Genomic DNA, 144,179 nt, shown 5'->3' with positions numbered 1-144,179 from the left:
GCAGTCAAGCAGATATATTTTATTTTTTAAACCCAAATATAGTATCGTAAAACATTTTAAATTTTATTGAGTGTTGGTTGTAGATAGAATTGATAACAAAGTTATTTTTATTATTGTAAATAGATTAAAACTAACTTATTTTAATCTTCAACAAATGGGATACATAACTTTTGTAATGAAAAACAACTTGCTTGGTATAAAATTATTTATCTAACATAAAAATTACTTTTTAGCACTATTTTTGCAAGGAAATTAAGTTGCGAGACAAAATAATCAAACTTGCGAAATTATTTTGAAGAAGCAAACTTGTATGTTCTACCACTTTTTAACACTATTTCTAATACTCACTCTTTTATTGGATAAAATCAATGTATATTCTACCACTTTGTGTTGGTTCAATTTTCAAAGTGTAAATCCACAATGATTTAAATCAATAAGAGAGTGAGTGTTAGAGAGAGTGTTCAAAAGAGAATATTGCTAGCATTGCTCTTATGTAAATATAGGTTTGGTCATTTGAATTGGTAAGGGAGAAGTTTCAATATGGCATGAAACGTGGTTTGATGAAGAATATCGAAGAATCTGTATGTGGCATACGTGACATGATTCCCTTTAACGTAATCAAAACATTCACCTTCTTATAAATGGGTTGGGATCCTCCGTACACTAAAATAGTTTCTTGTACATTAAACCCTATGATACAGAAAAAGCAGAGCACAAAAACAAAACTTGATTTGCTTGCAAAGGATAATTTGTCTACAAGTAACAAAGAATTGAAATGGCAGAAACAACAATGTCATTTGTTTTAGAGAAACTTTGCAATCTTGCAAAATAAAGAAGCAACTTACATGGAGACTTTCAAGAGATCAAACATGAACTTGAGAGCATCAAAGCCTTTCTCAAGGATGCAGACACAAGGGCTGTTGATGAAGGAGAAGGAGGATATGCTGAAGGAGTCAAAACATGGGTGAAGCAGCTGAAAGAAGCATCTTTTCGCATAAAAGTTGTGATTGATTGCTATAACATGTATTTGGTACAAAGGAAGAACTATTCTGGATGCATAGCTCCAATCAAAAAGGTAGCTCAAGTTATCAAAACATGAAACAAAGGCATAAGATAGCTTCTAATATGAAATACATCAAGTCTTCGGTTGGTGAAATCAAAGAAAGTAGTGCGAGGTATAAGTTTACGACTGAAAATGGACAAGGAAGCTCTAAAGGGACTACTGAAAGTGAATGGTTTGGTGATCTTCGAATGGCTTCGCATTTCATTAAAGAGACTCAAGTTGTGGGATTTGAGTCACCAAGAGATGAATTGGTAATTAGTTGATTGGTGAAGGGAACCAATGAGCTCATGTTTGTTTTTGTGGTTGGTAAAGGACTAGGAAAAACAACTCTTTCTAAGCATGTTTTTGATAACAAGCTTGTAAAAAAGCACTTTGATTGTAGGTGTTTCATCACAGTTTCTCAATCATATAATTCTCTGTGTGTGTTTGCATGCAAGTGTGTGCGCGCGTTTGCGTGCATGCTTATGTGCCTGTATTACTTAGACAAACAAATAGAGCACAAGCTTCGTACTTCACACAGGTCACTCAAAATCTCAAGGATGACACAAATTTTAGTAATATATGATTCGAAATAGAATGTAAATTAGTCTACGATTCCTCTTTTTGGTTACCTAACTTACTTCAACTCCTTAAATATTGGGCCCATTGATTTCTTCGAGCTCTAGGGCTTGGTTGAAATTATGTATATAATTTACTATCCCAATTGTAATAAAACAAAAGTATGAACAAAACACCTAAGCATACATCCAATCATTTTTATGATGGTATATTTTAACAACCAACACATTTTTATTAATTGAATTAACGAGTATTTTCTTTTATTTGCTTATTTGGTTACTAGACGATATCTTTTCAACTGTGTAGATAGGTATATAAAACTTGTGATGTTTGATTTTGGACACAAATTGAGAGTCAATTTTGCACCTTACTCCCACTAAGTACCACATTTGTTGTTTTGTTTTAAATTTCACATGTTGTGCCACTCTACCTATCCGAGATGGCTCCTTGCAAATACAGAGGAGCCATTAATATTGGGTTTCAGCCATCAATCACCATTGGTGTACTTTTCGCCAATGGGTTGAACTATATTTTTTCAAAATTTATCAAAGGTGGATGGGGATGGAGATTCAATCTAAGTTGTGCTATGTTCTCAGCCCTTGTAGTCACCATTGGGTCAATCTTCCTTTCATAGACCAATCAAAGACGATGAGACAATGAAACAAGAAGATGAGAACTTCCAAAAATTGCTCAATGTTTTAGAAGGTTTTAAGACAAAGATATCAATCAAAGATTGGCTCATTCAAAAGCCTTTATGCACAAATTTCCTAAACATGCTCAGTGGTGGAGCTAGAAAAAATATCAAGGGTGGGCTAGCAATTTATACTCTAATATATAAACTTTATCAATATAACATAACTAAAGTAAGCAAAATCTTAATTCACAGCTATACATATTTGGGAAACAAGTTTACATAGAACTGTAACATGCATTCTCATTCTAAAGAGGGAGAAGAAGTTGTGTCTAACGTGTAATAGAGGAAGGGAAAAAGGCTGAGAATGCTGGGTGAACCATTTGAGAAAAATAAATCAAACTGGGGTATTTTTGTAGTTTCCCTATAGGGAATTTTTTTTGGGGGTGGGCCGTGGCCCACCTCAGCCCATATAAGCCTCCGCCACTAACATGCTTTCTCCACCAACTTTTTACAGTGTTCAATTTTTTTGTAAACATAAAGCTACATAAATATTTATTCCTCCACCAACGGTGGCGGAGCCACACACAAGGTTGTGTGGGCTCCTGTGTGCACAAATTATTTTTACCAACTATATTATGTATAAGATCCCCACACACAATTGAGCTCATTACTTCTATTATTACATACTTAGGGGCTCATAGTAATTGATAATTCTAGTAGATTATACACCCTTGATGTTTTTGTATTCCTCACGTAAAAGTTAAAACTAACTACATATAGAGAGCTCTTGTGAGTCTTTCTACTTACAACATGAATTTTTGGCAAACCATTATCTCATCTCATTGTAGTCTTGCAAAGTTAATTGATACCATCAAAGTATCATTAGTGGTCACAAAGTTAATTTATATATATATATATATATATATATATATATATAAAAGAGATCAACTTATATTAGTACTCTGCTAAATAACTTATTATTAAAATATTTATTTACACATGTGGGACACTATAAGTTCTTTGCTAGATTATCTTAATAGGTGGTTTACCATAGATCAATACTTAATTAAAGTCATCAGAAATTCTAACGATGATTGACATTACTATTTAGAAATGGTGGTAATGGTGAGGCCTTAGTAAATTGGAAGAAAAAAAAGTCAAAGTGTAAATTGGAGAAAGTTTCTGACAAGTTCAAATATTCTATCAAGCGGTTGATCAAAAACTTCAAGACAATAATATCATTTTCAAAAATATGACAAATTGTAGAGAATAATTGTGATATATATTTCTGCTTTCAAAAGTAAAATGCAATATATATTTAATGCTACAAACTATATATAATTATATGATGCCTCCACTAATCAATATTCTTCAGCTACATCAAAAGAAAATTCATATACAGATTGAAAAAGCGTCAAAATCAATACTTTGTACACACTATACACTGCAGAAACATGTAATTCCTCCGGCCACATTTATAAGCAAATAATGATTTTTTAAGTACAATGAATAATTAATGTACCCGGTCACATTTATGGGTTAGATACATTAATTATTGGATATACCTAAAAAGTTGTTTTTTGCTTATAAATGTGACCGAAGGGAGTATAATTTTACATACCATCAACACTTACGTGCCTTTAAGCCACCAGAAACAACATAAAAATTATTAAGTGTGATTTTGACCATAGTAGTCGTCGATCTCGGATAACGGTGTGTAGCAAGCCGACCCCAAAAGTGGGATAGCTTATTGCGGTATGACAAACCCCCTTTTCTTAAGTAGTATAGAGATGCCAATTGTGAAAATCTTATTCACTCAAATGATGACAAATCCCCTTTTTCCCTTTTCTTAGGTAGTATAGAGATGCCAATTGTGAAAATCTTATTCACTTAAATGATGACAAATCCCCTTTTCTTAAGTAGTATAGAGATGTCAATTGTGAAAATCTTATTCACTCAAATGTAGGGGTGTAACCAAGAATTAAACATCATGGGAACAAGTTCAAAAGACATAATCTAAACTAGATACATTAAAAATGTGATTCGACATATGTTTAAACTAGAAAAATAAAAAATATGTCACTACAACAATAAAACGAATTTTATCCAACTTTTTGGAATTTTATTCAACATGAATTTAAACATATGTTTGAACAACTTTTGGTACGTACAAAAAATGTTAGCAATATCATCTTAGCGCTATCTAACCCAGTTTTTAATATGCTTTTCGTAGCGTTATCTAAAAAGTGCTATAACAACAGGTCTATGAGTTGCCTATTTAATAGCATTTATTCATAAACGTTATTAAAATTGTGCTATTAAAAGCTAAAATTGTGGTAGAAGTAAATGTTCATCTTTTTCTGGAAGATGAAGCGGGTTAATCATGGAACTAGCTCTTACAATGTGTTCAAGCAAGCTCAATACTTACGGTTAGGAAACAACCTATGTAAACAATTGGACCTTTTAAATATACTTGGGCAGAAGGTATTGTCCTAGTTCCTAAACAAACAACATGTAGAAACATCATATTAGGCGAAGATGGCGATGAGGGTGTGCGGAGGTGCGGCCACATGGATGGCAATTTTTTTAGGATATATGTGTGTGCATGTGTTGCACGCGTGTGCGTGCGTTTGCGTAGATGCTTATGTGTGTATTACTTAGACAAAAAAATAGGACATGGACTTTGTACTTCATATAGATCACTTAAAATCTCAAAGACGACTCGGACTTTTTTAATAATTGGCTTGAAATAGAATGCAAATTACAATTCTCGTTTAGTAAACCTTACTTGAAATCCATAAATATTGAGCTCAAACATTTCTGGCTTGGTTGAGATTATGAATCTAATTTACCGTCCCAATTGTAATAAAACAAAAGTAGTAGCAAAAACAATAATTTAAGTGTTACCATAGAGAAATTCCTTTCGTATATTTCAAGGAAAAGAATAGATTTCTAGCCATTGGATGTAACAGTCATGCTTTTCTTCAAACAAATGTGACAATATTTTGTGTTGTGTATCAATTTGTGATGACAAAACAATGATAATAACAATTTCAATTTTGATAGTGACAATTGTAATGGAATATATTATTGTAAGACTTCATTATCTAAGCATCTTTCACAATATAACACAGGGTTTAAGAAAATAGAGTAGTGATGAATGTAGCTATGATTTGATATATTGTAAGTAAATAAATGGTATCAAAATTGAGGATATGTTATCAAGCTTTGGGTTGTGATTATATAATCTAAATGAGATTTTTTTCAACAAAAAAAAAAAATGATGAATAGTCAAAGGAGGGGTTTGAAATGGAGAAATAACAATTTCAAGATTTTATTATCGAAAACATGTATACTTCAAATTATAAAATTCGAACGGAGGTAAAATTGTTAAAACGGAGGATAAGTGAAAGAGAAATTCTAATATGGTCACACGACCAAAGATAAAGTGTTTGGTCATACACACATAAAGAAGTATTTTTTTAATAATAAGGAGGAAATTGATAAAAATGATGATTGAATATTTCGAAGAGAATCTTTTTATGTATGTGTCCAAACATTATTGATTTGGTCTTGTGACCATGAAAGAATACCTTGAAGTGAAATGCTTTGTGGGTGAAAAAAAAAATCTCTTTTTTCAGCTAGCAATTCTACTTCATTCTTTGGGTTCAGTGCCCAAATTTTCTTTTTAAGAATGATTGGTCTTACTAAGTCAAACTCTCATCATCTGTCAGGGTTGCTTTTTGCACCCTCTAAGTTTTGTTTATAGGGCTCCAATATGTGTGCTTCAACATTTTTCTCAAAGCGTGCATTTCTAAAAATATTTTCACAACTCGTATTTTTTTGAATAAGCTAAACCAGTGTCCATCTAAATTAGCATTAAAGAGAATCAAATTTGAGACTTTAAGGAGGAGTACATTCGAATGTCTCAAGTCAACATCATCAAACCGACTCAAGTGGGTTGAAAAACACATATTGCTTCCATGGATGGTTAAAATTAGATTGTTGATGGGAAAGACATTGAAATATTCAACTTATAACTTTAGCAAAAGTGGCCCAAACCAAAAGGAAATGAAGTTCATGTAAGTAATATAGTTTCACTGACCATAGAAAGCGGATGGATTGAATTTGACAAGGTCCTTACACATGTAACATGTTTAAGTAGTCAATTGTATGATTTATGAGTTGTCTTTTTTTAAGAAGATTAACAACGAAACTCACATCAACGACAAAGCAAAAAAGAGGGTTATTATGGGTTTGAACCGCATCCACATCAAATATCCGTATAGTCTTTACCGTATGAGTTTGAATATAGATAGCTAGTTTGGTATATTTTGATAGAACATCAAGAAATGTTTCAAATACATGAATGCAACCAGCAGGTTTCAAAGTTTCTAGAAAATTTCTTTAAATAAAAAAAAATGTTTTTGTTTTCTCATATAAACAAAAAGTTTCAATTTGAAAATCCAACGAATGGCACGAGTGTACGTATGCATGTATATGGTACTATTTATTTTGTTTATGGTTATGCAATCTTGGTCCACATGGTTCATTTTCATTCTGCTTGCTTTCCATGTAAACAGAAAAAAGAAAGGAAAAGGAGCCAAGATTTGAACATGTAAAAGGTACAAAAAAAAGCCTCGAGCAAAGAGCAATGAAATCACAAGGCCAACACACATGCATTAAATAAATAGATAAGCTTATTATGCATGAGCGTGAATTATTGTTTTGATTGTGATCGATTCATTTAGTAGCAGTAGGTTAAAAAAACAGTGAGATACGTAGTAATAAATGTAAAACCAGAGACCCTGACTGAAAATGTTTCATATAGGAACTGTTTGTAGTTGTTCTGAAAAGGCAAAAGAATACCATTTGAGTGAAACACCAAAAGCAGCAGCATGTATCAGTGGTCCATCTTTACTCTCACTGACACTAACACTTCATCTAAGCGTTACAAGTGCTTGTCTAAACTCAGAATCATATTCCAGACAGTAAAATCTCTCTCATTCTATGCACACATACACATGCACTATCACTCTCCATATTGCGACCTAGCAAATGCATACTCTTATCTGTCGCTGAATACACTTCACGCACGAGCCATAACTAATGTTAAAACAACGACTAGTAACAGAAGATTAAATAAGAGAACAAAAATAAAAGATAATGAACACAGTTCAGCCAATCTGTGACGACCTCTGCGACAATAGAGTAGCTATAGTTCTATTTATGTTATGTGATGAATTAGGGTTTCAATGTTACAAGTAATATATATACTACTACTACTACGATTCAGTTTACAATATTACCCCTAAACCGTATACTCATGCCTTCTTTAATGTCTTGTATATATGAGTCATACTTCAACGACTACCTTCGTTAAGTTACTCTCTCTAAGTTTAAACCACATGAAAGCTTATAAATGCAATATGGTTCATCTACTTATTGTACATCTATTTTATATGAGACATGATTTTGGTCTCTTTATTTAAATCTTAGATGTTGATGTTCCAATTTCACAAGTTTTAGTAGTTTCTTCACTTTGGTGCTTATTTTCTTAGACGTGTTTGATTTCATAAATGATGTGAAAGTATATTTGATGACGTGACATTATTAATTTAAATTAGAAATCTTGTTACAACTTTTTTCTATTCTAGAAAAATATATTGTCAAATGTATTTCTATAAATGGTATTGGAAATCGACATTTTTGACTTTTTTTAAAAAAATAATTTATTTGTTAAGAATATTTAAAGAGTGTCTTGAGGCACTCGGTTAACCAATCAGTATATAAAAGGTCATAAAAAATAAGTCTCAATGTTGTAAAGAAAAGAATCTCAAAACTTGTGAAACAAATGATTAAAATATTAGATTTATAAATTAGGGGACTAAAAGATTACATTTAACTATTTAAGCATCGCATTGAAGAAGCCTTGACAATTTAATGCAAGAAGAACCTTAGCTTTCATTTCAGTCTTTGTCTCTTTCTTCCCACTCTCCTTTTCACTCTCTTTCTATCAGAAACAAACAAAGAGACAAACATGGTGGATCAATCCAAGTACTAATAGTTTACAACAACAAAAAAACAACCAAACATCATACAAACAGTACATCTATTTGGTTTTAATTCAAACTAAAAACAACTTCACTGTCATTGTCATCATCTTCACTTCCACTTTCTTCTTCTTCCATGTAATTTTCATTTACTTTATGTCCATCAAAACTCAAAGATTCCAATGTGTGAGGAGCATGGCCATTACCAAACGCACGAACATGGTCTTTTAGCGATCTTTTGTGTTTGAAATCAGAACCACAGATACAAAACCAAAGCTTCCCACAATTCTTCTCATGAGTCCTCCAATCTCCTCTCACAGCAAATGTCTTCCTACACTTTCTGCACTCGAATGATTTCCCTCCGTGCTTTCTCTTGTAGTGTGTTTGAAGGGTTCTGAAATCTTTCAGTGGTCTTGCCCTTGGATAGTTTATATTGTTTCTGCAACCCTCAGCACAACAGTAACATGGTAGTTTCAGCATTGATGAAGATGATGCTGGTTTTGGCCCTTTTAGAGACTCCGGTCCTTTCCTATATTGAGATCCATGTCCCCACATATGCATCTAACATACAATATAACAATATCATAACTAGTACCATATATATATGAATCATGTTTTGACATTAATATAGTAAGCTCAATATGATTCATTCAAGGAAGAAAAGTAATTAGGTACACAAAAATGACACTATCTTAGTGCTAATTAAAAAAGGCATATTGAGATTTCAAAATAAGTTCATGAATGATAGATTTAAAGGCATGGTTTATGTTTTATGAGAGAAAAATATTGTACCAAATACTTGATCATGTGATATGGTGAATATAAATGATAAAAATATAATAATGGATGAACCTGCATGTTGTTGAAACGGTTGAAGGTTTTGTTGCAAACAGTGCAAGAAAACTGGGTAGGACCAACAAGGATTTGAGCAGGAGAAGGGATCCAATATTGAGGAATAATGGGAGTGTGAGATGGTTTTGAAGTGAAAGTTGGATTAATTAGGGCATTAAGTGCTACATTTACAGCACAAGTATGGTGATGGTGGAGAGAGGTAGTAGTAGAAATAGGTATTTGATGCAAGGGAGGGATAGTAGTACTAATAGTGGGATGAGGGGGTGTGAGTTTGGGAGGTATTTGGTGGCCAGGAGGAGCAAGAGAGAGGAAGATGGAATCTTCATCATCTAAGCTGCTGCTGCAAGAGGCACTCTCACAAGAGAATGAGTAGTACTGATGATGAGTTTGCATGGTTATTATGCAGCATTTGGTTTGATGGGATGGGATATATGAATAGGGCACGTATAAAGGAAGGACTATGGAGATGGCTTTTTCAGTTTTTGTTTTTAGAAATGGCCAGTAATTTTTTTGATGAATAAGAAATGGCCAGTAATTTGCATGCTGTACGTTTTATTTCTAGCTATTTTATTGTTAAAAGGTATTTTTTTAATTTTTAATTTATTTTAGTTCTATTTTATGTAAATGTCACCTTCACCAGGTGTGTGTACCTAAAACCGTATTTTATGTTTTAATACAACTTTTATAGTTAAACACTTTTAACTTTTCAACATCATAGTACTCTCTTCATTTTATATATATCTCACATTCTATCACATCATCAATTTAGCTATTTTATTTCTTTCTCTATCAAGGTGTAGATAAGATTATGGGTGTTTATTTATCATTTTTCGTATTAATATTAGTATAACTAGGAATAATTTTTAACATGACACAAAGATTTAGACACATCTTTTGGGGTGCACACACAAAAAAATTAAGACATGATAATATTTAAATAATATGTGTTTTTTAAATAATTGGATGATATGTTTTTTATGAGTGTGTCACCAAATAATATGTATAGATCATTGTGTCCACACAAGAATCGCTCTTATAACTAGTCTAAAGTGTTTCAAAAAGAATTTTTAAGTTTTTGAAAATTTTGATCTGATTAAATCCAATCAACATCGACGTTCATTTCATAGGTTTGGTTTGATTTAATTTCGTGAAAAAATATATTGCAAAAACTAAATTAAATCAAATTGACTACTTTCAATTTATTTTTATGTTTTTCGAGTCTAGGACGAAATTCAGCTACATTAAATATTGAGAAATAGAAAATTGTGGATTCAAATTCTCACTCCTCCATATCATATATCTTTCACAACTCTTTTACCAACTAAGTTTCACTAATAGTACCACACTTTATTTACCATGTATGTGTTTTTTATTGCTAATTTAGTGCAATAATAATAAAACTATATGATAAAGCACACAAATTAATTGATGTATCACCATTCTCTTTACTCCAATGCAGTATATATTGGTTCTTGAGTTGAGTTTTCTAACTTGCTCCTGTGCCTGTATTTACTCTTTAGCAATGAACAACACACACCAAAAATTGATATTGTGCAATAAAAGGTGCAGTTTCTTTCCAATTGGAGACAGAGAAAACACACAAAAATGTACATATAAGTGCAAAGTGAGTGATAGTATGAACAGAGTAAGTAGACAAGGAAAACTGTAAAAGGGGAGAGTACGTGTGTCCCTCTTTCCAAGTGATAGTGACAGACATTTGTGATAGTGATACTGATACAAAAGGGTGCATCTAATGAAGCTCAAGTGTAGTAGTAAGTCATGATGCATCGATGTTTCTCATTCTTTGTGCATATATGATACATCTCATTCAACTTAATACTGATTCAAGTATATATCTATGTAAGCTCCTACTTTATGACAGTTTAATTATATTGCTAAATGCTAACTTTATTTTTATGAACATATGATATATAGTATTTTTTTTACAGCAATATTGTAGTTTTATTATTTCCATAAAAAAGTTTATTTGCTATAACTTTCACAAAAGCTTTGTATGGATTGACAGTTTGACGCATAAATCTCATATTTTTGTAGGTTTTTTTACGCTGACCTGAAAGAATGGTAGATAATTTACTCAACACTCAATGAAAATTAACTACATGAGTAAATTTGCAAGTAAAGTAAAAAATAGTTTTTGGATACAACTTGTAAATTTATTCATGTAACTAATTTTTATTGGATGTTGCATAAATTACTTACAAATTTTCCAAGACAACCTAGGTCTCAACTTTTTATTTTATTCAACGAAGGAACTCATATTCCTTAATTAGCATGTGATCATAAATTTGATCATTGACTTGTACATAGGAAAATTCACTATTTGAAAGAGATGGCCGTTAAATATACATTATTAATCCTCAAATAGATTATCTCTACACTTATATTGGGAAGATTATTTAAAAAAAAAAAAAAAAACTATACTCATTCAAAACTCTTTCTTAAATTTTATCTTCAATTCTTACGCTAACTGAGCTTTAATTGTCACCTGAAATTTAATCGAGAGGTAATCAAAATTTATCAATAATTATTCTCATTGAAATTAAAATTTGTATTCTCCTAAACGATTGGTGAAGCAGTGAAGCTCGATAACCACCTACTTAAGTCTTCAAATTGAAATGAGTGGAAACTTTTGCATGATTAGCTAGATGGCATATATAAATGGTGAAATTCTGAATGTCGGGAGAAAAAGTGGGAGAAAAATGAAACCATTTTTGTGTTGTGTTATGTTACCCAGCTAATCAGGAATTGAAGCAGCACATGAAGGCTGTGGCACTTTTCACCTTGGGCAAAAAAAGAGAGAAGGGAGACACCATTAATAGGACCAGGTATAAAGAACTTGTTGGTAATGGTAGGACATATACTCCTTTATATCCTTGATTGGACATAGCCCTAATATAATCAAACCTGAACTCGTTTATATTCACTGTTCCACCCATCCCATCAATCAATTAATATCTTACTATTGCTCACATTCAGGTGATCCACCAATTGGGATGCCAAAAAGGTTAGGTAAATATTCCAATTTGAGTTTACCAAGTTTTTCATATGCTTAAATTATATGATCCTCAACTCTGAATCAGTTCAAACATGATTGTGAATATTGCACTTAATTAGTGACTTAGCTTTAGATATGCATTTTGTCACGTTTAGTTTTTTGTTCTTGCTGACCAGTATCTTCGAGGTAATGATTGAGGAAACTATAAATAAAAAATTTGTCTTGAAAATATAAGTTGTTTTGACTTTTGATTAAAGTAATAATTACACTACATTTTATAAAAAGTTTTTTTTGAACAAGCCAAATGCAATATATTATATCAACGATAGTGATTCATCTCGCACAAGGCGTGCAAAAAGATAATCACCTAAAAGTTTGTACAAGACAGTCACAGCTACCTCATAATAGAGCTACTCGAAATTACAAGGGAAAAAAAATAGACACTCTCGTTACATCTTTAACCAAGGGCACTGTTTAGCCTTTTCCTTGGTTTTTCCATGCTTTTTCTTTGCACCCTAGTCGTGGCTCTTGATATGTGAATATTCAAATCCTATTCTATATGATAAAAAAAAAAAAAAAAAAAAAAAAAAAAGCTTAAAGGCTAGTTATGCTTTCATTACCGTGAAAATTCATATAGCAAAAATTTACCTCACGAGCTTCAGACTAGTTGAGGAAAGAAAGCAATAATTTTCCAAAGGTATATAGACAAGAAAATAGCTGAATGATAGCTACATTACAAACTCATGAGTTCATCAACTTAAATGCTATAAACATCATTCCTCAACTTGAAAAAATACAAGAGATAATAGTAATACATGGATATATTTGTTCAAAAATAAAATACATAGATATATAGAGGCTTTGGATTCGATCTAACACATGACATAGATTGAATGACATGGGCCAAACCAGTACAGAAAGTGAGTCCTGTAGCTCGTGCACGAGTTTATGTATAGTGTGGGACTTGAATATGGGAAAGACAGATATAAAGTTTACCATTTTATTGTTCTTGTACAAGAAAGGAAATTAACTTGGACGAACTCAACAGTAGTATATGAAATGAAACTTTCATAGCTCCTCATCATTCATATGTCACAGCCTCGTCTAATGACTCTTCATGTTGTCCTCTGCAAACATTATGATTTTGTGCTCTTATAGTTATATTTTCTCTCATAAGTCACAACCTTTTGTTCTATGTAGTTTTTATATCTCACTCAAATTAGACCGACATATTATGCCTTGGCCCCGTCCCCATTATATTTTATAGATTTATTTTATATATGCACAAAATATTTTAAAAAGTTTGACTTTCATTATATCTAACTAAATAGTCATGCAATTGATAGATTGTGGTTGATTGACAATTTAAAAATTTTACTTATCAAAATTATTCAAATTTAAAATATTACTATTCCTAATGTTAATAGGTTATTAATTCAGTTAGAATTAATTGTTTAGTTAGTTATGAGTAGATGCAATTGGATTCATCGAATTCATATCCATTTGATATGTCTGCTATAAAGATCATCAAATTCATCCATCAAATAATTTTTTTTAATGGATTGGATTTAATCCATGAAATTTATTTTCAAAATTCCAATGGATCAATTTAAATGTTAATATAAATTCAATCAATCAAATATAAAAAAAAAAAAACTATAAAAAATAGGAAAAGAATTATATTTACAGACTTAAGAATTATTATAAAAAACTATAAATATAATTTTACTAATATAATAATTATTATTTTTTTACATTTTAATAAATATTAAGAAAAGAATTAAGGAAAATAAGACGAACCACTAGAGCCACGTCCTGGGTCATCGAAAATCTGACTGAACCACCGCCGCCCATCACTGCGGGTCGTCGGAGCTCCGCCGCCGGACCACCATGGTCAACGCCGGTGGCCCTAGTCAACACTGGCAAACCACCCCATTTAATATTTTTTATTAATTACAATTAATCTTTTACATAAAGAATAACAAAATGAATCTGGCTTAAATATATACTTTTTATTTAGTTGGGCTTTTTAAGCAAATCTGTTTTGGGCTCAAACAAAAAAATAATATTTAGGACTGCATTTTTTATATACCAATTCATTTAAAAAATGCCCCCGCGAAGAAAAATTAATCACTTAAAAAATATGTTGAAAAGTATTAAAAAAAAATACATTTCAATGGATGGATAACCATCCATTAATAATCTAATAATGGATAGATTTTATATTTAATGGATTGGATTGAATTTTTTTTTTAAGAAAAAAGAATTTTAGTAAATTGTAATGGATTAATGGAATTTTTGTATCCATCCGAACCATCCATTTTGCCACTCTTAGTTATGAGTATTTTTTTTTTTTTTGAAGTAGTTAGGAGTTAGTTACTCAATTAGTTGATACAAGCAGACTCTAAATAGAATTATATTTACGTAAAAAGTAATCAACTTCTACTTAATTCTATGTATTTAGTTGCAATATTCGCAATAGCAAAACTACTAGTTAGTGTTGTAATGGTACGGACTTAAGACAGTCGGCCCAATCATTATTTGGATTATCCAATAGCAAAGCCTATTAAAAATAGGAATTCACTTTTCCAACCCTATGTCATTCTAGAGCATCCTATACTTTTTCCAAATAAGATTGTTAGGGTTTTTTTATTTCTAAAATTTGAAACTTCAAGTACTTCATTTTTTGTGTTGTATTTAATGTCCAAGGTTTTTGTTGACCATCATAGAATCCACACATAAACTGCAAAACAATTGCAAGGATTCTATGAACGGTCATCAATGACCATGACACCATAAACACTCCTAAAAAACTAAAAACTGTTTAAGAAAAAGTAAGAAAAGATGGAAAGTGAAGAATGAATGGAATTTTTGAAGATGCAAGCCTATTTATAGTCGTAAATCAGTCCCATACCATAACAACATTTAAAGGAAACATTTTACATGGTTCAACGGACCAAAAATGGATTAAACACACCACAAACCGTCCAAACCTTTGGTGAAACGCCACAATCCACCTAGTTTGAGAGTTTTCGAATTATACAATTCAAACCTTTCTTAATATTTTCGGATTGTATAATCCGAATAACACGAGACTGTGTTTAAGTTTCATTTTTTGTAGGTTTTCATGGTCAACGACATAGGAAAAAATTTAAAAAGGTACAAAAATAATTAAACAACTTAAAACAACACAATAACATAAGTGATGGATCTTCTAGGAAGGTGTTCGAAGAGATGCTTTTGTACTTGCTCCAGCTAGCCGTCAACTGACACATTTCGATCGGCATGTCAACTGGATCAAGTTCATAAGAACCTCTTCGGTATCATATATGCAACATAATGATGAAAGACAAGGTGTTTCAAGAGGATTGTTTTGAGTTAGATCATGTTGCCTTGCCAACTACATAGGTTTATTGCCAAGGCATCACGATCTAGCCCATAACAATCTCTTGGTGTTCATTTTAAATAGTTTAGCATTAGGTTTGAATATTTGATGTGATAAGTTTTAAGCTTAAGATTTATTTATCGTAAATGTATTGATATATTAATAAAATAAAATTTTATTTGTATCATTTTGTCCTTTTAATTATTTATATTTGCATTTATTTTATATACTTTTTTTTTCATTTATATTATGTCATTGAAATAATATAAAACACTATCTTGAAAAATCTGGGCAAAGCATATTTCAAATTATAATTCGAAAAATCTAACAATGTGTTTCGAATTATATAATCTGAACCAAGTGTATTTTGGAAGTGATGTTGGTAATTGTCGCCTCTTAATTTTTACCTATAAGATGCAAGCCTATTTATAGTCGTAAATCAGTCTCAGACCATAACAACATTTAAAGGAAACATTTTACATGGTTCAACTGACCAAAAATGCATTAAACACACCACAAACCGTCCCAACCTTTGGTGAAACGCCACAATCCACCTAGTTTGAGAGTTTTCGGATTATACAATCCAAACCTTTCTTAATATTTTCGGATTGTATAATCCGAATAACACGAGACTGTGTTTAAGTTTCATTTTTTGTAGGTTTTCATGGTCAACGACATAGGAAAAAATTTAAAAGGTACAAAAGCATCTCTTCGAACACCTTCCTAGAAGATCCATCACTGCAGGTCGTCGGAGCTCCGCCGCCGGACCACCATGGTCAACGCCTGTGGCCCGAGTCAACACCGACAAACCACCCCATTTAATATTTTTTATTAATTACAATTAATCTTTTAGATAAAGAATAACAAAATGAATCGGGCTTAAATATATACTTTTTATTCAATTGGGCTTTTTAAGCAAATCTGTTTTGGGCTCAAACAAAAAAAAAAATTTAGGACTGCATTTTTTATATACCAATTCATTTAAAAAATACCCCCACAAAGAAAATTTAATCACTTAAAAAATATGTTGAAAAGTATTAAAAAAAATACATTTCAATGGATGGATAACCATCCATTAATAATCTAATAATGGATGGATTTTATATTTAATGGATTAGATTGAATTTTTTTTTTAAGAAAAAAGAATTTTAGTGAATTGTAATGGATTAATGGAATTTTTGTATCCATCCGAACCATCCATTTTACCACTCTTAGTTATGAGTTTTTTTTTTTTTTGAAGTAGTTAGGAGTTAGTTACTCAATTAGTTGATACAAGCAGACTCTAAATAGAATTATATTTGCGTAAAAAGTAATCAACTTCTACTTAATTCTATGTATTTAGTTGCAATATTCGCAATAGCAAAAACTACTAGTTAGTGTTGTAATGGTACGGACTTAAGAGAGTCGGCCCAATCATTATTTGGGTTATCCAATAGCAAAGCCTATTAAAAGTAGGAATTCACTTTTCCAACCCTATGTCATTCTAGCGCATCCTATACTTTTTCCAAATAAGATTGTTAGGGTTTTTTTATTTCTAAAATTTGAAACTTCAAGTACTTCATTTTTTGTGTTGTATTTAATGTCCAAGGTTTTTGCTGAACATCATAGAATCCACACATAAACTGCAAAACAATTGCAAGGATTCTATGAACGGTCATCAATGACCATGACACCATAAACACTCCTAAAAAACTAAAAATTGTTTAAGAAAAAGTAAGAAAAGATGGAAAGTGAAGAATGAATGAAATTTTTTAAGATGCAAGCCTATTTATAGTCGTAAATCAGTCCCAGACCATAACAATATTTAAAGGAAACATTTTACATGGTTCAACTGACCAAAAATGCATTAAACACACCATAAACCGTCCAAACCTTTGGTGAAACGCCACAATCCACCTAGTTTGAGAGTTTTCGGATGATACAATCCAAACCTTTCTTAATATTTTTGGATTGTATAATCCGAATAGCACGAGACTGTGTTTAAGTTTAATTTTTTGTAGGTTTTCATGGTCAACGACATAGGAAAAAATTTAAAAAGCTACAAAAGCATCTCTTCGAACACATTCCTAGAAGATCCATCACTGCAGGTCGTAGGAGCTCCGCCGCCAGACCACCATGGTCAACGCCGGTGGCCCTAGTCAACACCGATAAACCACCCCGTTTAATATTTTTTATTAATTACAATTAATCTTTTAGATAAAGAATAACAAAATGAATCGGGCTTAAATATATACTTTTTATTCATTTGGGCTTTTTAAGCAAATCTGTTTTGGGCTCAAACAAAAAAAAAATTTAGGACTGCATTTTTTATATACCAATTCATTTAAAAAATACCCCCACAAAGAAAAATTAATCACTTGAAAAATATGTTGAAAAGTATTAAAAAAAATACATTTTAATGGATGGATAACCGTCCATTAATAATCTAATAATGGATGGATTTTATATTTAATGGATTGGATTGAATTTTTTTTTTAAGAAAAAAGAATTTTAGTGAATTGTAATGGATTAATGGAATTTTTGTATCCATCCGAACCATCCATTTTGCCACTCTTAGTTATGAGTATTTTTTTTTTTTTGAAGTAGTTAGGAGTTAGTTACTCAATTAGTTAGTACAAGCAGACTCTAAATAGAATTATATTTACGTTAAAAGTAATCAACTTCTACTTAATTCTATGTATTTAGTTGCAATATTCGCAATAGCAAAAACTACTAGTTAGTGTTGTAATGGTACGGACTTAAGAGAGTCGGCCCAAAGTTTATCTATACGTTTATGTACAAAAAAAAGACAATCAAAACCATATAAAACTTGAAATCAAAACATTATTCTATCACAAATTATCAATTAATCCATTTTTCATAAAACTTTCAAAAACAACTCAAATCGCACCACAACTTCATGGTTAAGAATACCCATGATATTACTTATCAACAACAAACATCTCATAACAACAACATCAATTAACCATGAATTCATCAATAATCTAACAACAACAATATCATTATTCATCAAATTTGAGTAAAACACAAAGTATATATATATATATATATATATATATATATATAACTTGAACATGTAATTTCATCATCAACAACTTAATTATCATCAAATTCACATATCCAAACATTACATTACATCAAAACATAAGTACGAATTTCACCACCAATTAAAATCATAATAATCATTTTCACATATAAGCATTTATGGGTAGAAATAGAAAAGAGATTATACAAGAAGATTATGAATGAAAACTAACCCCCTACCTTACCTCAAATTTTCACGAATCTAAGCCAATGCTTCACTTTAGCTCCAAACCCTTGAGTCTCTATCCTCTTCTTGCTCTTCAAGTTCTTCTCTCTTCAAAACCCTCTCTCTATCTCTTTCTCTCTACCTCTCTCAAAATGTTTTGGGAGAATGAACAAATGATACTAGGTGGCCTAATTTTCCTCACAAATAGAGTTTAAATAAGCTCACTACTATTGGGCTTAACCATTTATGTCTTAATGGGCTCAACTCACTCACTAAACAATTCACAAAGTTTCTACTCACTTAACGGTAAAAAAATAATGATTACTCACTGACTCTTAATTAATTACCACAACCCACCAATAACTTAGTAAAGTAACTATTCACCCCAAGCACTACAAAAATAATCTAAGTGGTAAAATTATTAATTTACCCTTGCCCATGAAATGACCAAAATACCCTTCTAACATCAAACCCGTCAAAATATACACATAAGCAATTAATCACATACGAGCATAAATTAAAACACACATAAAAATAATTAAAATAAATCTAACAAAAATCGGGTTATTACAGATGAAGCGTTGATGTTCTCTTTTTATTTCTATTGTATGTGAGGAAGTGAATTGTTGTGACTTTCATTTTAGACCGTTTATTTTATTTTATTTTTTTTTGAACAAAGTGGCATGTTAAAACAATATTATCCATGTCTCATGTTTATTTTCTGAAATGTCGTCTTCTTACCTCCTCTTACGAATATCCTTATTTCTCACCATCCTATTTAAAACATTAAAATATGTTATAAATCCAATATAAAATATTTTTATGCAACACTTATCATGGGAAAAGAACAACTTCGAATATACAAAGAAAATTCTTGTTTTTTGTCTTTTTTTCTTCTTCTTATATCTGCCTGCAAACGACAGTGGAACCTTTCGTACATTTTAACAGTTGCTAGCAGTTAGTTTCCATCATGTTTGTGGTTCCTGCATGTGATCATGAAGAGTTTAGCCATTCTCCTAGAAAAATGTTATTTGATCATGTTTGAGCTGTTTCGTAGTTTTTATTTAGAGTTATGAACGTTGGTTTCTATTACTTCCACTTCATTCTGTATAACTTGTTAGAGCCTTGGGACCGAAAGTCTTTAAGGCCTTTATAACAAAATCTATACATTAATATAATACTATACTATAACAAGTGGGATTCTTTATTGAAGGCACTCAATCGGGTTCTTGACTTCATCATCCTTCATTTATAAGATGAAGTCTTTAAGCCTCTCTCTAAACTATCCTATGATGTCAGTTGAAACAATGACAAAATTATATGCAGTGGATTCCCTTCCGTTGAATGGGACCGAAATCTAGATCTTACAAAATGTTTTTTGAAGAAAGAAGTTTTAGACGTGCTTCATAATTCTAAAGATATCAAGAGTCCGACTCCGAATGACTTGAACTTTGAATTCTTTAAGTCCCTTTGGAAAGTTATGAAGCTGGAAGTGTTGTTGTTGTTCGATCATTTTCATCAAAATGAATGCCACTAATGCACAAAGGGAAACACATTGGGAACACGAGAAGAAATATGGGCAACATATTACGATGGAGCTTGAATATCGCATGTCGGAATGAGATACAACTTGCAAACATTCTGACCAGGCATTTGAAAAAAGCAAGGGTTTACGAATTGAAGGAGCTTATCTGAATGAGAAGACTAGCAGACATGTATTAGGTGGTGAGGTGGTGAATTCATGATTTAGATTGGTTACTTGTGAAAAACGGGATATTGAAATCATATTGGCAAGAAAATAGATTAAATAAAAGCATATGTATAAAGGGGTAAATTACGAAAATAAGTTTGTTTGATTGATATATTTGATATTTTAATTACAATGTATGAAAATAATATTTATGGTGAGTGTACAGTCTATTAGCCAAACGACTTGGCCTGCAGTGTGTAACCCATATTAGGATAATTTTCGCAGGTGTGTGTGATAACTCCCTTGTTAGTGTGATCATGGCGTCCTACATTCGGCTTTGTTGTCTTCTCCTCGACGTGATTTGTTGACACTAGCTCCTTATGTGCAACCCCCACTATAGATGGTATCCACACCCTAATTTCACGAAACATTGTTGGCGTTGAGAGCAACAAATTGTGGGTGATGCGTCATGATCCAATCTGACCGCGTCTTTGACTCAGTTTTGAGTATCTAACAACCCACGTTCAGAGTTAGTAGCCTTGGGAAAGAATCAACTTCCTTCCCTTGATTGTTTTGACATCACCTATCCTTCACTCGACTGAGAAGCTCCCTCGCTCGATTGTTGTAATCTCTTACTTATCAAATTTCACTTATATGAAAGTTATTTTTATATGTAAACAGTGATAAAAAAAAATAATTGATAAAAAGTCACGCGTTGATGATCCAGCTGTGAGAATTGCAATATGAAGCATACACACTTAGGCCCCGTTTGGATTGGCTTATTTTGAACTTATGTGGACTTATCTACTCCTATAAGCCTTTTTAAAGGTGTTTGGGTAAATAAATAAAAATAGTTTATCATAGTTTCATAAGCTGCTTATGCCATATTTTAACAAGCCTAAATTTTCAGCTTACCCTCCAGCTTAACAAGGAGCTTATGAATTTATGTAACCTTCTTCGATTCTCTCTGGATCCACTTTTTCAAAACATATTTTTTTTTCTTTTTAGAAAAAAAACATATATTTTAATTATAATGTTAGTTATCTTTGGCGGTGCATGAGTAACAAAATTGTTATATACTTATCTTACTAAAGTAACACATTTAACTAAGATTTTTTTTTATTTTTTTAAGGAAGATTTTTATTATTTTTTTGTTACGTAACAAAATGAAACTGAATAAACAAAAAAACTTAACTTGTCTTTTTTTGGTAACAAACTGTACACTAATATCTATATATATGGTAAGTTTACAATCATAATTTCTCAAGTTTATTTATTCAGAGTGTTTACGCAGTATACAATTAGATAACTTTGATATTTTTTTAAGGACGAAGATTGATTATACTATATATATATATATATATATATATATATATATATATATAATTAAATATATTATAATATTGTTTTTTACATCTTGATTAATTTTATAAAAAAAAAAAATTATAATTGTGGTTCGATTCTTTTATTTTTTTTGGTAAATTAAAAATATTTAAAATCGATAATTGCTTATATAATGTCACATCCAAACACTTCAATTTATGTAAGTACTTTTTAGTGTACATATCCAAACATAAATAACTTATCAAGTATAAAAACTTATGATGTAAACTCTAATGTTATAAGCTATAATACTATAAGCATCTATATAAGCTGTTTATCCAAACGGAACCTTAGAAGGAGAAAAAATGTGAAATATGGTTGGCAGTGAGGTTTGGGCGTTGGCCTTTGAAAAGCACGAAAAGGCAACATAGATTCAATCCATTCACATTACGCGGCATAAGAATCGCGTGTAATGTTTGACATCTTGTCATTCAGATTCGGATTTTCTTTCGGATAGAGACTTCCCAAGTATCTTCCATGCATATCCTTTTATTTATTCTTCCAATCATATAATATAGCTATGTTGTTTATGTTTCAACAATGATATTTCAACGTTCATCATTTTCTATTATTCATTCAAATCTTATTTTCTTAATCCTCTCATTAAACAAAAATGACTCGGCAATCTTTTATAAAAAAAGAAGAAGAAGAACTTTCATAATCTTAAAGTTCAACTTAGAACGTAGATAATATGTATCAAATTCTCTACAAAGAAATTTAGTATCTCTTTTTATCACTAATATATCATCATATAATATATAGTAAGCATATGAGTGTGAAAATAACATTTTTCTTAATTATTTAGCGGAAGTGTAAATGAATTTTATAACTATGTATCAAATGAAAATATAGTATTCTTAATTTTAGATTAATGATAATTAAAATTAATGATAATCTTTTTGACAAAATAATTAATATCAGAATGAAACTGTTTTACATTTAATGCAGATGTGTTTATAATTTTGTGTTTTTTTTTTTCTTTCTAGTAGCCTAGTGGTTAGAGCTCACACAATTAAATGTGGAGAAGTAAGGTGTCCGGGATTCGAATCTCAGCCCCAGCATAAATTATGCAATGTCCTATCAACTGAGTTAAACTCACGGGGACTAATTTTGTATTATTCTATCACCAAAATGAAAGCTAAAAGAATAAAATTATAAACGTTGAAATTTAAGAGCTTTTTTTTTTGTGTTGGTCGGAATTCGAACCCGGACCTTACATATATTATGCATTGTCCTTACCAACTGAGCTAAGCTCACAGAAAAAATTGAAAGATTTGAGGTAAGTATATAGTTTGGTCGTGAGTTAAGTATAGATCAATCAATAAGTTAAAGTTTTTTTTAAAAGTGAATTAAACTAATTTATCAAAATTGATAACGGGAAGAAACGAATTTAAAACTTTAAATGAAGCTCACCCTAAGATATTAACTATTAAGTTAACACAACTTAAATAACTCAAGTGGATTATTTGAGATCATTTTTAAAAGTATGCTTTTTGTGTTATAGCATGTCTATGATACGGTAAGAAAACTGATTTTTTTTTAAAAATTAATTATGATTTTAATGTTTGATTCAATTTTAAATCATTGATTATTAATTAATGATCAATAGTAATTCATCTAGTAATGCTTGAATATCTTGGACTTACAAGTACTATTTTATTGTTGGCATCTTTAACATGCAAACAGAGTTGATGATATTATTTAATAAGTGTTACACTTTGTGGAGTGTTACACTTAAAACAAAGTAGGATAAAATTAGATTAAGTGTAATCTTGTTAATCTGATGAATTGATGATACTATAGGGACTGAACTTGTGATGCCACTGTACAAACAGTGGGATATTACTCACTATATTTTTGATGTTATAGTATTAACTTCATCAAAAAAATCATTTTCATAACTTCACCATAGAATTTTTCTATATCAAAACCTAATTTTAGAATTCATTTGTGAGATTGAGTGGTTTGGTAAAAACATCAAAAAAGAAGGGTTGTCAGAAAAGGATAAAAGATAAGAATTCATGATCTTATCCAACGAAGGTGACCAGATTGGATAGAAAGGATGACGTCATTGCTAACGCACGATGAAAATGCGAATCAATATGACCCTTTTTTAGTTACAGAATCAAACACTTTAAAAAAAAAATCAAATCGTACAATTGTAGATTCAATTATACACAAAAAAAAAAATATTTACTTTCCTAAAAAAGAAATACGTGTATTTTTTTAAGGGAGAAATACGTGTATTAAATAGAGTTTTATTATGATAAATGATATTTATACAACTATTTAAAATAATTTTTATACAACTATCTCTTTCATATTTATATAGTCATATTAGTATCTTCTTACTCTCTCTTTCTTTTTTCTTTCTATTATTTTTTATCAATAAAAAAGAAAGTTTTCACCAAATAATTATACAAATATCATTGTCTTTTTAATAAATCAAAATGAGATATATATTAACAACAACGGTGATGCTCCCTGTAAAATGAGTGCAAAAGAACCACATCGGTCAAAGTTTACAAATTACAAGAGGCCAAAAAAAGATTTTTAATTTCAAATATTGTAACTTCTTGATTTTTAATTTCGTCTCTCTGTAACTTTTCGTTTTTGGTTTGGTCTTTGTAATACATATAGTTAGGGACCATGTAAAAGGTTACCTGAATTTCAAATTTTGTTATTTAAATGTTTTTTAATTTCGACACTATACCATTTCGTTTTTGGTCCTATAATATAGTTAGGGATCATCTGTCAGTTCACATAAGAGTGTTCAGCTAAACCGACACCCGCCACATCACACGCCGTAAACCAACAAGACGTTTTTGTAACAAAGTTTGACGGGGGGCGAATTTTTTTTTATTAATTTACAGGAGTTATTTTTAAAAAGAGATAAAAAAAAATGCCAAATTACATATTTAAATAAATAAAATATTTATAAGAATGAAAAACATATCTAACATTTGCTTAACCTGCCCAATATTTTTTAAACAAACGAAATTGTAGATTCTATCTCATATCCTTATCCAAAATTAGAAGAAAATAAAAAGTAGTATATTTGTGTTTCACTCCACATGAAAAAAGAAAAAGAAAAACAGAAAAAAACAAAGATGGAATAAAGAATATAAAATGCATCAAAGATTCTTCTAGCTTTATACGCGACGCCCCGACCCCGATATATTCCCGAGTTCTTCGCGAACTGTCTCATTTTCCCTTCTTTGTTTCTCCTTCATTCTTTTTCTTTTTTCTTTTTTATTTTATTTTAATTTTTGATTCTTCTTCAGATCCCATATTCTTTCTTCATCGATATCCCCACTCTCTCTCTTGCTTCCACAAAACGCCATTCTCTTCTTCACAATCGATTATTCCTCTTCTTACATAAACCATTTTTGCCTTCACAATGCAGCGTTTTAAAATGGGTTTCTCTGATTACATCCAAGCATTAGAACAAGAACGTCGTAAGATTCAAGTCTTTCCTAAAGAACTTCCTCTTTCTTTAGAACTCGTTACACAAGGTACGTACGTACCCTTTTCTTTTTCTTTTTTTTTTTTTATATGATTTTGAGTTAAAGTTTTGATTTTTGAAAAATAATTTTTGTTTATTATTAGCTATTGAAGCTTGTAGACAACAATTGTCTGGAACAACAACTGAGTATAATTTGAATGGACAATCTGAGTGTTCTGAACAGACAACATCAACAGATGGACCTGTTTTGGAAGAGTTTATTCCAATTAAGAAAAGGGCTTCTTCTTATTCTCAAGAAGTGTTTGATGATGTGGAAGATTATGATCAACATTTTCATCATAAGCAACAAAAACTTTCTTTGGATAATAAGAAAAAATCCGATTGGCTTAGATCTGTTCAGTTATGGAATTCAGATCCTTCATCTGAAGAGGTAATAATAAAATCATAGTTTTAGTCATTTGCTTTTTGTAAAATTAAAGGGATTGAGTAATTGACTTTGTGAAAAATTGTTTAGGATGTTACTAAGAAAGCAGTGCCTGTGTTGGAATTGAAGAGAAATGGATGTGGGGGTGGTGCTTTTCATCCATTCCATAAAGAAGATAGAGTTAACAACACGACAAGTGAATTGTTGAGTAAAGGACAACCTTCTTCGACCGGTGTAGCTGCCGTGAGTTCTAATGCGGCTACTGTCACCAGTAACAATGTTGAAAACAGAAAAAGAGATGAGAAAGAGGAAAAGAGAAAACAGCGACGGTGCTGGTCGCAGGAGTTGCACAAGCGATTCCTGAAGGCGCTTCAGCAGCTTGGTGGTGCAGATTGTGAGTATCTTAATATATACATCAAAGTTCTGATTATTATGTATTCATGTTGTTAATGTAATTAACCGCAAATAGGATTAGATGTTTATTGTGTTTTTTTGCTTCTGTTCTATAGGTGCCACACCAAAGCAAATCAGAGAGGTAATGAATGTTGATGGCCTCACAAATGATGAAGTCAAAAGCCATTTACAGGTTCCCAACTCTTTTGTTGTCAATTTTAATTTGAGTATTTGTTTTGATTTTGTGATTTCTATTATCTAGTTAGTCTCAGTTTTTTGTTTGATATTGAATCATTTAGTTTTAACTGTTTCATCTTGTTTTAGTCCCTTTCAATTTTACAGGATTTCAAAACAAATGAGTGATAATTTTTGTACATTAACACTTCCTTATCCTCAATTAAAATCTAAATTTTTTTATTTGTTTTGCACAGAAATACCGGTTGCATACTAGAAGACCAAGTTCAACAAATAACGAAAGTGCCAATTCACAAACAGCAGCACCTTTTGTCCTTGTAGGAAACATTTTTGTCCAACAACAAGAGTATGGTGGGGTAGCTTCATCAACAACAACAGGGGAAATGACAAAAGTTGTGGCACCTTCTGGAATCTATGCACCAGTAGCCACACATCCTCAAGTTGCTACAATTAAAAAACCAGAGTTTAAGAAGTTTGAGCATTCAATCTCAGAAGAAAGGGGTAATAACAGTGAAGGTGCTGTTCATTCAAATTCACCTACATCTTCATCCTCTACACATACTACTACAAATGCTTCCACTGGCTATTGAGTTTTAATTTTTTAATAAACATGTAAAAGTTCTGTTACTAAATTGCTGTAGAAAGTTCTTTGATATATGACCTTTTTGTTGTATAATGTTATTTCCTCATTTATGTTGTATGTGATTTAAATTATAGAGTTAAAATACTCGGCAAGTGACAGTTTTGATGTTGAATAAGTCACACGTTTTTTAGATGGATACTACCATGTTATCTCCTTAGAACATGTTGAAATGAAATTTCAATTTTATAATTTGGAAGCATTTTCAACATGTCTTAAATTCTTAATAATAAGCGCTTGTTGAAGTCACAGTGAGTTTGACGATATAATCGGTAGTACAATGATTTCGTTAGAAGTTTCAAAGTGAAAGTTTGTCGAATCCAAAGTTGTACACAATAATTTTGTCAAACTCACTAGCAAATTCGATTTGGTCATTGCATGCAAGGAAAAGAGGGAGGCCGATGAAAAGGGTTGGAGCCGTTGAGGCGGGGAGATCGGAATGAATGGACTAAAGTTATAATATCTTTTACTTTATATTTATTGGGACCAAAAACATATTTAAATTTATCCTATCAAGATTGCAACAAATCACTCAAAACTGAATATTGATTATACTACTAATTCTGACTCAGTTATGCTTATTGTTCCTTGAGCTTGAGCTTGAGCAGAAATAATAACCACACAATTGTGTTGGTTAGTAATTGGTATAATGTGCATTCATTGAATGGTTCACCTGCAACATCTTGGTTGTTTGAGGTTGGAATGAGTTTGATTGAGTTAATGGGGGAATATTATAACAGTTGCACGGTGATTTACAAGAAGTATCTAAGAATATCCCCTAGAATATGCAATGAACATTACCAATATAGGACAAAGAAGATGCAGACATATGTCACTTGTGAAAATGCCATTTTCAGCTACTGTGAATTACAATATTGTAGGTTTCAAAAAGCTCTATCAAATATATGAAATTAATTGGGACAATGACCATAAACCAATGGTGAATTATATAAAAGATCGCACTAAAAGATTAGGTTTTTGCTATAATTGTCCTTTTGTTTTTTTGTTGAGAGATTGACTTCGAGAATATGTAGACATATTTGAGTCATTTTGAACAGCAGGATTCTTTATTGGATTGGATGGAATCTTCTTAAGTTGATTCCTTATCAAACTACACCTTTTGTCAAAACAACTTTTGCATATGCACAATATTTAAAAGTAATTGAAATTGTAAAATAATATAAACATTTTTTTAAAGAAGCCAAAAATTATTGTAATATTAAAATATTCTTACCAATTTGTTCTAAACATGAACTAATTACAGATAATTAATATAATGTTGGGTTTTATCTTTAAAATATCGACTAAAATATTAAAAAATGCCTAAATTTTTATCACAACAAGCTGATGGCTTAATTAAGGTTCTGGGTTCAAATCTAGTCTTAGACTTACAACAACGTTAAAAACTTTTAAGAAGAATTTGCCGTCCATTTAAGTCTTGCAAGACTCGAAGGATTAGTCTCCACAGTTGCACGCATAAAGAGTGGTTGTTTCAACAAAAAAAAAATCCATTTGAAAATTGAAAGTCAAGTGGAGTGATCCATGGTAATCACTAGAATCTTGTTTATGATTGTTTGCCTCATCAATATAGTTTCTTTGCCATCACCTATTTTCTCTTTTTAAATTTCAAACACCCTTTGCATTGCCTCTTCAATCACCCTAGCTACACGGTACATTACTTTATGCAAAATGATGGCCTTAATTTAAGTAAGATATATACATGCACTTTCACATGGTCAAAATCATCAACCAGCCAACTTTTCAAATTATATTACAAGTTTGGTATGGATACTTTTTTTTTTTTTTGGTGTAGAGTTTGGTATGCTTACTCAACAATAGTACTTCCCTCTCGAATTAATTAAGCTAACCAGTTAGTTAAAGTCAATTTTTAGTATTAATAAAGTCCGATCATCTTAAACACAACAATCTTACAAATTTACAATTACTCGATCACACTCTGACAAATGGATCACTTTGTTCGATCATATATATTCAGAAATCACAAGAAATGCGTGCATATGTGTAATACCTGATAAGAAAAATGTTATCAACACTATTTTATTTTTTTTGAATCGACAAATATTATTAAACGTCATCTCCGCAAGACGTAAGGTATGGACGAAATAAAATACAAATTGTGCTGCATATAGACGGTACACCGTAACCACCTAAAAACACCCGTGAAGATAAACCAACCAAAATACACCACCACCTAAAACAAACTCAAAAAAAAACAAGCAATGTAAACACGGTATTCACCACCGCCTATCGTCACTACTCACCCACAAAAAACACCCTCAAAATAAAACTCCAAGACCCCAACACCCAAGCTGAGCCACATGATGAAGAGCACCTAACTGAAGGTTAGGATCATGCAGCTATCACAAACCTCGCGACCTCCGATCCACCGAAAGAGCACAACACAAAGCCCAAAATCCAACTTGAGTCAAAGAACTGACTCCCGATCTCGAATCAAAAGTGATCGGCCCACCAGACTGTAGTACCAAATTAGCAGGGCACCCCTCGCCCCAGTACACCAGAGAAAAACCAAATCAAGTCAAACAAAGATTGCAGCTAGACCCCGACTCCCGATCTCGAAGCCAAATGAACCGGCCCACCGAAAACTAGCACACAATATGTAAGACGAAAGACATGGCATGCGAAGTTTAAACAACAAACAAATCAAAAGGAAAAGGCTCAACACAACGTGACACGCACCCTCCAAAAGCTTAAACAAGAGCTAGTGACGACGAACATGGACCCGTGTAATAGAGGTTGCTTCTAAAGGAAATCACCCAACAAGCACCTGCATCCTCACTTAAAACACCAATCACCACCACACATCATCAACCCCACACTTCACCACCACTACGCATCACCACCCCCACCACAATTGAATAACCTCCACCACCTCTGAATCACCACCGCGCATCACTGCATCACTACGCCGCCAAAACATCCTCACCAAGAAACAAGCAACAACACAAACATAAATCTAGAGGAAGATGAAATCCCACAACAAAACACGGGCAACGACGCTGGTTTGAAGCGGAACCACAACCCAGATCATTAAATGGCGGCAGCCTGTGACAAGGAGAATGTGTTCGTTGCCGTAGTAAAAGAGAACCAATGGTGGAGCAAAAACGGCGGATCTGAACAACACTTACCGGATCCCGAAACCCTTGACCTCCTCACACCACATCACCACCACCACCCCCAAAGCACCGCAAACCAGCCCAAATCCTCCGATAACAACCCACGCCCAAATCCACCATAAACAACCACCACCATTGACCAATGGAGAAACAAATGTACAAAACCACCCATCGCACCACCACCAACCACCACCCACAGCTCTAATCAGCACCATTAATGTTTGGAACCTCGTTAATGTTTGGTAAAAATTGATTTCAGGCAATGATTTATTTTGATAAAGATGTTGACAAATATCACTACAATTCCTAGCATTCAAATATGTGTTGTCAAAACATCACCGATCACGGTTTCCTCACAACCACCTTAACCACCACAGTCCACGGTGATGTAGCTTACATCAGCCTTAACCACCACTCACAGCTATCAACACTATTTCTTAAACATTCTTTTTAACGCATATTCTTTAATAAGTTATAATTTAAATATGATGCATTTAAATATGTAATGACCATAGTTTTTTACATGATGATGCTGTTGTAAAAAATATATATAATTAATATCAATATCACATTAAAATTGTAAGTGATTATTGTTTTATGATAAATTTTCTTCTTCAAATACGTAAATTATTGGAACTAACTGCTAATAAAATAAGTTCTTCTTCATAAAAGACACACTAACTGCTAATAAAAATCACACACTTGAATTTATATTACAACATATCAAATATCTTTACAACTTTTTGTTATTCGAACTTTATTATTAATATTTTTTAAATGAAATATTTATTTATGAGAGTTATATTATTGCTTCTATATACTAATATAAAAATATATGTCCATTGAATTTCCAATTTTGCCCCTAGGAGTGGCAATTTGGTGATTCATTAATTCACCAGTGGCCTATGAATTTCCATTTTTGCCCCTAACTAATTTTTTTAAATTATTTTTTAATTTTTATATTTTTAATAACTTTTAACTATTTTCCAATTTTTTTTTCTCCCAAATTCAGTTACTTCTACACTACTGTTGTGGGAGATTAAGGTACCGTTTGACCTGGCTTTTTTAAGGAGAAGTTAGGCCAAATACAATATCAATTAAGTACTTACTAAAAAAAGTACTTTTGTTCAAAAAAATTGAATGAAATGAGCTTTGGCCAAAAGTTGTTAAATACTACTTCAAAAAACTACTTATCGATAATTTATTTCACAAGCACCTCTTTTCAACTCACACTGGGAATCTTATCTTTTATTTTTTAATATTATATTTCAATATGTTTTTTTTCTTCTATTTAATTGTATTTTATTTTTTTGAACCGTTCCATTTAATTTTTTTTTAAGGGGGTTCCATTTAATTTTATTATCTTTTTTTCAAAGGAATTTTATTTTTTTATAACTTGTATATTTAATTTCAATATCTTTTAATCATCACAAACTCACAAATATTTTTATTCACGTTGTCATTTATTGATACTAAATATTTTTATTTTCTTTCTTCAACCTCACGAATATATACACACATTAGCGTTTAAAGTACATAATACTTTATGTCCGTCTGTTTGTTTTTTGTTACGCTAATGCATATAATTTTTTTTTAGCGTTGCTTGGTTGAGTGTCACCTCACCAATTCTTTTTAGAGAAATGCCAGCAACACTCTCTTTTGAGCACTCACTCTTTTATTGGGTAAAATCAATGTAGGACCTACACTTTGAAAATGGAATCCACATAAAGTGGTGGGACATACATTGATTTCACCCAATAAAAGAGTGAGTGCTAGAGAGGGTGCTCAAAAGAGAGTGTTGCTAGCATTCTTCTTCTTTTTAACTATTTTCTAATTTTTATATTTTTAATAACTTTTAACTATTTTTCAATGTTTTTATTTTTAGCTATTTTCCAATTTTTTCTCCCAAATTAAGTTGCTTCTACACTGTCGTTGTGGAAGATTAAGGTACCGTTTGAATCGGGTTTTTTTTTCAACTTCTCCACATTTTTAAGGAGAAGTTGGGTCAAACACGATATCAATTAAGTACTTAAAAAAATTACTTTTATTTTAATGCATAAAATTGAATGGAATGAGCTTTGGCCAAAAGTTGTTGAATGCTACTTCAAAAAACTACTTCTTCGACAATTTATTTGACAAACATCTTTCTTCAATTCACGCTAGGAACCTTTTTTTATTTTTGAATATTATATTTCAATATGTTTTTTCATCCATTTAATTTTATTTTATTTTTTTGAACCGTTCCATTTAAATTTTTTAAAGAGGATCACTTTATTTTATTATCTTTTTTTAAAGGAATTATATTATCTTTTTTATCACTTATATATTTAATTTCAATATCGTTTAATCATCACAACCTCAAAAAAAAAATTATTCACGCTGTCATTTAATGATATCAAATATTTTTATTTTCTTTCTTCAACCTTGCAAATATATACACACACACATTAGCGTTTAGAGTAATATTTTATGTTCGTCTGTCTGTTTTTTTTGCTACTGTAATGCGTATAATTTTTTTTGGCATTTCATAATGTGTATGATTATTTTTATAAAATTTCGGTTTTAATTAAAAGTACAAGTATATATGCCTAAAAATATTATACTTATATATATTTTGTACCTTTTTTTTTTGCTAAGCCAGGAGATTGGACAGGCATCAAGGGGGAAGCAACAACATCCCAACTAGGTTGGCACCCCGGAGAACCCCCATCCTATGCCGTCAATCTCAGATAAAAAATTTATTAATAAAAGGGAAAAAAGTACATGAGGGGGGACTAGGCCAAAATCCTCAAAAAACAAAGCAGAAACAGAAAAGGAACATAAAACATAAAGAAAACAGCAGACATAAATTCTTATCTTTTTTAAAGACACCAAAAATATGGAATTCTTATATCGAAATTTGTTATAGTGTATAATTGAAATAGAAAAAACCAACTATTTTGATATTATTTATGTTATTATTTCAGCCTCCTTAAATTATTTCTCCTATTCAAATCTTTAGTAAGTCGTTTATATGATGATGCAAATTTGTATTCATGTTACACAAAATAAACGTCATTGAGTAAATATAGTATTTGTAAAAAAAATATCTTTTATATTTTAAATATTTTTAGCCTTCAGAAAATATTTTAAACATTCTTTTATTTATTATGCTAATTCATAATAAATTCAATGTTTTATCCTCATGAGCTTAGCTCAGTTGATAGGGACAATGCATACATATATGCAAAGTTCAGGGTTCGAACCCCGGACACCATAAAAAAATAATTCAAAGTTTGTACAATATTTTGTCAACTTTTAACTTAAAAATAGCCTTAAAACTATAAATAAACAAAGAAACCAAACAACTTTAACTTCTTTATTAAAGGCCTTTATTTTGATTTTATTTTGAAGTAACTTTTAGACCGCTAAAAAGTTTGGCCAGACTGTACCTAAGTTCAGTTGGGAATACTGTTTCACTTTCTTCCTCAAAAGATGTTATTTCTTCTTCTTTTTTTCATTGTTCTGAGACAATGCATGACTTGAGTGACTGATTTTTATGGCTTGAGGGGTTCATTTTTCGACACTGTTTTAGTTTTTGCTTCATCATAGGTGGTTTTTGTCTTGAGTTTATGATATTCAGATAATGATTTGGCTACAATGACTATCTTATTTTGGTAAAGGATCCTTTCCGCTCTATTCTCTACTCGACCCTCAAAATTTGTTTGTTCTCCGTCATGAGGAAGTTACAAGTACATCAATTTTTGAATTTTGCGGTTGTTTTGGAAATGATTTTTTTTTTTTTTTTATGTTGACTGCTTTAGATTATTGTTGGAATTTGAGTGGTATAAATAATATTGTGGTTGGTTGAATTGCAGAGTAATTTGGAAGTTTAAAATGATTTTGTTTAACTAAAGGGAGATGAACTTTTTGTGCTCAATTTGGAAGTGAAAGTGATTGTGTTCAAATAATGCCATGTTATTTTTTAGGCTTAATAGCAGTTTTGGTCCCCTATATTTCAAGAAGTTGCGATTTTGATCCCCTAAATAAATAAACTACAAAACCACCCCTTAAGTATTGACTTTTTTTGCAGTTTTGACCCCCCAGACAAATTTTAACCAAGTCAATGCACACGTGGATGTCACGTGTGTATACTCAAACCACTTTAATTTATTATCCATAATAATTTCATTCCAGAAAGAACGATTATTAGTACTAGATAGATACAAAGCAATTCAATATTACTAATTTATGATATTTGGGTTTGGTCCAATAAGTTTCAGTTTCATCCATGGTGCGTAATTGCTTGAATTGTTGAATAGCATAAATTAAGTAATTGCAGCAAGTGTTCAATAGGTTTGACCAAATATAGAAAACAAACAGATATAGGGTAACTTGTGGGGAAGTTATTACTCCTTGAGTTCATCATCCTATGGAAGCCTAACAGTGTGTGTGAGAAAATTCCAAAGGTGAGTATTGTTGATTGTTAATTGAATCATCATTTTATCTTTGTTAATTGTTAACATGTATAACTGTTTCTAATGTGTTTCATCATATTGTTTTTACAGGGACGCGGCAGAGAGGAAATAGTCACTTCGGTTAGGCGTTCAAGTAGGATTAGGAGCATTACCATTTCTTATGTATAACCAGTGAATAACTTTGCTTGCCTGCAATGTGAATGTATCTTTTTCTATTTTCTATTAAAGAAGTGTCTTGTCTTCTGAATCTTCTAGCTTTGCTGTTAAAATGTAGAATACCATAAAAATATGCAGTTGTTATGTTCATTTGCATACCTTCCGAAAGTATTTTAAGTTTATACTTCATAAAAATATTGCATTGAGTTTTAGGGAAGAAAAATTCTAAAAATGTGAGTGTCCATACTCTTACGTTATTGTCTTTTTGAGATGAAGGACACCATTATATCATTGAGATAACTAAAATGAAGGTTCGAATTATAGTTCTTACACATCCATAAATGAGTTAATAAAAATAAGAAGGTAACAACTTAATTTATGATGTTTGAAACAAAAGAATGTCGGAGTACTACGTCCACAATCCATACTCCTAGATCAACAATCTCTTTCAACTTTTCTGATTTTGAAATTAATTACTACACAAATAACATGGATGGGGACGAGATCAAACACAACTATATATGTGTGTTCTAGATCCCATACCTGATAATCGTGCACAGTTATGCAAGTTAAAGTTTTAATACTGCTCAGTAGTCTAAAGTCCCTCCAAAAATAAGTACTGTAATTGAAGATCAGAATAAAACAAAATTGTGTACTGCATCTTCAAATACTATTCAAAAGAAAGGAAGTCTTTGTAGCAATTATTTTTTAAGGGGTGCCTGATTTTTTATTCTGTAAAATTAGATTGTATTTAGATCTCTTCAATGTCGCTAATGTATATACACAGGTCTATTTTAACTATTTGTGATAATTAATGGTGTATCTAAATAGATAGATCTGACTACTGTCTCGAATGTTAATTATAGTATATGTTCTTTTGATGCTTTGATAAATATTTTAAAAAGGTGTACATTTCTAATGTTCGTGTAATATGCTTATTTAATTCTCACATTTATAATCAACAACAATCTCTTAGAAAAATATAACCTATCTTCCTTAATTTGATTATTTTTCCTTTAAAAGAAATTTTTTACAAAATTGGTTATATGTTGGTTTTAATGCATGTAAAAATTCAAAAAATTAGTACAGACGCACAATTAAAAATTAGAAAAGAAGAGACGCACACACACGCATATGCAAGAGCTAGTCGTCAAAGTCACCCAATGGCAATCAATATATATGGTCCTCATCAGAATATTCCAAGATGAAGAAGAGGTGATATTTATTTTAAAAATCATCGGTACATGTGCTAGAATATTCTCTCAATTTTTAATATTATCATTTTATCTTATGTGTAAGGATTATCATATATTCATATCATGTCAATGTGACGATCTTTTTAGTGTGCGATCTTTAATTATCTGTAAATAATTTTTGAGCTTTTGAGATATATTATGGCCTTGACGAACGACAAAATCAATTTACTTAAACTTTTTTAGTTTAACGTCATAAAAATATGATGTCAATTTTTTTTTTAATTGTTTTTAATCTAATGCGATGATTTCTCGAACTTCTATAATAACGTATCAATGATATTATTAGAGTTTATAGTTATTATAACGATCGACTACTTGTGTCAAAAGTCTTCTTGACAATTGTTGTTAGTCGACATGTCTCGTTGCTGCATACATGTGCAAATAACGGTGCAAGTGTATGAGAATGAAAAATTTATGCTTGAGGGAGATCATATTTATACAAGGGATCATACTTGAGACGGTGATTGTTGTGGTAAATATAAATTAAAAATCTCAAATTGAATGAAAAGGTGAATATTAAACAACATATAAATAAGATGATGAATATATCTTTTATCTAATACCAACATATAAGCAAAATAATTTAAAGATTTTAAGAGATGCAGAATCCATTTTTTGTTTATTTATAATTATGAAAAGTGATTTGGTATTTCTCACTCTCCCCGTTAGAAATACTTTTTTTCTCCAAATTCTCTCATCCAAACACATTGTTAAAGCTAGCAAGTGTTTTTTTCTTCTTCCGCTGATTATATCTTCTACCACCGGATATATGTATTTCTAATGCAGATTTTTAATGTGATCTAAAAGCTGCTTAGACAATGATTATACTACTTGTTTTTTTTACGCATGGTGATAAGATATTTGAGAAACAAAATTTGTCAAAATCATAATGATAGAGGTAGTAATAATGTTTATTCCAATAAAATAGTAAACCAATACTCCTACAATGTAGTAAATGTCTATTAGTTAGTGGTTTTTTGTGCGACTAAATTAGCGGTTTTAACAATTGGTATATTTTGGTCCAAGAAAAAAAAGGGTGAACTGGAAAGAATTGATATATTGATATAAAAAATTACTTGATATATTGATATAAAAAATTAATGGTTTTAACAATTGGTATATTGATAATTTGATTAAAGCATCTCTAACGAAGAACTCTTAACATACATTTTTAAATGTATCTCACTTGGACACATTGTTCATTTATTGTATTGAATTAACAAAATGTATTATTGTTTTGTCGCTAGATGAATCATATATATATATATGGACATTAAGTGGGTGAAGGACTTGCTGCATTATGATGATTTATTGAACCACATGTAACATGTTGGCCTAAGAAGTAAGAAGCATATGAGCTGTGTTTTACAAGTCTACGGCATTAATTATATGGTTGATGGTACGACTTATATATTAGATAAATGGATATGGATGAATGGATCTTATCTTTGAGGAAGAAATGTAGTTGGAAAGAGTCAACTATATCCGTCCCTTGGAGGAGATCTAAGGCCAAATGCCCCTTAACGTTCTCTGAGCTTAAAAATGAAATTTAGCATTGTAAAGGATATTGACGTGGTGCATAATTATTAGAATCTTTTCTTTGAGCATAAGTTTATTGGGATGCATGGACTCTTTCTCAATATTAAGATTCCCTTACATTATGATAATAAGGAATATTTCTTGCTTAAAAAATAAAAAGAATATTCTTCTAACCTAAATACATTTCAAACTAATGAGCCTCAACAAACGATTTAAATTATATGTTTTTTTTACAAATAAAACGATATTCATACATTCAAATTACATATGCAACATATATAAAAACGTAAATATGAATTTGTGAACACATCATCCAAGTTAATACTACCTCTATTCTTTTTATTATATGAGACAATTCATTTTTTAGATTTATCGTCTCCTATAATAAGGAACAAAGATAGTAATATACAACGGTAAAATCTCTACAAATAATATGATAAAATAAAAATGATTGTAATACTCATACATTCAGATTTGTAACGTTGACACACACGTCATTGATTGAATTTGAAATTGATCTTTCAACCGATCCAAACAAACATCTCAACAAGATGGAAAATCAATCAGTGCCACATAAGACTATGAAGAACATAACGTCGCACTCAAACGTCGAAATCACAAAGAAAAACAAAAAAAATTGATCCATGTGAAAACCAAAATTCCTTATGTTAAACGGAAACACTTATTGATTTATTCAACATGTTTGGATTTTAAATGTGTTTTTTTTTTTAACAAAAGTTACACGTCTGGTTTCTAAAATATGAACTATACCAGTACCAAAACAAAAACAAGCACATAGTTATACATACCAATGTTGATTTGCAATTTTATATATACATGCCTGAAAGTGTGTGTGTGTGTTTTTTGTTGTTGTATAGACAACCTTCTTGAAAGACACTATCGTCATCGAATCACAACCTCTTCCAGTCAGTGAGTATGAACTTCATCCAAAACGAATGATTTTATCATGAAACAAGTTCTTAGCAATTGTACTAGCACACATCAATTGGTATGTTGTTCTTATTAAGAAACCCCATGTGGATATATTCATTCCACATTTATCTACTCAACCTATTAGAATAGCTTATAAGCTTGTTTATACAAATAAAATGTGTTTGATAACAAACTTTTTTCACTAGCTTAAAGTTTTCTTGAGATTGCTATTTTAACTAGATTTTAAGATTATAGCTTTTCATTTTTAACCTTTTATTTTTGTATTAGAAAAAACTATGATTTCTAATCACACCCCAACTTTTTTTTGTTACACCCCAAATTAACAAAAGTACCCCTAACCTAATATTAAATTTTCAATCATCATCTATTGTCTTTCTCTCCTATCCTCTTCCTCTCCATGCTTCTTTTCATCTTCTTTTTCTTCCTTTGTTCCCCTCTTCCTCTCATTTTTTAAACCAAAATACAATTTGTTCTATCCAATTTTTCACATTTCACTTTTTTTTCACAATCATCTACTACAAAAAGATTTTGATGCATAGAGATAAACGTAAATTCAATTTACCTTGATTTTTTTATTTTAAAAAGTAAACAATTTAGTTTGCAGATTTATCCATCCCATAATTGAACAACGCCACAAACTGAATAGATAAGAAATGGAATAATTGAACAATATGATTGTGTTTGTGAAGTACATCACTTGGCTGAATTGATTTCAGTCAATTTTTCCCATTTTTTTGGTGTTGCTCTAAAATTGGAATACACGTTCAATTTTGCCATAAATTAACCTACATTAATAAGGGCTGTTTCGGTATATTGTAAAGTTTTAATAGAATCTTGGGTGTAACCTGATAATTTAGGGGTGTAACTAAAAAAACTTAAAAACTACCCACTCAATTATAAAAAACTCCCCATGTTCTCCTATTTGAAGATGAATATTTTCACCTTTTTATTTGAGGGAAGCCTCATACATGTTACTCTTTTATTTGTTTTTTTTCCATGTTGTTGAAATATTGTTTCAAATTGGATTATTTTTAAAAAGAAATAATATTCCATAAAAAAAGAAAAAAAACATGATAATGAAGTCAAATAAGATTTGTTAAAAAATATCAACTAAAAATTCATTTATCATTTTAAAGATGAAAAATATTTTAAAATATTTAAGATAAATATATTAGTTAAAAATGTTTATGAATATAATTTATAAAAAATTTAAACGTACATATACTTTATGTCATTTTATATTATTATTTGCTTTAAAAGTTTATTGTTTAATTGTGGTGAATTGATAGTTCAAAACATATTTGCACGCATAACCCAATTAAAATATTTGCCACGTTTGGGCCACATAAATTAAAATCATTAACTGATGTGACAATTCAAAATGTTTTGATTGATTGTGTGTCCAAAACTGTTTTGGACCGTCAACCACCACCATTAAACTCTAATTTTTTTTTTTTTTTTGAGAAAGCTAAACTTTTAGTTATCAACTATATCACTCCAACAATCGGTTAATTCACGGCTTTATTCTATTAAACTACACTTCTTTGAAGGTAGTGTAGTTTTTGAAAAATTACCGTAAATAAAGGTGATATTTTAAGAAAAATTGTTGTATACACATTTGCTAAGGCTGAAAAACACAAATAAATTACTCAAATGCTCATCGACAGTTAACTGTCGAAATTTTAAAGAATCGGCTGCAGTTAACTGGCGAGGAAAATTTCGGCAGTTAACTGCCGAGGAATTTCAAATCTGAACTTAAATATGAGAGATGAATAATATCTGCAATCGGTAGTTAATGGACCTAAAATGATGATTCAATAAAAAAAATGCAACAACAAAAATGTTACAAATATTTGTAATTATTAATAATTAATTTCATTGATGTCTAAGTTTGACTAACCTATTATTACTTTATACTAATATTTCAGATATTATTACTTTAATTAACATGAAAAACGCAACAACAAAAAATAAAAACGGAACAACAAAGAAAAATGTTTGCCATCAGTAATTAATGGACCTAAAATGGTGATTCAATAAAAAAAATCCAACAACAAAAAACATTATAAATGATAGAATAATTATATTTGTAATGAATGTCATTGATGTATGTCATTATTAATAGATTTGACTAACCTATTATTACTTTATAATATTTTAGATATTATTTATATCTCTTACAAATAATTATATTTGTAGTTATTCTATTAATAAAACTTTTTTTTTTTTTTTACAAATAAAACCTCTTTTCTATTACTAGTAAGAAAATATGTAATTCTAGGATCTCATATTTCTTCATTTATGACAACAAAATTATATGAATGAAATCAACAACGTTATAAAAAGAATCATGTATTAAATAATTAAATTTAATTAAGGGAAAATTTAGGTGTATTTCCTTATTTAATTTCAGGTTTAAAATTCTTCAACAGTTAACTGCCGAAGTTTTCCTCGACAGTTAACCGCCGAATAATATTTGGATAAATTAGTCATATTTCTCGGGCAAATCAAATATGTCATGAGCAATTTTCTATTTTAAGACATATATTTGCAGTAAAATAGAAAAAGATAAACTATTTCCCACCGAAATGGGTTGGGTATTGAGAGCAATAAGCGCTTCTCTCTCTTGCTTCCAACACCCTACTAAACCCTTTTGTCCATCTAGGGTTTTGGGTTCATTTGTGCACCGCCCTCACTATCTTCATCTTCGCATCTCAACTCAGGTCAATATTCATCCATGCTCTTTCTATTCTGCCTCGATTGATCTACTTGTAATTGTGTTTCATTTTTGCTTCTTCCTCATTTTTCTGCACAAATTATATAAATTGGTAATTTGGTTAGGAATGAATCCTGTGAGTTTGTTATCCTGCATTTCGAGTAGTTTAGTTTATCTAGTTAAAGAAACTTTTGGCTCAACTAAAACCTTTGCACTGGCATGCTGCAAATGTGGATCTTTGAAATATTTGTTCAACCATAAACCACATTAGAATTTGATAGAGTAAAATGAGTAAAATTTGATTGAATTAATGACTTTTTCAAATATTCATAATCTTAGGGACCTATTTGAGAGCGCCCTACAAAGCCAAGGATGAATTTTGTACTTTACTCTTTCTTAATTCATATGAAAATGAAAGCAACTTGGAACTGTTTTTGATTGTTTGAATTCTTTTAATTCCATATATATAGGTTTTGCCATGCTGGCGTTTTCGAGAGGTGTGGTTTCTCGTCTTCGACAATTTCCCGTGGCACCACTGCCGCGATTTTTTAGTTCAGATGTGGAGACTATAAGGACGATTGAAGCAAAACCTAGTGTGATGACACCAAATTCACAAAGGACTGGTGTTATAGCTGTAAAATGTGGAATGACTGCTCATTGGGATAAATGGGGTGCTAGAATTCCAATTTCTATCCTTTGGGTAGATGACAACATTGTCTCTCAGGTCAAAACTCCGGAGAAGGAAGGCTATTGTTCTCTCCAGGTGTGTTCTGCTTCATTCTCGGGATCAAATTCAATATCCCTAATGAGTTTCATGTGGATTAACTCAGTTCAGAGTTACTTATTGAATAACTTAAGTTACTGCGACAGTACCTTTTAGTTTAGTTACTCCGCATTATTCATTATAAACATTGAATTTCCGAAATCCAATCAACTACACAAATTTTCGAAAGAAATTAAAACTATTTGAAAGTTCATTAAAGAACTTCAAATGAACGTATAGTTATATTTTTTTTTAAATGCATGTAAACATCGTCTGCTAGATTGCATAGATACAAATTCTAATTATATGAAACTATGTGTACTTGATCTTTAACATAGTATGGCGATAATATCTGGTTAGATTGGTGAAATAATACAGAAAAAAAAGCATAATATGGTGATAGTATCCGATTAGATTGGTGAAATTCAATGTTTATAATGAGTTATTAAATGGAATAATTCAGCTTTGAGTTACTCCTGGAGTACCTAGATATGTCTTCTATATATATGTATATAAAGTTAAATGTGTATCTAATTATAGACATGTTTGATGCTTTGTTTTAGTTAGATTGGTTGTGGACAGAAGAAGGAAAAACACTTGACAAAGCCTGAAGTGGGTCATTTTAGGGCTCAAGGAGTTCCGATGAAGAGGAAGCTTCAAGAGTTTCGAGTGACAGAGGATGCACTTCTTCCTGTTGGTACATCACTTAATGTTCGCCATTTTGTTCCCGGGCAGTATGTTGACATCACAGGAATCACCAAAGGAAAAGGTTTTCAGGTGTTTTTCTTTTTCCCTCATATTACATACTTCTCATATTGTTTTCCATATAAATAATAATTTCTGTCTTACATTGAGTATGTAGCATGTGTACATGTTTATGCTTGTATGTGGTCCCGCACATGTCTATATAATAGTAGTTGAGTTGAATGCATGGTGTTCTTCGTTTGTTTATTGACATGATTAGTTATTATTTTGTCAAAGAATTTATTAAATTTGTATTTGTAGGATTAAAATGAATTACCCTAAGATGATCGTTTTTTCGTAAGGGCTAGTTGATTACATTAGTTATATTAGGATTTTAAGTGTTTCCAATAACAATAAGTTGCCACTCTTCAGAGTCCTGAATCCTAATGATATAATAAGTTGACAAATTCAATCATGTATTATAGGACATTATTTATTGTTTTTTGTTTCACGATTTATTTACTTCTAGACAATCATTGGTGTTCATTAGTTTCAACTTTCAACTATCAGCTTGCACGTACAAGTTCAGGTAATGGTGCAACTTCATTCTTTTCTCTCTTCCCATTTTACTTGATCTCTCTGGAAATTTGAAACGCAAAATGTTGAGTTGCAGGCTTTCTAGGGGGGCCATTTATTGTTTATTTTTCTGCTTCAAAATGTATTTGTCATTCATGTATGATTGTGGATACTTGTGTTTCATGTTGAAACCTTGTCAGTTACACGTTTTTTTTCTTAATGGCAGTTACACGGGTGTTAATTTAAATTATATTTTCTGTTTCCAGGGTGTCATGAAGAAGTATGGATTTCATGGAGGTTCAGCATCCCATGGGAATTCGAAAGCACATAGAATCATGGGTTCTACAGGAATACTTGGTCCTTGTAAGGTTGGATGGAGTCCTTCAGATTAGTATTCTTAGTAAATACAGCTTTCTCTATTTGTACGTATTGAAATCATGTTAGATTGACCGTCTGTATAAGTTTATTTTCTTTGCATTACATTTATGTTTCTCACTGTTCAGGTCTTTAAAGGTAGAAAGATGCCAGGGAGAATGGGTGGAAAGCAAAGAACAGTAAAAAATGTATGGATCTACAAAATCGATCCAGCAAGAAATTTGATGTGGGTGAAAGGCCAGGTAATTGTTTTTACATGTTTATTATTCACATTAATTTATGAACTTGGAGCTCTAGGGGAGTAACTATCTTATATCACCTCATACACAAATCAAGTGATTGAGCTTGAGCGGTTGATGAGTTTGAGTTAAGGATGAATCGATCATATTCATGGCTGAAAGTGAAACAATCCATGTTAAAACTTTTACTTACCTTTTGATTGAACTCCGGATTACTAGGGTTCCTTCCTTTTGGGAACCGGAGAGTCAAGGCCAATATCAACCAAGACACTTGGTCATTAATGATTTTAAATTTTTATTAAATTTGAATCCCACCATTTGCACATTTGCAATTCGGCTAGTACAGAGACTTGTATGTTTGTGTGAGCCAAGAAATTTTGTACATCAAGAAATTCTGACTAATATCATCAAGAGAACGATGGTGGATTGAAACCATTTTGTATTTAATTTAGTAGCTCAATTATTCATTAACTGGCAAAAATATTTGAAATCTCGGATTTATCACGGAATGCTTATTCCTCTTTGTATGGTGTGCACAACACAGGTCCCAGGAGCTACAGGGAACTTTGTTTTTATAAAAGATGCTGTCTTTGAAAAACCTGACACATCTATACTTCCTTTCCCAACTTACTTTGTGCCAGAAGATGGAGATGAAGATGATATGAAACCTTTGCTTGCTGATCTTGGGGATGTGGATCCATTTATGGTTACTGATTGAAGAGATAGTTCAACAAATGGGTTTTTGTGCTAGGTTTTCTTCATGTAATCATGTTCTTTTATTTGAATTTTGAACATAGGTGGAGAAAATGAGTATTTTGATGTACACTAAAGTCCTTCACTCGTTAAGTTCTAGGTTGTTATTTGTGACTTAGGATGGGGGGAACATGGTTTTGTTTTGAAATCCTGCAAATAAGTGTCGAGACTTGGAATTAGTGAATGTCATACTTTATTCCAATTGTTTCCTTTTTTAAGCCAAATTATTTTGGCGCTGACCTTGCAGCAGTGTAGTGGCTTAGGTAATTTTGCTAGATCTATATCTATTCTGATTGTGATTGTTTTAAAGGACTACATTGTGGGTAATAGATTTCCAAGGTTCAAATATATTATTTGGTTAGTGGTAAAATTATAGATTAAATTCCTGAGTACCATGTGTGCTATTGATTGATGAAATCCCCAATTTATTAGTATTTTTTATGTTAATTATTATTGCTCATTTTCAATAATAATGTGGAATGTTGCTGCAGTGATTCTAAGCCAGATAACAAAACCCTTGTACCATAATTTTGCATGAGTTATGGTAGTAAGTATCCTAAAAATTATTATTTAAGAAATTCATAATAGGAAATATTGTCTTAAAAGTATTAGTGGAATGTTCTAAGTATACTTTTGATTCATTAAACTATACAAAAGTTACATCTTTTGATTCATTAAACTATAGCCTAAGTAAGTAAGTATACTTTTTGGTTAATGGTGTTTTATCCCCCTATAATATAGATCATTTTTGGTTTTTTCCTCTGTAAAATATTTTTTTTGATTTATCCCCTGTAAAATATTTATTTTTTTTTAATATCCCCTAATAGGTCATAAAAAAATGACTTTATTATTTTTTTTGCAGAATTTTTTCGTTTTTTTATGACCTATTAGGGGGTATTCCAAAAAAAAAAAAAAATGGATAGAATTAGTTTCCAAAAGAAAAAAGTGGGTAGAATTACTGAAGCTAGTTGACACCAATTAAAAATATTCATTTGTTTTAAACTATTTTATAACATAAATAGTGGAAGAGAAAGATTTTTTTAGTGTAAACGTATGAGTAACTCTTCCTACCTTTTATTAACGAGTAATGTATATGTCACCAATAAGGAAAGTATTACAAAACATAAATTGATAAGAAAATACAAGAAAATAGGAATCTATGAACATTTCAATTCGATCCTTATGGTCAAAAAAGAGAATATGAACATTTTTTTTAAAGGAATATCAACATATTAATTCTTCGAAAAGAAATCATATCTTAAATATCAATGCCAGAAAGAGTGAGACAATGACCCTTTTCCTAATATTGTTAAGGTATATCAAACACAACCATACATTTAACATCGCTAACAATATGAACGATAAGTCTATGAACAAACTCAACACTCGAGTTAATAGCATACAATGACAAAATATCAACAAATAATATGATAAAATTAAAATGATGAAAATATCCATATTTTGGATATACAAAGATATCCAAATCATTGATTGAATAATTAATTGATTGAAGTTAGTGTTTCTATAGGAAGCAAACGAACATCGAAATAACACGCGTAATCAAACAATACCGCACAAGACAACAAACAACACAAAAATACACTCAAACAATGAAATCACAGGAAAAAAAAACAAGAAAACACTTGATCTATGAAAAAACAACTTATTTAAACTAAATGAATAGAGAAAAAGATGTTGAGGGTGGAGGCCAAAAAGCTAGCCAAAACCACCTCCCTGTAGGTGAAAGAAACATAAAACTTAGAGAAAATAATAAAGTTTCTCTCTTTAAAAAAATTAAGCCGGCTCAATATCTAGTTTTAAATATAAGTAAAAGGGAGTTTTTATGGTACATTCTTAAATTAAAGTGTACCAGTATATCTATTTCATAAATTAATAAGTTATCGATCATTTTTATGTAATAAAGAGATATTTATCAACTTTTATATTTTAGAAAATATTCTTTTATAAGAAAAAACGTCATTTCATCCTTTATAAGAATCATACTAATTTTTTAACATTTTATCCAAAAAAAAAATCAATATTCAGTATTATGGGTATTAAAAATTAAAAAAAATTGAATTTTGATTTGCCGACACTTTTAAGAAATAAAATATAATTATTATAATTGTAACCAATAGAAAATATATATATATTTTTTAAAATAACTCATTAAACTATTCATTTAACATATGAATGTACCGATACATTCAATTTTATTGAGTGTACCATAGAAATTGCCTAAATAAAAACCATTTTGGTAGTCAGACATCTAAAAACAATTCTTATTTAGAATATTCAAACATGGTGAATTGATACGAATCATTTTTAGATAAATGTGTTTAAATATATAACAATTTACATTCAAATTACCTTTTTACAAAAATCAATTCTATTAAACTTTATCATGGACCATGGTTATTGCTGAACCAACCGGCAACCACACGCTTAATCCATTTGGTTACTATTCGATGTTTCGTAAAATTATCTCATTAGTCTCTAACACTAAGGTACCGTTTGGCCTGACTTTTTTTTTCAGCTTTTCTACGTTTTTAAGAAGAAGCTAGGCCAAACACAATATCAATAAAGTACCTTCGAAAAAAAGTACTTTTTTTAGAATGCATAAAATTGAATGGAATGAGCTTTAACCAAAAGTTGTTGAATGCTACTTCAAAAAACTATTTCTCCCTAATTTATTTCACAAGCACCTCTCATCAACTCCCGTCGACAACCTTTTGTTTTATTTTTTCAATATGCTTTTTTCTTCCATATTTTTTTTTAACCGGTCCATTTAATTTTTTAATGAGGTTCCATTTAAGTTTATTATCTATTTTTTTAAGGAATTTTATTATCTTTTTATCACTTATATATTAATTTCAATATCTTTTGATCATCACAACCTCGCAAATATTTGTATTCACGCTGTCAATGAATGACACCGAATATTTTTATTCCCTTTCTTCAACCACGGAAATACACACATACGTTAGCGTTTAGAGTAATACTTTATGTTCCTCTTTCTGTTTTTTTTTGTTATGCTAATGCGTATAATTTTTGTTAGTGTTGTGTAATGCGTATAATTATTTTTATAAAATTTTGATTTTAATTAAAAGTACAAGTGTAGTTGCCTAAAAAAATTATACTTATATATAATTTACACATTTGTATTGTAACAAACTATGCATATCTTTTTCTTATTAAAAAAATTAAACATATCTTTTTCAATGACACCAGCAATGTAACAAATATAATATTATATAATATAAATTCTTATCTTTTTGACCAACACCAAAAATATGGTATTCTTATAACAAAATTTGTTATAGAGTATAATTGAAAAAGATATTGTACAAATTTGTATTCATGTTACACAAAATAAACGTCATTGAGTAAATATAGTATTGGTAAAAATATATCTTTTATATTTTAAATATTTTTTATCTTCAAAAAATATTTTAGATATTTTTTTATTTATTATGTTTATTCATAATGAATTCAAAGTTTTTTTATTTATAGACAATGCATAAATATATGCAAGGTTCCGGATTCGAACCCAGACACTACCAAAAAATAATAAATTCAAAGTTTTGTACAATATTTTGCCAAACAGCTTTTAACTCAAAAATAACTTTAGAACTAAAAAAAAAATAAAGAAACCAAACAGCTTTAGTCTTTTTCTTAAAGAGCTTTATTTTAACTTTGTTTTAAAGTAGCTTTTAGACCGAAAAAAAGCCTGGCCAAACGGTACCTAAGACTTTTGCCAGAAAAACAATTAAATTTCTTAAAAACAAAAATCTACCAAAAAAAGTCTCTAACACTTAGACCGACAAGACAACAAAACTATAGATACTTTTTAAGGTTAAATAGGTATTTAGTCCATATAAATATGTCAATTTTTCGTTTTAGTCTCTTTTAAAAAATATCTTCAACTTTTAGTCTCTTAAAATTTTTCCATCTTCACTTTTGGTCCTTCTTTTAAAGTAAACTCATATGTAAAATTCATATTTTTTGAATAAAACTTTGTAGTAAAATTCATAATATTTTAATAATCTCTAAAAAAAAAATTAATTTTTTTTTATCAAACCATGAATTTAATATAAATTTTTATATTTTTTACGGTTAAAAATTTATATTTAATTTACGTTTTGTTAAAAAAAATTAAATTTTTGAGATTTTTTTTACAACATTCTACGTATTTTTCCATAATTTCATTAAAAAAAATACAAAAATTAATTTAAAAATAAGGACCAAAAGTAGTGATTGAAAGTTTTATGAAGTTGAAGAAAATTTTTAGAGAGACTAAAACGAAAAATTGATATATTTATAAGGACTAAAAACATATTTAACCTTACTTTTTATTATTTCTTATTTTTTGAAGATAATAGTGACACGATTTTCATGTGTACTTTTTTACTTTACTACCCATGTTTGAATTTTTCTCCACTTAAAATATGTTTTCTTAGGACAACATCAACCGCAGTTAATTAAAGCCTAAGGCAACTCTTAAAACAGATATTAGGCACTAAAACATAACTGAAAGGGGATTATTAACATATGAATACGATATGATGTTGTTTCGGACCTTTTATGTGACTAGTACTAAAACAATTCTCTTTTGACTATTACTTTTTACACTTTGCAGCCTTCTCGCGAGTCCTGCAAAATTTCCAAAAATATCCCTGATCCGGATTATATAATTCGGACAAGGTTGTTAATGATTTCCGGAAATTAAATCCGGACCAGATGTTATGTGCTTTTTTGTGTCTTTTGTTGATGTTAATGTCTCTGTTCACCTTTATATGAACCCCACACAAGCTGCAATGCTATTGCAGGGTTCATATGAACGGTCAACAATGACCATGACACCACCGACACCCCTAAAAAACTAAAAACATTTGAAGAAAATGGAAGAAAAGAGGTAAGGTGAAGAATGAAGGTATTTATTGAAGATGGAAGCCTATTTATAGCCTAAAACAAGTCATAGGTCATTAATACAGTCAATGAAAATGTGTTAGTGGTTGTAACCGTCCAAACCCACATTAATGGCTCTCTTTAATCCAATGCTGAAACTTTTTGGATTTTACATTCCGGAGTGTCCTTAGCCCTACAAGAAGTGCCAACTTTTCCCTCGCTCACCATTATCGCATTAATCCGGAAAATAAATTCTTGAAAACACGTGTTCATTCCGGATTTTATATTCCAGAATGCATCAGTCATGGCCGGTGGTCTGCACCACAAGTTTTTGTCGATGATCAAGTCAAAAAACGCTTTTTACCACATTTTTTGACTGCATTTATGGCCTCCCAACCGTTTTTTACCCACCCCTCCATATAAATAGCCTTCCAAACCCCACCATTTCTCACACCATCCTCTCCCACCCTCCCCTCATCTTCTTCCTTCTGCAACCATGGTTTTTCATCGTTGGCCTTTCATAGATAAGGGTCTCGTTGAAAACTTCCAGGGTTTGTATGAACGGTCAATGAGGATGAAACCGCGCTTCAACGAAGTGCGGTTCATCTGAGGGTCATGTGGGTCAGTGTGGTTCTTAGCTTGTCCTTTCTGGGCGTAAGTTTAAGCACCCCCCACCTCCCTCAGGGGCATTGTTCTCTTCTTCCCACCCTCCTCCTCCGGTTTTCCTATAATAGGGAACCTACTGCTATGTCCTATCACATAGCAGTGGTTAGGATCTTAGGAGATTAGAATTAGGCTCTTAGGAGATTAGAAATAGATTTAGGATCTTATGTAATAAGCTTAAAAAGCTTGAAAATTATTGTAATGTATTGTTCATATATTAATAACCTGAGTTGTTTTATCTTAAAATTGCAAAAGTTCTGGTAAAACATTATTCCGGATTTTCAAATCCGGAAACATCGGAAAAATTCTAACAATGAAATTCGGAAAACGAAATCTGAACCAATGATAAAATTGAAAAAAGAAAAAAGGACGCGCAAGGAAAAACATAGAGTAAAAAAAGCAACGGTCTTCTCTTTTTGTCACAACCAATTTAGGGAGAGATCCAAGTAAATTTTGATAAATAATTGTTTCAGCTCGAACTTAAACTTATATTCTTTCAATGAATCACCATTAATCGAAGCTCATAACATTGAGTCGAACCACTCGACTACAAAAACAATTCTGGTGGCACATATTTCCGCTCCACTCCACTAAGTTAAACACCAGAGTTTAATCATTAACCCATAAATTAGTGTCTTAATTTACCACGATAAACAAATACAACACCGTCAATTACTATAATGATTAAAAATAAGAGTCTCATTGTTTAAGAAATCTATTAAAAAAAACTTTATCTTAAAAATACAAATTGTTACCATTATCTTATTAATAATTACACTATGGTAACAAGTCTAGTAGCATGTTTATATGGAATTCAACAATATTTTAACTTTTAAAAAGTTAAATTCATCACTTTTTACCATTTTTCAATACAATATTTCTATTTGTATTTCTTAACCAACGTCCTAAGAACACTCTTTAACATTTCCCTTACTCTTTTAGTACTTTAAAAGCTAAGTTGTGTTTTTGATGAATAAATTAAGAAACTAATTGTATAAGTTCTTTCTAAAAAATTGTACATTTAATATCTTAAAAGTTTTAAAATTATCTTTTCAATATAAAACTTACTATATTTTTTTTAATTCTATTTTAAGCTCGTTAATTTATATTTGGAGCACAAGACACTTTAAATAATGTTCCAAGATCACTCTTAACATTCTCCCAATAACAATACGCCTTTCCGTCACCAATAAAATGTTCCCATCACTCAAAAATCAGAAAGAAACTTTTCAATAAACTCGTTAGCTTCAAGACATCGTAATCCTTTATATTACACATTAATTAATATAAAGAATCTTCACAATTTTGATTCTTTAACATGCAGAACAAATCACTACCCCACTTAAAAAAGTGAAGTTTCTATTGTCCCAAACAGCACCAAAATTATTAACTTAATTGATGTTTCTTCATAAAAAAATATTCTTGTTAACAATTCCACATAGAAAAATATCAATCTATACTCTACAAGTTTCCTACATCTGAAACTAGACATAGTTTGGATTAGAGTGAAATATAATCAGAATTAATTAGTGATGGAAAAACAAATCCTATTATAATCTTGCTTTAATTGTTGGGTTTAAAATTGGTTTACCTCACCTAGCTAGCAGCTTAACAGTGAGACCTTTTGTGTCCTCAAACTTATTCTTTCACCTCCATTAAAAGCACAAATGGTAAGAAAAACACTTGGTGGTAGAGTGTAGAACAAGTCACTAACCACACTTTGATTAAAACATATCCTAGGGCCTTCTCTTTCTTTGATCTTCTTTGTGAGTGATTTAAAATGGTTTTAAATCCTACTCTACCTTCTAAGGTAATTCCAATAATCAATTTTTCGCTATGATCTCACATACTAGTTTTCAACAACAATTTTAAATTGTTATGACAGTTTATATACGTGGTTAATTCGCATCTTCCATAATTGCAGAAAGTTCAATCAATACAAAAATGTGTGGACAATGGCCCTGATCGCCAAGGCAAATGGTGGTACTCGACTTTCCACACGGTGACAGCCATGATAGGTGCTGGTGTTCTCAGCTTACCATATGCCATGGCATATCTAGGATGGTAAATTAGAGTAACATTATTATTTCTCAATAATACATACATATAAAAAAAAATATAATAGTAATAATCTTTTGTCTTCTATGTAGGGGTCCAGGGATCTTGATGTTGTTACTATCATGGTGTCTAACATTAAACACAATGTGGCAAATGATCCAGCTACATGAATGTGTTCCGGGAACTCGTTTCGATCGATATATTGATCTTGGTAGACATGCTTTTGGACCAAAACTTGGAGCATGGATTGTTCTACCTCAGCAACTGATTGTACAAGTTGGGTGTGACACTGTTTATATGGTTATTGGTGGGAAGTGTCTAAAGAATTTTGTTGAGATGGCATTCATCAGTTGTACACAAATCAAGCAGACTTATTGGATTATGATTTTTGGTGGCATCCATTTTTTCCTGTCTCAGCTTCCTAATTTCAATTCTGTTTCTGGTGTTTCTTTAGCAGCATCTGTGATGTCATTAAGGTACTTGTTGATCCAACATTTATTCTTTTCCATAAAGTATTTGGATTAATTTCATACCATAAAACAAATTAAAATAAGTGATTATCACTTCTAAAACATTTATATATATATATATATACCTTACTATATAGTGTGATTTTGACTGCAGCTATTCAACTATAGCATGGGTGGCATGCTTATCTAGAGGTCGGATTGACAATGTTAACTATGCATACAAGCAAATCAGCAAAACTGATTTATTGTTTAGAGTCTTCAGTGCACTTGGTCAAATCTCATTTGCATTTTCTGGCCAAGCAGTGACACTAGAAATTCAGGCTACAATTCCATCAACACCTGAGAAACCCTCAAAGATACCAATGTGGAAAGGTGCTATTTGTGCCTATTTAATCAATGCAATATGCTATTTCCCTGTTGCAACCTTAGGATATTGGGCTTTTGGACAAGATGTTGATGATAACATACTTATGTCACTTGAAAGACCTTCATGGCTTGTTGCTTCTGCTAATTTGATGGTATTCATCAATGTTCTTGGTAGCTACCAGGTAGGTCTCTATGCAAAACCAAGACATGAAATTGGCGAAAATAGCGACAATTTTGTGATTATAAGCGAAAACAAAAAATGTTTTTCTACCTTAAATTTTCTTTTTTGATTAATGGCGCGAAAATATGTTATAGGTTTATGCCATGCCTGTTTTCGACTTGATTGAGGGGACGATGGTTCGACGATTGAACTTCCCTCCTAGTGTAGCGCTTAGACTTGTAGCTCGATCCGCCTATGTAGGTAAGATGGCAAAACTTGAGTCAAAACTAATCTATGTTATCATTAATATTACATAGCAAATTTTCAGTAGTAGAGTAAGTTATAGAAGTATTATTTAATTTCTTCATGAAAATCTTGATGTTGCTACAATTTGTTGATATGTTTCAGCTTTTACATTATTATTTGGGGTGAGTTTTCCTTTCTTTGGAGATCTTCTTGGGTTCTTTGGTGGATTTGGTTTTGCTCCCACGTCATATTTTGTAAGGCACTCTTGTCCTCTCAATTTCTCTATGCTTATGTCAAATTGTCAAATTTTTAAATGAATTAATTATAAAATCAAAAGATGAATTATTTTCTTGTGAATTATTTCAGCTTCCTAGTATAATGTGGTTGATAATCAAGAAGCCAAGGAGATTCAGTATCAATTGGTTCATCAATTGGGTAATGATCAATTCACGTTAGCAATTTTTCTTTAAAAAATGTAACAATCTAAAATCAGAATATAATATATGTTTCTCTTATATTTGTCATTAAAAAATAAAAATTTACGTTTCTTTCATTTCAGGTTGCAATTTGCATAGGTGTGTGTATTATGTTGGCATCTACAATTGGTGGCTTGAGGAACATTATTGTTGATTCATCCACTTATAGTTTTTATACCTAAAGTGCATGATGTTACAATTATCCCAAACTTTAACAAATATCTTTACTCTTTTATTATGATGAATCATAGTTATTGAACGATTAATTTTAAGAGTTAGATAAGTTTTTTTTACCTAAAAAATTACCAAATTTAATTTTTCCTCCATAAAAAATGGCATGATTTTGTACTTACAAAATTTTCTTTATACGCAGTTATAATCTCTTGTTAAATCAATGTGTATTTTTTAATGATTTTTTACAGGCATATTTTGAACATTATAAAAAATTTCTCTAAAAAAAGGAGTTGAAGATAGGTCAAGATTCATTACTTTTAACATTGAGCTTTTGAAATTAAAAAAATCTTATTTAATTCATCACATGTTAAAAATAATAACATTTTTATGTGGACAATAAAAAAAAATGAAATTTTGTAAGTTTTTAGGGAGGAAAAAAGTTGTCTGCTCGTAATTTTAAAAGAATAATAATAGGACGGATTTTTCTAAATTACCTTTAAAGAATTGTGGGTAATTTACCCACCAACCAATAACAATTAGCAATTTATTTGTGAGGTCAAGATAGTTCATGAATATGTGCTTATGTGGCTAATGTGTATTGGTTGGTGTAAATTACCCATCATTCTTTCATGGGTAGCCTAGTTGTCACCAAATAAAACACATGTTGAATGGCATGGTGTAGAAGGTACAAATGATCTTTAGCAAGCCGGTGCATATCTTCTTATCTTATACAACTATGTATAATGTATGTGATGGAATAATTAGAACACAAGAGAACAAGTGTTATTGCTTGCGACAGAAAACGTCCCGAGTTAAAATAGTAAATTGTGACAGACAACTATAGAGTTACCGAATTAAGAAGCAAAAATAGAGATGCTTAGATTCCATCCCAACATAATATTAATTATTAATAACTAATCATTCTTATAAGATATGAATTGAAATTGAATGGCCGATCAGACCAAACTAGACATAAGATTCTTAACATAACATGGTGTTGTTTTTTAGGTGAGCAGTAGAAAATAAATTCTAGTGGTACATATTTCCGCTCCCTTCCACTAAGTTTAAACAGCGACACCATGCCACAAAGTTTAATCATTAACCCAAATTTACCAAGATAAACAAATACCACTGTCAATATTCAATAACTGTAATGATTAAAGTTTTATATACCTTTCACTTACCAATAAAATGTTCCCATCAATCAAAAATTTAAAATTTTTAATATATATGATTCTTTGATATGCAGAACAATTCACTTACCCCACTGAAAAAAAAGTGAAGTTTCTATTGTCCCTAACACCACCAAAATAATACTAACTTAATTGATGTTCCATCATAAAAATTATTCTTGGTTAGGAATTTCACATAGAAATATATTACTATAAACTATATACAGGTTTCCTACTTTGTAACTAGACAGGGTTGGATGAAATATAATCAGAAATAGAATCAATTAGTGATGGAAAAACAACTCCTAAGATAATCTTGCTTTAATTGTTAGGTTTAAAGTGGTTTTACCTTTCATTGAAACTTTATTCATTGAATTCAGTCACTTCTTTTGAATTTGATTTGATTCAAAGTCATAAGAAGCACTTTAAGCAGCAACAACAAAAGCACAAGTGGCAAGAAAAACACTAGGTGGTAGGGTGCACATGTTTACTATTATTAGCATCAAATATTTGTTACTATAAAACTTAAGTACTTCACTTTGATTCCAACATCCTAGGGTCTTCTCATTCTTTGATCTTCTTTGTGAGTGACTAAAAATGGTTTCCACTCCTTCTCTACCTTCTAAGGTAATTCCAAGTCATTGTGTGTGTATACCAAATTTTGTTAGCATGGTCTCATGCACTAGTTTAAACATGTAGTTAATTAGTATGTTCCACAATTGTAGGAAACTCAATCAGAACAAAAAGAGGTGGAGAATGGCCCCGCTCGCCGAGCCAAATGGTGGTACTCGACTTTCCACACGGTGACAGCCATGATAGGTGCCGGTGTTCTCAGCCTGCCATATGCCATGGCATATTTAGGATGGTAAATTAGAGTAACTTTATCTATTATTTGTCAATAATACATACATATAAAAAATAGTAGTAATAATCTTTTGTCTTCTATGTAGGGGTCCAGGGATCTTGATGTTGTTACTATCATGGTGTCTAACATTAAACACAATGTGGCAAATGATCCAGCTACATGAATGTGTTCCGGGAACTCGTTTCGATCGTTATATTGATCTTGGTAGACATGCTTTTGGACCAAAACTTGGAGCATGGATTGTTCTACCTCAGCAACTGATTGTACAAGTTGGGTGTGACATTGTGTATATGGTTATTGGTGGGAAGTGTCTAAAGCAGTTTGTGGAGATAGCATGCACTGATTGTACACAAATCAAGCAATCTTATTGGATTATGATTTTTGGTGGCATCCATTTTTTTCTGTCTCAGCTTCCTAATTTCAATTCTGTTGCTTGTGTTTCTTTAGCAGCAGCTGTGATGTCATTAAGGTACTTGTTGATCCAATATGTCTAGTAGTATCTTCTTGTACACGCCAGCTTCTAAAATTTGATTATTTATTACTCCTTTGTGCTTGCTGAGCTAGCTTGACATTTTATATTCATACAAGGTGCTAGGGAAAGATGTAATTTGTATGTTTTCTAAAAAAGAAAAGTAGAAAATACATATGAGAAAAGTATATAAATATCTTTCCAACAAACTAGAAATGATTAATTAAGATAAAAGACTTCATTAACTTCACCTTTTTGGTGAGTGTCCTTGAGATTGTAAGGGTAAAGCCAATTTAGTTTTTTTTATTTTTTTTTATTTTTTTATTTTTTAATTTAGCATCACAATTTTAATGGTGTTATGTTGTACTATGGTTGCAATGAGAGATATTTAACTCATTTAACTCAATAGGGTAACTTTTTTTTTATAAGTTTTGGTAGATATTTATGTGGGTCACGAGGAAACTCGGAGGATCATCTACGTTGGTCCAGAGCAACCACACAATTGAGGTCAACCTAAAATCTAAGGCAATGAGTTTATGTTCTAACTTACACTCGCTACACATCAATCTCTCGCTCAAGTGTGAGTTCATCGTGCTCACCTCTCAATCGAAAATTCTTTCATCCGCATAAGCTTGCACTTTTTCTTTTTCTAGTAGTCTTGTGTCTAGATTCACACACTTTAAGTGTGGAGAAGTGATAAATCCGGGATTCGAACTTCGAACCTGCACATAATGTATCTGGTAGCTAACAATTAAGCTACACTTAAATTGGTTTTGTAAGGGTGGGTTAAACTTAATTTCAACATGGTGTTGGGTTTATCGTTCCGAGCCACCTACCTATCCACGCACCAATCCCAATGGTGTTGGGTTTGAGAGGTGTATGGAAAAAACTCAAGTCCCACATTGAAAAGATATGACTTTTGATAAAAGTTTATAAAGAAAAGTATTTGTCATCTTATAAGTCGGCTTTGTAAGGATTAATTAGTAATCATGGAATCCTAAGGATAAAGATCATAATGTTTAGCAAAAAAGCAAACATAATAGTATTCATGTGGAAGATACCCATATAAACTAGTCATAGAAATGAATTAGATTGATAAAAGATGAATGAGAGAGTACAATAGTGATAATTATTTATAGGGGTGAGTTAGTATAACTAACTCCCAACTACCTAACCAACCAACTAATCATACTTCACCTATCAACTAACTTGGTTTATTCACTAAAATCTAACGGTTAGGCCCAATTTCAATGATTTACTAAAGAGATACTTTGATGGAAGGCCAAAAATTGATTGACATTCTTTAATTTAAGGGACTAGTTTTGTTCAAAAAAACATTAAGGGACGAGTTTGCTATGCCTATTTCATAAATTTGGAGGACTAAATTGACTGACCCTTACAATTTTGTAGAGCAAAACGATCATTTACTCCTGTTTTGGTAGTTTTGCAAAGAGTGTGATTTTATAATGAAACAATTCAGAAGCAGAGGCAAATAAACAGTTGGTGAACTCAGTTTTTGAACTTATGTTGCAATTGAATCAATTGAAAGTAAGATTTAGTAGAGGATAATACACAACTCCTAGTAGATGCAAATTAAAGAATGCTTCGACATGTCAGTTGATCAAGCTGTTGACTGTTGATATTAAATTATAGCTACAAAAATAGGTGCAATTGTATCGGTACTAATGTGCCGAACCCAATCAGAACTCTACAGTTAAGCGTGTGTAAGCTAGAGTATTACAAGACCTCATAAAAAATTCATATTCAACTAAAGCCTTGATATTGTGGTGTTTTGAGTGCAGTTATTCAACTATAGCATGGGTGGCTTGCTTACCTAGAGGCCGGATTGACAATGTTAGCTATGCATACAAACCAATCAGCAAAACTGATTTATTGTTCAGAGTCTTCAATGCACTTGGTCAAATATCATTTGCATTTGCTGGCCATGCAGTGACCCTTGAAATTCAAGCTACGATTCCATCAACACCTGAAAAACCATCAAAGATAGCAATGTGGAATGGTGCTATTTGTGCCTATTTCATCAATGCAATATGTTATTTCCCAGTTGCAATCATTGGATATTGGACTTTTGGACAAGATGTTAATGATAATATACTAATGTCACTTGAAAAACCTTCATGGCTTATTGCCTCTGCTAACTTGATGGTATTCATCCATGTTGTTGGTAGCTATCAGGTATCAACTATTAATGTAAAACCAATTCCTCAAATTTGTGAAAATAGTGTCAAATATTTTTGTGCAAATATTTTTTCACTGTCTTTTGTACAAATATTTGAAAATGTCTTAACGTTTTTTTGTGATTGAAAGTGAAAACAAAAGTGAAAATAGAAAAAGTTTTCAGAAACTAAACAGATCTTAAATTTTCTTTTCTGATCGGTGAGGTAAAAATATATTATAGGTTTATGCAATGCCTGTTTTTGATTTGATTGAGAGGATGATGATGCGAAGATTGAACTTCCCTCCCGGTGTAGCGCTTAGACTTGTAGCTCGATCTGCTTATGTAGGTAAGATGTCAAAACTCGAGGCGAAACTAATTTTCTGCAGTATAGATAGAAGAATTATTTTCTTCATGATAGGTCTTTGTTGAAACGTTTCAGCTTTTACATTATTCTTTGGAGTCACTTTTCCATTCTTTGGTGATCTTCTTGGATTCTTTGGTGGATTTGGTTTTGCTCCCACTTCATATTTTGTAAGGCTCTCTTGTCCTCTCTATTCTTATGTCAAATTGTCAATTTAAAATGAATTGATTCTGAAACTAAAAAGTCAATTATTGGCTTGTTAATTGTTTCAGCTTCCTAGCATAATGTGGATGATAATCAAGAAACCAAAGAAATTCAGCATCAACTGGTTCATCAATTGGGTAATGAATCAAGAAACCAAAGAAATTTAAGACTTGTTTTCTCAATGTATTGATTATCAATTTGTGTCTTTTATTTCAGGCTGGAATTTACATAGGTGTATGTATTATGCTGGCATCAACAGTTGGTGGCTTGAGGAACATTATTGCTGATTCATCCACTTATAGTTTCTATACCTAAAGTGAATGATGTTGCAATTATCCCAAACTTTAACCACTTATTGTATGATTAATTTCAAAAAAGTAATAGCTCACATAAAGTAGCACATGTTGAAGGCATAGAGTAGGAGTAATATCTTACAAATATCAAATATGTTCAAAGAAGCTGCAAATCATGTATGAATGTTGGTTTTCTTGAGTTTTCATATCAAAATAACTAGTTGTTAATAAGATTATCTTGCTCATGTAATCCTGAATGTCCAATTGAAGTTGATCCTAGAAAGACAATGCATTCTTCTGAAACTGCAAGGATACCAAAGGGAAAAAGTTGCTTTTAACAAATTAAATAAAACTCATAAGGTTTACTTAGTGGGTGGAGCAAGGGACTTAAATAATGAAATTATAAGAATATTATTCATTCATTATCCTCAACATTGATAAGTTTGATAGCTGAGTTCGAGCTCATAATTTCCTTTTCTCTATTGTTGGTTTTGATATGTGCCACCATTTTAGACAATGTTTTGTTTTATGTGTGTGTGATTTCTATATGTTATAGCGTTACAAAAAGTGTCGAGTACAATGGTTTGATTTGATAAATTTATGTTAGATAAATTATAAATATAATTTTTTATGTTAAATCCCCAACTCCTATAGTAGAAGAAAAATGGGGATTATAAGTCTACAACGCAGAGTAAATCGTCCCGTAAAAAAACCGGGAAAATACTTGTGTTCGCACAAATTGGCATCAGTTGTGTGTGGACCGACACTATGATAACCAAACATAGATAAGGTAAACACTTGCCTTATGCTTAAGAAACAGTGATTATAGAGAAGCAAATGCATATATAGTAGTACACACCATCACCAATATCCCTAACAAAATAAGAGTACACACAACCAGATAATAGAAATAGAAATACTGCACAACCAAGTGATTTGAGAAGCAATCTTAGTAACATTGACTAAATTGCATGTTGTAATATTAACCAAAGCAAAGTCGAAATCATTTGCAGGTCGTAATATTTCTCCAACATTTAATATTAACTAAATTGCTTTGTAAAAACCTTTCCAAGCATGCCCCTGGTGCATGAAAAAGGTATTCTAAGCATGACTCTCCTCAGCATTTAAAATTGGTTTGGCAGCATAATGATAATGATACATCAACATATGAAGTGATATCAGATCAAATATAGTGCATCCATTAATATTACCCATTATAAAAAGAGCTAGTTGAGTTTTAGTGAGTTCTAAAATCGCAAAAGAAAACAACATAGATTAGGAATATAACTTAAAATAGCAACAAAATCCAAGTAAAGCTTAAATTCTGATGACAGTGACACAGTTGTTGAAACTATTTTTGATCTTCAGCTTGTCATTGTGTTTAACAGTGTTTGTTCCCATCAGCATTCACTAATCTCCAACGATCGCCCAGCTCATCAAAAAACTTCTCCATGAAGGTTGGTTCTGAAAAATAAATATCCTGTTAATAAAGTACCAAGTTAATAAGCAATTGAAAGTGTATAATGGCAAGTAGTATATACTATATAGTAAAGTTCATTTTTTTTTATTTAGTGAAATAGATGAGAGGACTAATGTGTGCAATTTCTTGACGTATGTGTATTCACCAAGATTATGTTGCGAGCAGATTGGCATGGCCACTTTCTTGCTTTTTATTGCATTCACTACTGATAGAAAAAAATATCCCCCTATAGGAATAAAAGCTACTATTGCCCACAGTTTGATATACCTATTTCTTTAGTTGAATTGAACCATAAGATCAATGTTTATTCTATTTTACTAACAGAAAATCATGTTGTTCAAAGACAAATTCATATAACATTACTTGTTAGAGGTTTAGGAAACCTCTTCGAAGACCACCTAAATTTGTAGTGCTGGACATTTTCTTTTCCTCCTTGTCATGAACCAGAGTCTTGAGTACTTCTTTGCTTTTGACTCTAGAAAAGGTGGTGCACAGCTGACCATTACTGAACCTTGGTTTAGGTAAATATAAGCCCACATTGTCGAATGAGTGACCTTGAGATTTGTTGATTGTCATAGCATATGAGACAACAATTGGGAATTGTCTTCTAACTAGCTTGAAAGGTAATTTTGATTGTGAAGGAGACATATCTAATCGAGGAATTAATATCAGCTCACCAATATTATTTCCAGATATACTTTTGGCCTGAAGTACAAATCGACCTAGCCTTGTAACAATTAATCTAGTACCATTGCGAAAACCCTCAAACGGGTCTAAATCTTTTAGAAGCATTACAGGGGTCCCAATCTTGAGTGTGAATTTGTGATTTGGCAGGTCAGATGTTTTGATAGAGTTTAGAAATTCAGGAAGAATTGCGTCAAATGCTCCTACATCGTTCATCTTTGACCTGTCGGCACTATAATACTCCCTTCCTTCACCTATTAATGTAGAACAAAATAAAAGTTAAACAAAGCTCCTCATATGTAAGTTCACATGATGATGAATAATTGAAGGGTTTCTACTAATAAAATGGAGAACTAATTGCACATACCTGGAATCAACTTAAGTACATAATCATTTATTTGATCAACTACCTCATTTGTGTAGGTCAAAATAGCTCTTGATTGCAAATATTGTTCATTGTTGTATTGTGAAAGAAGATCTGGATATGTACTTTGAACAATAGCATCAATAGGATCACCAGGTGAAGTATCAACTTCAGCATAACTATCATTGGGCTCTGACATTTTTCTAGTCAGTACTTCAGCAAAAGTTTTAAACGCAACCTTAGTTTGAGGAATATCTGGAAAAGGATGTTCATAAATTACACTCCCACCATGAATGATCATTTTGCAGGGATGGTCACAAAGCTTAGTTTGTAAATCATTCTTTAGGACTTTGAAATTCTGCATCACATGTCTTTTGCTCTGTTAGGATTGATCCCCAGTTTGCTATGTCATCCTTCACAATTATCGCTTGAATTTTATCCCCCTAATAACAAGAATCGTAAATTAAAACCAAACATGTATTTAATCATTTTAATTAAATCAGAATGAAAAAGACATTTAGTTGGAGTTCACCTTGACATCCATTAAAACCGTTTCAAGATGTTGATGGTTATTCATGTTTGTAACAATCCACATATCTGTTATTCTAACTCCAATCTTCCATTCTTCCTTGGTGGTATTAATCCCTTTGACAGTGTCAAATGGTTCTGCCATCGATCCTACACTGTCATAATAAATGTTTAGCTTTCACAAACGAAGGTACAAAACAGTAGCTTAAATCACAAGGAATAGGGGAAAAAAAAATTAAAGGGAATCACAAATGGTAATGCAAAACAACCAAAAATAATGAAAAGGGCAAAAAAGGTAAAGCAACTGAAATGGAAAACTACAAAATAGAAGCTTAAACTACAAAGAATGGTGTAAAAAATTAAAATGAAAGTGAATCAGAAATGGTAAAGCAAAACATCAATGAATGAAAAGGACCAAAAATGTTAAAACATCTTATTCATTGTGCATGAATACAAAAGAGAATAAAACTCAAACAACAGCATCAAAACACAACAAAAAAGGGAATCACCAAATAGAAAACTTGATAAAGCATAACATCGAAGTGCAATAATTGTGCATGTATTGTATACAAAGTACAAAGGATGCATATAACAAGATCTTTAAACCCTAAACTCTAGCACCGAGACTTCCAACGGAAAGTGTTCAGTGTCCTACACCAACAAATGTGATCAATTAATCTAAGGATAGTGTCGTGTCTGGCATCCTTGTTAATGCAAAGGATAGTGAAACAAAACAATAGAGAAAATATAAACAAAACCCTAAACTGAAACAGTAAAACTCAAGCAACGGGGAAAAGATTCAAAACCAAAAGGTAAAAAAATGGAAAAGCATAACATAACAATAAAATAAGAAAGATCATTAAAAAATTAATAAAGCATATGAGTGAGAAATGAAGAGAATATCTGACCTTGTTGTTTCTGGGTAAAAAACTGTAGTTGCACCTACAAAAAGAATTAAAAAGAAAGTAGCATGCGTGAGAGTTATGAAGAAGAAGAAAGCGTTGAATAGAAGATGTAGAAATTTAACTTTGAAAATAAAATGCTACTCTGAAGATGAAGAAGGTGTGAATGGATAGCCAAAAGTTTTGACGTTGAAAAGACTGACTGAGAGAAGAAAGATAATGAAAGCGTCAAACAGAAGTGTTTGCTTTTATTTTTTGGTTATTGGCTTGTTGTTATAGACCAACAGCTTCTTTGAAATGACCACTCTTCATGTCTTCATGGTTCCAATGCATAATTCTAGGCTTTTAGATAGGTAGATTGGCCTATACTCCTAAGTTATAGCAATGTAATGATCATCTGATTTTCTAAACAGAATCATATTTTAACCCTTATTCGATACAACTTTTTTGACAACCTTCTTTTTCTCTATTCTGATTGGTCAAAAACAATGGAGAGAGAAAAAGAAAGAGAGAGAATAAGAATATAATGTGAGTATGAGAGTGAAAATTGTATAAAAACTATCACAAAATAATTGTACAAATATCATTTCTCTTTCTTAAATACTCGTTGCATGGGCCCCTTAGTTCCTACGAGAGTAGTATGGTACTGGTACCATAAGAGAAATGCTTACAAAATCACAAACACAAATAAAAAAAGAGTTATGTTAACGAGTGTCCTTAGGGCACTTGTTAAGGATTCAAGAATAGAAACAAGGGTTAAATATGTTTTTGGTCCCTATAAATATACTAACTTTTCGTTTTAGTTCCTCTAAAATTTTCCTTCAACTTTTAGTCCTCATAAAATTTTCAATTTTTACTTTTGATCCCTCGTTTAAAGTAAACTCATATGTATAATTCATATTTTTAAATAAAATTTTGTAGAAAAATGTATAATATTATAGGGATCTCTCCCAAAAAAATTTAGAATTTTTTACCAAAACATGAGTTAAATATGAATTATTATATTTTTGGTGGTAAAAAATTCATATTTAATTCATGTTTTGTTAAAAAATTCTAATTTTTTTTAGGAGTGGTTTTTACAATATTCCATACATTTCAGCACAATTTCATTAAAAAATACAAAAATTTACTTAAAAATAAAGATCAAAAGTAGTGATTGAAAATTTTATAAGGACTAAAAGTTGAAGAAAATTTTTAGAGGGACTAAAACGAAAAATTGGTATATTTATAGGGACCAAAAACATATTTAACCCTAAAAACAATTGATAAATTTTATATAGATTAAGTTGCTTTTTAATGTTTCAATGTCTTGATTACACAATTCCCAATGTAAAGTTTTCATTTTAATCTTCTTAACAAGTGCACCAAGGGCACTTGTTAACATTTCCCATAATAAAAATGGTTAGACACACGTACATGAATAAAAAAAATGCAAATGTTGTCCTCGTGAGTTTAGCTCAGTTAGTTTGGACAATACATAATATATACAAGGTCCGGGGTTCGAACCCCGGCCACCACAAAAAAAAAGTCAGATGTTAACTTGTGCCCTCAATGGCACATGTTAAGTAACTCATTATAGAAACATACATATCAAAAGTCATGCATTTGACTTCTTAAAAGTTAAAATATTTTATTTTCCAATGCAAAGTTGTTTTTGTTAGGTTCCTTAACATGTGCCTTTAAGGCACAAGTTAACATTACCCATAAAAAAATTAAAAGAATAAATAATTGAATAATTTGACTAAATTCTTTCTCATTTATTTTGCTTCATTTATGTGACTACTCAAATATATTTCATTGATATTCGTGTTCAAGGAAATACTAGTTCATGTCATAAAAGTGAAGGAAGAAAAATTGTTGAATGATAAATTTATTTGAATACAGGTGATTATCACTCGCTCGTTTTTATATTAAGTTGTTGTGTTTTTATGATTAAATTACCATTGTTGACCTAATCTAAAAGGATTTGAATGTACATTATAAGTATGGAAATTTGATCATATCTATACTCCTATTTTATTTTCATAGTTTAACAGGTGGGGTTTAGCATGGAAAAGGGAAATTGTTTCCCACCATAGGAAAGTTGATTCTAACTATTAGATCAAATGAAGAACATGATATTATCATGGACTCTTAACACTAGAAATTTTTCACAATCTCTCCTATTACTCTTCTCTCCTCCATCCCCACTTTCCTTTATCTCTCCCCACCTCGTCACAAATCTGCTTCTTCCTGCATCCATCCACAATCTTCTCGTCGTCGACTCCATTCATCGTCCTCGTCCTCCCTTGAACAACCTTGTCTTCATCTTTCATCGTCATTAACACGACACAACCTCTCCTTCATCGTCCTCATCATCGGCCGACTCCAATTTAGAATATGATTTAGATGAAAGGTGTGAGAATTTTTCCATAAAGACCATCGACAAACCCTTTTCATTTGTCTGTGTCACACCAGTCTTGGTCACTGCCGCTGTGTTTTCCGTCAGCGTTCCCACACTCTCCGTTGTCACAATCGCCGATCTAATAATTGTTGTCCTCTTTTCAATATGCTTGTTCTTAATCTCTTTCAATTTTCATACAGAGGTGTTTATGTTGTTATGATTTCTTTTAGAATTTGCACCACAGTATAAAGAAATATTGTAATCACTTAGAACAAAAAGAAAGCAATACAAATTAAGTTGCAGCGCAAATTGATTTTTCCTTTCCACGTAAATCGATATAATTAAGAATCTCCTCACCCCATCATTACTCAAACTCACACCCAGATCTTTGCATTCAAGATCCAAATATTTGCAATACAATTTCAGTCAAATCCAAGATTTGACCATTTCTCAATTTTAATGTTGAATAAATAATCAATGTTAAATTAAAGGTGAGTTCATTTGGGCTTAAGCTCTCTCCAGATGAAAATATTAAGCTGAGTCAAATTGGATTGTGATAAAGATAAATAGGTTGTGTTTTCATCTCCCCCACCAAATATCGATGTATGTACAGATACAGCGCAAATATATTTTTTGATAGTTTTTTGGAGTTAGATTTGTCTACTATTGGTACAAATGCTTATTGGATTAAAATTGTTGTCGTTGTTAGTAATATCCAGAGGTGGTGGAGGTTATGTTACCGTTTGTGGTGGCAGAGGTGATCACCGGAGTTGTTCAGTTTGCAAGTGGTGGTGAAAAGTTGGAAATGGTTGAGGTTGAAGACAAAGTGAGAAAGATATAGTGTGGATAGACTATAATAAAATAAATGTTTCTCTTTAATCTAATGACTAAAAATAACTTTTTCTTGGTGGGAAACAACCTTCCTTTCCCATGCTAAACCACGTCAGTTTAGCATAAGAAAAGAAAGTTGTTTTGGACTGAAATTGTAATGCAAATATTTGGATATGGAATGCAAAGATCTGAGTGTGGGTTGAGTGGTGATTGGGTGAGGAGATTCTAAAATCGATTTACGTGGAATGCAAAAATTAATTTGCGTTGCAACTTAATTTTGTATTGCTTTCTTTTTGTTCTAAGTGATTAAAATATTTCTTTTATTAGATTTATATTTCTTTATACTGTGATGCAAATTCTTAAGGAAACCATTCGAACAACATAAGCACAAACCTATGTATGAAAATTGGAAGAGATTAACACCAAACATATTGAAAAGAGGGCAACAAATATTAGATCGGCGGATTGTGACAACAGATGGTGTGTGAGCGCCGGCAGACGACACAGTGGCGGTGACCAAGACCGGTGTGACACGGATAGACGAAAAGGGTTTGTCGCTGGTCTTTCCGGAAAAATTCTCACACCTTTCATCTAAATCGGAGTCGGCCGAGGTTGAGGCGATGAAGGAGAGGTTGTGTCGTGTTAATGACGATGAAGGATGAGGACGAGGGTGTTCAAGGGAGGACGAGGACGACGAGTGGAGTCGACGATGAAAAGATTGGGGATGGACGAAGGAAGAAGCAGATTTGAGACGTTGGTGGAAAGAGAGGAGAGTGAGGATGGAGGAGAGATGAGAGTGGCAGGAGAGAGTGTGAAAAATATCTAGTGTTTAAGAGTCCATGATAATACCATGTTCTTCATTTGATCCAATAGTCAGAATCAACTTTCCTATGGTGGGAAACTACTCCCTTTTCCCAGGCTAAACGACACAAAATTTACAACATACTTTGTGCGAGGGTAACACTGCAGCTGATTTTCTAGCTAAGAATGATGCGCTAACGGTGTGTTTGTTCCTAAGAAAAGAGAGTGGGAAGGAGAGAACGCTGAGGGAAAGAAGCATTTTCTCTTATTTGGAACTCTCTAAAAAAGCCAAGGAAAGAAAGAATTTAATGGGACCCACGCTGAAAATCTTTCCACACCAATATGGATGGACATAAAGGTTGATAAACAACCACATTTTGTTTGAAAAGTCCAATACACCCCTACATTTATTGCTTTTTTTTTTTTTTTTGCCAACATGTAGAACTTTTGGTCAATTATTGCATTTTATTTATGTTACTATTCCTCTTGTTTCTTTCATTTTTTTTTTCCAATTTTTTTTTTCCTATTCTAATGGTGTAGAATTGAACTTAGTCACACTTTCTTTTTCCCAAGTTGGTTTTCTTGAGTTTTCATATCAGAATAACTAATTGTTAATGAGATTATCTTGCTAATGTAATCTTGAATTTTGGGTTGAAGTTGATCCTAACAAGACGGTGTGTATGTTATTCCTTATCTTCTTTTGAAACCGCTTGTTACATGTTTTTTTAAGTTAAAGTAGTTCTTCCAAATTGATACCGAAGAGAATCGAAATTGAGACCTTGAAGAGGAGCATACTCCAATATCTCAAGTCAATACTACCCAGACTATCCAAGTAGGTTTGCTTTGCTAAATTCATAAGGTTTACTTAGTAGGTGGAGTAGGGGAGTTAAATAGTGACATTGTAAAAATATTAACTTGTATTATCCTCACAGCCTTGAGATATTAATTGAAGGCTAAAATATGGTTTTAGTCCCTGCAAATATGTTTCGTTTTGGTTTTAGTCCCTGGTAAAAAAAATAATTGTTTTTGGTCCCTGCAAAATTTTTTAAAAACAATTTTTTAAAAACAAAATATTTTGCAGGGACCAAAAACTACAAAATTGGTTAAGTTATAATGTGCCACATATGCAAATCATCACAAAAGTGGGGTCAGGGACTATTTTCAAAAACAAAAATTTTTGCAGGGACCAAAAATAAAATTTTTTTTTACCAGGGACTAAAACCAAAACGAGACATATTTGGAGGGACTAAAACCATATTTTAGCCTTAAGGCTAATTGAATTACCAATTAGACCAATCTTTATTGGCTGAGTATCAAGGATTAAAAATTACACCTAACCGTTAAATAATCATTTGTTGATTTCCTTACTCCATCATAGTTTGATATTTAAGAGTATGTAACTGACCCTTAAACTAGAGAAGTAAAATACGTTACATAACCAAATTATAAGCTTGAATGAGTACAATAAAAAAGGAAGAATTAGAGAGAATCTAGAGAAGAAGAACACAGGTAGAAAAGAAGATGATTATGACATCACACTTTTCATCCTTATTTCCTTGGCCTTTTCTTATTTACAAGAGTCCACATTCCTATTTCTTATATTGTCTCTTTAATATTAACTAAATTGCTCTGCCTTTTAGTGTACATGGGTTCAGGTCCCTAATCCTGCCTTTTAGTGTTTTTGTGCCTTATCAAAAAAAAAAACTAAATTGCTCTGTAAAACCTTTCCAAGCATGCCCCTGGTGCATGAGAGAGGCATTCTAAGCATGACTCTCCTCAACATTTAAAATTGGTTTGGCAGCATAATGATAATGATACATCAACATACGATGTGATATCAGATCAAATATAGTGCATCCATTAATGTTAACCATAAAAAAAACACAGTTGAGTTTTTATATGTTCTAAAATTTTAAAAGAAAATGACGGAAATTAGGAATATAACTCAATAGCAACAAGATCCAAGTAAAGCTTAAATTCTGATGACATTGACAGAGTTGTTGAAACTATTTTTTATCTTCAGCTTGTCATTGTGTTTGACAAGATGTTTATTCCCATCAGCATTCACTAATCACCAATGATCGCCTAGCTCATCAAGAAACATCTCCGTGAAGGTTGGTTCCCGTAAACAAAAAATCCTGTTAAATAAAATTTCAGTTAATAAGCAATTGAAAGCATATAATTTTTGTTAGCGCAGCAAATCAATGCTTGTCACACAAGCAATAGAAACCAGAAGCAGTTTTTCAGTTTTAGGGTTTTGGTGAATTTGTGAATTAGAGAGAAATTGAGAGAAGAGAAGATTATAGAATTGAAGAATGTAATTGTAATATTGGATTACTAATGAATGTACAAGATAATGGTCTTATATACAAGTCTAGTATAAGTTGCTTGAAGCACAAGCAAAGTAACAAACCCTAACAACCTTAAGCTACTTTCAAGGAGACTTGTAACTAACCAAGTAACAAACTAAAAGTAAATGTGATTAACCAACTAACATAATTAAATCACTAACAAATTTGAATTAAAACAAACTAACAATTTTGTGTATAATAGAATGTATACAAAGATATTTAATTGTTCACTGCTTCAGTTTCAAATATTTAGGAAACCATATAGTATTCAATTGAGATGACTAATGTGTGCAATTTCTTGACATACGTCTATTCACTACGATTTTGTTGCGAGCAGAAGGGCATGGCCACTTTTTGATTTTTTATTGCATCAATTACTGATAGAAAATAATCCACTATAGGAACAAAATTAGCTATTGGCCACATATTGATATATCTATTTCTTTAGTTGAAATGAACCGTAAGATCGATGTTTAGTCTAATTAATTAACTGAAAATCATGTTGCTTATTTCGTCAGAAGTTAGAAGAAATATTAAGATAATTTGGTATAAATAAGCAATAGATGTAAATGACCATGTAAATAGAATATATAGGACAGAAAGTATTACTTGTTAAAGGTTTAGGAAACCTCTCTGAAGACCACCTAAATTTGCAGTGCTGGACATTTCCTTTTTCTCATTGTCACGAATTAGAGTCTCGAGTCCTTGTTTGTTTTTGACTCTAGTAAAGGTGGCGCACAGCTGACCATTACTGAACCTTGGTTTAGGTAAATATAGGCCCACAGTGTCAAAGGAGTGACCTTGAGATTTGTTGATTGTCATAGCATATGAGAAAACAATTGGGAATTGTCTTCTAATTAGCTTGAAAGGCCATTGTGATTGTGAAGGAGACATATCTATTCGAGGAATTAATATCAGCTCACCAATATTTTTTCCTGATATACTTTTGGCCTGAAGTACAAATTTTCCTAGCCATGTAACAATTAACCTAGTACCATTGTAGAAACCTGCAGCCGGGTCAAAATCTCTTAGAAGCATTATTGGGGTCCCAACCTTGAGTGTGAGTTTGTGATTTGGCAGGTCAGATGTTTTGAGAGATTGTAAAAATTCAGGAGGAATTGCGTCAAATGCTTGTACATCATTTACCTCTGACCTGTTGGCACTATAAATCACCCTTTCTTCACCTATTAATCGTAGAACAAAACTAAAGTTAAACAAAGCTCCTCAAATTTAAGTTCACATGATAATGAATAATTGAAGGGTTTCTTTCTACTGATGGTTAACTAATTACACGTACCAGGAATCAACTTAAGTACATAATCATTTATTTGATCAACTACCTCATCTGTTGAGGTCAAAATAGCTCTTGATTGCAAAAACTGTTCATTATTGTATTGTGAAACAAGATTTGGATACGTGCTTTGCACAATAGCATCAATAGGATCACCAGGTGGAGTATCTACTTCAGCATAACTATCATTGGGCTCTGACATCTTTCCAGTCAGTATTTCAGCAAAAGTTTTAAACTCAACCTTAGTTCGAGGAATGTTTGGAAAAGGATGTTCACAAATTACACTCCCACCATGAATGATCATCTTGCAGGGATGGTCACAAAGCTTAAATTGTAAATCATTCTTTAGGACTTTGAAATTCTGCATCACATATGTCTTTTGCTCAATGAGGATCGATCCCCACTTTGCTATGTCATCCTTCACAATTATCCCTTGAATTTTATCCCCCTAATAACAAAAAGAAGCTTAAATTAAAACCAAGCATGCATTTAATGAAAAAAATATTTAGTTGGAGTTCACCTTGGAATCTGTTAAAACCATTTCAAGATGTTGATGGTTATTCATGTTTGTAACAATCCACATATCTGTTATTCTAACTCCAATCATCCATTTTTCCTTGGTGGTGGTATTAATCCCTTTGACAGTGTCAAATGGTCCTGCCATCGATCCTACACTGTCATAATAAATGTTCAGATTTCACAAATGAAGGCACAAAACCTTAACTTAAATCACAAAAAATAGAAAGTAAAAAAACAAAATTAAGGGGGGAAATTAAAATGAAAGTGAATCAGAAATGGTAAAGTAAAACATCGATGAATCAAAAGGACCAAAAATGTGAAAACATCTCATTCATTGTACATGTATACAAAAGGTAGAATAAAACTCAAACAGCACCATAAAAATAAAACAACAAAAGGGAAATTACCAAATTTTGAGAATAACATAAAACTGAAACAATAAAAGTCAAACAATAGTGATCTGATTTGAGATGAAAGGAGAGAAAACAGGAAAGGAAAACTTTATAAAGCATAACATCACGGTGCAGTAATTGTACATGTATTGTATACAAAATACAAAGGATATAACAAGGCCTAGAAACCCTGTAAACTACAATAGTATTAGCACTGACCTATGAAGCACGGATACGGACATGGATACCAGACACGACACAGACACTGGTACGCCGACACCGCTAATAATTTGAGAAAATTACATAATTTAGTGTAATTACAAGTGTCGGTGTCGGACACGTGCCTAACCCGAGGAGTGGCCGTGCTTCATAGGCACCGAATCTTCCAACAGATAGCGTGTTCAGTGTCCAACACGACACACGTGATTAAGTTCAATTAATTTATCTTTTTCAAATATTTACAAGTGTCAAGGTGTTGTGTCTGTGTCAGTGCGGTATCTGTGTGTGTCATTGTCGTGGCCGGTGTCATTGTTGATGCAAAGGATAGTGAAACAAAACAATAGAGAAAAGATAAACTAAACCCTAAACTGAAACAGTAAAACTCAAGCAATGGGGAAAAGATTCAAAACCAAAAGGAAAAAAAAAATGGTAAAGCATAACATAATAACAAAATAAGCAAGATCAATAAAAAATAAATAAAGCATATATGAGTGAGAAATGAAAAGAATATCTGACCTTGTAGTTTCTGGGTAAAAAACTGTAGTTGCACCTACAAAAAGATTAAAAAGAGAAACTAGCACGTGAGTTAAGAAGAAGAAAGTGTTTGATGAAGAATAGAAATAGAAAATGTAGAAATCTTCTAACGATGAAAATAAAATGCTACTCTCAAGATGAAGAAGAGGACTGAGAGAAGAAAGAGAGTGAAAGCGTCAAACCTAAGTTTTTGGTTTGGTTATTGCCTTGTTTGGCAAAAGTTTTGGAATGATCACTCTTCCTGGTTCCAATGCATAATTTTAGGCTAGAGTAGCAACTCCCATGTAATGATTATATCTGATGTCACAAAAGTCAAGTAAGAAAAATGGTTGAATTTTGTCAAAATCAATGATAAATTTATCTTGAATATATAGGATACTTTGCTATTCCTCCGTTTAGTGATCAATAATATAAAAGAATGAGGAAAAAAGGAAGGGATGGCAACGGAGTTGGTAAAAAATTCACATAAAATAGTTGTATAAATATTTTTTTTTTATATTAAATCATTTAATAGATTAATTTTATTATATATTGTTTTACATTAGAGCAATGCTATATATCAAGAAAGATTTTTTCAAAAAAATTTTAAGAATGACATGGCAGAATAATCACCCTTAGGTTTTATCAAGAAATAGTCCTGAAATTAATGTTAACCAATAAAATCTCAGCCTGGCCGAAAATCATGGGGTGGTGGGTGTTATGTATCTTTTTTTTATGAAAGATTAATAAATGAGACTGAAATCTAAAGGTGATTATTGTGCTATGTCATTCTTGAATTTTTCTTATAAAATCATTCTTGATATCTAGCATTTTCCTTTACATTATTCTGCAAGACATACAATCAACCATAACCTCTCTAAAATAAAATTGTTTCGACAAACTATATCGATTTACCACTAACTAGTGGAAAACTGCTTTAGAACTACACTATCATGGCTATATATCACTTCAATATGACACGATGATCAGTTTAACTCGAAAGGATTGAAAAAAATAGATGAAAAAGAGATGAGATAAAAGAGTAAGAGAGATTTAAGAAGTTTTTCGGAAATGTAGAGTAAGGAATGAGTTGGGCGGGGTCCTTTATTTATAGAATTATGCTCTTTACAATGCACATTTTGCTCGCGCTCTACAACCATGCTAAAAATGCCCTTGCATTAGTTAACTTGTGCAACTGTTAATCACTGCGCAACTTAACTAACGCTGCGTGAGTTAATTAGCGCAGCGTTGGTTAAGTCACGCTACGTACTGTCTTAAACATGGCAGAGCACCTCATTTCTTCATTTTTCATCTAAAATCTCAAAAAAAATCTCAAAAGTCTCTCTCAAATCATCCAATTCTAAAATTCCTTCAAGTTCAAATCAAACAACACTCCAATAACAAGTAAGTTTTCATGATCAAACATCATTAACCTTTTATGTTTATATGTTGGATTTTTTCTCTTAAATTAGAAATTTTTTAGATTTAGAGTTTGTTTAAATTTTGGTGTTTTTGGCAAGAAATCATACAATGTTTGCATGTAAATGACTTGTGTTGCTTAAATGTTTAGATGCTTGCATGTTTATGTTGTAGTTTTGAGTTTTAGAGATTTTTTTAGATTTAGGGTTTCTTTAAATTTTGATTTTTTTTGCAAGATATGATACAATGTTACATGCAAATGAGTAATATTGGTTAATTATTTAGATGTTTGCATGTTTATGTTGTAGTTATCATTTTTAGGGTTTATGTATAATTTTCACTCCAAGTGTTTGATAAAATGTTGGAATGAGTTTTTCATTGATTGTGTTTAATTTCTTATTGTGTAGATTAGATTTGAAGCAATGGCCGGGTGGATCCACATTCATGCAGAATTCAACGGCGGAGAACCTCGGAGGTTGAAGGTTCGGTGCCTTGATGTAACGTTAAGAGGTCTCAAGGATCAACTGAATGAATTCAACCAAGGAGTCAACCCCAAAGACACAAGGAGGGTGGAATTAGTTCGGTATCAACGTCCAATGCTCGAAGAGGGGAGAGTATCATTCACTTGGGTGGAGTTAAATAACGACGAAAATGTGACGAGCATGTTTTGGGAGCACAACATGTTCTAGTGGATCGATATGCGGGTAATGTTGCTGAGATCAACTAAAGATATCATTAGCAACTTGATTCCGCCAGAAGATCGTTATTAGTTAGGGTAAGGTGCATTCAAACTACAACAATTGTCTTACCTCTGAAATGGGGTAATTCAAACTTGCCAAACGGCCAGGACTCAAGCATTTTGCTCAGCATTCGTGTTTTTCCTTTGAAAAGAATAAATTTTGTTAGGATGATTTAGACGAAGGTATTAAGTGTCAAGGAATGGACCTCATTTCGTTGGCACTTGAATACCATCGTCTAAAGCAAGCCTAACAAAGATTTATTCTTTTCAAAGGAAAACATGAATGCCGAGTGAAATGCTTGAGTCATGTTGTTTAGCAAGTTTGAATTTGCTCCATTCAAAGGTAAGACAATTGTTGTAGTTGGAATGCACATTTCAACTACAACAATTGTCTTGCTCTGGGGCAATTCAAACTTGTTAATCGGCATGACTCCAACATTCGATAAGCATCTTGAATGCTGGTATTCAAGTGTCAAGGAATGCACCTCATTCTTTTGACACTTATACCCTCATTCAAGATGTTGATCGTATGTTGGAGTCCTGTTGCTTAACAAGTTTGAATTTGCCCCATTGAGTGGTAAGATAATTGTTGCAGCTGGAAGGTACATTTCGGAATGTAATGTAATGATAAGAACATGTATTACTGAGAATCAGCTATATAAGTTATTTACTGAATTTTTATTCGAATTCACGCTGTCGTAATTTTTTTTCGAATTCACGCTATCGCAATTTTTATTCGAATTTATTTAATCGTAATTTTTAATTCAAATTATTTTATTAATTTTATTCTAAATTATTTTATTTACTTTATTCTAATTTATTTTAGGCTTATTAGATCCATTGGTCCCTCAATTAATTTCCATTTTTCATCTTGGTCTCATAATTAATAAAAAGTATCTTTTGGCCCTTTAGCTTTTCCTCCGTTTACCAAATAAATCCTTGGTTGTTAAGTTTAACCACAAATGTCTATGGTGGACCAACCTTAAGAGTGGTCCACCATAGACTTCATTAATTTTTTAAATTTTAACCGTTTGATCTTTAAATAAAACACCTACCATTAGATTAAATGGACCATGATTATCTTACAATGATCCAACAACAACTACCATTGGATTAAAAAAAGACTACCATTGGATTAGGATTAAATAAATGGACCATGGTTTTATATAAAAAAAATAAAATACAAAGGTCCGCTCCTTCTTCTTCTTTTCACGCGTAAGCTCCTTCTTCTTCTCCCTTAAAACCACCACCGTCGCCGCCCCTTCTCGGCGTCGCACTGTCCACCATGTGCACCGTTCGGAAAAAGTAAGACCATATTCTTTATTCTCTCGACGAGGGCTTTCCATTGGTCCAACTAATTTCATGAAAGGAACAATTTTTCCGTCGACCCTTTTTTTCCTCCGCCGCGGGATGGGGCTTTTCCGGCCACCATACTTTGTATTTCTTCTTCCTGTTATTAGGCATTTGCGAATTCCACTTCTATCTCTCTTAACCGGTGCGCCATCCAGTACAACAACCACCAACCTCCTCTCTCCGATCCGCCGTAAACGTGATCCACCGTATACCTCCTCTCTCCAGATCTCGTTCTTCTCTTCGTGGTTCTTTTCAAAGTTATGGATTCCATGGAAAAAGGAATGTTACGGGGAAGAAGAAGAAGAATATTGAGATGAAGGAATGAGTAATGTTACAATTATGGAAATTCATGTGATGTTGATTTTTTATTTTGATTTTTGATTTCTGGAAATTCATGTGATGTTAAAATTCTGAATTTTTTTATTTTTTATTTGCAGATGGTGGTGGGTTTGTTCTTGTTGTTGCAATTGTAATGATAAAGATTGATTGTTGTTTAGAAACTGGAAATACAGACATTCAAAAGAAGAGAGAGAAACTGGAAGGAGTAAGGAAAGATCAAAATGCAGTATTTGTGGTACATGATAATATATGTGTTTTGATTTTTGATGTTCCACTTTTGGAAATTTGTTTCTGAAATCATGTGATGTTGTTTCTGGAAATTTGTTTAAGGTGATGGTGAAAAGAAGGTGAAGAAAGGGAGAAATAATTAAGTGTTGTTGACTCACCGTAAGATAAAATACACCTGTATAATTGAATGATAATCTTTTTTCAAAAAAATATCAACGGTTTAAATTAAAAAATTTAATAAGGTCTATGGTGAACTAATCTTAAGATTGGTTCACCATAGACATTTGGGGGTTAAACTTAACACCAATGATTTATTTGGCAAACGGAGGAAAAAGTGAGAGACTTAAACGTACGTTTTATTAATTGTATGATCAAAATGAAAAGTTGAAATTAATCAAGGGACCATTAGATCAAATAAGCCTTTATTTTATTTACTTTATTCTACATTATTTTATTTACTTTATTCTAATTATTCATACATTAATATTTATTAAATTAATATTGATTCGATGTTATTCATTAATTAAATACAAATATAAATAAAAGTAAATTGACTAAATTAATATTTATTCATTAAATACAAAATTAGAAAATAAAAGCAAATATAAAAAGGAATGAACAAAATTGAGGCATATAACAATATCTCATTTTATTAATAGAATTCATACAATACAATAATTGATACAATAATTTATTCCAATTCACTAATTTATGCTACTTATTTTCTCCCTTTTGGGATAAAATAGTGAGCAGTCTTCTTTGGGAAAATACATCACCAACCCTTGGGCTAAATTTAAATCGGATTTTTTTTATACCCCAACAAGAATCTTTTTACCCACGGTAAAAAGTTTATTGAGTAAAAAAAAGTAGATTTAAACTTATCCCAAGGGTTGATCACTTCCCCAAGTCGGCTACTCACTATTTTACCCCAAAGAAGTTTAATCACTTTTGCCCTCAAAGAGAATATTGAAAAAAGAAAGAAAGAAGAGAAATAGAGGGAGAGAGTGAGGAGGGGGAGAAAGTGAGATGGTGTGAGGAAATAGGGAAGTATGGAGGGGTATTTATAGGTGGGAATGGTAGTGTAGGTTATAACCACCATAAATGTGGTCAAAAAAACATGTAAAGTTTGTAGAAAACGTGTGGATTGAAGGTTGAAAACCTGACCACCGTCCAAAAAACGTTTGTTCTTCAGTTCTTACCACCGGCCAACGTGCGTGAGTTAACTCGCGCATAGGCCAGTGGTGCGTTACTTAAGTCACACAGAGGTTATAAGGTGCGCAAGTTAAGTCATGCAGCGTGACTTAACTTGCGCAAGGGCATTTTTGGCATGGCTGTAGGGCGCGAGCAAAATGTGCTCGGTGAAGAGCAGCATTCTTATTTATAGAGGGACTTCACAATTGATCTGAGTGAAATTTGCGAGAGCGAATTTAACCAATTCTAACATGCACATGTCATATCGAATTGAAACATACTTGCGAAATTGAAGCCCACACAACTGACACTTGTAATGGATGGGAGTGGAAGATATCACTTATTCTTAAAGCTTATTAGGTCATGCTATCAATTAACCTAATACTAGACCTTGCACCCGTGCTGCCGCACGGGTCATAATTGTTGAAGACATAACATTCAATTAATATAGAAAATAATGTTCATATGGTGCAAATACAATGTAAATCCATGCGAAAAAATACAATAAAAAAGTAGTTCACATCGGTACATATAAAATTACAATTAAAAAGTGGTTCATGCTGGTACATTGCGAAAAAATTCCTTGTAGACAACATTTGATGTGTTATCCATGCTAACTCCCTTGTCGAAAATCACCACCTAAGACGACATTTTTTCCACCAAAAGGGATATCAAGTCTGTCGTTGTTGCGATGTCTTAGAACATCTTTGAGTGTTCGATCAAGGGCCTCGAAACAGTGTTGGTGCATCACAGGAGCTTCGTCCCATATTATAAGCTTTGCCTTATCAACCAATTCAGCCAAATTACTGTTGGGATGTATGGTGCAAGTTGAGCACTCGTCAACAATTAATGGAATTGCAAACCTAGAGTGAGCAGTTCTTCCACCAGGTATGAACAATGCAGCAATACCACTCGAAGCAACTGTCAACACAATATCACCTCTAGATCGAATTGTTGATGATAAGCTCTCCATATGAAGGTCTTCCCTGTTCCACCATATCCATAGACAAAGAATAAACCTAGTAAGTTTGAATCAACCCTTGAAATGATGGTGTCGTACACATGCTTTTGCTCTTGAGTCATGGTGTCCATCAATCTCTTGTGCTCATTTTTCAAGACGTTACAATCATATCTCATCTCATCTCATCATACAACATCATATTGTGTGACTGATGAATTAAAGAAACATCTGGCAGAGGCATCATAGGATAATCATCCTTCATGGATTTTCCATGACATTGCAACAACTGTTCAATTTCCGCAAGTGCATAGCTCCGCAATTGTGTATAATCCAACACCAAATCTGCAATATATAAACAAACAGTTACTTCTAAGATATACGAATAAGCATAAATTTAGGCCTGAACACATGATATAATTGCAATTAGTATAAATCTAATATTACTGTTTTGGTTAAGGAAGTAATAAGTAAAATAGAAAATTGTAGTATATATTAAGCTATGAAACCATACTGTATAAAACAATCATAAATTGCATGCTGATACATATTTACGATATACACATATAGTTATGGTACTGGTAACTTTGTGTAATTGCAGCAACCGTAACATAAATTGATATTGATTCATTTTATTGAGTTTAGAGCATATACAACTAAATAGCGGTGTTACTACAATTGATCATAAACACCGAGATAGCAATAAACGTCTAATTTTATAGAGTACATCATGTTTTAGTTACTTGTGAAATAGACATAATCAAAAAACACAGACATTGCTTATAACTATCTTTCTAAATAGCGGTGATCCTACTTTGCTCAATTAAACAGGACAGACACAATTCAATAAATTGCGTTGTCTATAAAATTGATCCTATAATAAGCATTTTCACCGAAAATATTAATGCTTCTGATCATATTTATCATTGACACTGAAATAAAAAATGTCAATATCAGAAGTCACCGCAATTCAAAAACCTTAAAAACGGTTACACGCTGCATTGAGCTTAGTTCAAAATGGAGCTTTATATACTGCTAAGAAAAATTCGACAGAATTATCCGAAAGTTGTTAAAAATAAACATTTAGAACAATACATCACCGCAATTTAACAAAGCTTCCGTCAAAAAACACAGACATTGCTTATAAATATCGTTCTAAATAGTGGTGATCCTACTTTACTCAATTAGAGAGGACAAACACAGTTCATAAATCGCGGTGTTTACAAAATTGATCCTATAATAAGCATTTTCAACGCAAATTGTAATGCTTCTGATCATATTTATCATTGACACTGAAATAAACAATGTCAATATCAGAAGTTACCGCAATTCAGAAACCTTAAAACAGTTACACGCTACATTGAGCTTAGTTCAAAATGGAACTTTATATACTGCTTAAAAAAATTCAACAGAATTATTCGAAAGCTGTTAAAAAAACAACATTTCGAACAATGCATAACCACAAATTACAATGCTTCCGATCATATTTATCATTGACGTTGAAATCAACATTGTCAATCTCTTAAGTCACCGCAATTCAAAAACCTTAAAACGGTTTCATGCTACATAGAACTTAGTTAAAAATGGAGCTTTATATACTGATAAATTAAATTCTTATGAATCATCCAAAACGAATTGAAAATACACATAAGATTTTGACAAATTCTGATGCAATACAAATAAATTCAGTAGAATATAACAAAACTAATCACAGCCATGGCGACATCTGTGGATCAGGGCATATCACTCGTCTTTTCTCGTTAGATTGAAAATGTAAATAACGGTTCAACATCTATTGATTCAGTCAAACAAACTACTAACTCTAAAAGTGACATAAAACGAAGTATTAGCTCCAACAGTCGGTGGACCAATTTTGATGAATGTCCCCGCAGTCACCTTACGGCTTAAACAGAATGCTTCCATTCACCCTCTATTTTGTAGTGCGGTTCCTGGAACGGACAGAAGCTTGGGTGCAAATCCACACGTGACCCGCATGATCTTTCAAATAGAAGTCCTTGGTGTTTACTGGCATAACAGAGTTCAGAACTCTGTCATATGAAAGGGTCTGAACAAAAACAAACGCACAAATTAGTGACATTTATATAAACAACTGTTTATACATTCGGCAGAAATCACCACAAAATAACGTAGCACCATACCAGAAATCATTTGTCCGCTTCATCAACACTCAACCATTTGGAGGAAAAAAAAGCATCATTGGAGCATAACAGAAGCCTGCTAAAATGGAATTGCAGTTGGCTTATTAAACAATGAGATTTAATGTTAGACGGTTTATGATGATACGTCCACAGATCTATGCGTTATCACCGATGCAACAGTTGTCATGACACCGCGATATAGTACATGTCATCTCTATGAAAAGCATCTCAATCATTGAAATGGCAGCAATTGTTACGACACTGCAATATAGGAAATAGTTACAGCCACCGCTTTTTAAGGGGTTTAGACACTATATAAGCATATGAAGTGGCCTTACAAATAATATGTCAGAAATATACACTAAAATATAGTGGTGTAAATAAAAAAATGGCAGACCATTCCTTCATGTGCCTACAGACGCAAAAAAAGCTTCAGAATGAATGTTCACCGCAATTTAGGATATTAGGCGGACTTCACTCATATAAAACATGAATGAAGTTAATTGAATAATAAGGTAGTATATACTATATTTAATAAGATTCTTAAGATGATATTCATAAATATCAGCATATGGCCAAGAACTCTCATACACCTTAAACGGCGGTTAACAGGAAACGAACATAAAGTAGTTGAAACAACAAAAACAATTGCGGTAAACACGGAAATGACAACATCCATAAAAAAATTCAAAATAAATTAGTTGATGCAACATAGTAGCTGAATAATTGCGACATGAAACGTTCTCCTATTCCTGAGGCTCAACTTTCATGCATTTGAGCTTCACCGCTTTGACAGGCTTTGTGGCAGATTCCTCACCATCCAGCTCATATACCGTCAGATCTGAAATAGCATTCTCAGCAGATCTTTTGCCCACCGCTTTGCTGTAGGGTGTCTGCTCATCCTCATTGTCACGATCAGAAGAGTCCTACAATTCGCTTGCTTTTTCTTTAACAACAGAAAGTGATGAATCAACGACCTAAACAATCTATACATGACACCAAAAGATTGTATCAGCTAAAAATCATAATATTTTCAAGATCATTGAGATTATGCAAAATGAATCGGATCAAACTCTAATAAGCAAAATATACCATCATTCCTTGTGATGAAGAATCTGCTATAACCGTAAAAATAACAGAATAAAATGAAATTGAAATGGATTTGTATTTGAATTTGAATTGAAAATCCACGATTTGTCAATGGAAGAGATTGAGATGAATTGTTGAAGTAAATTAGAGTGAAGTGAATATTGTTGTTCTGTTTCTCCGTCTATTTCCAACGGAAATTCCTTTTGTTGAGAAGGATTTGGATTATCCATTGCTGAAAATTTTCTGCTGAAGATTAGATTATAGTTGAATTAGTTCGAAATGGGTTTGGAGAAGAGAGAGAGAGAGCGGAGCAATATCCCCTATTCAATGTTAGTTTGTGGGTTTATGGGTTTGTGAAGAGAAAGATTGAAATGGGTTAGTTGAACATGGAAGTCCATTAGTATTTGGCACCTTGGAAAGACACCAACATTCAATGTTCTTGGAATACTGAAAGTTAGTAGGTGCACTTGGTTCGTTGCAACTACATAGTGGGGAATTTGAATTTCAAATTTGAGAGTAAATGCATTTAAAGCAAATTTTTCCCGCTCAAAATCAAGGATTAGGGTTTTTTAGGTCTTGTGTGCATTGTACATTAGGATTAGAAAATAAGGATAAGGATTTTCCCTCTATTTTTACTGCATTAATTGCTAATCACTATAACCCTAAAAAAAAAATTCCCTCCTTCTATTTGTTAAGTTTGAATTTCAAACTTTGCCTTGCAATTTGTTATTTTCCCTCTACTTCATGTGCATTAACTGAGCCTTGGTTTTAGCACTATTAGTTGGCTTTTCAACTGCAAACCAAAATTTCCTCGTCCTCTGCTTTTATTCACGTCTGTTTGAATACTCAACACATGCTTGGCTATTTCCAAAGTAGTTACATGTATCTCTTCACCCTCCCTATACGTTCCCTTTTGTTCTCTCTCCCTCTAAGACTCATTTTTCTCCAACATCAAATATCATCTTCCATTCATCCTCTCCCTAACTTCCTTCAATTTTCAATCTTCCTTCTCTCTCATTACAATTTTCCCTCTAAAGAACAGAAACCCTCCATGAATTCAATTCAAATGCCCACAAATGAAGTGAAAAAAATATATCAAAGTACATCTTTCTGATCAAAGGTCACACTTGCCTATCGCAACAACTTTGTTTTCATGGTTTTTGCTCGCCAAGATCAACAACCCAAAAAAGAAACTTCTACAAAATCAGTTGATGCAGAACAACTTTGTTTGGAAAGATTTGTTTTTATTTTTGTTAAGTTTACACTTTTCTAATTTTGATTGTTGATTTATCTCTATTCTTTATTGAAGCCTCTTTGTTGATGCAGAACAAAATACCATAACTGCTTGCAATACCATCCCTGTACGTTTGAATTTTACTCTTTTCCATTCTATCCAATGTGAAAACAGTTTGTGTATCTTTTTATCTCTCTATTGCTACCACCATTTTGCTTCTGTTCTAAGCCATTATTTCATATCTTGCAACCAATGGTTGTTTGATTTAATTGTATCTGCATTTCATTCTTTATTTTTCTTCATATTTTATTAGCCTTATTAGCCTTATTTGAACTTTGTGGCAAATACTCATTGATTTGAATACTTCAACAATTTTTTGTTGACTTTACAACTTCATATATAGGGTGTGTTTGGTAAAATGAAGTTATAAGCTAGTTGATAGCTGAAAAGTTAGCTTATTAATATAAAAAGTGTTTGGTAAAATTAGTTATTCAAGTGGCTCATAAATATAAAATGACGTAAAAGGACAATCTTTTTTTATAAATCATATATACAATTTTTATTAATTATTGTATTTTTTTAAAAAATTTTAAATTTATTTCAAAATATTTTCATCTCCCAAATGATAAATGTATTTATGAATTCAATTGACATTTTTTATTTAAAAAAACTTTCTTTTAATGAATTTTACTCAACTAAACTTTCTTCACTCTTTATTGTAAAATTTATATAAAATTATTTATTATTGAATTAAGAGTATGTAAAAACGAAAGTGAATAAGAAAATTTGAAAAAGATTGTGGGTAGTTTTTTTTTTTAAACGTGGGCAATTGAATAAGAATGTGGGTATGTTTTTTTAATTAAAATTAAATTAAACCATATTAATAAAAGGTTAAAATTGGAAGAAAATATAAAAAGCTACCAGCTATAAGCTCAAAAGCTACTTGAAATAGCTTTTCAAAAAACGTTATAAGCTCATGAGAAAAGCTCGTTACCAAACACATCACGTTTTCATCCAACAAGCTTATAAGCTAATCCAAGAAGCTATAAGCTAGCTTTTTTGTGTTACCAAACACAGCCGTAATTTATGCACTTGTAATTTTAATTTGAGTTAATTTCAATCTGAGTTAATGCATTAGAAATATGCGTAATCAAGCCATTATTATACACACGGCTTAATACACGACTTTGCGACTTAAATTCATGTGTGTTTCTTTCTCTTTTGTTCATGCTCGGTGTATCTTTGCAAGTTGTAGATTGAGCAGTGTTTTGATAGTCGAGATTTACATTGAGACTTCCATCTTTGCGCCAACTTTCTTCTCTACCTTCCATTATGTAATTTCCGGTGATGAAATGTTTTTGTTAAGCAACATGACCAATGTCTACGGTGCTCCAGCGACAATGTATCTCTGCTCCATTCAAAATCGTTTTTGTTCTATGACTAATTCCCACTGTGTTCTAACTTATTGATGAGATTTTATATATTTATTCTGATTTTTTTTTTAAAATTGTTATTAATAGCATAAAGTGGAAACAAATGAAGTTGAATGGCGGGGCTAAGGAGCACAAAAAAGAGAGGGGCTGAATAATTTGTTTACGAAGAAACACAAGCTTGGAACCACCAACTTGAACCATCCCCTTTTGGAAGCAATATAGTTGAGTTCATTTATTGAGTTTGAAATAAAGGGGATGCCTTTGAGTTTGATTTGTTTCCTCAATTTCCAATAAAAACAAAAAATATAAAGAACCCTTCGTATGAATGTTAACTCTTCATATCTGTGTGCTTTCTGTTTGTATCGGTTTGTTTTGTTTTCTCAAGAATTTTCTCCTTACATGTTTTACATTAGTTCATTGTAGCTTTTGTGATAATTCTTCTTCCCCTTTGATGCGACTTTCAAGTCAATTATTAACTCACTTAGATATATCAGCTTGCTCTTCAAGCAGTTTAACATTTATTGGGTTGATGATTGATGTAACTATTGATAAAACTCATCCAAAATTATTAAATATATTGTAGAACATCTGACCCTCACAAATTAAAACAAGTTACGGAAGGCACTCATCAATTTGACATTTTTTTTTATAACTCTTTCAATGCATTCTAATGCCCAACTCCTTTTTCTTTTTTGTTTGAATGGAATAACCAAATCCTTTCATCCTATGCATTTTTTTTAAATATATTCAGCCGTTCTTTGAAAGGCCTTTTTAGAAATTAAAATTTGTATGTAATAACATTTTTGTCCTTCAATAATTGACTTCTGAAACTACATAGTCAATTGTCATGGGTTTTTGGTAGGTTGAATGAGTAATTGATTTTCAAGGCTAAGTTCTGCCAAAGAATCCACTAATATGACTCACGAATTGCTTGGAATGTGAATAAGTGTTTCAATGCTTTCCTACGAATGTGTGATTGAAGGATGGTTTAACTCACAAAGTAAAGTGGTATTAAAAGGTAAATTTGGTTAATATATCACTATTTGTATCATCTAATAATATATAGGTGATGTATCCTATGACATGTATGTTTCCATTTTAGATCCACATTATTCCGTTCAAAGAGAAAAATCTAGAACACTATATCTAAAAAGAAGTTACACGTATAAAGCAAATAACCAAGGTCTTAGAAAAAAAAAATACCATTGATAGCCATGTCACAGTAGTTAACAAAGAAGTTCTTAGAAAGAAAAAACTGTCACGGCACAAAACAAAGACTTCTAGAGCTTAACTGAAAAAAGCTTGAAAGTTGCGTAGAGTAGCAACTAAGAAAATCGACAATTGTACAATAGTTTTCTTGATCAACATGAAAAACGACAGAGCCTAAGCTAGGATTCATCGGTTACACGCAATTTTCACGATGATGCAATTTATGGCATGCATACACCCGAATTCCTAAACACAATTGTTGCTTCAGGACTTCCAAATCACAAATTAAGACTAAAAGTTGGAGTACCGGTCATGCTGTTGAGGAATTTAGATCTTCAAAATGGTTTATGCAATGGAACAAGGTTGATCATAACCAGAATGGGAAAATATGTGCTAGAGGGTAAGGAAATATCTGGTAGTAGTGTTGGAGAAAAAATATTTATATCGCATTTATCTATGTCACCTTCAGACATCCGAATTTCTTTCAAGTTTTAAAGACGACAGTTCCCTTTAGTTGTCTCTTTTGCCATGACTATTAACAAGAGTCAACGGCAATCAATGCGACATGTTGGATTATATATTTATATCTCCCAACATCTGTATTTTCACATGGACAATTATATGTTGTTGTCTCAAGAGTTACATCCAGAGAAAGACTGAAAATATTGATAATAATGAAGATGGTGAAGATATTGATACGACGTCTAATGCCGTATACGAAGAAGTATTTTGAAATGTGTGATACTCCCTAATATATGTTATGTCGTCTTTAAAAATCGTTTATATCTTTGTTGTAACATGAAAAGTTTATGATACGATATTTACCGATATGTTAGCTTTGGTGACTTCGATAAATTTTGTTCATGTATTCTAATTTTTTAAATTTCATTCCAACATATTTCATTTTATTGTGTATCAAATTATTTCGACTCATACGACCCATGCGGTGCACGGGTCAGCGTTCTAGTGACCAATAAACTTAATAAAAAAAAAAAGTGTAATAAAAGATAAACACACACTCGGGAAAAAATAATTTTCTTTAAATCCGTGCACTAAAAATAAATTTCGTGTTGATATAACTTTTAATGTTTAGACTTACAACTTCATGTTGATTTCCAACCAATGTTCCAACAATCCCACTTGAATTTTTAAAAATAGTTTCAGAAGTAACGTTAAATGTTTCTATACAATTGGGTATAAATAGACGTGTCTTCCAACTAGAACTTCTACATAACGAGTAAGATTCAGATTCAACAAGAGTGACTCGTAGTCTCGAACTCCTTCTCTTACATAAAACCCACACACAACCTTTTCACAAGGTATTCATAAAAAAAAAACCATGCTTTAATGGTCATGCAGGTTTATCCCCGTATATTGAACGCTCTAGGAATTTTGCCTCAAAATTCCATAGGAATTGTCCTCAGTTCCATATTCACATAGGTGAGTTTATCAAGAGTACTCATGTAGTTAGGTACTCCACCTCATTAAAAGTATAGATCTCATTAAGAGTTCTATTATATCATCCTTTTATCCTTTCAAGAGTCATGCTTCTATTATTAATATAACATGTTAATCTCATATCACTTTGTGGCTTGTTATTACCCATTGAACATATGTTTTTGGATCTCCAATCACTTCATTAATGCGTACCTGATCCATTATAACAACTGATCTTTTTTAGAGTAATTCTCTAACGGTGACGTATTTACGTCTTATCTGTCGTATTTTACCATTGTTGTAATAATTCTCATTTTTTGCAATAGTCACGGTGCTATCACAAATGGATCAACATAACCAACAACAATTTTTCCCACAAAGGAATCTTAATTAGCAAACATATTAACCAACTTGTTTCTTTACTAGTAATTGCCCTTGCTCACTAGCAACTACCGTTGAAGAAACAAGTTGGTTAAGAGAATTTGTAAGAATTTACAATTTCAATGGAATTTTTGCAAAAACTGGAAGAAGAAAAAATTGCATGTCATGGAAAGATTTTTGGCTTTTACGGAGGAGTATTTGTAAGAATTTGCAATTTCAATGGAATTTTACCTATTAACTAGTAAAATACTCATGTGTTCGCACATATATGGTGTCATTGCGTGTGGACATCGGACAGAACTTTGATAACCAAACTTAGATAAGGTGAACACTTATCTTATGCTCAAGAAACAGTGACTATAGGGTACCTAAATAGGACCATTATCCCTAACGACTATAATCCACCACCAAAGCAAAAATACACAAATATGGTAGCAAAAGAACTAATAAGTAATAAGAGTGCACACAACAAAAAATAGATTTAGGAAGTAATCTTAGCAACAAAAGAAAAGTTCAAATCATTTGCAGGTCGTAATATTCTCCCCTGGTGCATGAAAAAGGCATTCTAAGCATGGCTCTCCTCAGCATTGTAGTGAAATAATGACAACGATACATCAAAATCAGAAGTGATATCTGATCAAATATAGTGCATCCATTGATATTAACCATTATAAAAAGAGCTAGTTAAGTTTTAATATGTTCTAAAATCGCAAAAGAAAATGACAGAGATTAGGAATAAAACTCAAAATAGCAACAAAATCCAATTTCTGATGACAGTGACAGAGTTGTTGAAACTAATTTTGATCTTCAGCCTGCCATTGTGTTTAACATGGTGTTTGTTCCCATCAGCATTCACTAACCACCAATGATCGCCTAGCTCATCGAAAAAACATCTCCATGAAGGTTGGTTCCCATAAACAAATATCCTGTTAATAAAGCTTAAGTTAATAAGCAATTGAAAGCGTATAATGGAATATATATACAAATATACTTAATTGTCCACTACTTCAGTTTCAAATATTTAGGAAACCATATAGTATATACTATATAGTAATGTTCATTTTCTTTTTACTTAGTGAAATCGTTGAGAAGACTAATGTGTGCAATTTCTTGAAGCATGTGTATTCACCAAGATTATGTTGCAAGCACAATGGCATGGCCACTTTCATGCTTTCTTATTGCATTCACTACTGATAGAAAGAAAAAAATCCCCTAAAGGGAAAAAAAAAAAAAAAAAACAGCTATTGCCCACAGATTGATATATCTATTTCTTTAGTAGAACACATAAATCATGTTGTTAGAAGCAATAGAAGTAAATGACAATGAAAATAGAATATTTAATCTGATATGTGTATATATATGACAGAAAATATTACTTGTTAGAGATTTAGGAAACCTCTTCGAAGACCACCTAAATTTGTAGTGCTGGACATTTCCCTTTTCTCCTTGTCATGAATTAGAGTCTCGAGTCCTTGTTTGCTTTTGACTCTAGAAAAGGTGGTGCACAGCTGACCATTACTGAACCTTGGTTTAGGTAAATATAAGCCCACATTGTCGAATGAGTGACCTTGAGATTTGTTGATTGTCATAGCATATGAGACAACAATTGGGAATTGTCTTCTAACTAGCTTGAAAGGCAATTTTGATTGTGAAGGAGACATATCTAATCGAGGAATTAATACCAGCTCACCAATATTATTTCCAGATATACTTTTGGCCTGAAGTACAAATCGACCTAGCCTTGTAACAATTAATCTAGTACCATTGCGAAAACCCTCAAACAGGTCTAAATCTTTTAGAAGCATTACAGGGGTCCCAATCTTGAGTGTGAATTTGTGATTTGGCAGGTCAGATGTTTTGATAGTGTTTAGAAATTCAGGAGGAATTGCGTCAAATGCTCCTACATCATTCATCTTTGACCTGTCGGCACTATAATACTCCCTTCCTTCACCTATTAATGTAGAACAAAATGAAAGTTAAACAAAGCTCCTCATATGTAAGTTCACATGATGATGAATAATTGAAGGGTTTCTACTAATAAAATGGAGAACTAATTGCACATACCTGGAATCAACTTAAGTACATAATCATTTATTTGATCAACTACCTCATTTGTGTAGGTCAAAATAGCTCTTGATTGCAAATATTGTTCATTGTTGTATTGTGAAAGAAGATCTGGATATGTACTTTGAACAATAGCATCAATAGGATCACCAGGTGAAGTATCTACTTCAGCATAACCATCATTAGGCTCTGACATCTTTCTAGTCAGTACTTGAGAAAAAGTTTTAAACTCAACCTTAGTTAGAGGAATATCCGGAAAAGGATGTTCATAAATTACACTCCTGCCATGAATGATAATCTTGCATGGATGATCACAAAGCTTAATTTGTAAATCATTATTTAGGACTTTGAAATTCTGCATCACATATGTCTTTTGTTCTATTAGGATTGATCCCCATTTTGCTATGTCATCCTTCACGATTATCGCTTGAATTTTATCCCCCTGATAACAAAAAGAATCATAAATTAAAACCAAACATGCATTTAATCATTTTTATTAAATCAGAATGAAAAAGATATTTAGTTGGAGTTCACCTTGGTATCCATTAAAACCATTTCAAGATGTTGATGGTTATTCATGTTTGTAACAATCCACATATCTGTTATTCGAACTCCAATCTTCCATTCTTCCTTGGTGGTATTAACCCCTTTGACAGTGTCAAATGGTCCTGCCATCGGTCCTACACTGTCATAGTAAATGTTCAGCATTCATAAACGAAGGTACAAAACAGTAGCTTAAATCACAAGGAATAGGGGGGGAAAACAAAATTAAAGTGAATCACAAATGGTAAAGCAAAACATCCAGAAATCAAAAAGGACAGAAAATTGTTGAAACATCTCATTCACTATGCATTTACACAAAAAAAAATAGAATAAAACTCAAACAACATAAATTATTATATTTCGGAAACTCCATATCCAGCTCAATAACCGACTAAACCGGCGTCTACTAGCAGAGGCTAAATACTTAGGTACTGGCCCAACGGCCAACACAGGAATTGTTGGTACTCGTGGGATACGAACCTAGACTTACAAAGGAGCACGCTCATAGATTCCAAGGATAACAATATAACAAGAAAATAAAAGGGAAATTACCAAATTTTGATAATAACATAAAACTGAAAGAGTCAAACAATAATGATCTGATTTGAGATGAAAAGGGGTAAAACTTGGTAAAGCATGACATCATATCACTGTGCAGTAATTGTGCATGTATACAAATGATACAATAAAAAAAAAACAAAAAAAGGCGAAGGATACTCAAACAATAGGGAAAAAAATACAATAACATAAAACTGAAACACTGAAACTTAAACAATGGGGAAAGCATTTTATCTTTTAATCAATCTTAATCGGTAACTATATGCAAGTTTGTTTAATTTTTTATATATGTTTAATCAAAATAAAGAGAAGTTACATGCAAATATTGAGGGATTAGGCCAAAACTCAAAGCAAATCCAAGGGCATAAAGAACATGAAAATCCAATAGGATAAAATCTTGGTGAACGAAGAATGCATGACAAACAAAAGTTCACACCCTAAAGAAAATAATGCATGAAACAATTGTTCTTGAGCCCTAATTATTTCTATTTCAGTTGAATAAATCTTAAATACAAAATGGTATGGTATCACAAATTAAAACCATTAAAGGATAACAACAAAATAAGCAAGATCGTTAAAAATAAACTAAAAACTAAAGCATATATCAGTAATAAATGAAAAGAATATATGACCTTGTTGTTTCTGGATAAAAAAAGAACTAGCATGCGTGAGAGTTATGAAGAAGAAAGTGTTCGATAAGGAATCTAACTATGAAAATAGAAGATGAAGAAGGGATAGATTATATTATAGATACCAGCCAAAAGTTTTGAAGTTGAGAGGACTATGAAACCGTCGTCAAACCGAAGTGTTTGCTTTTATTGTTTGGTTATTTATTGCTTTGTTTTCAATTAAGTTTTGAAATGACCACTCTTGCTGGTTTCAATTAAGTGAAGCAGAGCAGTGTAATGATCATCTGATTTTATTTATTATGAAACCGTTTCATTCAATTTCCAAAAAAAAATATAAACATTTTATTCAATGCAGTTTATGAAATTTTTTATTTTATCAAATAAGCTAGTGATGATTCCCCTCAAAAAAATAAGTTAGTGATTAAATATTTTTCCCTTAAAATGAATTTACTCCTTAAAGTCAATAAGTAAAAAATTTGAAAGAAAAAAGTCATGCAAAGGCAAGTGTAGGCATGATAAGTTGAGATTTTTTATAACTTGAAATGAGGGGTTTTGCACAACTTACCTACCATATAATATAAGTATTACTTCCTCCTTTTGAAATTTACATCGTTTAAAGTTTTTAAAAAAGATTTAAAAAAATTTTATTATTTTATCAAATTATTCTTCGTAATTATTGGTTAGTTTTAAAAGTAATAATTTGGAAGTAGTGTGCATAGTATTAATTAGAGGGTATAATTGAAAAAGAAAAATTATTATTGTATTGGAAAATGAAAAATGACGTTCATTTTAAAACAATTTTTTTTTTATTAAAGTGACACTCGTTTTGAAACGGAAGAGTAGATGCGTTTGGCTTCATCTAAACGTTTGTTTGGTTTTTCCGTTGTAACACACAAAGACACTTTTGCACATTTTTCGATGTGTTTTTGCTGTGATTTCCAAAGTATTAGCTTATACGCTAACATAGTTTTTTGCCATGATTTCTATTAAACTTTGTTTCGCAAATGCATTACCAAACATGCACTAGGTATTTTATGGTGGAGATAATTGATTCTGACAAAATTCATTTTAACTGAATTAATGTAAATTTATTTAAGTTTGGGCAAAATGATGTAAATGTAAAAGTGATTCTTATTAGTTGATTTTGTTTGGATAGTTTTGAATAAAAATTATTTTCAGATGTATAATTACAAAAATGGCTCTAAATATGTGTTTCTATTTTGATTTTTTAACTAATTACTTTTTGTCAAAAAAATATAATAATTACTTGATACATTATGTCATATAAAATTACTATTTTGAGGTCACGTATGACACGATGGGCAATCTAAAAAAGAGATCGAAAGGATTGGAAAAATAAAAGTTGAGGAAGAGAGAAGGGAGAAATTTCATAAGTTTTTTTCCTTCATAAATCTAGAGTACGAGTGAGGTGGAATTCTTTATTTATAGGGTGACTTCACAATCGATCTGAGTAAAATCTGCAAGATCGAATTCGAACAATGCTAACGCTTGCGAACCAGATCGACTGAAGTGAGCGGAGGATATGAACAATGGACTTGGTCATGAAGCACACAAATAAAAGGTTCAACAAAAGATAAACGCACACTCCAAAGAAGAAGAAAAAAAAACATTTAACCAAGCTCGAGGATAGGCTGGACGACATTGTAGTCGCGCGCATGGTAGGTAAATATAATTTTGTGTGTGATCACTCTACTCACAAAAGTGGGTATAGCTTTAGGACTATCTCTATCACACACACTTGAAACTTCCAAACGTCCTCATAGTTTCCTACCAATGTTTCAATAATCCCCTATTTAAATTTAAAAATAGTTGCAGAAATAACATTAAATGTTTCTATAAGATTGTGCATAAACAGAGATGTCTTTTAACTTGAATATTTGCATAACGGGTAAGATTCAAATTCAACAAGAGTAACTCGTAGTCTTGAATTATATCTCTTACGTAAAATCCACACTCAACCTTTTTATATGATATATTCTCAAAAGCCCGTGTTTTAATGGTCAGGCACGACTTATCCATGTATACTTAATGCTCTAAGAAATGTACCTTAAAATTTTAGAAGAAACATCCCTAGTTCCATATTCACATAAGCGAGTCTATCAAGAGTACTCATATAACTAGATACTCTACTATACTATACTTTACGGTATAAATCTTATTAGGAGTTTATCATTCTCTTAATGCTTTAGGAGTCGTGCTTCTATTATTTATAATAGCATACTCCCTCCGTCCTACAATAGATAACCTATTTGAAAATGAGCATTATTAACCTAACATATTTTGACCATATTTTTATACTACTCCCTCCGTCCCGTAATAAATGACCTATTTGAAAATTTGCAATTTTGACCTAGCTTACTTTGACCATATTTTTCTACTAATATACATAGATAAATAATATCATATAAGATATCATTAGATTCGTCTCGATGAGTATTTTCAAAATATCAAATTTTCATGATTTTTTCTAACATATTATTCAAGATATTTAAGTCAAAATTATGCATTGAAATGCGTAATGGAGTCAACTGTGTCATTTATTAAGGGACGGAGGGAGTAATATACAAAGATAAATAATACTCCATCCGTCCCTAATTATAAGACCCTTTTGAGAATTTTTTTTGTCCCTTTTTATAAGACCCCTTTGCTATTTCCAACTACATTAATTATTTCTTTACATGCATGCCCCTATTTATTATACATAATTTTCTTCAATCAGCAATAAATATCATGTTGAAAACATAAACCAATTCTCTCTTAAAGGATAAAATTGTAAAAACAATAGTAATTACAAACATATTTAATACAAATATTCACTATCTTAATTCCCGTTATTTTTTCAAAAGGGTCCTATAATTAGGGTTGGAGGGAGTATCATATAAAATGTCGTTATGAATATTTTCAAAATATTAAATTTTTATAATTTTGCATTGGTACGTATGACAAGATCGAGTGTCTCACTTAACATGAAGATGAGACGGATATCACATAATGACTTGTTATTTACTCATTAAACTTATTTTTTGGGTCACCAATCATTTAGGACTTTTTTTCTTTTAGCTAATCCTTTGATCAAAGTTATCATCAACGATTCTAACGATATCCACCTTGATGCAATACTAGTTGACAGAGGTTGGGTGTTTGTTATGAGTGTTGGGACTAAGTTTGAAACATCATGGCATCAACAATAACTCGACCGCACATTCTACTTCTGCACTCTTCATCTCCATCACTCAAACTCAATCTCAAACCATCGTCACCATTTCTTCGCTACCGAAATCTCCCAAATTCATCGCCCTTCATTCCACGACGTGTCTTCTGCTCCACCAATTCCACATCTTCAAAATCCCAATCCGCTTCCATTGTTAACGATCTTCTCGATTACCTTAACGAATCTTGGACTCATTTCCACGCCACAGGTACAGTACCTTCATTCCATTCTTATTATTCTTCCATTTTGCCTAAACTAACCTTTTTCATTTCGTGTGTAGCTGAAGCTAAACGACAATTGATCGCAGCTGGTTTTCATCTTCTTAATGAGAATGAAGAATGGAATCTCAAACCAGGTGGACGCTACTTCTTCACTCGTAATATGTCCTGTTTGGTTGCTTTCGCAGTTGGACAAAAGTGAGTTTCAATTAATATAATATAGTCCTGATCCTGATATTAGCTTTTTCGAGTAAATTTCCAATTTTCCCCCTGAAATAGTAGATGACTCATTCACTCTTTTTATTATTATCTTCTGATGGACTTGGAATGGATCTGTGCATTGGTGTTGTTGAAGGTATGATGTGGGTAATGGTTTTTATGCGATAGCAGCACATACTGATAGTCCTTGTCTGAAACTGAAGCCAAAAACAGCATCATTGAAGGCTTCTTCTTATATGATGGTAAATGTTCAGACTTATGGAGGTGGGTTATGGCATACTTGGTTTGATAGGGATTTGAGTGTTGCAGGAAGAGTTATTCTCAAAAGAAGTGATAAATCTTTTGTTCATAAGCTTGTCAAAGTCAGCAGACCCATTTTACGTATTCCTACTCTTGCCATTCATCTTGACCGGTACTATAACTCACACTCATCAAATTGTATCATATCATTCTTTCTTAATTTAATTACAACTCCTAGTTGAACTTAGGCTTCTTTGGATTGAATTATTTGAGCTTATATATTCACATAATCACTTTTGAGACTGTTAATGGGAGCTTATGGAAAAAACTTATGGCATGTCAATTGCCTTTTTTCAGTTTATTTTCACAAGCTCTCCAAAATAACTTATGGAAACAGCTCATAACTTGTATGAAAATTGTTTCACTTTTTTTAGAAATATCTTATACATCAGTACTTATGCAATATGTGTTTAATTAATCTGTTTATCCAAACATGGCCTAACACTAACAAACTATCATCATCATGTCCATATATTCATCAAACTAAACATCATGGTTCAGTGGGATCTAACTCTCCTCAAGTGACTAGTAATCTCAATTATTAATGAGAAATTTAAGGTTTGATGTTTCAATGCCCTTATGATTTGTAATGCATGTGGGTTGTGACATTAACCATTGATTTATTCAGCAATGGTCAATCACTTACTTCAGAGGAGCAATGCTGATTTTTCAGTGATATCATTTGTCTCTTGTTTGCATAAATATTTTCAGTTAATGATCAGCAAATACCGGCAAACATTTGTACTATCATTGAGGGAAATGTCTGGTTTTTCTATGTGGCCCTAGTATTATTTTTTTATTTTTTTTGGATCATTAATTCTTTATTAAATGTTAATGCTCTGTCACAATGACATGCAAGCTAGCAGATTCTATTGCTGCCTCATATTTGTTTCATTGTTTAGCACAGTGAACCAGGATGGTTTCAAACCAAATTTTGAGACTCATCTTCTTCCTTTACTCTCGATGAAACTTGAGGACACTTCTGCAGAGTCAAAAGAGAAGACTGCTAAATTGTCATCCAAAGCTTCTCATCATCCACTGCTTATGCAGGTACGTATTGTTTTTCTTTCTTTTGAATTGAGTTTGAATATGAAGTTCTCTTCAAAGGTACCACCTTTGAACAATCTTTTGTGTTCATGGATTCAAACTAGTTGTGTTTAATTTTTGAGTTGAGGAAAGCAAACCTTACCAATAAAAAAATTTCAACATTTATTCAAAATAAAATATGATTCCATCCACAACTATCGTTTTCTTGTTGTTTCCCCTTTTTTCTTCTTTGTACAGTCTAGATTCAGTGGAAGAAAGAAAACATCGATCAAATTCATAAATTTTCCAAATATAAATTGAAATTGCTATATACTATAGTTGCTATGGTACAGCATAGATATCTTTTGACGCAAGTCAAAGAAACATCATTCAGAGCCTGACATGGCAGTTTTAGGGAACATCTTAAAAGTTACTCTGCCTGCTATCATTTGTTTTCCTACTCTTCGGGTCTTGATCACAACTAGATATAAGTAAGGCACTGTAGAATATAATTATAATTATAATTATAATTTCATACCACATTCTTGAGTTGTTATTGATGATGATAAAAGAAACACCGAGACCTTTCAAATCACGGGTCTTATACTTGTATTGTGCTAACCTGTGATCTTAGAAAGAGCAATAGTTAATGAATCAAAATTTAGAACATCATTATTTTGAGAATTTTAGAAAGTACACTTTCCCCTAGATAATTCTGTGATTTTCTTAACCAGTGTCTCGGCATTTTCCTTATACATATTTTGTATCGCTCAGTCCATTACAATTTAATAATCCAATGAATTGGTTGCATTAGCTATGCATGCAAATATGTTGGAAGGTGGACTGTAAATATTCATTCATAGAAAGGGATGATTGCATTGAGGGCAAGGACTGTTGACCGAGATTTTTTAATTGCTTTCATGTTTTATGTAAAAGAATTTTTGTAAAGGAATTAAAAGATTTTAGCAGAGTAGTAGACAAATAACGGAAAAGAGGCATCAAAGAGCATTGTGTGGAATTGGTAGTGCCATAATAAGTACCAGTGGTCTAGCCAAAGCCCAATGATGAAACATGAATTCATAGCCGTGTTTATTATTTTGGATATCGGAATAAGCTACCAAGTCAAATAGGTTTATGGCTTGGTGTTTTAGCAATTGGTATTTTACAATGGGTCATGCTGGAATGGAATTGTACAAGTTTGTCTGTCTTTGATTTTAAACTACCCTGACTTTAAATGTAGCTTGCTTTAACAATTGCTTACTATTCTTTATAATAGCCCTTGTCTTAAATTTTCAGATATTGTCAGAGGAGTTGAAATGTGATGTTGATGAGATAGTGAGTATTGAACTGAATGTTTGTGATACTCAACCTAGCTGCCTTGGAGGTGCAAACAATGAATTCATTTTTTCTGGAAGATTAGATAATCTTGCTTCAAGTTATTGCGCATTGAGGGCACTTGTTGACTCAAGTGAATCTCCGGATGATTTGGCTAGTGAACAAGCGATTCGGATGGTTGCTCTGTTTGACAATGAGGAGGTAATTGTCTTCTTTTTTAATTTGGATGCTTCTTGTTTTATGATTCTTTTGCACACTTATGTATCGGAAAATTTTCTATATTTTCACCCGCTGTTCTCACAATAGTTGCTCTATATTTGAAAAATATCTACTATTATTAATTTATTATAACTATTCAATAACAACGAACAAGAAAGTACTACATCATTAACCTATGCAATAAACCGTTCTTTCAAACTGATGGAAATAATATCATATCAATCATTTCCCCTAAAAAAAAAAATAGCAATTATTGGTAGTGTGGGACTCTTGACACTTGCAATAAATCAAATTAAATCCTTTATGATATTTCCTCTTTGAGTTGTAATAATGCATCTGTTTTTTTTGTAATGTAATGATATTTTGCTATTGATTTCACAGTCCCACTTTTAACCACTGCTGTTTAGGTGGGTTCAGATTCTGCTCAAGGAGCTGGTGCACCCACTATGTTTCAGGCCATGAGACGTATAGTTGCGAGCTTGGCAAATAGCTATGTTGGTGAAGGCTCTTTTGAGCGCACTATACGCCAATCATTTCTCGGTATACGATCCTCTTATAAATTTATGATAAATGCATGAACATAATAATTAACTTTAGGCGTGTAATTCCAATATTAAGGGTTTGCAGACTTGATTGTGAACCTTCTGTTGTAGGTCAATTGTCAACCTTCTGTTGTAGGTCAACTAGCATAGCTAACTAGTGGCTCCTAAGAAAGCTCAAATTATGGATTAGTTAAAGAGGGTATGGGGTTTAAAATAATGGAAGAAATTGATAAAAGAGGTCTCGAGCTGTTTCAGCCGTGGCAACCATTTGTTCAGGACTTATATCTTATTAAGGGGTGTGATGTGACTAAGGAAATAACTGTAGCATTTATTTATTTATTCTGTTTCTGGACTCTCTTATTTTTATTAGATCTGTTAAATTTTTGGGTGGAGACCAATTTTTATGTTTTTTTAAAAGATAAAAAGAGAAAGAGCTTATACATGAATTTGTTTCAGGGTTTAGTAAAACATGCCGATAATTTCGTCCTGCAATATAGAGTTTGTCGTTTAATTAGATTTTGAAAATATAGTTCTATTTATGATAAAAGAACACATTCAATGGAAAGTAGTGATTTTTATTGTCATATCAGCAGTAGTAAATTTGACGTCCGTAATTTGTTGTCTCACATGATATTCTGAATGGGACCACCTTTTTGATTCTGTTTCTAACAGTGTCTGCAGATATGGCCCATGGAGTTCATCCAAATTTTGCAGATAAGCATGAAGAACACCACCGACCAGAGCTTCAGAAAGGACTTGTTATTAAACACAACGCAAACCAGCGCTATGCTACCAGTGGAATCACATCTCTTCTTTTTAAAGAAGTTGGGAAAATCCATAACCTTCCAACTCAGGCAATCCCTCTCTATTATTTTTCATTTTGTTTAAACTATTTATTTGTTTTAATGCAATTTTTTATTTTTATTTTTTTTACTGTGAGTAGCTTTTCCAAAATAATCTCTAGCAATATATGAAAGAGAAAGTAAATGTGTTATCCATGCTTGTTATATCACATAATTATGGCATTTGAATATTATATTTTGTCTACTTACTGTAGGAATTCGTGGTTAGAAATGACATGGGATGTGGATCAACCATAGGTCCAATACTCGCTTCTGGGGTTGGCATCCGAACTGTTGACTGTGGAATTGCTCAACTATCAATGCACAGGTATCAAATGATTTTGAAACAGAGAAAAGTATATAACTGCCAATAACCTATCAAAGCCTTTATTAAACCTTGTCATATACTTAGGCTTGATACCGAAAAGGTATAAGTTGTAACATTGTCTGGCAGTTGGTTCTTGCACATATGTCTATTCTATATATGAAAGTCAACTAACCATTGTTTTTCTGTATCCGGGAAATTAGTCCGGAAAAAATAAATCAATTTTCGATATTTACAAGGTTGACTTCATCTTTTTGAAACCTCCGCCTGCTTTACCATTCAATATTTCTTGGCCTACTATTGGCCAAACCACCTGGGCACTAGGTTGAATGTGAGTAGGGACATTTAGACATTCTTCACAATTGGAAAAATAAGCACCATGGAAATACATGACACTCAGCCAATATTTAAATGTTATTCCCCTTAATTTCTTGTCTTTATCTTATTGAAATGCTTGAATTGTTATTACTTTATTCTTGGTGAAAGTTTTGATAGAAAGTTTTGATAGAATTGTTATTACTTTATTGTACTGCAGTATAAGAGAAATATGTGGGAAGGAAGATATCGACATTGCCTACAAGCATTTCAAAGCTTTCTATCAAAACTTTTCAAGCATAGACAAGATGCTGACTGTGGATAGCTGAGCTGTGTTGTTGAACATGTGTATGGTACTATACTTGTTTGCTGAGGAAATGCTGCTAGTGGAATTAACTGAGGAAGTGCTGCTAGTGGATTTAGCTGTGCCGTGTTGCTGAACATGTGTATGGTACTATACTTGTCTTTGCCGAGGAAGTGCTGCTAGAGGAATTAGAACGGGATATTGGTTTTGGGATCTCTTTAGATTAGATCAATCCGAGAAAAAAGTTCTCCTAAATACCTGGCAAATGAACTTCCTTCCCTAGCATTTTAGTTGGATTATTCAACAGATTTGTTATACAGATTTGTATGAGTCAAATCCTCTCTATTTGCTCAGAGAGCATTTGTTAATACACTAAAACAATTAGACTTTTGGTTTTATTATTCCTAATTTATTAGCGGGGTGAAATAGAATTCAAAACCAGTGTTTTATAATCGGACCGACCATTGCCCCAACAAGGTGACAAGGTACTAGTTCTTTAGTCGAACCATTAAATCACTGATTGAACCGAATAACTCAGTTGTATAACCCGATCTCCATATTTTTATATTGAAAAAAGATAAAGTAATAAATAGTGAGGACATAATAGGAAAATAATTATTAATGATTGTCTCTGATATTGTAAAATGACATATAATTTGGAACATTGTTTTACTATAATGACATAAAGTAGAATGAAAGGATTAGTAAATTTTAAAACCAGAAAAGAATTGAAATCTTTTCCGGTGTCAATCTATCTAGTTTTTTTTTTTTTTTTTTTGACAAAACCAGTTAGAAACCGATTCTTTGTTAAATCTTTCTGAGATTTCTTTTTAGGCAAATTACATGATGTAACTTATGATTGGCAAATAAAATTTCAACAGAGCTATGTCGTGTCCCGTGTGTATGCATAGCATATATGCTTACTTGAAACATGAAAGATTTACCAATGGTTTCCTAAAACTGCATAACTAAAAAACTTAATAGTTTTCCGTTTTGAAAACGTGAACTTGCTCTCTTTCTCCCAATGTGAACCAAAACGGTAAACAAAAAATATGTGGAACCAAATGAAAAAATGATCGGTTTTCTTTATATAAGCGGATAAAACGGGTAGTTTGAGTAAAATATAGGGGTTATATAAATGTAAGGTTGTAGGGTAAAATTTCCTTTCTTAATGTATGCAACAATTACTTTTGTTGTTTTTTAAGGAGCTGATCTAACAACCGTATTCAAACCAACCCGTTATTCATCAGGTTGGCTTGATTTGAGCTTTGTAATTTTTGTCGGCTACAACCAAACCAATCAATTTTTACATTTTAACCCAACTTATGCTAGTAACAAATGACAAGGATTTGGCAGCTTTGGCACGAGAACATCAACCAGTCAATAGAAGTCTTGTGGTAGTAGTAACAACATGTCGTGTGTTATACATGACTACATCTTGAGAATTCCAGTTGAATCTCAGCAACAAAATTCCAGCAATCAGAAGGCAGACGTGCCAAGCTCTTTTAATGTAGACCCTTGAGCTCTAAGGAGCTGTACCAAAAACAAGAAAATATGTAAAACATTTTGTACAGGTAGCCAGAACAAAAGCTTCAATTACATATACATAGCCAACGTAAAAATTGTTTTTCATCATAATTATACTGATTTCATATAACAAGGTCTATAAGAAAATTAACTAAAAAACAGAACTTTGGTGATGGGGTATGTGAATATATTACTGACTGATAAACATTTTTCTACACGGAAACAATTTCTCAGACAAGCTACAAGAACAACTGTATTCCACAGTATAGGTAAAGCAAAGCATACCTTCAACCAAGTCCAGCACAAACTTATTCAGCTCTGGATAAGTCCATATTAGTAATCATTGCACACGTCTACAAGGGACACGGGAGACACAATAAGCATCCTTGGAAGACCGGGAATGGAGGAAATGGATCAAAGATGGTCTTACAGAAATATACAAATCTATTCCAGCCAAACTCAGCCAATATGCCTGCACTGAAGGCAGCTAATTTTTTAAGCTGCGGCAACCCATCAGCTTACATCATTTATCTCAAGCTGATCAGTTGCAGGCCTGGCCCATCCCTTCACCAGGGCCAAGCCATTCCAAAACTTGCATCAGGTGGTGGTTGATGAGACTGTAGTATCGAAAACAATAAAATAAACAATTAAATACAAAGAAAAGGTCAAAGGCTAAAGAACCCGTTAAATTTCACAAGCACTCTATCCTCAAAATGAAGCAAAATGTGTGTGCTCGCTTGGAAAACCCAAAACTATGTTATGAGAAGATGCATGCATAATATCACATCATTATCAAGACAAAACAAACGAGATCTGAAGTAGCCAATTTACAGATCAGATCAAAATCTGCTATGGTCAAAAAAAGGAATGCACATCACACCTTCAAGACTAAACACACTCATAAATCACTAAAAGCATAAACCAAGTTTTCAACAGAAAACAAAACAATTTTCAAATGACAGGATGATATACCGAATAAGGTACCAATTTGCAATTGTAAAGGTAAACTGTCTTCTTTAGACCTACCCATCCACTTGATTAAAGAGGTAACCTATCACTATCAAATACTACTACTTTCTTCCACATGTTGAAGGGAAAAAAGGCGATAGAATTACAGTATCAACCCAAGCCTATTTCAAAAATTGTTTCACCAAGGATGAGTTTGCATGTGGAAGCACACAGACAAACGTCTAAAAACAGGAATAAAAACATTCAAAGCAAGGGAAACACATCATTATATATCTCAAGAAAATATATTATGTCTGTCTATGTGTGTGCAGGCAGCAACTTGATATCCGTATATTCAGTCTATATCTTTATTTCATGCTTATATTCTCAACTAGGTTTTTAGCAATCAAATTAACAACTCTGGAGATCAAAGCTACGATCTCTGGAGGTTTATATAACTAAAAGTTTATAGTACTTCAGAGTTGCTACTGTTAAGCCCAAGTATGTAGTTTAAAAAATTAAGCGCTATATAAAATTCACTGACACTAAAAGCTAAGGAACCTTGTCTTGTTAAACTATTATACAAGATTTGACCATTATATTGGACATTTGAGGGACGTCATTATACCTGAGCAAATGGCTGATGAAGAGGTTCATGGGGAATAAAAGGCATTCCATGACAGTGACAAGAATACTGAGGTGAATGCAAATACAATGTTGGTGCAGAGCATACACCAACTTGTCTAGGATTAAATGGTAACATGGTCTCTGGATATCCATAACCTATTCCAGCGGGTGTTGGTGGAGCCCATGGCCCAGGTACGTGCTGGAGAAAAGGTTGTGGATGGTGTTCAGCAGAAAGCTGCAGTCCATGAGTGGATCCAAGCTGTTGAAACCCGGTGTGGTAGTTTGATACTGTTGCATACATGGGCTGCATGGTGTATGATCCTCCATTGAACCCAAATCCAGGGTCAAATCTTTGCACAAACCTGCTATTCCAGTTAAAAAGATCAGATAAATCCATAAACCACATATCAACATGTCCCCACCACCTATGTCCGTAATTATAAGTCCTCTCCCAAACAAAACAAAAAAAAAATCCCTAATTATAAGCACTCTTGAAATTACTAGATACATTTATAATTTTATTCAAATGTAACTAATTTGGCTTGGAAGATGAAAATTCAGAATTTAATACATCTATACACAAAGGACCATTTAGTAATATTTATACAAAAAATTTACTGATTAATTACACTAACAACTATTCTTAATATATGTGATAAGTGTTGAAGATGCTTATAAGTAGGGACAGAAACCCTAATTATATAGGGAATAGTAATTAGAGCTAGAAAAATAATTATCGAGGGAACTATAGTAACATAGCAAGTTAATAACATATTGTCTAATTAAATCACATGCACGTTGTATAAATTATAAAATTGTATTTCATTCTGATGCAGAAACCCAATAGCATATCAATTATACATGCCCCTAAGTCCTAACACATCTAAAGCCTTATATCCTTAAAAATCTATTATGTCGTATAAAAATACAAACTTCACTTCAAAAAGAACTTGGGAAATTAGGACATAATGGCCAACAGTGAGAAATCCAGAAACAAGTCTATTAATTAACCATGACTGGTCAGCAACCGTAATTCCGTAACACCAAAATGTTTCGGGGATTTGCTAGAAGAAACAATACATCATATTTTCAAACACAATAATACTAGGAACCATCACATTTCAGGCGGTGTTAATTTAATACATGTCACTTACGTTAAAATTTGTTAAAAGTGTTGGAAGAAGTAATGGGTAAATGACGAGTGATGCTAGAGTTTGATAGTGTTTTTATTAAGAAGCAAATGGAAATGCTAAAGAAGAAAACATCCCTGCATAATCCTAGCTAGCTTGTAGATCAATACACGTATCATGCCAGACCCCACATCTCAAATATGATAAATAAAAAATAGTAAGAAACACATTATAATAATATCAAAGGCATCTAATAGCTCCTACAGTGACATCGTCAAATTTCTGTCTGAGTGCTCAAACTTTTTTATTTTGAGAAAGGTGAAAAAACACTACAATTCCAACAAACACAAGACTATATGAAATGGTAACAGGCATGCATACCTTTCATAGTTTCTGTTATAATCAGGATCCTTGCGGTCAACTTCATGGTCCCGAAATATAGCCACCCTACTACTTTGCCTTTGTCCACCAACTAATTCTGTCTCTGTCCTACTTCTTGCCCTACTGTTATTTGTGGAAGACTCAACCAACAGCCTACTGGAACTGACATCTGACACAGAAGCAGATTTACCTTCAACTCGAGAAACATCCAACGAACCAACTAAAGAGTTATCCTGCTTCCTTGACTCGCATTCTGGCTTCCCACCCAAAGTACCATCATTATCGCTTGAACTAAAGATCCTAGCACGAGCCCTACTATACTCCTCTGTTCTCTCTTCCACACTTTTAGAGTTTTGATTCTTAACAGAGTTTGAATCTGTATCACTACAACCTAGGGACTGCTTCTTTGGTCTTTGTTTAATTGCAATCTTCTTGACAGTATTGTTTTCTGACGGTAATTTTACAGGGATATCTGCGAGGCGAATAAGAGGAGGCTTACATCCAGAAGTCTTGTGAACAATAATCTGTGACCCTGAATCATCCGGCAAACTATAATCCAGTAAAACCATCGACTGCAACGAGTAATGCTGAGCAACCCGATGTGCAGCTAACCGCAAATAGGAAGTTGGCAGTTGCTGAAATTCAAGCTGCTGTTGATTAGGATCTTGAATGAACTTCACAACATCCTGCTCCAACCGTAAAACTGTAAATTAAATTAGAAAACTTAGTTATGTAAAAACATACATAGCAGTCTACAAATGTAAAGCTTCATTAAATCCGAAACAAATAGCATGCACATAATGTATTCCTAAATCAAAAGGAGCGTAATTAAGATTTAAGAAGTTGAAATTTTGTTAGAATGAAATATGAAATGGAGAAAAGAAAACTCACTGGAAAGGCGTTGGCGAGGGTTCTGAATGGCATCGAGAAGGAACTGGTCAACTTGATTGATGGCATCATCACCGCCACTGGAAGATGGAGGAATTGGAGCATCGTCGGCGTGTTGGTGAGAGTTGGAATCTTTGTCGGAGGAGATAGTCAAGTTCAAACGATTCATGGATTCGTTCAAATCTGCTGAAGCCATGGCGGAAATGGAATCTGCTAGGGTTAGAGATTCATTTTGACTTTTAGGATTTAGGGTCAACTGAAGGAGCTCAAGACTAGGGTATCATATCATCTCCTACGTGCCCATCCAGCCTGTATAACTCATTGAAATGTTATTTGGACACTACGGACTACCAAATAAAATGATAAATCCACGTTCCATGAGGAGCTAGTTAAGTTGGTTAGAACAATACATATATACTCCACCAAAAAAAAGAGATAAAATGTTAGAGGTTCTATTTAAGCTTTAACGAAGAAGTCAATATTAGTTTAACAATTAACATTTATGATAAACCCATTTAGATTGTCCTGATGACGTTGTTTTGAAACTTTAGAGTGTGTTTTTTATCAAATTCGATTAAAATTGGATAAACTAATTTACCTTAATAAAACAGTTGTCATTAAAAAATAAATTAGTGATACATATAATCCAAACGTTACTGGGAATGATACCATTCCATTTGAGTTTGCTCTATTTATAAGAGACATGCATGCATACAAATTATAAAATTAATTAATGTTTTTTTAAGTTTTTTTTTCAGTATAAGATTTATTTTAAAAAAATGGATCCCACCGATAAATCACATTAATCCAGGGCATTAATCAAGGAAATAAAAAAAAATTGCATCGAAATTTTTTAAAATTTTTTGTTGACAAAGTCTTTTTAACACTTTTAAAACTTTGATTACACAAATTCCAACATACTTGGAGCTCGTTCCTTGAATGGTGGTCTTATTTGCAAATACAAAACAACTCACAAACTAATCAAAGGGTTCTTTTGCAATCTTAATCATTCTAATATAGCTTGTGTTGAAATGTGGACGCTCCACCTTCACCACCGATCATAAAAAGCAATAGGATAGTTTTACTTTTTTTTCGAAGGAATAAGATAGTTTTACTTGAAAGTCGCATGAGAATAATAACTAGGTTGCAACAAATGTTGATGGAAGTGTTTTCACAATTGCTAGTTTGCCAAGATTTTGGTTGCGTCCGTGATCAACCTAGATCTATTTTTTGTTCTTTTGTTTCCAAAGCATGTTTTAAAATCAAGTTTATCTTATCACTGTTTTTTTCCACATGTCTAATGTTTTCCAATTTTGATTATCAAACAGGTTTCGTATTTTTGTATCCAAAAACATATTTTTTATTCTTATTTAAATTTTTCACTTTTCCAAAACGAAATATAGAATCATCATCACATATGTCCTCTGTGAATCATAATTACCAAAAATTGGCATAATATTGGAATTAAAACATCTGAAAGAAAAGAACCAAAAGTACGAAGAGTAAAATATACAAACTAATATCCACAGAAGTTGGCCATACTAGGTTCGGGATAATTTGCCAAACTCTAAAGTATATAGGGAATAGCAAGAGCTAGAAAACTCCAGTTAAATCTTCAGCACAAAAGCTCCTGCCATCTGAAGGCAAATGTTGCCAAGCAAGATCAGAAATCCCTTTACCTCTTTTTGGGAAGCTGAAGCTGAAAAAACATGCACACACAAACACAAAAAATAGCAAAGATGAATTAGACGAACTTCAACATGAAGAGGAAAGAATGAGTCAGTCAAAGCTTGAAGAACAACTGAATGCCACCGTATAGGTTAAGCAAAGCATACCTTCATCCAAGTCAAGCACAAACTTATATGGCTCTGCAGAAGTCCTCGGTTTACTCTTTTCTTCACGAGCAGCAGTGTGTGTGCTCCAAAAGCTCCTCATAAAATATCAAATGTCCACAAGAGAAACATAGTCATGGTGCTCATGGAAGATGCATGAAGCAACCTTCGAAAACCGAGATGAGAGGATTGGATCTGGTTTTTGAAGAAATACACAAATCCATTCCAGCCCAACTCGGCCTATATGCCTACACTCCAATCAGCTGAAAGAGGTCTGTAGCTGCAGCAGACCATCATCTTACATTGTATAGCTCAGGCTGATTGGGTGCAGGCATGGCCTATGCCCCTCATCGGGGCCGGGCCAATCCAAAACTTGCATCAGGTGGTGGCTGATGAGACTGCAGATCAGGTACATAAAAGATAATAGTTAGATCTTAGTGAAAAGCTAAAGGATCATTATATTCATAAGCAGCAGCTGCCAAAAAGGAAGCAAAAATTTGACAAATTAAGGAAATAGGGTAAAACAAAACATAGACGGGAATCAACAAATCAAATATGCGGTATGAATGAGGAAAAACCACCATTGTCAAGTGCAAAAAAGGTGCACAATACACTACTTGATAACACAAGCCTCAACGACTAATAACACCAGCCAGAATATCATAGAACAAACAATGAATTCAACCTCTTGTTTTGATTAGAGAGCTTCATTTCTTTAACCAACCAAACATTTTTTCTTCTAATTTACTAATCACACAAATGTTTATCATGATGCACCATGTGCACAGGATCTATACTAGCAGAATAAATATATATCAAATGATATAGCAAACTTGTGATAGTCTCTAAGATAGAGAAACACATCTATTTTATTAGACAGCCGAGGCTGGCCTAAACGCCCATACAACCTTCATCAGATACCATGTTTGTCTTCTTCAACTGTGAAGGTTTATTTATCTAAAGCTTTACATAACATTCTATAATTGCTTCATTTCAACTTTTGTAGTACAGATGAAAAGATGCTCTGAGCAACATCGAAATTATGCATCTTGATAAAATAAAGTTTAGGACTTAATCAAACATGGGAGATGCAGTAGCTGCCTATACCTGTGCAAAAGGCTGGTGAATATGTTCGGGATGGATAAAAGGCATTCCCGGGTGCTGACAAGGATACTGAGATGAATGCAAATACATGGTTGATGAAGAGTGTATACCAACTTGATTAGGATTAAATGGTGACATCATGGTTTCTGGATGTCCATATCCAATTCCAGCAGGTGTTGATTGTGGAACCCAAGTTCCTGATATATGCTGCCCTGATATATGCTGCGGGAGAGGCCGTGGTTGGTGTTCTGCGGATCGCTGGGGGCCATGAGGGGATCCAAGCTGTGGAAACTCGGTGTTGTAATTCACAATCGGTGCATACATTGGCTGCATTGGGTATGATCCTCCATTGAATCCAAATCCAGGATCAAATCTTTGCATATACCTGTCGTGCAAGTTAGCAGAAAAACTGATCAGATTAATTCATACTCCAACCATATCTCATCCTTATTAATTCATACTCCAACCATATCTCATCCTTAATATTTATTAATTTTACAAACAGAACATAGTAAATAATAAAATACAACACATTTCATTAACTATAAGAAATTAGACACCATGGAGACTATTCAAAATTTTGTATTTCTTTTTTTTTTAATCCCCTAAAAAATTTATCAATATTCACAATTTCAACAAATCTTCTATCTTTTCTAGCATATGTATTTGGAATATGGGTCCCTTCCTCTTCAGAGTATATTCCAATTTATACTCATCTTAAAAATAATGGTGCAAAAGGCTTAAATAAATCACAAGAATATTAGTATTGTAGAAATCAGTAATCACTGGATTGATAGCCTGAAACAGCTATTTATATATTCTGACTTTTGAATACAAAGTACCAGATTTTGATAAGTTACACGAGACTTCAGCCAATCTATGGAGAAGTCAAGTTATAATCATTAATCATTAATAATATACAATAGCCACAGAAGTATTTTCCTATAATATAATCAATACTAATTTACATTTACATTGGATAACAGTTAACACTCAGTGCTGTCAAACAATTAATAACTTTTGCACAAATATTTAGTTACAAAGGAATTTCCATCCTTGTGTTCCTCTCTTCAACTTTTTTCTTACACCCTCATTCTGTTTTTCTCTCTCTTCTCACACATTGCGCAATTCATGTTATACTAAAACAGTAAAAATATTATGTAACTATGAAGAAATATAATAGGTTTTTGCTGTCGTATTTCAATATCAAAATAAATAAAACATAAGATTTCATATAAACCATAGGTTTGAAAAACATCTGCAAACCAGAATTGTCAATAACATACTGCAGACTAGTGTTGTCAATCACATACTGCAGAAAATAGCGTCTGTTCAAATTTCCCTATGCTACAGCATTCTAGTGCCTCTATTTGAACACTTTGTACTAAATCAGTGTATTACTTAAAAAAAGTTGTTTGATCGTAGTGCTTAAGCACTATAGCAGCACTAACAACACTGCTGCAAGCAAACAAGAAAGTCTGAAATATTTTGTAGCAAAAGCCAATTATCAATTACTCATTCGAACAAGAAAAAAAAAGGGCAACCTGGTGCACCGAAGCTCTCTCATTCGAACAAGAAAGCGCATATAAAATTTATTCTTTGATATGACAAAAGAGTTAGCTACTTAGCTAATAACTTGTAAATGTGCATGGGAGATGTTTAGTGAATGTGTGTCTATCCAAATTCGTCATAAGCTAAACCTAGGAATGAGAAGTGGTAACTGGGGAAAAAAAAATTGTTTTCATTTGGAAGCAAAGAAAAATGTTTAGCAAAAGACAAAACATTGACACGCAAGATATTCTGTCTGCATTCTATAATGAAAATATTAACCAACATGTGGTCTAAATAGGAATGAACATATAAAAAAGCAAGTCACACTAATAGCAACAGCATGAATCATTCTTGTCTGCAAACTCAAACTATTTATTCGAGAAAGGGGAACAAGATAACAAGAACGTATATTAGCGGACAAATGCATCACTCAATAATATGGGAAAAGGTGCACATACCGATCATAGCTTCTGTCATAATCAGGATCCTTGCGGTCAATTTCACGGTCCCGGAATATGGCCACCCTGTTACTTTGCCTGTACCTACCAACTGGCTCCTTCTCTGTCCTATTTCTAGCCCTACTGGTATTAGTTGAAGATTCAACCAGCCCCCTACTGGTATTAGCTGAAGATTCAACCAGCCCCCTACTGGTATTAGTTGAAAATTCAACCAGCCCCCTACTCGTATTAGTTGAAGATTCAACCAGCCCCCTATTGGTATATGTTGAAGAACCAACCATCCCCCTACTGGAACTAACATCAGATACAGAAGCATATTTATCTTCCACACGGGTAAACAGAGAGGAACCATGCAATGAGTTATCCTGTTGCCTTGTCTCACATTCTGGCTTCCCACCCACTGTACCACCATTATTGCTCGAGTTAAAGATCCTGGCACGAGCCCTATTATATTCCTCTTTCCTCTCTTCCACACTTTTAGAGCTGTTTTTCTTCCCTGAGTTTGAATTTGCATTGCCAAAAGTCTGTGTCTGCTTCTGTGGCCTCGGTTTGATTGCAACCTTCATCACAGCATTGTTTTCTGACGGCAATTTTACTGGGATGTCTGCAAGGCGAATAACAGGACGCTTACATTCAGCAGTTTTGCTAACAATAATTCTTGACCCAGAACCATCCGGTAAACTATTATTATCCTGTAAAACCATTGACTGCAATGAATAATGCTGAGCCACCCGGTGTGCAGCCAACCTTAAATAGGATGTTGGAAGCTGATTAAATTCAAGCTGCTGTTGATGAGGATCTTTAATAAAATTCAGAACATCTTGTTCGATCCGTAAAACTGGATAAATCAAAGTATACACCTTCATTAGTCTGGCAGGAAAAATCTTTTTAAGAACATAAAAGAATAATTAATCTAAAACAAGCAATATTCAAATAACGCATTTATAATTGCATAACAATGCCATGAGAAGTAGCTGTATCACAAAATAACAATAGAACATTCAAGTGTCAAATTTTTTAATGATCTATGTTTTCTGCATTCTCATTTTGGATATGGGAAACAAAATCATTCCACCACAACATATATAACAAATATTAATCTCTCGTTTTTTTAGATCCATGCATCTAAACCAGGAACGCATAAAAAAAAAAATAAAAAAAAAAAACACACAAATCAGTACTTACAAACAAATCACAAGCTCTATCTAGCCCAAATACAAAATCACAACAAGATGCATCTCGGTTGGATATTCACTTTCATGTGACAGAGCAACATATGGAAATGAATAGAGAATGATGGAATTATTTCTCTAACCAGACCACACAACAGTAGAACCAACTCCTCTGATCGAAGGTGTGTCCGGTGTTAGACATGTGTATGTGTTAGACACGGACTCGTGTCATTACATTCAATTAATTCATGTTCTCTAATTATAATAGGTGTCGAAGTGTCAGTGTCGGTGTCTGAGTTGTGCTACCTAAATATTTATAATAGTGTTGTATTAATTACAACAACTATAAATGTATACATAATAATCAGCATCAAAATCAACTCCTTGATTAGAATCTAGAACACTAATAGAGTAAACAAACTCAAAACATGTATACAAAAATCTACAAAAAAACATTGAAGTAGCAATTTCTCCGAACAATTAGGTAAACTCACTTGAAAGACGTTCACGAGGGTTTTGAATTGCTTCACGAAGAAATTGATCAACCTGATTAACGGCATCATCGGAGACATTATCACCACTAATTGAAGAAGAAGACGAATTGGGAAGATGCGGCGAAGCAGCACCATCGGCGTTAGAATCTTTGTTGGATGAAATCAGAAGGTTCAAGCGGTTCATGGAATCGTCTAAATCTGCAACCTCCCATGATTCAGGGGCTCCTCCAAGATCCTCTGAAGAGCCCTCCATAGAAAGCGACGAAGAAGAAGACGAAGAAGATTCTTCGAGGGTTATGAAAGGGTGGAATCTGATTCGGAGAGAATGGTGGAAGTTTGCGTGAAGAATTTCATGGAAGGTTTGGTTTTATGGTTAATGGGAATTTTGGAATTGAGGGTAAAGTGATTGGTACAAGTTACGAATTGGAAGCGAGATAGGGTTTGTTTGTTTGAAGACGAAGATCGAGAGGTTTTCTTTCTTCACATAGTATCTCACGCGTGGGATCCCACCTCTAATACTACTCATTATTATTATTACTCTCATTCATTTTTTTTTCTTTCCCAAAAAAAATCTAACTCAAACTTGGATCGTGTATTTGAAACTCCTCATAAAATTATATTTTAGACAATTTATGATTAAAAAAATAATAATTTTAGATAATTTAATTGAATTGTTTTTACTTCTAAAATGTTTTTTTTTTTTTGAGGAAGCTACTTCAATTGAATTGTTGTTACTCTAAAATGTTTTTTTTTAGGAATTTACTTCAATTGAATTGTTGTTACTTTTAAAATGTTTTTTAGGAAGTTACTTCTAAAATATTTGTTGTGCTACATGTTGCATATGTGTCATGATTGTAGACGATATACTTTATCGGTAATTATAATCACAAACAGTTCAACCCAAATAATGATTGAGTTAATAGTCACATGGATCCATATTGTACAAGTGAAATAAGCCCATATATTTGACTCAACAAAGGAAAATCGATGCAGAACTGCATATCTAAATGGGATGATGTGGCATGAAAAATTATAATTGATGTTATTCATAATATTATGTCATTAAAGGATAAGGATTTTAGAAGATCAGTTGTGTCTTTGCTATTTAACAAATCAAAGAACTCATCGGACATATGTAAGTGTCTCTATCGATTCTCGATATTAGAGTTACGTGCGCGCAACATCTATCTTGACGTGGTCACAACGGTCATCTAAAGTGAAGATAGGAACTACCAACAATATGGTAAGAAAAAGTCATTATTGTAAGGATTGCCTTATCAAATATATATGGTTTAGGTTCGACGTGCAATTACATTTAACAATGTAAAGGAACAACACTTAAGTTTTATCTAGATCTAACAACAACGTAACGGTTATAAAGTCATGGCAAACATTAAGGATTGACCAATTGAAAAGCAAAGAATGTAATAGTATCCGGGAACTAACCACTGTAAATAGTAAGTTCACCCCTAGGTATAAAATCACATCTCACATAAATCATGTCTGCACCATGCCTTACTTTGACATCAAATAATCTTTGCATGTGCATCCCCACATTTGAAGAAGTAGCACAATAAGTGGTGTAGAGACCACATCAATAGTTCAGAGGCTTAACCTTGAGTTTCATACATCAAAATTGATATTTTCTCATAACCATTGAAGTTATAATCCAACATAGATGATTAGCAATTCTGGTGCAAGAAGAAAATCTCATCATATGCACTTCGCTTGTTCTCATGGAAGTTCCATGTTTGTAGTACCCATATATTATATAATCCAAAAGAGAGGATTCACAGTTCTTGTGCAAGACAATATCTCAAATTTCAAATTTAAATAGCAGGATAAGATAGTTTATCTCACTTTCATCTTGTTTGCAACCTGCCTTACTTTTTGCATCATAGCGTCATTTTAGGTACATTCTCGTTTTTTGAAGAAGAATCGAATGAAAAGTGGTGTCTCACTAGCTTATTTGATTAACCTTATTTATTTATGTTTCATATATGAAAATTAGAGTCTAGTGCAGGGCCACAAAAACTAGCCATCATATAGGACACTAAAATCACATAAGAGAGCGACATGAAAATATTTTGATTAGTCAAAGGTCTGTCATTTTGCCGATCATTTAAAGCAAATGATCATGAATCTTCTTCATTCTACTGTACTCTTCGCAATCAAGGCTCCTTCGTTTCAATATTCTTCAATAAATGTTACAGTTATGCTAACAAGTATTCTAAGGACATTGTTTAAGGAATTCATTATAAGTAATTGTATCTTAAAAATACAAGTCAAACATATATAAAAGTAATAATTACACAATTTTCAACGTAAAAATTACTAGTTTTGGTTTTAAGCAATGGCTCAAAACACTTGTTAATATTTCTTTAAATTTTAAAGGAAATCATTCGTACATCTGTGGTATGAAAGTCCATCTTTTGATAACACATGGAGATATACATATAAATTGCATGACATTATGTATGCCCATATTTTTTTTTGGTAATACATTATATCCATATTATTGAGTAATTGAAATTCAAAATACATATCGGTGGTCGAACTCTTTAAACATTATTCAGTTTTTTTACAAAAATAGGCTTGGAGCATTGTCGAATCATGCTACTTTCGCCACGACACTCCACCAGCGGATTTCCTCCTTCTCCTTCAAAGTGATGTTGCCGAAACCTTTTATTTGAGAGCTTAGCTCTCTGTTTTTTTTTTTTGTCTTTTTTGTTGTTTTAATGTTTTTGTTAGCTTTTGTAACAAAAAAAAAAAGGGGAACAATAACACCGTGAAATAAAAAATGACTCATAAGTTATAACCGCTTCATCAATCCACTTGTTGGTTGGAATACATGGGTGAATGGAGGGGGCCGTTGCAGTAACAATTGTTCTAACAATTATGGATGTGCTTTGAGTTTGGAAGAACACATATGATTTGGTGATATGATTAGAAAGATATACTCATAATCTATATCTATAATGAGAAATTCTTGTGTAGGAACGAACATAACTAGCATTATTACAAACAACAAATTAAAACATGACACGTCATATTTTTTTTTTTTTAACCATGATTGATAATGGTGAATACTGACTGCAAATAATGGTTGAGAGAGAGGAGGAGCAGTTATTTTTCATTTCTTAAATTATTTCCTAATTATTTTAAAATAAAATAATGACGTGTCATGTTTTAATTTGTTGTGTGTAAGAATGATATATTAGATTCGTTTCTATACAAGAATTTCTCATCTATAATTACTTTTGAAGGAGTCTATATCTATAACCATGTCTCCTCTCAAAAATCTATATTTATATTTATATTTATATCTATCTTTTTTTTTTTTGTTGATTATTTATATCTTATCTTTATCAATATTGTATACAAATGAAACGTAATTTACATTGATTACTCTAATTAAAAAGCATTGTAGTTGTGCAGAAAAGATATCAGTTCAAACAATTGATATCAACAAGTTATGCAAATCGTCCGTGAGCATAGTTCAATTGGTATGACAATGCATTATTATATGTAGAGGGTCGGGGTTCGAACCCCGAACACCCCACTTATTCACCTATCTTGACAAAAAAAAAAAAAAAACAAGTTATGCACACCTAAAACAACTGGCAAACAGTAACGTGAATCTTTCAAAATCTACTTACTATACTATAAAAGCAAGTCCCTAGGATTTAACCATTTTGCCCCTTTGAGGGGCATTTTGGTAATTTCCTATTGATGGGGTGTGGTTAATGCCACCTCATCATTTTAGGATGCATTTCCCATTTTGCCCTTCACCATTTTTTTTAATTATTTTATAATTTTTATTTTTTTAACTATTTTTCAATTTTTTCACCCAAATTCAGTTGCTTCTAAATTGCCGTTGTGAGAGAGTAAGGTATCGCTTGATCCGGCTTTTTTTCAACTTCTCTACATTTTTAAGGAGAAGTTAGGTCAAACACACTATCAATTATTTTAATTTCAATATTGTTTAATCATCACAACCTCACAAATATTTTTATTCACACTGTCATTTAATGATACCAAATACTATTATTTTCTTTCTTCTACATTTTTAAAAAGAAGTTAGGTCAAACACAATATCAATTAAGTACTTACTAGAAAGGGAACATTTTTTAATGCATAGAATTGAATGGAATGAGCTTTGGCCAAAAGTTGTTGAATGCTACTTTAAAAAACTACTTCTCGACAATATATTTCACAAACACCTCTTTTCAACTCACGCTGGGAACCTTTTATTTTATTTTTTAATATTATATTTCAATATATTTTCTTTTCATTTAACTTTATTTTATTTTATTTTTTTGAACAGTTCCATTTAATTTTATTATCTTTTTATCACTTATATATTTAATTTCAATATTGTTTAATCATCATAACCTCACAAATATTTTTATTCACGCTGTCATTTAATGATACCAAATATTTTTATTTCCTTTCTTCAACCTCGCGAATATATACACACACACATTAACGTTTAAAGTAATATTTTATGTCCGTCTGTCTGTTTTTTGTTACGCTAATGCATATAATTTTTTTTTAGTATTGCTTGGTTGAGTGCTACCTCACCGATTTTTATTAACTATTTTCCAATTTTCATATTTTTAAAAACTTCTGACTATTTTCCAATTTTTTTTATTTTTAACTATTTTCTATTTTTTTTCTCACAAATTCAGTTGCTTCTACACTGCCGTTGTGGGAGATTAAGATACCGTTTGACCCTTTTTTTTTTCTTCAACTTCTCTACATTTTTAAGAAGAAGTTAGGCCAAGTACAATATCAATTAAGTACTTACTAAAAAAAGTACTTTTTTTAATGCATAAAATTAAATGGAATGAGCTTTGGCCAAAAGTTGTTGAATGCTACTTCAAAAAACTATTTCTCGACAATTTATTTCACAATCATCTCTCTTCAATTCACGTTGGGAACCTTTTCTTTTATTTTCAAATATTATATTTCAATATGTTTTTTTCTTCCATTTAATTTTTTTTAGCCGTTCCATTTAATTTTATAAAGGAGGTTCCTTTTAATTTTATTACCTTTTTTTCAAAGAAATTTTATTATCTTTTTATCACTTATATATTTAATTATAACAACCTCACAAATATTTTTATTTACGCTATCATTTAATGATACATAATATTTTTATTTTCTTTCTTCAACCTCGCAAATATACAGACACACATATTAGCGTTTAGAGTAATACTTTATGTGTGTCTGTTTTTTTTGTTACTCTAATGCGTATAATTTTTATAAAATTTTGATTTTAATTAAAAGTAAAATTGTAGATGTCTTTTCTTCAAAAAAGGTATAGATGCCTAAAAAAATTATGTTTATGTTATATATATATATATATACACACATAAAAGGTATAGATGCCTAAAAAAATTATACTTATCTTTTATATATATATATTGCACTTTTATATCGTAACAAACTATGCATATCTTTTTCTTATTCAAAAAAACTAAATATTGCTAAATAGAAAAGGTATTATTTTCTATTTTGTCAACATCAGATGATATAATTTTGTATAAGTTTGATAATGACCCGAAAAATGTCTTTCCTTATGTAGTGGGAATATAGTTGATGTAACACTATGGGAAAAATACTCCGTAGATTTATCATTTACCATCTATTTACCTTGAGTTCCTTGCTTCCATTTTGTAGTCAATGCAACCCAAATATATGTAACAATTGGTCAGGTTTGAGGTTGCTCATCAACCTACATCATCCAGTGTTTGAGAAGTTTAAGACTTAGTAAGTTTGCATTATGATTTCACAATACAGTGTTAGAGTAACTTATTATTTCACAATCCGATTTGATTGTTTTTTGACCATGTTTCTTGAATTGTTGTCGTGACTTTAACACTTCTCAAGCTCAGAGTCAAACTTCAGTTAGAACTTAAGTCAGAGTTCAACTTCTTCTCAACGTACTTCGTACAACGATTTTTCCAAACTGTCACATGTTAGGCCAATTGCTGAATTTATAAACTTAATCAATGTCTGCTTTTTTTTTTTTATGCACAAACATGCTTTGAGTTTTTTTACGCACAAATTAAAAATACATATTGCATTATTCTTTATTTCATGTGCATAATTTGTGTTAGGAAACATTATTGCATCACTGTTTGGAAAACAACTAAATTCAATCATAACCAGTTTGGATTGTATTATGAGAGTTGCACCAAATGTTCGAAGACATCAATGTCAAATGGTGCTAGCTATATATGCACATGCGGAAGTGATGCTTAATTTCCATTTGTTTCAACAATGTTAATTGGTCAACGGGGTGCATATAATGTACATGCATGCATTTATCTAGACTTTATAGGAAGATAATAGGATGATAAATTAGAAGTCATGTTACATTTTCTTTAGCTTAAAATCAGTTATGCTACCTTTATTTTATAAATTATATGTAACTATATTCGCATACATCTTATCCATGTAAATATGCATTAGACTAATATTGCAGTTATTTTCCTGTTTAGCATTTCCCAAACGAGGTGTCAAGAACAATTCTGAAAGGAAAGCGCAAAACAATCACTCTCATTGATGACCAGACACAGAGACAGTATAACTGTCATCTCATTACCGCCGATACAGCAAGCTATGAAAATTACTTGGGTGGGCACTAGTTCAATTTATGCAGATAACGAGTGATGGAAGAAGGTGGTAAGCTCATCTTTGATCTCGAAAAGTCACAGAAGAACTTGCAAATTCGAGTTGTTCCAAAGTAGATCTTTGTTGTTGAACTATTTTAACTTCTACTATTTTGATGTATCACTTTGGTCTGTAGTCGTAAACTATTTTGACTTTGGGATGTCATTTGTTCTTTTCATTTTGTCTGATGTAAGTATTGGCAAAAATTCCTTTTTGGTTAGTCTATGAAACTTGCAATCTCTTTTATAAACCTAACTATTATGTAACGTAATATGTACATTGTTGGTTCCTTCATTGGTTCCAATTAGTATCATGTTAATTGTAATGTTGTTTTCCTAATCTATTGAGAAAAATAAAACATGCTATTTTCCTACGGTAAATCTTTACAATGCTTTGGTAAATGTTTTAGAAATGTACATATATATAACTTCTAATTAACACTACAATTTGTTTTGTACCTAGCACTTCTCAAATGAGATATCAATGACATTTCTAAAAGGAACACGGAAAACAATCACATTCATCGACAAACAAGCTCAAAAAAGATATAAGTGTCGCTTGATAACGGCAAAGAGAGCAAGTTAAAAAAAATACTTAGGCGGCCAATGGTTCAAATTTTGCCGAGAACATATGTTAGAGGTAGGTAATAAGTTAATTTTTTATCTAGAGAAGCCACCTAAAAATATGCACGTTCAAGTCGTTTCCAAATAAAGATTTGGTGTTCATGATCCGCACTTTCAACATATCACCTTAACTTTAATCCTAGACTAGATTATCTTCACTCACTGGTGCTACTTCTTTGCTTGATTTCATTTGATGTAAATATGGGTATTACAAGAGAACTCTTTTTTATAATTTTGGATAATATGTAAATTCACACATCATTGATTCCTTTATTGGTTCCAATAGTTTTCATCCTAAATATTATGTCAATTCCTAATCTCATAAACTGATTATATGCTCTCTTAATCAGCCCATACATATTTTATGATGAATCATAATGTTCCGTCGTTTTAACAACTATTCTTTCAAAGAATTTTTTTTATCAAATACGTTATTGAACCGTGCAAAGCACGGGTTTGTAACTAGTTTGAAAATAAAATATTAGAAGTGTAAGTAATCTGCAAGAAATGGAAAGGCGATCGAGCTAGTTTCTTACTATCAATCCATGTTTGCATGTCCCATGCCAATAGAGTGACGTAAATCTCAAATTTTGTCAACATTTGTAAATCAACATGTTTAATTGTTTATAGAATTTGCAATTAATCAACGAGTTTGATTTTTTTTTTTTACGTAAATTAACAAGCTTAAGTAAATATATATTATTATCCGGTTATTTAATTAATTACATCTTATCAAAATAGTTTTTTATTTTTTATAAATCTTAGTGGCAAGACTCACCCATACTGAATGATGTAAGAAGTCAAGAGTTGTAAATATACGACCTAACATATTAAACATCCTACTTTTTTTTTTTCTTTTTTTAATTTGAGTTCCAATAGATGCTTTCTCATGGGGAGGAAATTGGGTAAAACTTATTTGATGTTATGTTTTCGGATCAATTTTGCAAAAGCTAGGCATGCCATATTTGGATTTTGGGTAATGTACAATATATATGGCGAAGGAAGAAAATTGAGTGAATTAAGTTGTTATGCGTTCTAGCAAAAGCATGTCACATTTGATAGAATGAAATTTAATTGAGTTACCAACGTGGTTGAATCTAACAAATGGATTAAACTTCCGCAACATAACAAACAAAATTTAAATTATGACTAATGGGGAGAAGTACCCACATTTAACATCCGACACACTTATCTATCTTTAATAAAGAAACTTATAATTATGCGAGTCGAATGACAGAATTCACCAAAAATATGCGTCGAAGCTTAGAAAACGTTAGCCACAAAAGCATTTACAATTACATATTACCCAAGTCCTTAAGTTAGAAAGGAAAATTGAATCATTTACCAACTAGATCAACATTGGTTGTCAATTGATGATATATATTTAAATATTTTCATATTTACATCGTAACTACATTTTAACTTATTATACAGAAGTCAATTTGAATAAATAATTTTCAAACAGATATATCCTTGTCTCATCCGCAATTTTATTAAAATATACGTATTTTAATAGCAACTACCATGGTCCATGTATACTTAGCTACTATAATGAAGTTAGAAAGAGTAAAAGTCAACAGCATGAGACAAGAGTAAGTGTAGCACGTGGAACTCCATAAGGATATTTGTAGGGTCACAACTCACAACCAATGAAGCCTGATAAGGATACAGATACGGGTGCGGGTACGATACGGGTACGCGGATACACAAATTTTTTTAAATTTAGGATACGATACGATTAAGATAAGTTAATAAAAATTTATAATAAAACTTATATGTATGTAAAATACTTGAAGAAAATTAGCATTAATTACTCTTCATTATTGTATATAATAAAAGTTACAATTTTAAAAAAATAATACATGTGATCAAAATAATATTTTTTGAAAGTTTTCTTATAAACCATATTACATTTTCATATGCTGGGATATTGAGAGAAACATCATTAAAAGATCCCAACACAAATTTTATCTAATGTTGATTAACTGAATCACATTTCTCGCTACGTTCATCCACAAAAGTATAATTTTAAGTGTTTCATTGAGAATCAATTCTATTCATACATATATAAAATTGAGTCATATACCTCAATAATGAATTTTTACAACTCACTTTTTTACTCTTCATCTTTTTCTAGAATACGTGTCTGTGAAGTATCTTAGAAGTATCCTTGTGTATCTGCGGAATATCACATAAATATCCGATAAAATATTTATTAAAAATTAAATAATTAATTCCGATACGTATTCGGTACGGGTACGTCTCCGTTTTGGAGTATTGAGGCATCATAGGTCACAACTTTAAATATGATTTACTTTTATATATTTTTGATATAAAAATGTGTATATCCAATTTGTTTTTATTTAGGCCTGTGACATAAAAGTATTTCTCGCACTCCTTTCTCTTTCGTTGATCTCTATAAGTAATCTCCAAATGAACAGGGTACAGTTAAGTACAATCAATGTTTGATTGATGCAAATTATTAAGAATTTATCAAATCTCATCTAAGAAACATGTCGTGGTGGAGTGGTTTCTTTGAGCTGAGACCATTATTCCACTTGTTACTTCCACTAAGCATTCATTGGATTGCTGAAGAAATGACAGTTTCTGTTCTTGTTGATGTTACAACCACTGCTTTATGTCCTCAACAATCATCTTGTTCCAAAGCCATTTACATTAATGGCCTTCAAGAAACAGTATGTATTATCACAAATTCATATGATCAACCAACTTTCTCATTTTTATTTTATAATTAATGTATTTTCTTTTTTCCTTCTAGATTGCTGGAATTTTCAAGATGATGGTACTTCCACTTTTGGGCCAGCTTTCAGATGATCATGGTCGCAAACCTTTCCTCCTTCTTACCATGTCCACCACCATATTTCCTTTTGGTAATTTCAATTTTGCTTAATCTAAATATATTGGTGATGTTAAGTAATTAAATTAGAGTTTAATTTACTGTAAGTGTAAAAGAGTTTGGACTGTTAGCACGTCACAACCAATCACATGTTTGATTTTAAAACATTATGATAAAAAGTTGAATGTTTTCAATGATCTAACGATTATGATTGATTGATAGTGTAAACTCTCATTATTACGTATGATTCTTTTTTTCTTCTTCTCTCTGTTTTCATCTTTTTCACTGTATTCTTGTTGATTGGTGTAGCTTTACTTGCTTGGAATCAATCTGAGGAATTTGTATATGCATACTATGTGCTTCGCACAATTTCGTATATAATCAGTAAAGGAAGTATTTTCTGCATCTCTGTCGCGTATGTGGTGAGATTTTTATCTTAATTTAACTAAATTTTGAAAAGAAAAAGAAGATGGTAAACAATTTTATTTACATATTGATATCTTTCCTCTGTCAGGCAGATGTTGTCAATGAAAACAAAAGGGCAGCAGTATTTGGTTGGATCACTGGTCTCTTTTCGGCTTCACATGTTGTTGGGAACGTCTTGGCTCGATTTCTTCCTCAAAACTACATTTTTGTGGTAATCTTTGTTCATTAAGTTTTGTGTTGAAGTTCATATACAATTTCAAGATTATTTTTATACTTGTTCGGTTATGAATCTTAATTATAGCTTATTTGTTTCAGGTTTCAATAGCACTATTGATATTTTGTCCAGTTTATATGCAATTTTTCCTAGTTGAAACTGTAAAACTAGCTCCCAGAAAGAACCAAGAGTTAGGCTTCTGCTCTAAAGTTAGTTATGTTGTTAGCCGAAGATATAAATCTATGAGGAATGCTGCGGAAATAGTAATCTTCAGGTAGACTGTCTCATGTTAAGCATCAATATACATAACTATAATCTGTATGATTATTTTCTGATAATTTTTCTTTTGTGAAATATACTGCTACATTCATGAATCCTAAATAATGTAATGTTTTTCAGTCCTGCATTAAGAGGCATGGCTCTTGTCTCTTTCTTTTATGAGTTGGGAATGTCTGGTATAACCACAGTTTTGCTGGTATGTTTTCAACCGATTTAATTGAATTCCTCAACTTTTTTCCTTGTTGTGTTACTACTATTTAACAAATTTCTTTTGGTTAATTCCATAGCTTGACAGTCTCAAATTTCTATGCAGTACTATTTGAAAGCTGTTTTTGGTTTTAACAAAAATCAGTTCTCAGAACTTCTGATGATGGTCGGAATTGGTTCAATCTTTTCTCAGGTATAATGCTTCTCAGACGAATTTTTTTTCCTTTGATCCCTCCATACCGATGATTGTATGATATCTTGATTTCTATTATTCTATATAAAAAAGCAAGATAGCTTATTAAGTACTTGCTATAATAAGCTCGCTTCCAGATTGTATTGCTTCCAATACTTAATCCTTTGGTTGGAGAGAAAGTGATTCTATGCTCAGCTTTACTTGCATCAATAGCATATGTAAGTTCTCTTTCTTTTACTTCTTATTACATGCTTCCTAATATCATATCTAAGCTCTTGTGATAATATATTTTGGTGTAGGCTTGGCTTTCTGGATTAGCATGGGCACCTTGGGTGAGTAAAATTAATAACTTTCTATATCAAGTTTTACTTTCACTTTTTATTTAATAACTGTTGTAATCAGTTTTATCACCTGTATTCACAGTAAGCTTTTTTACATAACTTGAATAAGAAGTTATAACAGGAGTCTGTAATTTCCTTGCACTGCCTTGCATCATGTACTGTTACAATATGCCTATTCAAATTTACATGCTTATAGGGTTTGCTGAAAATTTCATAATCTTCATTTTCTTGCTGATAGTAATTGAGTTTCATTCACCAATGCAGGTACCATATTTAAGTGCCTCATTTGGCATTATCTATGTCCTTGTGAAACCAGCTGTGAGTAGTAGATTAATTTCTCATATGTGATAAAGTAATAAGATTAATTTCTATGAAAACGTAAAACTTTTTTACACGTGCATCCAATAAAATCAACCACGATGCTACTTTGTTAAATTATATTCTAAAATATCTACATTGTGAGATATAATTTGATGCATGTGTAAAAACATTTTACGCCGACAGTGTATACAAATTAAATTCTAAAACTGTTATCCACTTCTATAGTTGCAATCAATGGTCCTGTCTCCTGATATTGCAATTAATTTCTTATCATGTAGACATATGCTATTATTTCAAGAGCATCAAGCTCAACCAATCAGGTTTGTTGTCCTTTTTTACCTATTTATTTACTCATCCAAAATCTATACAAGCAAGTAGTGAAGCTAGCCACAAAGAGCATTATCCCTCACCAAATCAACAAAGCATCATATGATTTGCTTTCTCTGAATTTTATGGTGTAACTTAACTGCAGGGAAAAGCACAAACTTTTATTGCTGGGGCACAATCTATATCTGATTTACTATCACCAATTGTAATGAGCCCTTTGACTTGTGAGTAGAATACTAAAGCTAACTTCTCATTAGACCATTTTACATAAATTTTGAAAGCTTATAGTACAATATAATAACTGTGTTTCATTTCAGCATTGTTTTTATCTAGCGATGCTCCCTTTGAATGCAAAGGTTTTAGCATTTTATGTGCATCTGTATGCATGGTAAGCTATCTATTTTCTGTCTTCACTACCATTTCCTTGTTTATCTCTTCTTACTTTGAAATCTTTTCAAACTTTTTCAGATGATTTCTCTGATTTTTGCTTGCATGCTAAATCCTAATACTCCTTCAAGTTATGACTTGGAGGACAACATAGAAGACCCGCTTCTGAATCATAGCTGATTGGATCAATTGTACACATACTAGGCCAATCATGCAATGTAGATATATAATTAATTAATGCATCCTTTGCCTTAAATGTCTATTGCATTTTGCACATGCCATATATTCATATAGTTGGGTATGGGTTACAAGGTTAGGATAATATGATATAAGAAAAATATAAAAGTGGACCTTCTCATATGCAAATATCAAATGTCACTGTTTACTATTTTGTGTTGCCCCATTCTCGAACTCTTTATAAGTGTCTTAGCTCAACTACTCAACCACTTAAACATGGAGACAATAACTATGTAAAGTTGAAACTAAGTTGTGATAGTAAATCGGTATTTTGTGACATTGTAACAATCGAGTAAGTTAGTCCCTCAGATTTACAAAATAGCAAATCAGTCTTTAAATTTAAAAATATCACTTAATTTAATTCGTCCATCCAAATATCTCTTTAGTAACCATCCATCAAAATCAATAAAAGATAAATATGGACTTGAATAATCTTTTGCACATCAACACAAACATATAATTTTTAAAGTTGTATTGCTAAATTTGAGAAAATGAATAAATTGACTGATTGCCCTTTATTCAATTTATTTGATCTTTTATCATTTACAAATTTTATTTTAGTTTTGCACATTGTACCAATTCATCGTTTTACTTATTTTCGATATATGTGAGTTAAGTTAACCGTTAACTATCGTGTTGTAAATGTCAAAAAACACTTGCTTGACAATCCACTTGACCAAAATTCCTAAAAGGAGACCCGTAAATTTTTTATCCACAAGGCACAAACCTGAGGACCTTACTTAAAGAATTTGAATTTAGTTTAGACCAATATAATTTTGGTAAATACAAATGGTAGCGAATTAAAATCCCTAAGAGTGTGTTTGGATGGGGGAATGTTTTGAAGGAATTCAAATACCTTGAGATGAATTCCATTGTTTGGATAATAGTTTGAAGAATTTTCAAAATAATGGAAATTTATGAAGTATTTTGTTCAAGTTAAATGTAGAGAATTTCAAATAACACCTAAAAGTTAAGAATTTCAAAATTCTTCACTGTCATATTTTTTAAAAAATTTACATTTTGGTCCTCAAAGTTTCCAAAATTTTCAATTTGACCCCAATAAATTTATAAAAAATTGCAAATTGACCCTTCAAATTTTCCAAAAATTATAATTTGGCCCCTCAAAAATTTTGAAATTTGAAATTTATAAAAGTTGCCCAAAAATGATGACAATAAATTTTTTTATTACTCTATCCGCAATTTAATTGAATCATTTGAATTACCTATAATTCTAAATTCTTCAAAATTTCTTAAATACTCCACCCAAACACACTCTAGTGTGTTTGAATGAATGAATGTTTTGAGGGAATTTCAAATACTTTGAGATGAATTCCATTGTTTGGATAATAATTTGAAGAATTTTCAAAATGATGGAAATTTATGAAGTATTTTGTTCAAGTTAAAATTAGAGAATTTCAAATGACACCTAAAAGTGTGTTTGGATGAATGAATGTTTTGAGGGAATTCAAATACTTTAAGATGAATTCCATTGTTTGGATAATAATTTGAAGAATTTTCAAAATGATGGAAATTTATGAAGTATTTTGTTCAAGTTAAAATTAGAGAATTTCAAATGACACCTAAAACTTAAGAATTTTAAAATTCTTCATTGATATAATTTTTGCATTTTGGTCCTCAAGTTTTCCAAAAATTTCAATTTGACTCCAATAATTTTTTAAAAAATTGCAAATTGACCCCCAAATTTTTCAAAAATTATATTTTGACCCCTCACTTTTTTTTGAAATTTACAAATTGACCTCTAATTTCAATTTTCAAATTTGACCTAAAAAAATTAAAATTTATAAAAGTTGCCCAAAAATGATGACAATGAAATTTTTTATTACTCCATCCAAACAAAAGTATTGAGAAATGAAAGCATTTTAAATGAATTATTTAAATTGCCTAGAATTCTAAATTCTGTAAAATTTCTCAATTACTTCATCCAAACACTAAGAGAACATGTACTGTATTCAAATCCAATGTGTACATGTGTGATACATTTAATAACTCTTTTTAATTTACTATCATTGTGGATGCTATAAGTTATGTATCTCAACACCAATGTGTTTTGTTTCTTTGACCGCAAAACTTAATTCAACAATAGGTAACTCAACTATTTGAAGTAAGGAATTAAACGAGCTGAAGGGTTGAAGGTCTATAATTCAAGTTCTGATGAGAAAAAAAAACATAAAAATTAACACACTAAGAGCATCTACAATGGAACCCTCACATTTGAGGTCTTAAACGAGTCTCATATGAACACATCACTTTTTTTATTATTTTTAATAATAGTATATAATAGGTATTCAACCACTCCAATGAAAAGCTTAGTTTAAATGGGTCCCATCAATTACCATTACAAGTGTAAGTAAGTCATCCGCAAGAATTAAAGTTAACCGCCCCTCAAAATAAATAAATAAAGTTTTTTTTAGGAAATAAATGAATAAAATTATCAGCAAGAAATGGAAGGGAGATCGAGCTGTTTTCATGCTACATATATCCATGTATGCCATGACCCATGCCAATGGAGTGACGTAAATTCTGAATTTTGTCAACGTTAATTTTGTTTTTGAAATACGTTTATTTTAGGGGTGAAATACGTTTGTATATCAGCTTGTTTAATTGTTTATTAAATATTTGCATTTAACTAACCGTTGTTATACGAACATAAAAAAATATTTTTTTTAAGGAGTTATGAAGTACGAAATTAAAGAAAGAGTGAAAGTCAGCATGAGGCAAGAGTGAGCGTAGCACGTGGACAATTTGCTGAATATGCCTTCAAATAATTTAATTTCGAGGAGTTGCGATTTTGTCTCATGTATGGGCCGTGCAGCACCATGCGCCAGGCGTAGGTCAGCCTGTTGGCTACGTCCCTGTGCGCGGGGTGCATTGCACCATGCACGGAGTGTAAGCCGAGTTTTTAACGTGAAAAAAGTGGGAGTTCGAGAACTTGTAAGGTTAAAAACGGAGAGCATAGGAAATATTAGGGTTGAGAAACACTTTTAAACATCTTTGGCAATAAGTTATTAAGTACGTTGACCACAATTAAGATATGGAAAAGAAGGTAAAAATTACTGTTGTCATGTTGAATTCCTATTTCTTGTAATTCTATCTCTTTATAAAGAATTCTTTGAGAATGAAATGAAGACATCTCTATATGTATGTCAATTTGTAGCGAATTAGGTGAACAAATATAGTTGTGTTTTTCCTTCTTATCCTTTATCTTATGATCACTCTAATTTTGGTTTATGCTAGTTTTACTCACACATCAAAGTATTGGCGTCGGTTTTGATCACAACGCAACCACTGTATTCTTCCTTTCCAACCGTATATAAACAAGTTATCATGTCCAATTGAACAAAGTACAATTAAGTACAACGTTTGATTGATGCAAATTATTAAGAATTTATCAAATCTCATCTCAGAAACATGTCGTGGTGGAGTGGTTTCTTTGAGCTGAAGCCTTTGTTTCACTTGTTACTTCCACTAAGCATTCATTGGATTGCTGAAGCAATGACAGTTTCTGTTCTTGTTGATGTTACAACCACTGCTTTATGCCCTCAACAATCATCTTGCTCCAAAGCTATTTACATCAATGGCCTTCAACAAACAGTATGTATTATCACTATGATCAAATCAACCAACACTACTAATATATATAATTAATGAGTTGAGGAGTTCTCATTTTTATGTAATGATAAATTTATTTTCTTTCCTTCTAGATTACTGGAATTTTCAAGATGGCGGTGCTTCCCCTTTTGGGTCAGCTTTCAGATGAACACGGTCGCAAACCTTTACTCCTTCTTACCATATCCACCAGTATAATACCTTTTGGTAATTACAATTTCACCTCCTCAAATTATAAGACATACACAAATACTAGTATGTTATTTTGGTTAATCTAATATGTTGGTGATGCTAAGTAATTAAATTCTATATCCTTAACATTTATGTTGATTACTTCAGTTTACAATACTTTTCTCCAGAGGAAATGACAATTTGTTAATTTTTTTCATTGTTGTAGCTTTACTTGCTTGGAATCAATCTAAGGAATTTGTATATGCCTACTATGTGCTTCGCACATTTTCGCATATTATCAGTCAAGGAAGTATCTTCTGCATTTCTGTCGCGTATGTGGTGAGGTTTTTTCTTAACCAACTAAATTTTCAAAAGAAGAAAATTGTTAAAAAATTTATTTACATATTCATACTTCCTCTCTTTTAGGCAGATGTTGTTCATGAAAGCAAAAGAGTAGCAGTATTTAGTTGGATCACTGGTCTCTCTTCTGCTGCACATGTTATTGCGAATGTCTTTGCTCGGTTTCTTCCTCAAAACTACATTTTTGTGGTAATCTTTGTTCATTGAGTTTTGTGTTCATGTTCACATCAAGTATGTTGATTTTTTTTCTATACTCACTGTTTGGTTATGATTCTTAATTATGGTTTATTGCTTTCAGGTTTCAATAACACTATTGACCTTTTGTCCACTTTATATGCATTTCTTCCTAGTTGAAACTGTGAAACTGGATCCAGGAAAGAACCAAGAGTTAGGCTTCTGTACTAGAGTTATTTATGTTCTTAGCCGAAGATACAAATCTATGAGGAATGCCGCAGAAATAGTAATCTTCAGGTTGTCTGTCTCATGTTAATTAGCATCAATCCTTTTTTGAACTTACATGTATTCATGAATCCTAAATATTGTCAAATTTTTCAGTCCTACATTAAGAGGCGTGGCTCTTGTCTCTTTCTTTTATAAGTTGGGAATGACCGGCATACACAGTGTTTTGCTGGTATGTTTTCAACTGATTTAATTGAAGTCCTCAAATTTTTTCCTTGTTGTGTCACTACTATTTAACAAATTTCTTTTAATAAATTCCATAGTATAATCGACAGTCTCATAATTCATATGCAGTACTATTTGAAAGCTGTTTTTGGTTTCAACAAAAATCAGTTCTCAGAACTTCTGATGATGGTCGGAATTGGTTCCATCTTTTCTCAGGTATAACGATTCTCAGAGAAAATTCTTCCTTCGATCCCTCCATCTTGATTTCTATTATTCTATATAAAAAAGCAAGCTAGCTTATTAAGTACTTACTATAATAAGCTCGCTTCCAGATTGTATTGCTTCCAATACTTAATCCTTTGGTTGGTGAGAAAGTGATTCTATGCTCAGCCTTACTTGCATCAATAGCATATGTAAGTTCTCTTTCTTTTACTTCTTATTAAATGCTTCCTAATATCATATCTAAGCTCTCTTCATAATATATTTTGGTGTAGGCTTGGCTTTCTGGATTAGCATGGGCACCTTGGGTGAGTAAAATTGTGACTTTCTATATCAAGTTTTACTTTCACTATTTATTTTATAACTGATGTGATTTTTATTTTTTAACTATGCACCATGTACTGTTACAATGACCTTATACAAATTTACATGTTTATATGGCTTGCTGAAAATTTCATAACCTACATTTCCATAATGAAAGTTATTGAGTTTAATCCACTATGGCAGGTACCATACTTAGGTGGCTCATTTGGCATCATCTATATTCTTGAGAAACCTGCTGTGAGTAGTAGATTAATTTTCCTCATACATGATAAAATTATTATCCACTTTTATAGTTAGAATCAATGGTCCTGACTCCTGATATTGACATTAAATATTTCTTGTCATGTAGACATATGGTATTATTTCAAAAGCATCAAGCTCAACCAATCAGGTTTGTTTTCCTTTTCTTTGTCTCATTCTGTTATTTAAACACCTAATCAGAAAGACTAGCCAAACAACATTTCATATAATTTGCTTTGTCTGAATTTTGTGATGTAACTTCATTGTAGGGGAAAGCACAAACTTTTATTGCTGGGGCAAATTCAATATCTGGTTTACTATCACCAATTGTTATGAGTCCTCTGACTTGTGAGTAGAATACCAATGCTAACTTCTCATTAGACCATTTTACATTAATTTTGACACCTTATGCTACAATATAATAACTGCTGTTTCATACTTTCATTTCAGCACTGTTTTTATCTAGCGATGCTCCCTTTGAATGCAAAGGTTTCAGCATTATATGTGCATCTGTATGCATGGTAAGCTATCTATTTCTGTCTCCTATACATCATCTGGTTGTTTTTTTTTTTTTTATGGTACAATGAGAGAATTGTGAAAAAAAATATGTAAATACTAACTTTGAAATCATTTGAATTTTTTCAGATAATTTCTCTGATTTTTGCTTGCATGCTAAATCCTAATACTGGTTCAAGGGATGATGACTTGGAGGGCAATCAACAAGACCCGCTTCTGAATTATAACTGATTGGATCAATTGTACACATGCTTGGCCAATCATACAATGTAGAGATATAATTAATTTAAGGCATCTCTTGCCTCATACAATGCTTGCCATATATTTTCATAGAATTGATATGGATTAAGACTTAGGAATTACGATGATGATATAAGAAAAATAGAAAAGTGGAACTTTTTGATAGGCAAATGTCAATGTCAGTGTTTACTACTTTATGTTGCCACATTCTCAAGTTTGGAGGGGAAGGGAGGAGGAGACTTGGAAAAAAAGGAATAAGTAAGTGGAAGAAATAGAGGAAAATGGGAGAGGAGGACTTTGGGGGTTAACTTTTCTTCATAATACAAAACCCTCATCATTTGGAGGAACTAAAAAATTGTATTGGAGGAGGGTTTTGGGGAGTTTTGGAGGGTTAATAAGAATTCTTCAAATTTAATTTATGTTGTTATAATATTTTTAAAATTAAAAATAAAGTAATCATATGCATTAATTTATCATTCTCTAAAAAACTACTCTTTTAAATTTTTTGAAAGATCTCTCTATTTTTCCTTATATTTTACACCCCTCAAAACCTTTCCTTTCCTCCAAACTCCCAAACAAAGTCTAAGTATCTTGGCCCAACAACCACTCAATCACTTAAACATGGAGCATTTAGTCTCTTAAATTTACAAAATAGCAAATTAGTCTCTTAAATTAAAAAAATATCAATTAATTAAGTCCCTCCATCAAAATATCTTCTCTGTAAGCATCTATCAAAATCAATAAAAGATAAATATGGACTTGAATTATCTTTTGTGCATCAAGAAGACAAACATATAATTTTCAATGTTGTATTGCTGAATGTGAGAAAATTAATCAATTGATGAGTGTTTCTTCAATATATAAATCTGAGGAACTAATTGATGTGATGACCTTTACAATTTTAATGACTAAATTACTCTTTTATGTTAAAGTTCTGTGTTTGATACAATATCTTTTCGTCAAAATTCATTTTAATATAAATTTGTTTAATATTTAAATTTATTTTAAAATAAATTAATATAAAAATGTGATATAACATTGATTGATTGGATGATTAGTACATATCCAACCAAAATACATGAGTACCATTGTATTCACCCAAATAAATTTACCGGTAGTTTTTAATAAATTTTTTATTTATCAAAAAAAAATCCCACTGAACTCTGTTTCACTTCTTCCCATGAAACCTTAGGATTGTGTTACAAACATGGAAGTTCTGTCTCTCTCCGTTACATTCACCAAATCTCAAACCTTTCCCTCATTCAGACCAAAAAACACAACCCAAATTCACCAACTTCCAATAAAAACAAAACTACCCAACAAAAACAATCACTCTTCTTCTTGTTCCATTTCATGTAGTTCCTCTTTTACTAGAATTTCAGCAACAAGTAACCAAACATCAATTCCACAAACCGATATGTTGTTGTTCCCTAATGGAAATTCAAAGCATTGGGTTGTTAGAATGGATAAACCTGCTGTTGGTGTTGTTACCAAAGCTCAAATTGTTGACCATTATGCTCAAATTTTGACCAAAATCATGGGAAAGTAAGTAAGGACATTCAATTCTAATTTTATTTTTTTAATGTTTTCTTTACTGTGTTTCTTGTTTTCTCTAAAATTTGATGATAACAATGGTGTTTGCAGCGAGAAGGATGCACAAATGTGTATATATCATGTTTCATGGAAAACCAATTTTGGGTTTTGTTGTGAACTTGATGAGGATTGTGCACATGAGCTATCTGGTTAGCTTTATAGATTCTTAACCTTTGTTTCAAAGTTTGAATTAAACATGTTTAATGAAATTTGAAATGCTTGTTGTGAACTTGTGATTGTGGTGCAGGTGTGCCTGGGGTCTTGTCTGTTCAGCCAGATGACAATTTTGAGTCTGAAAATAAGGATTATGAAGGTTTGCGTTTTGTAAATTCCACACATTTTTGCCTTTGGGAACTCTTTGCTAATATATTATAAATTTACATCGGTATAAGTTATGTGGTTTGTGTGATTTTGGTCCTTGTATCTAGGATGATATTTTGTGTTAATTTATATTTTGTCTTTGACCGGCATGCGTCCGTGCCACACTTCTATGACTATGACGTTTAAAGGTATGTCAAAGTAGTGATGATCAATGAAGGAGTTCAAGACATTAAATTCGATTATGGCATTTTTAACTTTTCAGTATAGTAGATTGATGAATGAGTAGAAAAATTGTCAGATTTGGTTTACGAACATTTTTGTAGTGTACTACCAATTGATTGCTCAATTTAGATGTATATATACATTTTAGCTCTCAATTTAGATCTGTTACAGATAATGTTCAAATTTTATTTAATTATAACAAATAAATAAATAAATATGTTTGTGTTGGTGTCGGTGTCCTGTATTTTAAAAATTAGCAGTGTCGACGTGTCCACGTCCGTGTCAAAGTCTGTGCTTCATTCAGCTCTTTACAGTTGTTATGATTTTGTAGTTCATTGACATAAATGGTTTGATAGAAACTAGTTCAGAAGGAGAAAACTATATTAGAGTAGCAATCTACTGTAATATAACATTTATCTTACATTAAAGCAGAAGCTAGTTCGCAAATGTTTTGATAGAAACTACTTGGTATGCATTTTCAATGATGATATGATTCTCACTGACATTGAATTATGCTTGTTCATGATTTTCTACTTTCTGCTGTTAGTAACTTTTTTCTTTGATTTCCTGCTAACTACATATGTTCAGGTAGAAATTTGGAAAATAGTCTGAATATGCCAAATTCTTCTGAAGCAAGTCAGGAAGCTTCTGTGAAAACAAAGAAACTTTTTGTGACAGGTATTCTCACAACATAACATTGATTCTAAAGGTGTAGAGCATGTTTTAACTTTTATCTCCTATTCATCTGGATGTTCTTACGAATATTTAACTAAAATTGGGTGTGAATTACTCTGTCAATGGAAGCATAAATAAATACTTTGGGAGAGCATTTTTGCTTGCAGGGTATGATACGCTACCATTTGACAGTTATTTGTCTCTTGGACAGGGCTATCATTTTATACATCTGAGAAAACCTTACGCGCCGCATTTGAAGGCTTTGGTGAGCTTGTTGAAGGTAGTTTCAACTTCATTCATTGTTCTCTTGTTGAAGGCTTTTGTCTGCGCTTTTACTAATAAATAAATAAATGGTTATGTTTGGCAGTTAAAGTTATTATAGATAAAATTTCAAAAAGGTCCAAGGGTTATGCATTTATTGAATACACCACAGAGGAGGCTGCAAGTGCAGCACTCAAAGAGATGAATGGCAAGGTAGATCCATCTTTCTTTCATGCATGTAAAATGCAATTTTGCTTTGCGCTGGTTCTGCTTCGTGATTGTCATGTAGGAAGAAAAAGAATATGGGTTTATAAATCATAATAGAAAGAAGTTTGGTAGCCGCTAACGATTTTATTGTGCGTGCAGATTATTAATGGCTGGATGATAGTGGTAGATGTTGCCAAGACTACCCCACCAAGATACAACAAGGGTCATGCCAGACCATCTGCTTGATAAGAAAAGATGTCTGTAAGGTATTTGCTATTAATTACCAGCTCAGAGGAATGAACTCAGTCTACGTTAGTTAAGTCAATTCTATTTTTTCAAATAAGTACTTAATACAGTCTATATCTTAAATGGAACCATATAATTCAATTATTTATCTCTGCTCATACACATTTCATAAACTTCCAATTGTCTCTACCAACATAATTCACTAATACATGCACTGATTTAAAGACGCTACTTTTGCCTTTCATGTTTCTTGTTGGTAGCCGCCTGTTGCCAAACATCAACCCCCCTATGTTTATTTTTTTTCATTTTCCGGACAATTATCAAATAGAGTTATTTTGACAGTAGAACACCTGTGTATTCTTCCATCCAGATTCTTTACATTACAAGCAACATCTGTTGAAAATAATTCCATTTTTGGGTGTGGACATAACATATATACAGTGAATTCGATTGATGTGCAGTCTGTTCTTAACATAGCAAATTTTTATATCTTCCAGATTTGGGAGCTAAATGCAATGCATGCTTCATTCAACAATGCTTGGACGGGGATGTTATAAGGGGCATGTGCAATACCCCTGACCAAGTTACTTCTCTATCATTTCATGATATATAGCCTTCCCCTCTGTGTCCATTTGATTGAACTTATCTTCAACATGCAAGCAGATGTGTAGACACCCATAATATTCTCCGGAGATGTTTTTCGGTAGTTATAACTACACATGCTCTTAGGAAGTGAAATGTTGTCTTCACGTACCAGCGATCACCAGGGGTGAATCCAGTGTATCATGAGGGTCTGCACCTGCACACACTGAACTTTCAAAAACTTCACCAATATCCCTATATTTTTACATTTTGAACATACTGAAATTTTTAATTTGCACTTTTGGCCCAAAGACTTTGCAAATAGATCTTAAATACCTCTAACATCTTTATGAAATGGAATCTGACACATATACTTTTCTGTCCAATAGGCTTGTTCTGACATAGAGGAAGGGTGGGCTTCTTTTCTAACCAATAGGCCTGTAAAATAAATCTTTAACTATGGTTTTGTCAAAAAATAAAATTTGATTGTGGTCATAAATTTCAAATCATTGTTCTTTTCCTTGTTTGCTTCCCCCGATTATGTTTTGCTCGTCATATGATGAAGGACTCTAGTAAGCTATTTTCAGTAATGTCGATAATTTAATTACGTGAGGCATATTTTTTTTTCTTTCACACCAATGTATATTTTACTAAAAACTATCGACATTAATACCACCAATGTATATCGTGAAGTCATGTATATTTTATCAACACTGGTTCGACTCCGGCTGAACCCTGCCCGATCTTTAAACCTTGAATTCATGTCTATACGATTTAATGTTCGGTCCAATTTTAATTACCTTGCTCTTTGTTTTCATCACGAGAACACTATTGGAAAAACCCAAGTCTCACATTGGATAAATGAGACTCTTGATGAGAGTTTATAAAGAGGAGACACTTCTCACTTTACAAGTCGGTTTTGTGAGGATGAGTTAGACCCGAAATTTCAACAAACAAAAGTTTTTTTTTTCACCTTAAAAAAAATAGTGTTTTTGGTAGTTTGCACCATCACATGATACTATAACTATAATCATTAAGTTGGTTAAAAAAAAAAACTAGCTATTTCTCTTTAAAAATTCATTTTTCATATGCTAAAATTAAAATTTATAATGTGAAAAAAATCATGGAAAGATACAAAAATAAAATATACACATTTTTTTTTTGCCTATTTAATAAGATAAAAATAAAAAATTTGTAATTTTAATAGTTTTTTTTTGTGGTAATATAGGGCGAGTTTGTTTTAGATTCTAAAAAAATGGATTTTTCTTTGTGTTTCTAAAAATAGATTTTTTTTTTTGGAAATTTAGTCGAACATAGTAGAAGTTATTTCAAACTCATTTAGTATAAGTTAAAAAAGAGATTTTGACATTCACTAACTTAAATATTCATTCTTCGAGATTTTACATAGTAAAAATTACATATTTTTTCAAAATGAAATTTTTCAAAAATGATTTTTATTAAAAGCTATTTCAAATAGCTTTTTTTTGAGATTTTTTCAAAATTTAGTATCCAATTTTTTTTTTTAACAAAATGATGAAATACTTAGAATGACATTTTAAGATAAGTTATTCAAATGGATTTTTCATTTGAAACTTTCCTTGAAAAAAAATTATAACAAAACATAATACACTACAAAAATCTATTTTGAAAAAAGTTATAACAAAAGGACCCATATAGTAGTTTAAATAAACGGTAGAATATGAGGAAAATCTACACCCTTGATACGGGATCTTGATCTACGTGCATGAATTTAATAAATTTATATATTTTTTTATCAGATAGTTTAGTTGTTAGAAATTACCTTTATAAAGCGAAAAAGTTGGATGTCCGAGTTCGAACCTTAACTCTTACTTATATTATACAATGTCTATACCATGAAGCTAACTTGAAGGAGATGGAGATTCAACATATTCTTCCTTATCAAAATTGGGATTACAAAACCGCAGAGAAAATAAAAGAGTTGCACCGAAAAGAATTATTGTCCTCCAAACAGTACAAGCTTAAAAAACTATTATTCTCAAATTCCCTATAAATATTAATACAAGTCCCTCAAAAGAATGAAACTTGGTGCATTATTATATAAGGGAAATCCCCTATATGTAGTCTAAAGTCCCTCAGAAGAATATCCTTGGTCCCTCAAAAGATCATGTTTCATGCATGAAGCATGAGCCAATTATATTCCATCCGACAGAAAATAGTGGGCTGATGCTAAAGAAATTAGTAAGTGATCTTGATACACTGTTTAAAGGATTAAAATATGTAATTTTTATTTTTTTTTTATAAAAAATAATGTAATTATTAATTATTTTGATAAATCTTCTTCAATTTGGAAAAATAAAATAAAAATGCACTCGTGTTAGCATGCCACTGTTTTTAATACCTTAATTATTTTAGTTGGCATCGATTTAAAAAAATGCACTCGTGTTAAACGAAATTCCAATCGGAACATACCAAATTTCTTTTACGTTTAAAATTACAAGTTGCAGCTAAATTGTGTGATTTGTTCTTTAAAAAAAAGAATTGTATGATTTGTTGTTGTTATTTTTATTAGGCCAAACATCTCCTCGGATCATTTAAGTTTCATGTTTGTTTCAGATAGATCTTTAAGTTTCTAAGGTTTCAGATAGGTCCTTTAAATTTCGAGTTTGCTTCATATAGGCCTTTCTATCAATCTCCGTTAAGCCAAAGTTGATTTGATAGAAAGGACCTATCTGAAACAAACTCGAAACTTAAAGGACCTATCTGAAACCTTAGAAACTTAAATGACATATCCGAAACAAACTTAAAACTTAAAGGACCTATCTGAAACCTTAGAAACTTAAATAACCTATCTGAAACAAACGTGAAACTTAAATGACTCAGGGAAGTATTTGACCTTTTTATTATTATAGTAATCAGATGAGAAGTAGAAGAAACTTCAAAAATACCATTGCGACAAAATTGTTCAATATAAATCTATATTTTTATATTCAATATCCGTTTCAGAGGATCGATTAATTTGAGGATCAATCACAACATCTATTATAGGTGGTGGGGGCAATTGAAGTTACGGCAAAACCCTGAATGAACTGGTCCAACATAAAAATGGTTACCATCTAGAAGATTCAAAATTGAGACCTATAAATAAAGAAGTACATTTCAAGGTTCTAATATGATAGGTTTTTGTGAAGTGTACAAAAATTCGTTCAAAAAGTAATTAAGTTCATATCCACATGGGTTGTGCGATAAATTGAGGGTTTTTTTTTTAAGTAAAATTGACTTGGATGGATAAATACGATCTATATTCCTGTCATTGCACGAGCACAATCATGTGAACTCTAAAATGTTAAGTTCTTACTAATGATATATTGCCAATACACCACCTTAACAATGATCTTCTTTGAAGATATTGGAATTTATTGTTTTCCAAATCACCCACTCCCTTCCAACATTTGAAGTGCACAAACAAATTTAGGAATAATGAAATTGATATCAAACCAACAAAACACATATTCCCAATCCTTAATCACCACATGATAATGCAAGAAGAGATGGATAGGAGTTTCCACCCCATGCTCACAAAGAACACAATTTAAGGTTTCTTTCGGACAAAACATTTCTTCGAACTAGGTTGATTTTTGTGAAAATATGGTCGAGGAGTACTTTCTACGAAAAAAACAACCACCTTAGACGATGTCGAACTTTTCCAAATAGAACCGAACACCACCTCTTCCGAAGTACTGAAAATATCAGCTAAAATAACTTAATTTTCCTCTTATACACATATGTACATAGATGAAAGAAAAAAAAAAAAAAAAGACTAGTCATGCAACAAAAAAAAAAAAAAAAGGTTAAGAGAGAATATGCTCTAATAGTCATCATTTCTTTGTTGCATGACTAGTCTTTTTTTAAAAAAATGGATGCTCTTAATGATCTCCTAATTAAATTTAAAAATCACACTTTCCAAACAAATGTAAAACAGTGTCCTTATTAGATTTTTGGTTGGTACGTTCACGTGTTTATGCTACAAATTACAAAACACTTGGAATCTTGTTTACCTGCTACAAAGAGAATAAGATAACGTTTATTAATATAAAATTATTTTACCAAGAGCGTCTTTTATTAATAAAATAACATTATTTTTAACGAATGATTCTTATCTTCGAGTAATGGCCACTACAAGAAAATGGGGATTAGCTACGACGAAAACTGTAGCTTCTTTGTAGCTAAATTCTAGCAAAGGTGATTTAGCTTATAGATTTTTAAAAAATGGATTTTTCTTTGTATTTCAAAAAATAGGTTTTTTGGAATTTTTTTTATAAGTCAAGAGTAAAATGACATCAAAAAAAGTAGTGCCCAACAAAGTTGGTACCCTACTCTAATCTTTTGACATTCGCTCATATATATTATTAAAAAAAAAGGAAAAAAATTACATAAAACCTGACCCAGTCAATCTGTGTGAATCAACTCTACCGAGTAATACATAAAAAAAGAACAACATAGTGAATCCAACCATAATCAATTCTAATAAACGAACACCATTAACGATACACGTTTATGAGTATCCGTAGGTCTATAATTTAGCGAATAAATCGATCATCAACACAAAATCAGCTCACGTACCATGCACTCTCTACGACAACGACAAGGAAGATCATGAAGAAGATGAATAATACAAACCCTGATGCTTACTGATTAATAAATACCTAATTAATAAATACTAACTCATGGACATTGAGTCATGTACTTTCACTTTTACCCTAAAATGTGTATCATTCCACGACGCTTACTGATTTGACCGTTGAAGTGTGTGCATGTATACCACCGTCATTTGCTCGAAGAAAAAAGGCTGAAGTTGCCAGAAGTATCCAACTCAAAGGCCATTCAATGCCATCACTCAATGATCTCAGGCCCGACAGGATCAGTGACAATTTCGCTGGGGACTTTCCTCAGAACAAACATTTGCATTCCTTTTTCAAAATGAACCAGAAACTGAAACACCCTGTTTACTCACCAACTACCCCTTCAACGGAGGAGCCATTCACTACTCCCATGTATTCATGATAAGATCCACCTCCCACCTCTGAGAGAAAGCAAGCTGAAGGAAATGTTGTCTCCACCAAAATAAGGTGTCGCTGCTTGCACGAACAAAAGGAGACGGCCACTCTTATTCTTCAACGACGCAAATATGGTCATTGGGAAACCCAACATCAACCCGTTTTAATAAAATCAAAACCCGACAATTGATTGTAGCCCATAAAGTATTAGTAAAATTTCTTTTTTTTTTGGTCTTAGATGAAGTGGTAATCCACTGAAAATAAACTCACACACAACTGTGAGGTTCCGGGTTCGAACCCGGGTCATGACGTCCGGCCTTGCAATTTCGGCATTTGCCAGTTGAGCTAGGACTTCTAGACGTATTAGTAAAATTTCTAACAAGAAGTTCAAGGTCTAAATTTTTATTGTTAAGCCTATGAAGTTTGGATGTTAGAAAGTTTAGTTAAAATTTTATCATAGTTTTGGTTGAGATAGGTGTTTGAAGAAAATTAAAAGCAGTTAATATTCAACTATTTGGTCTAAATTTGCTTATTTTATTTTCCTGTTTAATATATATGCTTGATGATCTCTATAAAAAAATGATCGGGTGTGATACTGTTTATACTTGATGATTTGGTATGACATGGTTTATACTTTGATGTGATGAATTATGTTAATGATTTTTGTCATGTGTGATTTGATATGATACGATGTTTACTTGATAATTTATAGGGTTAATTAAGTTTTTGGTCCCTATAAATATCTGTAATTTTGTTTTTAGTCTCTACAAAATTTTCCGTTAGTGTTTTTAGTCCCTATAAATTTTTCTGTCAGCATTTTTAGTCCCTATAAAAAATTTCCATCAACATTTTTAGTCCCTAAAATACTTAAGGAAAATGTCACAGGGACTAAAAAGTGTGATTTTATTTTGTAGGGACTAAAAACAAAAGTGTGAATATTTATAGGGACTAAAAACTTAATTAACCTAATTTATATGTTCTTCTTGATTATTTTGAAGTGTTATATATTTTCAAAACTCACTCCATTATTTTTGTATGCGCATATTTGAAAATGCAGCTATTTTTTTTTTTTTTGAAGGAAATGCAGCTATTACATGTTACCTATAGTATCTTGGAGTGAAACATATGCTTTCTCTAAAGACTCTATATTGTCTCTGTTTGTTATTTTTTGGATGTGATTAGCTTTGATAGGTGACATTAGGTTTGAGATAGTTATAATACAATTTCACTATTGTATTAGCAAGTATATGTTTGAAAACTCTTGTGATTCCTCAAATGTTAGACGAAAAGCCAAATGGAGTAATAAATAATTTTAGTAGAAACTAACAACGATAGTGATTTTATGTTTTTATTTACTATTATGATTGAATCCCTAAGACTTACTTGCGAGTTGAGTTTAGAGGAAAAGATTTTTGGAAAGATAAACCTCCCTAAAAGGCTTTCAAGATTTTTTGAAAACCCAAAAACATATTCAACTTGTAAGATCCAAATCCCCTAAAAGCCTAACTAGGTCCAATTTCATAGTTCATTTATGGTTAATCAATTTTATTTGAAATTGGATCCCAAAATTGAAAAGTTAAGAATTTCAAATTTCTTCATCCTTATAATTTCTTTTTTCAAATTTTGCAAGTTGGTTCCCATTTTTTTTGAAATTTTCAAATCAATCCTATATTTTTTTAATTTATTTTCCCAAATTGACCCCTAATTTCCAATTTCCAAACTTGGCCTAAAAAAATTAGAATTTATAAAAATTAGTCCAAAAATAATAATAATGAAATTTTTTATTATTCTATCTAAACAAAAATATGTAGAAACGAAAACAATTTAACTTAATCATTTGAATTGTCTATGATTTTAAATTCTTAAAAAAAAAAATTACTACCACATCCAAACATGATGGAATTCTCACCATTTCCTAAATAAAATGGAAGTGTTCATTACTATGATTTTGAAGTAAATAAATTAAAATGCACACATTTTTAAAATTGAAGATATTAATCAAACATTTATACACCAAAAGTTTTGTAATGGAACAAATAGAAAAAAAAAAAAAAATGAAGGGGATCTTTTTTTTGAACAAATGAAAATGATATTATAACTCAGCAGTAGATTCCCCCGCACAAGGTGTGCAAAAGAAGAAACACCGCAACATATTTACAGAGTCTAGGTGCTACAAAGGGAGCACCAACCATCAAAAATAAAATTACACCCTAACACCAATACAGAAGAGCGGCCGGTTACACCAATCGTAGTAACTGTATGCGAAATTAACCTGTTTAGATTTCAACCACAAGAATGATAGTTGCTGAATTTTTTCAATAAGCGTTAAAGGATTAGAAGTTGGGCTTTGGAAAACACGACTGTTCCGATCCTTCCAAATCATCCAAACAGATGCAAACCAAATAATATGAAGGAAATAGTGTGAAAAGTGAGGCATTGTCGCCATCTTGGTGAACTGAATAAAGTGGTGTCGAAGATCACATGATATCACTGATGAGATTATACCTGCGGGGGCTTTGAAAAAGGAAAGAAAGTAAACCGGAAGGGAGGACAAGACAGACTTCAGAAGAACCAGTCGACCACCAAAAGACAGGAACTTATTATTCCACAATGACAAGCGTGCCACAATATGAACAACCACTGGTTTCCAAAAACTCAATTTCCTTGAATCCCCGCCAATGGGCAAACCCAAATAAATAAAATGAATGTTCCCTTTTCTACAA

At 31.9% G+C, this 144,179-nt stretch overlaps 13 protein-coding genes and 1 long non-coding RNA gene across 28 annotated transcripts; 9 read left to right on the top strand and 5 right to left on the bottom strand.

Moving 5' to 3' along the window:
* Nucleotides 1–8,185: 8,185 nt before the first annotated feature.
* LOC25484895 (zinc finger protein WIP6) lies at nt 8,186–9,653 on the bottom strand. Its single transcript, XM_013613958.3, has 2 exons — nt 9,161–9,653; nt 8,186–8,869 (listed from the first exon to the last, which is right to left on the bottom strand). The coding sequence occupies exons 1-2, from the start codon at nt 9,551–9,553 to the stop codon at nt 8,378–8,380; spliced, it is 885 nt and encodes a 294-aa protein (XP_013469412.1). The 5' UTR covers nt 9,554–9,653; the 3' UTR covers nt 8,186–8,377.
* A 15,353-nt stretch (nt 9,654–25,006) lies between these two features.
* LOC11422364 (transcription factor HHO2) lies at nt 25,007–27,194 on the top strand. Of its 2 annotated transcripts, none has more exons than XM_003591747.4 (5): nt 25,007–25,399; nt 25,494–25,780; nt 25,865–26,168; nt 26,284–26,360; nt 26,599–27,194. In XM_003591747.4, exons 1-5 carry the CDS (start codon nt 25,285–25,287, stop codon nt 26,950–26,952), a joined length of 1,137 nt encoding a protein of 378 aa, XP_003591795.2. In that variant the 5' UTR covers nt 25,007–25,284; the 3' UTR covers nt 26,953–27,194. The 2 variants fall into 2 exon arrangements, with proteins under 2 accessions (XP_003591795.2, XP_039685801.1); XM_039829867.1 differs by having other exon boundaries at nt 25,040–25,399; nt 25,503–25,780.
* A 13,890-nt stretch (nt 27,195–41,084) lies between these two features.
* Nucleotides 41,085–44,973, top strand: LOC11422949 (50S ribosomal protein L3-2, mitochondrial). Its single transcript, XM_024785027.2, has 6 exons — nt 41,085–41,242; nt 41,706–41,998; nt 42,566–42,775; nt 43,525–43,626; nt 43,762–43,875; nt 44,417–44,973. Exons 2-6 carry the CDS (start codon nt 41,714–41,716, stop codon nt 44,588–44,590), a joined length of 885 nt encoding a protein of 294 aa, XP_024640795.1. The 5' UTR covers nt 41,085–41,242; nt 41,706–41,713; the 3' UTR covers nt 44,591–44,973.
* Nucleotides 44,974–51,663: 6,690 nt separating this feature from the next.
* LOC11405376 (lysine histidine transporter-like 6) lies at nt 51,664–54,238 on the top strand. The gene is made up of 8 exons (XM_003591741.4): nt 51,664–52,006; nt 52,121–52,260; nt 52,347–52,730; nt 52,879–53,272; nt 53,406–53,511; nt 53,659–53,750; nt 53,863–53,931; nt 54,056–54,238. The coding sequence occupies exons 1-8, from the start codon at nt 51,977–51,979 to the stop codon at nt 54,152–54,154; spliced, it is 1,314 nt and encodes a 437-aa protein (XP_003591789.2). The 5' UTR covers nt 51,664–51,976; the 3' UTR covers nt 54,155–54,238.
* A 1,299-nt stretch (nt 54,239–55,537) lies between these two features.
* LOC11405375 (lysine histidine transporter-like 6) lies at nt 55,538–59,968 on the top strand. Its single transcript, XM_003591740.4, has 8 exons — nt 55,538–55,945; nt 56,044–56,183; nt 56,269–56,652; nt 58,455–58,848; nt 59,072–59,177; nt 59,271–59,362; nt 59,465–59,533; nt 59,613–59,968. Exons 1-8 carry the CDS (start codon nt 55,916–55,918, stop codon nt 59,709–59,711), a joined length of 1,314 nt encoding a protein of 437 aa, XP_003591788.2. The 5' UTR covers nt 55,538–55,915; the 3' UTR covers nt 59,712–59,968.
* Nucleotides 59,969–60,769: 801 nt separating this feature from the next.
* Nucleotides 60,770–92,172, bottom strand: LOC11408488 (uncharacterized). 8 transcript variants are annotated; one of them, XM_039829863.1, is made up of 6 exons: nt 63,773–63,869; nt 63,654–63,687; nt 62,750–62,895; nt 62,221–62,660; nt 61,568–62,107; nt 60,771–61,153 (listed from the first exon to the last, which is right to left on the bottom strand). In XM_039829863.1, exons 4-6 carry the CDS (start codon nt 62,579–62,581, stop codon nt 61,071–61,073), a joined length of 984 nt encoding a protein of 327 aa, XP_039685797.1. In that variant the 5' UTR covers nt 62,582–62,660; nt 62,750–62,895; nt 63,654–63,687; nt 63,773–63,869; the 3' UTR covers nt 60,771–61,070. The 8 variants fall into 8 exon arrangements, with proteins under 8 accessions (XP_039685800.1, XP_039685797.1, XP_039685798.1 ...); XM_039829864.1 differs by having other exon boundaries at nt 62,750–62,900; nt 63,773–63,791; XM_039829866.1 differs by having other exon boundaries at nt 60,770–61,169; nt 61,533–62,107; nt 62,750–62,900; nt 63,654–63,875.
* Nucleotides 69,574–73,210, bottom strand: LOC11422948 (uncharacterized). 2 transcript variants are annotated; one of them, XM_039829861.1, is made up of 6 exons: nt 73,151–73,210; nt 72,951–72,984; nt 71,825–71,973; nt 71,311–71,752; nt 70,623–71,197; nt 69,574–69,800 (listed from the first exon to the last, which is right to left on the bottom strand). In XM_039829861.1, exons 3-5 carry the CDS (start codon nt 71,966–71,968, stop codon nt 70,626–70,628), a joined length of 1,158 nt encoding a protein of 385 aa, XP_039685795.1. In that variant the 5' UTR covers nt 71,969–71,973; nt 72,951–72,984; nt 73,151–73,210; the 3' UTR covers nt 69,574–69,800; nt 70,623–70,625. The 2 variants fall into 2 exon arrangements, with proteins under 2 accessions (XP_039685795.1, XP_039685796.1); XM_039829862.1 differs by lacking the exon at nt 73,151–73,210 and having other exon boundaries at nt 72,951–73,065.
* LOC11427971 (uncharacterized) lies at nt 76,514–77,164 on the top strand. Its single transcript, XR_005643849.1, has 2 exons — nt 76,514–76,809; nt 76,896–77,164. It is a non-coding gene; the product is annotated as an uncharacterized lncRNA (long non-coding RNA).
* A 2,822-nt stretch (nt 92,173–94,994) lies between the features above and the next one.
* On the top strand, nt 94,995–101,239 carry LOC11422363 (probable aspartyl aminopeptidase). Of its 2 annotated transcripts, none has more exons than XM_024785006.2 (9): nt 94,995–95,350; nt 95,423–95,558; nt 95,716–95,991; nt 96,782–96,929; nt 98,202–98,441; nt 98,867–98,999; nt 99,683–99,855; nt 100,059–100,171; nt 100,704–101,239. In XM_024785006.2, exons 1-9 carry the CDS (start codon nt 95,107–95,109, stop codon nt 100,810–100,812), a joined length of 1,572 nt encoding a protein of 523 aa, XP_024640774.1. In that variant the 5' UTR covers nt 94,995–95,106; the 3' UTR covers nt 100,813–101,239. The 2 variants fall into 2 exon arrangements, with proteins under 2 accessions (XP_024640774.1, XP_003591776.2); XM_003591728.4 differs by having other exon boundaries at nt 94,996–95,350; nt 99,674–99,855.
* A 659-nt stretch (nt 101,240–101,898) lies between these two features.
* On the bottom strand, nt 101,899–106,658 carry LOC11415193 (R3H domain-containing protein 2). 5 transcript variants are annotated; one of them, XM_024784994.2, is made up of 6 exons: nt 106,292–106,656; nt 105,401–106,103; nt 103,891–104,251; nt 102,745–102,931; nt 102,600–102,667; nt 101,899–102,320 (listed from the first exon to the last, which is right to left on the bottom strand). In XM_024784994.2, exons 1-4 carry the CDS (start codon nt 106,482–106,484, stop codon nt 102,881–102,883), a joined length of 1,308 nt encoding a protein of 435 aa, XP_024640762.1. In that variant the 5' UTR covers nt 106,485–106,656; the 3' UTR covers nt 101,899–102,320; nt 102,600–102,667; nt 102,745–102,880. The 5 variants fall into 5 exon arrangements, with proteins under 5 accessions (XP_024640762.1, XP_039685794.1, XP_039685793.1 ...); XM_039829860.1 differs by having other exon boundaries at nt 102,755–102,931; XM_039829859.1 differs by having other exon boundaries at nt 102,600–102,721; nt 102,779–102,931.
* Nucleotides 106,659–107,686: 1,028 nt separating this feature from the next.
* Nucleotides 107,687–113,407, bottom strand: LOC11422947 (cAMP-regulated phosphoprotein 21). Its single transcript, XM_003591726.4, has 5 exons — nt 112,900–113,407; nt 111,234–112,071; nt 109,228–109,609; nt 108,124–108,518; nt 107,687–107,987 (listed from the first exon to the last, which is right to left on the bottom strand). Exons 1-4 carry the CDS (start codon nt 113,150–113,152, stop codon nt 108,468–108,470), a joined length of 1,524 nt encoding a protein of 507 aa, XP_003591774.1. The 5' UTR covers nt 113,153–113,407; the 3' UTR covers nt 107,687–107,987; nt 108,124–108,467.
* Nucleotides 113,408–122,566: 9,159 nt separating this feature from the next.
* Nucleotides 122,567–126,143, top strand: LOC11411764 (hippocampus abundant transcript-like protein 1). Its single transcript, XM_003591724.4, has 14 exons — nt 122,567–122,899; nt 122,983–123,094; nt 123,370–123,482; nt 123,575–123,697; nt 123,802–123,974; nt 124,100–124,175; nt 124,293–124,379; nt 124,517–124,597; nt 124,679–124,711; nt 124,985–125,038; nt 125,320–125,361; nt 125,514–125,592; nt 125,686–125,756; nt 125,837–126,143. The coding sequence occupies exons 1-14, from the start codon at nt 122,717–122,719 to the stop codon at nt 125,933–125,935; spliced, it is 1,326 nt and encodes a 441-aa protein (XP_003591772.1). The 5' UTR covers nt 122,567–122,716; the 3' UTR covers nt 125,936–126,143.
* Nucleotides 126,144–129,012: 2,869 nt separating this feature from the next.
* Nucleotides 129,013–132,490, top strand: LOC11405374 (hippocampus abundant transcript-like protein 1). The gene is made up of 14 exons (XM_003591723.4): nt 129,013–129,604; nt 129,715–129,826; nt 130,017–130,129; nt 130,217–130,339; nt 130,449–130,621; nt 130,706–130,781; nt 130,904–130,990; nt 131,107–131,187; nt 131,269–131,301; nt 131,501–131,554; nt 131,667–131,708; nt 131,827–131,905; nt 132,008–132,078; nt 132,203–132,490. The coding sequence occupies exons 1-14, from the start codon at nt 129,422–129,424 to the stop codon at nt 132,302–132,304; spliced, it is 1,329 nt and encodes a 442-aa protein (XP_003591771.1). The 5' UTR covers nt 129,013–129,421; the 3' UTR covers nt 132,305–132,490.
* A 951-nt stretch (nt 132,491–133,441) lies between these two features.
* LOC11405373 (organelle RRM domain-containing protein 1, chloroplastic) lies at nt 133,442–136,775 on the top strand. Its single transcript, XM_003591722.4, has 8 exons — nt 133,442–133,858; nt 133,958–134,055; nt 134,154–134,219; nt 135,038–135,127; nt 135,336–135,404; nt 135,492–135,598; nt 135,752–135,858; nt 136,336–136,775. The coding sequence occupies exons 1-7, from the start codon at nt 133,521–133,523 to the stop codon at nt 135,836–135,838; spliced, it is 855 nt and encodes a 284-aa protein (XP_003591770.1). The 5' UTR covers nt 133,442–133,520; the 3' UTR covers nt 135,839–135,858; nt 136,336–136,775.
* Nucleotides 136,776–144,179: the final 7,404 nt, after the last annotated feature.

The sequence above is a fragment of the Medicago truncatula genome, chromosome 1 (genome assembly GCF_003473485.1).
Source record: "Medicago truncatula cultivar Jemalong A17 chromosome 1, MtrunA17r5.0-ANR, whole genome shotgun sequence".
Lineage (NCBI taxonomy): Eukaryota > Viridiplantae > Streptophyta > Magnoliopsida > Fabales > Fabaceae > Medicago > Medicago truncatula.
Note: the sequence above shows the minus strand (reverse complement) of the source record. Positions and strands in the feature narration are given on the sequence as shown.

Coding starts and splice junctions, on each gene's coding strand:
- LOC25484895 (XM_013613958.3), bottom strand. CDS start 9,553: ATGCAAACTCATCATCAGTACTACTCATTCTCTTGTGAGAGTGCCTCT. Junction 8,870..9,160: donor ACCGTTTCAACAACATGCAG/GTTCATCCATTA, acceptor ATTGTATGTTAG/ATGCATATGTGGGGACATGG.
- LOC11422364 (XM_003591747.4), top strand. CDS start 25,285: ATGCAGCGTTTTAAAATGGGTTTCTCTGATTACATCCAAGCATTAGAA. Junction 25,781..25,864: donor CAGATCCTTCATCTGAAGAG/GTAATAATAAAA, acceptor AAAATTGTTTAG/GATGTTACTAAGAAAGCAGT. Junction 26,361..26,598: donor AAGTCAAAAGCCATTTACAG/GTTCCCAACTCT, acceptor TGTTTTGCACAG/AAATACCGGTTGCATACTAG.
- LOC11422949 (XM_024785027.2), top strand. CDS start 41,714: ATGCTGGCGTTTTCGAGAGGTGTGGTTTCTCGTCTTCGACAATTTCCC. Junction 41,999..42,565: donor AAGGCTATTGTTCTCTCCAG/GTGTGTTCTGCT, acceptor TGTTTTAGTTAG/ATTGGTTGTGGACAGAAGAA. Junction 43,627..43,761: donor GAATACTTGGTCCTTGTAAG/GTTGGATGGAGT, acceptor CTCACTGTTCAG/GTCTTTAAAGGTAGAAAGAT.
- LOC11405376 (XM_003591741.4), top strand. CDS start 51,977: ATGGTTTTAAATCCTACTCTACCTTCTAAG. Junction 52,731..52,878: donor GCATCTGTGATGTCATTAAG/GTACTTGTTGAT, acceptor TTTTGACTGCAG/CTATTCAACTATAGCATGGG. Junction 53,751..53,862: donor TTGCTCCCACGTCATATTTT/GTAAGGCACTCT, acceptor GAATTATTTCAG/CTTCCTAGTATAATGTGGTT.
- LOC11405375 (XM_003591740.4), top strand. CDS start 55,916: ATGGTTTCCACTCCTTCTCTACCTTCTAAG. Junction 55,946..56,043: donor CTCCTTCTCTACCTTCTAAG/GTAATTCCAAGT, acceptor CCACAATTGTAG/GAAACTCAATCAGAACAAAA. Junction 56,184..56,268: donor GCCATGGCATATTTAGGATG/GTAAATTAGAGT, acceptor TCTTCTATGTAG/GGGTCCAGGGATCTTGATGT.
- LOC11422948 (XM_039829861.1), bottom strand. CDS start 71,968: ATGGCAGGACCATTTGACACTGTCAAAGGGATTAATACCACCACCAAG. Junction 71,753..71,824: donor TGGTTTTAACAGATTCCAAG/GTGAACTCCAAC, acceptor TTTTGTTATTAG/GGGGATAAAATTCAAGGGAT. Junction 71,198..71,310: donor TGTACTTAAGTTGATTCCTG/GTACGTGTAATT, acceptor TACGATTAATAG/GTGAAGAAAGGGTGATTTAT.
- LOC11408488 (XM_024773545.2), bottom strand. CDS start 90,855: ATGGCAGGACCATTTGACACTGTCAAAGGGGTTAATACCACCAAGGAA. Junction 90,623..90,714: donor TGGTTTTAATGGATACCAAG/GTGAACTCCAAC, acceptor TTTTGTTATCAG/GGGGATAAAATTCAAGCGAT. Junction 90,068..90,180: donor TGTACTTAAGTTGATTCCAG/GTATGTGCAATT, acceptor CTACATTAATAG/GTGAAGGAAGGGAGTATTAT.
- LOC11422363 (XM_003591728.4), top strand. CDS start 95,107: ATGGCATCAACAATAACTCGACCGCACATTCTACTTCTGCACTCTTCA. Junction 95,351..95,422: donor GACTCATTTCCACGCCACAG/GTACAGTACCTT, acceptor TTTCGTGTGTAG/CTGAAGCTAAACGACAATTG. Junction 100,172..100,703: donor GCTCAACTATCAATGCACAG/GTATCAAATGAT, acceptor ATTGTACTGCAG/TATAAGAGAAATATGTGGGA.
- LOC11415193 (XM_003591727.4), bottom strand. CDS start 106,484: ATGGCTTCAGCAGATTTGAACGAATCCATGAATCGTTTGAACTTGACT. Junction 106,104..106,291: donor CCCTCGCCAACGCCTTTCCA/GTGAGTTTTCTT, acceptor TTTAATTTACAG/TTTTACGGTTGGAGCAGGAT. Junction 102,932..103,890: donor TTCATCAGCCATTTGCTCAG/GTATAATGACGT, acceptor TCGATACTACAG/TCTCATCAACCACCACCTGA.
- LOC11422947 (XM_003591726.4), bottom strand. CDS start 113,152: ATGGAGGGCTCTTCAGAGGATCTTGGAGGAGCCCCTGAATCATGGGAG. Junction 112,072..112,899: donor CCCTCGTGAACGTCTTTCAA/GTGAGTTTACCT, acceptor TGATTTATCCAG/TTTTACGGATCGAACAAGAT. Junction 109,610..111,233: donor TATGACAGAAGCTATGATCG/GTATGTGCACCT, acceptor CTTGCACGACAG/GTATATGCAAAGATTTGATC.
- LOC11411764 (XM_003591724.4), top strand. CDS start 122,717: ATGTCGTGGTGGAGTGGTTTCTTTGAGCTGAGACCATTATTCCACTTG. Junction 122,900..122,982: donor TTAATGGCCTTCAAGAAACA/GTATGTATTATC, acceptor TTTTCCTTCTAG/ATTGCTGGAATTTTCAAGAT. Junction 125,362..125,513: donor CATCAAGCTCAACCAATCAG/GTTTGTTGTCCT, acceptor ACTTAACTGCAG/GGAAAAGCACAAACTTTTAT.
- LOC11405374 (XM_003591723.4), top strand. CDS start 129,422: ATGTCGTGGTGGAGTGGTTTCTTTGAGCTGAAGCCTTTGTTTCACTTG. Junction 130,340..130,448: donor CTCAAAACTACATTTTTGTG/GTAATCTTTGTT, acceptor TATTGCTTTCAG/GTTTCAATAACACTATTGAC. Junction 130,622..130,705: donor GCAGAAATAGTAATCTTCAG/GTTGTCTGTCTC, acceptor CAAATTTTTCAG/TCCTACATTAAGAGGCGTGG.
- LOC11405373 (XM_003591722.4), top strand. CDS start 133,521: ATGGAAGTTCTGTCTCTCTCCGTTACATTCACCAAATCTCAAACCTTT. Junction 133,859..133,957: donor TTGACCAAAATCATGGGAAA/GTAAGTAAGGAC, acceptor TGGTGTTTGCAG/CGAGAAGGATGCACAAATGT. Junction 135,405..135,491: donor CTTTGGTGAGCTTGTTGAAG/GTAGTTTCAACT, acceptor TATGTTTGGCAG/TTAAAGTTATTATAGATAAA.